Source organism: Anopheles moucheti, chromosome 2, assembly GCF_943734755.1.
Source record: "Anopheles moucheti chromosome 2, idAnoMoucSN_F20_07, whole genome shotgun sequence".
Taxonomy (NCBI): domain Eukaryota; kingdom Metazoa; phylum Arthropoda; class Insecta; order Diptera; family Culicidae; genus Anopheles; species Anopheles moucheti.
In genome coordinates this window covers 45,611,122-45,731,791 of record NC_069140.1, presented here as the reverse complement: position 1 = coordinate 45,731,791, position 120,670 = coordinate 45,611,122, and the positions used below count along the sequence as shown (strand labels likewise).

The 120,670-nt window shown below is 46.6% G+C and overlaps 12 protein-coding genes across 13 annotated transcripts; 3 read left to right on the top strand and 9 right to left on the bottom strand.

The window, feature by feature from the left end:
• The first annotated feature begins 21,888 nt into the window (after window positions 1-21,888).
• LOC128310270 (uncharacterized) lies at window positions 21,889-42,830 on the top strand. Its single transcript, XM_053046870.1, has 3 exons — window positions 21,889-22,095; window positions 38,314-41,547; window positions 41,949-42,830. The coding sequence occupies exons 1-2, from the start codon at window positions 21,889-21,891 to the stop codon at window positions 41,455-41,457; spliced, it is 3,351 nt and encodes a 1,116-aa protein (XP_052902830.1). The 3' UTR covers window positions 41,458-41,547; window positions 41,949-42,830.
• On the bottom strand, window positions 33,401-44,436 carry LOC128310271 (actin-histidine N-methyltransferase). The gene is made up of 3 exons (XM_053046872.1): window positions 42,958-44,436; window positions 34,540-34,830; window positions 33,401-34,467 (listed from the first exon to the last, which is right to left on the bottom strand). Exons 1-3 carry the CDS (start codon window positions 43,659-43,661, stop codon window positions 33,984-33,986), a joined length of 1,479 nt encoding a protein of 492 aa, XP_052902832.1. The 5' UTR covers window positions 43,662-44,436; the 3' UTR covers window positions 33,401-33,983.
• Window positions 44,437-45,015: 579 nt separating this feature from the next.
• Window positions 45,016-46,882, top strand: LOC128297404 (lactosylceramide 1,3-N-acetyl-beta-D-glucosaminyltransferase). Its single transcript, XM_053033034.1, has 2 exons — window positions 45,016-45,454; window positions 45,515-46,882. The coding sequence occupies exons 1-2, from the start codon at window positions 45,178-45,180 to the stop codon at window positions 46,411-46,413; spliced, it is 1,176 nt and encodes a 391-aa protein (XP_052888994.1). The 5' UTR covers window positions 45,016-45,177; the 3' UTR covers window positions 46,414-46,882.
• Window positions 46,883-46,947: 65 nt separating this feature from the next.
• Window positions 46,948-48,931, bottom strand: LOC128310599 (acid phosphatase type 7). The gene is made up of 3 exons (XM_053047281.1): window positions 48,058-48,931; window positions 47,566-47,986; window positions 46,948-47,351 (listed from the first exon to the last, which is right to left on the bottom strand). The coding sequence occupies exons 1-3, from the start codon at window positions 48,678-48,680 to the stop codon at window positions 47,025-47,027; spliced, it is 1,371 nt and encodes a 456-aa protein (XP_052903241.1). The 5' UTR covers window positions 48,681-48,931; the 3' UTR covers window positions 46,948-47,024.
• A 225-nt stretch (window positions 48,932-49,156) lies between these two features.
• LOC128298993 (dynein heavy chain, cytoplasmic) lies at window positions 49,157-68,502 on the bottom strand. Its single transcript, XM_053034819.1, has 10 exons — window positions 68,235-68,502; window positions 66,398-68,025; window positions 65,822-66,331; window positions 65,407-65,445; window positions 60,457-64,698; window positions 59,758-59,784; window positions 56,248-59,268; window positions 55,936-56,176; window positions 54,310-54,508; window positions 49,157-53,295 (listed from the first exon to the last, which is right to left on the bottom strand). The coding sequence occupies exons 1-10, from the start codon at window positions 68,500-68,502 to the stop codon at window positions 49,398-49,400; spliced, it is 14,073 nt and encodes a 4,690-aa protein (XP_052890779.1). The 3' UTR covers window positions 49,157-49,397.
• Window positions 68,503-69,518: 1,016 nt separating this feature from the next.
• On the top strand, window positions 69,519-72,691 carry LOC128310663 (leucine--tRNA ligase, mitochondrial). The gene is made up of 4 exons (XM_053047360.1): window positions 69,519-69,634; window positions 69,697-71,509; window positions 71,567-72,048; window positions 72,113-72,691. The coding sequence occupies exons 1-4, from the start codon at window positions 69,554-69,556 to the stop codon at window positions 72,413-72,415; spliced, it is 2,679 nt and encodes an 892-aa protein (XP_052903320.1). The 5' UTR covers window positions 69,519-69,553; the 3' UTR covers window positions 72,416-72,691.
• Window positions 72,692-72,856: 165 nt separating this feature from the next.
• LOC128298419 (serine-rich adhesin for platelets) lies at window positions 72,857-77,137 on the bottom strand. The gene has a single exon (XM_053034170.1). The coding sequence runs from the start codon at window positions 77,135-77,137 to the stop codon at window positions 72,863-72,865; it is 4,275 nt and encodes a 1,424-aa protein (XP_052890130.1). The 3' UTR covers window positions 72,857-72,862.
• A 7,811-nt stretch (window positions 77,138-84,948) lies between these two features.
• On the bottom strand, window positions 84,949-95,490 carry LOC128298111 (uncharacterized). The gene is made up of 3 exons (XM_053033849.1): window positions 95,244-95,490; window positions 85,965-86,588; window positions 84,949-85,858 (listed from the first exon to the last, which is right to left on the bottom strand). The coding sequence occupies exons 2-3, from the start codon at window positions 86,586-86,588 to the stop codon at window positions 85,670-85,672; spliced, it is 813 nt and encodes a 270-aa protein (XP_052889809.1). The 5' UTR covers window positions 95,244-95,490; the 3' UTR covers window positions 84,949-85,669.
• Window positions 90,633-91,025, bottom strand: LOC128309891 (protein qua-1-like). Its single transcript, XM_053046389.1, has one exon. The coding sequence runs from the start codon at window positions 91,023-91,025 to the stop codon at window positions 90,633-90,635; it is 393 nt and encodes a 130-aa protein (XP_052902349.1).
• A 5,745-nt stretch (window positions 95,491-101,235) lies between the features above and the next one.
• LOC128296727 (ammonium transporter Rh type A) lies at window positions 101,236-103,963 on the bottom strand. 2 transcript variants are annotated; one of them, XM_053032206.1, is made up of 5 exons: window positions 103,766-103,963; window positions 102,886-103,673; window positions 102,075-102,296; window positions 101,914-102,007; window positions 101,236-101,394 (listed from the first exon to the last, which is right to left on the bottom strand). In XM_053032206.1, exons 1-5 carry the CDS (start codon window positions 103,941-103,943, stop codon window positions 101,264-101,266), a joined length of 1,413 nt encoding a protein of 470 aa, XP_052888166.1. In that variant the 5' UTR covers window positions 103,944-103,963; the 3' UTR covers window positions 101,236-101,263. The 2 variants fall into 2 exon arrangements, with proteins under 2 accessions (XP_052888166.1, XP_052888167.1); XM_053032207.1 differs by having other exon boundaries at window positions 102,108-102,296.
• A 1,322-nt stretch (window positions 103,964-105,285) lies between these two features.
• LOC128298296 (uncharacterized) lies at window positions 105,286-106,506 on the bottom strand. Its single transcript, XM_053034041.1, has 3 exons — window positions 106,312-106,506; window positions 105,706-105,789; window positions 105,286-105,640 (listed from the first exon to the last, which is right to left on the bottom strand). Exons 1-3 carry the CDS (start codon window positions 106,355-106,357, stop codon window positions 105,477-105,479), a joined length of 294 nt encoding a protein of 97 aa, XP_052890001.1. The 5' UTR covers window positions 106,358-106,506; the 3' UTR covers window positions 105,286-105,476.
• A 365-nt stretch (window positions 106,507-106,871) lies between these two features.
• Window positions 106,872-120,096, bottom strand: LOC128297077 (dynein axonemal heavy chain 3). The gene is made up of 14 exons (XM_053032640.1): window positions 119,389-120,096; window positions 118,355-119,316; window positions 118,106-118,290; window positions 117,750-118,015; window positions 116,458-117,678; window positions 115,097-116,386; window positions 114,474-115,027; window positions 114,193-114,397; window positions 111,388-114,124; window positions 111,196-111,325; window positions 108,596-111,127; window positions 108,171-108,510; window positions 107,480-108,103; window positions 106,872-107,174 (listed from the first exon to the last, which is right to left on the bottom strand). The coding sequence occupies exons 1-14, from the start codon at window positions 120,016-120,018 to the stop codon at window positions 106,872-106,874; spliced, it is 11,979 nt and encodes a 3,992-aa protein (XP_052888600.1). The 5' UTR covers window positions 120,019-120,096.
• Between the last annotated feature and the right edge of the window lie 574 nt (window positions 120,097-120,670).

Genomic DNA, 120,670 nt, shown 5'->3' with positions numbered 1-120,670 from the left:
AGAGGAAATCTCTAATGCTGGTGAAACAATCCGGCGGCCCCCGTTTCGACTTCGCGTGACATCGGGTGTCAGGTGTCCAACGTTTCCCCCTTTTGGCGGTCTCAACCCCCCTCAGGCTGGTCACCGGAAGTTGACATGCAACCCCCCCGGGAGGAGGAGTAAGTTAACGGAATCCGAAAGAAATCGCTTCAAAGTCGCAAGTGAATGAAAGGCACAAAATGGCACAAGCCCGGGGTTTTGGTGCCCTTTGGGCATGCCAACGCGTTACCGGCGGGATTTCGTTTTCATTTGTGATTGCAGTAAAAGCCAAGAAAGAGTGAGAGCGCACACTTTTTCTTCTTCGGGCTGACTGAGTTTTGGATTGCGGATGATCATGCTGCCAAAAATGGTTATTATATCAACCAGTTCGGGGGGGATGGTTGTTTTCCGTTTTGGTGCAGCTGGGAGAAGGTACGTTTTATTGTGCACTATTTCAGGCACTCATTTCCCACCGCGTTAGGTAATGTACATATGGCACACGGCCACCGCTTTTGGCCCGTGGGCAAGCAGGAGGAATTTGTTTTGCAATTTCCACGGGAAGTTGTCACCCTGCAGGGAGGTTTAGTGTCCCGGTGTTGCTTTCACTGGGGTTGTCTGGTGTATTTATATTAACATGATAAACTTTAGCTACGGCTTTAATTAAAATTAAGGTTAAAATTCCAAAATTTTTAAGAAAAAAACTAAACGAAATTAAAAAAGCACTGCGTATTTTTGATTGTTTTTATGGAGCAAATCGAAGTCTGGAATACAGGATACGTCATGAGAATGACATTAAATCTAACAACTCATAATGTTCACGAACAGAAGAAGGGGTTGCATGTAGATTACGTCTGGTACTGTACATGTGCAAAGAAGACATAAAGCGTTTCAACCATATAGAAGCTCTATGAGCTCCCCTTGTTAACCTTTAGTGGACGGAATGAGAATGACACTGAGCAACCTAATGCGGTACAAAATCCCATCCGGACCAAATGCCAAACACTGCTGTAGCATTCCTCTAAACCGCCAACGATCGTGCCCGGTCGTCTCTCAATCGCATCAATGCCATCACTTCATCTCAATTTTATACGTTCTAGATCGTCCGGTGTCATGCTCATAACATGACCAGCCCACTCGAGCACGCGCGGAGTCGTAATTCACATTGATGTATTGGGTATGGTAGAGTCCTAACCCTAGGGTGTATCAGCCATGTTTTATTTAATTTTTTATTTAATTTAACTAATTTGTATGCCGCAGGGGTTTTACAAATATATATGACTTATTAACTGAGGGATATTGAGAAGCAAGGAAAGGAAAAAAAAGAAACAAACAAACAATAGGAAGTTAGCAGGTTAAACAAACAAAACGCTAAAGAATTTGGGAGAACGCGGACTCGCGTAGGCGAGAACGAAAGTGGGGCACAGGGACATTGTAGTCGAACAAGTGATACGAGCTATTGAAGTCCGGTTTGTTGTTATCAGTGCTGATTTATGGAAAATCTGGAATGATTTCCGCAAGTTGGTCGGCAACGTTTATCACTAAAAGAAATAAATAAAGTTACTTACCGTATTTACTGATACTTACTGGTGAGAGCTTTTGATTCTCGATCGATTTCTATTTATGTTCCCCATTGCCGATATTACTGCCACAAATAGTTTAATATGCTCCTGAATGTCATTGCTTGAAATTTTAAATTTTTGGTTAATTTTAAACCCTTAATCCTTAAAGCCAGCAACGAAATATTTTAGAATTTTGTTTGCTACGAATACATTGCAATACTAGAACCAGTTTGAAAATTCCATAACAGTTTCAAATCGTTTCACGCTGTCTGAAAAAAAAAACTTCCCTTGATCGAAACCATTTACAAATTAGTTAAGAGAACACGCCTGATTGAAATTGGCTTCCGAACGGTCACTAGCGCGCGCTTCAATATCAAATTCCGCGCACCCACCCATTCATACGGCTGGCGGGCAAAAAAAACCGGGAGCTTTTATTTTCCAACATTAATTTATTTAATTGCCGAGAAAAATGACCCACCCAAACACGGCAGTAGACCCAGGAGCCACCCTTCCGAACGGGTCGCAATGGAAAATGAATGTGTCTTTTATCAGGCCGAACCCGTGCCCGATAATTTGTGTTGATTTGGTGCAGTTGGTTCCGCCCGGTTTGGGCGGCATAATCATGGAACAAATTCCGTGGAAAAAAGAGCTCATCAAAAGCTCTTTTTTTACCAAAAAAAAAAAAACAACAGGGTGGCAGCCGCAAATTGAAAAAATATTCCGAGTTGAAATTGGAAATGTGTGTAAGTGTGGAAAGATAGAGAGAGAGAAAAAAAAAACAAAGCTGTGTGAAAATCATTGGCCGTATCAGAGGCTTATCGGTAGTTTTGTGCCACCTACCATTTCCAACCCCCACACAGGGTGGTCATAGAGCGGTCATAATATAGGCGCAACCGAGAGGTTAGGAAGCAGGGCAAAGCTGCTGCTGCTGCTAGCTGGCATTAATTTTGGTTTGGTGGGAAATACATTTTTTGCACCCTCCTTTGTTTGTTTTCATGAGTGAAATGAGACTATCGTATCAGCAACAACGTTAAAATAAAAAAAAAACGGTTTGCTGAAAGGCGTAAAATTTGTACGCAAAATCATAACGGAAGCACTGTTTCCCTGTGTTCAGTCGTTGCACAAATGATATGTTTGACAGCGAGGAGGTGATTTGTGGCATTTTGTGGCACCTACTACTATTATCACGTACGGTTCAGAGCATGCATGTCGGAAACCATAGCAACGAACACGCAGCCACGGTTGATATTTTTCTCCTCTTCTTGCTATTTCTAGCACAAAACAAATGATGGCTTTATTGTGCTAATTAAATTGAATGTTTTTTAGCTAAATTAAAGCCACAATTCTCTATACACACATTCAAATAAATAAAGGACACTCCCGCACAACGCAGCTGGTCATGGTCATGGTCTGTCCATTATTCAGCGGCGGATCAAACGGTAGGCGGAGTAGGCGGTCGCCTAGGGCCTCGCCGTGTTGGGGGCCCCAATAAATTTGTGCCTATTGTGCGATTTTTGAAAATTTTAAAACAAAGTTAAATTATAGCAAAACAAAATTAATTTACAAGGTAGAAAATTGATCAAAAATATCTTCCTTGGTTATATAAAACAATTTTTTCTATGTGATAAATTAAATGCAGAGAAGAATATCGACTTTGTGACTTTAAAGTATAAACGAAATTGCACCAGGACCAGGACACTAATTTTCCCGTTGGTCGAGAAAAATTTCTTCGAAAACTACCTGTTTCCGAATGTGTAATACCAGGAGAGCATCCACGGAAGAGGTAGCACCTAGTACAGCGATTTTGCTCGAAAACCGCCGTAAGGTATGCAATGTTTAAACACTAACTTTCCCGTTTTTCGTGAAAAATTTCTTCGAAAACTACCAGTTTTTGAATGTATAGTACCAGGAGAGCATGCACGGAAGAGGTAGCTCCTGGTACTGCGCCGTAAGGTATGCAATGTTTATACACTAACTTTGCAACCAACTTGCAACGCAATGCGCCGTAAGGTATGCAATGTTTATACACTAACCTTGCAACCAACTTGCAATGCAAGTTTGGTGCATGCAAGAAACTTGCAGCAAGATGGCGCCCAACTTCGTACTTGCATGCAAGCTTGCATGCAAACTTGCAAGTTTGCATGCAAGTTTTTTGCAGCAAGTACGAAGTTGGGCGCCATCTTGTGTCCGCCATGTTGGCCGCCATCTTGTGTCCGCCATCTTGTGTCCGCCATGTTGGAGGGGGAAGGGGGGGAGGGGGATGGAAGATGTTACCTCTTGAACAACATGCTCTCCTGGTATCGGAAATCTGAAAACAGCTGGTTTGTATGAAAAGTTAGTGTATAAAGATTGCATACCTTACGGCGGAAAATTGGTTGCAAAGTTAGTGTTTAAACATTGCATACCTTACGGCGGAAAATTGGTTGCAAAGTTAGTGTATACACATTGCATACCTTACGGTGCAGTACCAGGAGCTACCTCTTCCGTGGATGCTCTCCTGGTACTATACATTCAAAAACTGGTAGTTTTCGAATAAATTGTTCACGACCAACGGGAAAGTTAGTGTTTAAAAATTGCATACCTTTCGGCGGTTTTCGAGCAAAATTGATGCAAAATTTTGCTCGACCAACGAGAAGGTTAGTGTTTAAACATTGCATACCTTTCGGCGGTTTTTGAGCAAAATTGCTGTACAAGGTGTAGCACCTTGCTCTTCCTTGGATGCTCTCCTGGTGTCGGCAATCTGAAAACAGCTGGTTTAGTATGGAATTTCGTACCAGCCGACGGAAAGTTTGAGCGAGATTAAGGATGCTTTCCGTTTCATCCAACTCACTTGCACTAGCGATCGCTCTCACGGGTTTGATAGTATGCAATGCAATAGTGATGGGCAAATTTATTCCACACTGCAGGTGTCACCTCTTGAAATACATGCTTTCCTGGTTTCGCAAATCTGAAAACAATCGTGTTGTTCATCGCCTAAAACATCAACATGAGCGAACCAGGTTTCTCTGATTGTTACCGTAAAGTAAACCGATTGAAAACTGTACCTTGGGCGAAAAATTGTAGAAGGCGTTGGACTAATCAGGAATCGTAAATGTACGTAAATCGTAGAAAATGTGATCCAAGTAGTGGCGTTATCGTTCTCCTTAGCGCATACAAACGTTTATATATAGAGACTAGCTTACTAGGCCCGTTTACAGGGCTACGCAACAGAACTCTGAGATGTACGCAAGGGAGCTTTCTTTCCGAGACTTTGCTGGTGTTGTTACATCATGTTTGAAGTACATCTCCCTAACACCGATAATGCCGTAGCAAAATTATGGGCCCCCCTTGAAAAATTCCGCCCTGGGCCTCCAAGGGGATTGATCCTCCACTGCACATGACCTATCTCACCTGCAGTCGGTGCATTGTTCCGACACTGGTCAATACCTGGTATACGTGAAAGGAGACAAAGGCGCAGCTCATCGCGAAAAGACATGCGTTCATATGTATGACTAAACATCCGAGTTAGGAGATTGCGAGTGATAAATACTCGCTGCAGGACAGACAATATCGATTATGTCTACTACCAACTACTGGTGCTTGAATGTTTTGTAAAGTTAAGTTAGGATCGAAGAAGTATAAGTGAGTGTCGCATGACGAATATCCCGGAAGAACAGCGAGCAAACCAATTCGATGGCAAAGTGCTCCTTGGATGCTGTAGTTGTAAATTCCACCACGTGCAGCTTCTCGAAGTTGGCGCACGTATGGTTGTAGCTCCATTTAGAAGAGTGCAGGTACAGTGGTAACTGGAGTTGGTGGTGATATAGCCGGTTCCGTTATTGTATTCGAAGATGGTGATTTGGGGTGACCCAGCGGCGGATCAAACGGTAGGCGGAGTAGGCCCCTTTTTACTGCGTTTTTCGACTTGTCTCATTTCAAGTCCCCTCAATGTTCCCCTTCCCTCCCTCCATCGTTTTTGAAATTAGAGGCCCCAACTATAATTCCGCCCTGGGCCTCCAAGGGGATTGATCCTCCACTGCCATTATTTATTCGGGATTGACATCTAGTTGGCCGAATCCGAAAGATGCTAAGTGAATCTGTTTAGCTAGTCAAATGAAATGCTGAGAGTATTTGTGTGTTGAATGTTTCCTGTACTACGCCGGAAGAAACACAAAAGCTCAAAACCAAAATGGAGCTTGAAAACGTTCACTAACCTAACCCAGAATTCTCCGCTTTAGCATACGGGTTTACTGAATTTCAGCACGAATTCGTGGGCATTCCGGGTTTGGGCAACTTCAGCTGTCGCAGGGTTGTGGCGTTGGGAAAAGTGAAAAGTTAACAAATTAGAAATTTTACTGAGAAAATCCGAGATAAATCAATTATTCAAATTATAAAACGTCCACCGGTGTCGTCGTCCCCCGATTCACGCTCGGTGTTCTAAATTTGGACAAACGGGTTCGACTGGAGATGCTGCGGCATGGAATGGCTGCGGTGTGGACAGCAAGCGAGGGACAATTGTAAATTGGCAGCGAAACGGATGGAAGAACAACTATCTTTTTCCAAGGATCTCTCTTCAGCAAAAGCGCACAAGAATGAAGCGTTTATTGAACAAGATGTAAGTAAGGAATAGTAGTGCAAACAATTAACCTGGTGGCAATTCTGTTGGACTGTTTATGTTTCCTGGCACAAAAGAATTAAGATTTATTAGGTGTTTTTCAAGGTTCACTTGTGCATTCATTCCAGACACTTTTACATCGGATCTGGTTAAAGACAAAAAGGGAAGCGAGAATAAAAATCACTCTTGTCTGTATTGATTATTTCACTGTACAGCTGAAAGTTTATGTTTCTGCTGTGTTTTTACGTTCCGACGTGCAGCCTTCCGGTTTCAGCGCATCAGCCCTCCACGCGCAGGGCACGGCGGGATAATTGTTATCCCTCATTCGCTCTGGATCAATCTTTTTTTTAATTTTATTTGCCAACCGGGCGATGAAAAATCCATAAACCCCATCCGTAGGAATTAGTGATACAGGTTAATTGAATGTATGAACTGTCCCCGGAAGGTATATGCGTCCCATACCCGTCCGTACTCGAATAAAACATGTGGCAATGGAGATGCTGCAAGAACTCAGCCACCGATCACCGAACTCGTGTGGTAACTCGTTTCGTTTGCTGCCAGCAGTACCCAAGGCGTGTACATGCTGTTATTCCCAAAACGAAGAGTAATAGATTTATTATTGCATCCTTCGTACGGGAATAGCTAACAGGCGATTTTCCTCGAAAGGGGGTGAAAGGTTGGCAATATTTTGCCTTCATTTCAATGTAACTCATCGCTAGCTTTATTGGTATAGCCGTACCATTAGGGATAGCAGTTTGGAACTTTTGCGCAATTGATTGATTATTTGGAACTGGAACCTGTTTTGAACATATTTTCAATATTTTGATTCGCAAATGTAAACTTTAACAGATTCCTGCAAACTCAAGCAGATGATTGGCTCCGGAACAGGTCGACACACCGCGTATTGGAATGTTCCCGTTCCCCGGGTTATGTAACGATCTCCCTTTCCCCGTGGGGAAAAATGGAGAAAATGCCACTCACGCCATGGAAAACAATTACGGCAATGGAGGCTACACGACCACAGCGAAGGCGTACCAGCCAACCCGTCGATTGAAAGTGAAAACGCCAACGATGAAACCAAATGGGTGGGCAAACGGTTTTCCGTCTGTAGGGTTTGTTTTTCCTTTACCTTTCGCATCGTTAGGTTCCAGTACTCACCACACGTGTGTGTGTGTTAAATCATCCGGAGCGAAGATGATACGGTGGTTTTGTTACAGCATGGGGGGTTTCCGAAATATATTTATTGGCTGTGTAATATTTCTTGCTCAAAGTGTTGTTGAAAGTTGAAGTTCGTCCAGTTAATCAGTTCCATCAGTTGCATGAGTCTCACGAAGATAAAAAGCTTCTAAAGCCACCTTAAACTCTAATAAACAAACTTTAAGGGTTTCTCAGAATTTGTACGAAAAAATGTCCAATGCCCATACCATCTTTACCGTTAGAATTTTTTATGATGCCCAATCGCTGACGATCGCAGAGCGAGATAATTAATGTTGGGAATGTTTTAATACCATGAAAGCAAACATTGACGACGTGTTAATGCAATTAATGAGCTGACGAAAGACCCCGAAAAGACCTTCCCGTAGACCGTTCTCCGTACGTCACGTGCTATCTCAACCCGGGGTGCGTCATTTTCGTGGTCAGTAAACGAAGTTGTGCTCTCGTTCGGAAGGACATGGCCGTGCCGTGTTTCTGTTTGCGTTTGTGTGCGCCCTGATTTGTGTTGCCGGCACCGGTTTTTCACCAACCGCCCAAACCGGCATGTGGTAAGGTGCGCTGCTACACATCTCCATGTCGACAGGCACGGGATGGATGTACCCTTTCTTGTGCCGGCCCACGTTTGCCCAGCCGGGGGACAGTACCACGTATGGCCACACGTTTAGCTCATTTTTCCACGTAAGCGATTAAAATAGCTGTATGCGACCGCACGCCCCGGGAAGATACTAGCAAACACAACCACTGTACCGCTGCAATGATATGTTCCGCTTTGGGGCGGAACAGGAGAGAAACCCGCATGTGTGTGGTGTGTGGCCTCGAATGAGTAGAATTTAGGTGTGTAATGAAATTTTAACGACTGCGGGCCTTGGCACAAAACCACGACTGCAGATTCTCGGGCCGTGGAGTTCTCGGGTACTTTGTCAGCTGTATGGCCAGGCACTGATAAGAAGGCCTGGGTAAGAAGTCGGCCAAAATAGGACACCGAGCACGGGAGTGACACGGTGGATGGGGTTTCCATTCCACACGGTTTAGTAATGGGGAGCTTTCGGGCGGTCTGATTTCAGTGGTCGCGTGGATGACAGTTGGGGTTTTTTGGGTGGATGGGGAGCAGAAGAGACTCCATCTCCTAGCAGCGAGCCCCTGCGCAGGGTAAGGATAGAAATAATAATGATAGACTTACCCACCAACCCGGATGCTTGTTGTTCCCATCCCAAAAAAGACTCTTCCGTTCGCGAACCGACGGTGCCGGAAACGAACGGCCGAAAACAAAATTGGGTTGAATGAATGTCCCGTTTTTTTTCGAGGATTTCACACGTGCTTAAACCCTCTCACCACAGGACACATTGTACATCACAGGAGTGCGCTGGTTAAAATCCCTTTTCGGTTGATCATCATCGTTACGGTTACCATCGTAACAGCACGGAGCTTAGTATGTCATCTTCACGGTGTGGTTTCCCCCGCTTGCTGTGAGTTCTTCACGATTGTGGGGACATAAGAGAGACCATTTTCCTGAATGAAAATGGGGTCATGTTGTGCCTAAATCGTTTCCGACACCTTCTGTCTGTGTGTCTGTGGTCGTTGTGCCTTCGGGTTGCCTTATTTGATGTGCGCTTTTGTTTGTCTTGTTGTGAGATGCGGTTTGACAAATGACTGATGTGATGCTGTCAAAGCCATTTCTAGCGTCGTACTAGGACGTTCAACATTATGCAAACGGTTTACTGGCTAAATATAAAATATCCGGGAATTTAACACCACATATTTTCCTGTTTCGCAAACAACAATAACCGTAGGAAGCATTTGTCGGCTGAAATAATTTTCTCTCGAAACAACTCACGCACTTTCGCAGGGAGCTTTGGTTAGACAGACGTACCCACGCGTGCACTCATTATGACTTTTCTCCCACGTGCGTTGCTTGATTTGATGAGGTAGCGCGCCACATAGTGAGGTAAACGTGGTATTATGCTTCCCTGCCACATCTGAGCACACAACATTAGAGATGCATGTGCGTTTGGACAATGCATATTCCCCATTCCAGCAGAAAGCAATGCATTTCATGACAATGCAGCAAAAACCTGCATACGCGTTGTGGAAGTGGCATTTTTGTTGTATTGTTTTGTGTCTGTTTTACCATTTCCCTAGTTTTTTTCTTCGTCTTCTTCTACTCACAATAAGTGGGAGTGTGTGCTTCCCGTGTGTGTGTGTGTGTGTTGTTTGGTTCGGGGGTTTTTCGAGCGCTTCCGCTTCCGGGGAATGCTGTCTAACTAAGAGCCATCATCACTACACAGCCAAAGGTAAAAAACAATTGCAGCAAATCATAGCTCCACCACACCAGCGGAAAAGACAGAGAAAGAGAGAGAGAGAGAGAGAAAAAAAAAGAGAGAGAGAGAACACAATCCGAGCTGTCGCGATATCTTCATCCGGCGTACGGAAATGCATCGCCATTTTGCATTGGACCGACGAATGCGGCAACAAAACAAGCACAGCATCCGGAGATGCACATGCAGCGCTCACATTTGCCGCCATGGGATACACTTTTGTTCGAAATTATGACACGCTTTAGCCACGTGTTTTAATCCTTGAAATTAGCAACACTTTTGTTACGAGCGATCTATTTATCGTTCAATTGTTACACTCACGCCGGTGTAAGTGATGAGCAGGGTGCGATAATCGTCCTTATTGACCCGTTTCAGGTGCTTGAACACCAGCCATTTTGGTTGTTTTACATAACTCGCGCTTTGAAAAATCAATTGATCGACCGCAAACGAACGTGCCAAAACAAACGGTTCGATGGCGATTACGCGCGATTTGCAGCGATGAAACTTCCTGGCACGCTTAAATCTTTCTCCCATTTGCAGGCTAATCACTTGCCGGCCAGCACCGCGAAGGTCTGTAGGGTGTGCAGTCATCTACCCTCGGCTGTTTGCGTTTGCTTTCCATGTTGTGCTGACCAATTTTCCGCATTTTCTATGACCATCGTGTTCGCGTGCCCTACGCCACCGTAGATGGGCCACTTCGCAGCCAGCCATCTTCACAGCCTAGCGAACGATCGAAAAACACTTTACGATCATCTTCATGGCGAACGTTTCTAAGGGATGCTACTGCCCCACTGAATGCTGGTTTCTTTTCCTGTTTATTTATTTTTTATTTGCTAGACCGTTAAACGTGCCCCAATGGAGCCCGAGCGACGTGCACGGGAACCATTTCTTCCCGGCGCTGTACGATAATCGCTACGTGTTGCATAATCTCAGCCCTCAGTGCTTGTGTCATTGCCAGGTATGAAGGTGTGAATGATGTGTGTTACTTTCATTCGAAACGGTGCTTGGTTTGTTTGGTGTGGCGAACAGTAAGCAAACAGTGTCGGTGCTGTTGCAAATTCATTCCACGCGCCTGCATGTCAAACGAGTGTAAGCTAATAGGCGATAATCCTCCGCCGAAGATGCTTAAGATGGAGGGTGGAAATTTGACAAAATGATGATGCAAATTATTCCCAAATGAGAGTTCCTTCAACGTAGCGTATTAAGCTGTCGATGTAGTCTTTTTTCTGTTCTTTTTCTTAGCGTTACTTCCGCTGACTTTCATAAAGTTCAAGTGGAAAATGAAGAGGTTTTTCTTTCCTTTATTTTGTTCCAGTTTTTCTGGGTGTTGTATTGGACAAGGATTAAATTATGAATATTTCACAAATGATACAGTTTTTACCGTCTGAAAGCTTTGTCAATGCTTGAGTTGTGAAGGTTTTTTTTACAGTACCGATTTAATCTTGCCATAGCTTGAGGAAATTGGAATAAATCCATATCTACCTTCAGATACGTTACTTCAAGTTGAAAAGACTAAAAACCCAGTCATCCTGTCTTATACTTTTTGGAAATACCAGATCAAAGAGATCTTATTTTGTATTTTTATTGTAGCAGGTACATTTATACTATTATATTATATTATATATATTCATGGTGCATAACAAGTCCCGCGTCTCGTGACTCGTTGTTTGGACGAGTTCCTCAGTATCCGAAACGAATAAATTCTATACCAGTCTCGCTTAACGGAGAGCTCTTGGGCTCTATAAAAAAACTTAGAAGATCGTAGTGGACGATCGTTAAGGGTTTTTCTAAATAATATCAAATTTCTTCTTCAATTTAATTTATCTCGACTCATATGACATTAAAATTCCAGTCTTTGGGTTTTCCTTTGCTAGCGCTAGTGTGTGTACTATATATCTGAGTTAAGCCGACTTCCCTGTCTGCAATGAGCCCAACATTATGAGCCGCATGCGTATTTGCGTTTGATTTGTATCGTGCTCTTATTGCAAACATCGATTTGTGAGCTACTTTGTGACCGTTATGGTAATTAGTCCAAACTAGTCGGTAACGTCACTCTCTCTTGCTCTCTATCCCTCTCTGCCTGAGTGGAACAGTATTCTTAGTAAAGCTAAACTCTTTACAGTATTTACTGTATTTACTCCTTCGATTAAGAAGCTTATCTATAAGAGGGTTATAAACTTCATCCCCCCGGTGCATGAAACGAAAGGTCGACTTTCGACTGCACTGCTGAATCCAGCTGCATCCGCTTTGATCCCCATTGGGTGTCTGCAAAACTTTCCTGCTTTTATTTAGCAGCCAATCAAACGAACAAAAATTACAACAACCAGTACCGTACCGCGTGTCATGGTAAGTGCAGCTGTGCATCCGTTAAACCGGTTGCCTTGAGATCGGGTCGCAAATTTACTGGCACCTCCATCCCATCCGCCCCACTTACGCCGGTGCCCTTGGCTGGCTCATCACTGCGCCCGTTCGAGTTCACTTTCGATTCGATCTGCCCACAACCGGAACTGGTTCCGCCATGCTCTCGCGTTGGTCTGGCGATCTGGCGATGGTTGATCGGGCTGGTTCGATTGCGTGCGACAAACAGGAAAAACCTGGAAAAATCACCAGAGAAAGTGTTCGGCTAAAGGCGTCAACGCGCGTGGTTGGTGCGCTCGCGACTAGATGATGCGACACTCTTGGGCGATTCGGTGAAAACGATAGCGAAAGTTACAATCCGGTCTTGTTGGGCAGATGGGTTTTTGGTTTCTGCCATACCGCATCCAATCTTACGGCATTTTTACAAGTGAAATGTGGTTCGTATTACTTAAACAAATTTACTGGAAATGTGCCATTCTAAATATTACAATTCAACATCCATCATTTCATGAAATCTCATTAAAACCCTCCAACGTAACGGAGAATCAATCCATTTCCTTCAAACCAAACAAACACTTCTAGGAATACTTTTTCGAATTTGGAAATCTCTGCTGTGGAAATCGGTTTTGAAGTGTACCTTTTCCCGCAAATTGCTTCCTCATTTGTCGGTTCAGTGCCATCTTCAGCTCTCGCACCGTACTCTGCCACCGCAGTGGCTTTCTGCCTTGGGAGGCAAATTAGATATTAAAATATTATCCACCTCCTTACGCTTAATGTTATTCATCCGCCCGGTCGTGTCGGTCGGTCGGTCGGAGGGGAAGCGATTTTAAAAGCAAAGTAATAATAATTTTCACCTTGCACCGTCACTTCTTTCTGGGAACGGTTAGGCCGGGGTAGCGGGGTTACAGTTGGACCGCCTGGCTAAACTTTGCCCTAAACCCAATTAAGCGCAAACTTATGCTCTTTCGACCTTTCCGTCCACAGGCTGTACAACTTTGGTCCTTCCCTTTAAAAAATGAAAAGGTAATTTAACCGGAAGGTCGAGAATCACGCCTACAACCCAACAAATAAAACACAAACAAACGGACAAACAGCCCGCATTTGTATTTGTACAAAGCGCCACCCGGAAATGACCTGCTGCCGAGCCGGCGATACTACCGAGCACAATTTCCTCCTGATTCTTACACGGTTCTTGCCTTAGTTTGCATATTTTTTAAGCTTTCAGGAGAATATTTGGATGGTTAGGTTTAAAAACCCCACAAAACAAAAAAAAAACAACCGAAACTAATTACGCACGGATTCACCGGCTGAGACATCCCTCAGCGGGTCGGAAGATGATTAGATTAGTTAACATTTCATAAGTAGCTCGGGGTGGTTGGTTACGAATGCGCAGAGAACTGTAACCAAATGTGTGGGGCCGCTGTTTGATGGAAATGAGTTCCAAGCTTCTTTTTTTTCTTGAAGGCATGAAATCCGGATGCGAAAAAATGTTGCTGCATTGCGGTGTTTGAATGGAACTTATACTAAGGCAAACAGGTACATTGGAAGCATTGTGCAAATATTTTTAGATTACACGCATTCTTCATATTAACCTGGACGATATCAGAGCAAACCTAACTAACAATAAAAAATCACTCATGATAAATTTTCTCGCTCATAAAACTTTGACTTTGGTGTGGTTCATTGTGCTGTTTTCACCTAACAGACCTGTCAAAAGCTTCAAATATTTACATAATTGATAACGACTTGCGGCAAGTTTTATGCTGCTGCTTTTGGGATTTTTTTTACAGAATTCTTAAATATCCCTAACGATGTGTCTCATACTTTTCTCATCGTTCATAAAAGCTCTAGAGCATTTTGGTGTTTGAAAGAGGCTTATTTTGTAAGTGCTGAATGAGCTTAAATATGTGTTAACTGGTTGAAAAAGCTCGTAGACTTAATTAGCTAAGATTAATCAAGATTTGGCTTGAAGTGGAGATGTTGTTGAGCTGTGTTTAACGGTTGTCTGGTATCATTCTAATGACATGGAAACCAGCCTGGCAAATCAAAGAATTGAGGGAACAATGCAGATCGTAGCGATTGTTATTGTAGAGTCCCACATACGAAGTTCCACAAAAGTTATTTCCAAAAATCTCCCACCCTTTTTTTGTAGAACAGAGAATCTTCATAGGGACCTACCTTTCAGAGTGCAAGATCTGTCCAGAAGAAAGTACAACATTCAGAGTGTTGCCCGATTTTCCTAAGCACCAGTGGACTACCCTGTTCCCGAGAGCCTACTACCAGACTACAAAGCCGGCAAGGCAAAGGCATAAGACTTCGATAGACATCTTCCACTCTTGCAGAGGGCGTGTGCTTTGCGTTAGCTTTGGAAAGACGTAATGTCTCAGAGGCAAATGTAAGTTCCGCAACTGGAACTATTAATGAACTTAAAAGTCTCAGCTTCAGCTAACACGATATATTAATTGGACAAGTTTCGTCACATCATCGTGCATATCTCTACATCAGGGACCATCGGTTTGATCCTTACCATGTTCCATGGTTCCTGAGAAGATTTGAAGAACTTCATATTTGAACTTTCAAACGCAAAGTTAAAGAGTAGACAAGCAACCTCATCTAACGTCAAACGATATGTTACGTGAGACATTCTAACAAGCCTGGAAAGACTTCCTGAACAAGCTAATGGAAGCTTATCAGCTATACTTAGGCTTTGAACTCCATAGAGAGATGGTATTACTGATGCTACTGAGGTTCTGTAACATGTAGTTCTCCAAAAAAAAAAAAAATAAAGCTATGGACGGTACAACTACCTAAATAAATACCCCGGTAGTGTCGTAGGAATATCTCTTTCCTGGCTCAGGTCCGGCCGGGTAGGAAGAAAGAAAGCATTCCACTATCGCAAACATAAATAGCAGGGCACGTGCAAACCGAAACCCAACTAAGCCCGGGAAAGTGATACAATTATTTCCCACTTGCGACAATTTTTCCCCCGAGCGCACTTTTTACCCTATTCAACCGGCGAAACTTTGCCGAGCCAAACACGCCTGTAAGCTTGGCTGGAAGAAAGACGGCGACAGGCCCAGTTTGGGGATGGGGAGTTTGATGTACGCTACACCTTACCGAAGGTGATGCTAAATTTGTTAACAAAATCGTCCGGCAAAAAAAAAAGCGGCAAACGGTACGGGTGGCATAAAGAGTGGCAAAGTTTACCCCTTTTGCCGAAAGAAACTTTTCTTTCACGGGCGGTCGGGGCCTGCTGGGGCTGGAAGAAAAACCAAACACTTAAAAGGAAGCGCAAAAACTTTTCTCGACACTCGCGAGTAACGCGATGCTGGGGGCGACCGACACACGAGACAGCGGGAATGCGGGAAAACCAGGGTTGCTGCATAAATCCTCCAAGGATAAGGAAGCGCGCACCCGTGCGCGATATCCAGTTGCAGTTGGTGGAACGTTTTTGGTCGCACGTGGTGAAGCTTTTACTACTTGGTAATAGGAAATAGCAGCGACAAAAGGAACGGTCCGACCGTTTGGTCCGTTTTTGCCGGGCGTGAAAGCAACCTGAAGAAACAGCCCGATCCCCGAAACAGCATAACACACTAAGCTGACACCGGAACCGGGAAGAGAGCTTAAGCTGTGCTAATTTATGGGAATGCACTTTTATTGTTTTGCCAACCCGTTGGTGCAGCGCTATTATGCTTCTTTCGATTTTTTTTTAGAACAAAGAAGTTTCACTGGCCTCGTTCACTAATTTTGTCGCTCATGGAAGCCCGATGCGCGGGCTAGTCTGTAAAGTCCACCTGAGGCGATAAATTTTCATCATACTCGACACAAAATCCCGTACGGATTTTGGGTTCTGCTTAATCGATAACCAATCTGGCCGGCTGAGCGAGTGCTCTTCAGTGGCAACATTTTCCATCCCCCCCCCCGGTGGTAGAACCGGGTGCCAGACCGGGTCACCGACCCGTCGATGTCTTCGAGTGTCTGTGAATGGGGACCAGCCACTGGGGAGGTGTGTCAGGATGGTTGCGTCGATGTTCATAATGCTGATGGTTTGATTAAGGTTGCCAAGTGCTGCTACCATCTGCACACGCATCCTGTGTCCAATTTGGCAAAGGTCAGTTGAACTCAAGGGATAAAGGGGGAAGGCATTGCCGTTGCTCACTTACAGTCGAGTACAAGCTGTTGGCAGTGGGAAAAATTCTTTTATAAGGACATTTAACACATTTTCTGTCACAAATGCTCTAACCTAGTTAAGTAAAATGTTACATAAGTAGCAAATATGCACATTAAATAAAACCCGTATTGTGATACTGCTTAACGTTTTCAAAAAAGTTACTATAAAACCTGTAATTATGATATGGTTGTAGTGCAACTTGGCCATCGTTTGTACTTTAAACTTTTCTTTCTAATCTAATTTTATCCTGAAACTAATAAAAAACAATAATATTGACCAATTTTACACGCGAAAGCATAAGATATCCAATTGGTGGGACCAGCTTGAAATTGTCTATTATGAGCGGCTTCGGTTAGGCGACAATTGTGCTGCCCCAGGCCAAGTAACCAGTTCATCGACGAACGGGAAATAACTTTTGGAGTTATTGATAAAGTTTTGTAATATAATCTACCATATTTGTTATTCGTTATCAATCGATAAGTTTCAATACACATAGCATAAAAAAGTTTCACATTCCGGATGGATGAGTATGCGAACAAACAGAGCTTTTGCAGACTACTTCGATGGCTGCTCGGGATAATCGATAAGTATACTAAACCCAAAGGAGACGCACGAAGTTGTGAGTTAAAATCTAGGATAATGAAGATAGGGATTAGTAGGAAGGGAATTTTTCCGAAATCCGATTTTCTTAGAATTGCACATTTGAGTTTTGGAATACAACTAAAAAAAGTTCCTGATACAGGTTTTATTATTATTCATAAAGATATACAAATAAACAAGTAAGAAGAAGTACTAAGTAAGGAGAAGTACTATCTGATGTGATGTAATTATTATAGCCTGTAACTGTTGTTCACCCCGAGAGGGCTGGCATTTCAATGTGGCGATTAAGTTCCAACAATAACATTAATCGCCTGTTCGAACAGTTGTGACAATAAGTGTGTACGGTTGTGTGTAAGAGAGTGTATTGCACTTTAGTGCAACGGGAGGCCATTGTTGTACGATGCCGTTTCCCGATCGAAAGTCATTCGATCGAACCACGTTCACAAATGACGAGCTGCTACTACACTGAAGCATCGTCTGGATTGATTTTGCGTCCAAATTAGCACACACCGTGTAAGGTAACAAGGACCGGAAAATGGAAAATATCCCTTCCCACCCCAATCCCAACCCCAGCACACATAAAGGCATTTAGTGTCCTATTGTTGCGAGTGTTCCAATTATCGCGACACTCTGTCACTCGTCAACCACGTCAACACGCTGCATGGTTGATTTTATGCAGATTTTCTTGCCCACAGTTTGTTGGCTTTTCCAACGTACGCTTGCAGCGGAAAATTTGAAACTGCATTGGGGTGTTATTTGTTTTTCTCTCTTTCAACATTTCGGCTCATTTGTATTTCCTCGCGGAGATGCTCATTTCCTTCGCGGTGGATGAAAATAAATATCCACCAACACTCACACGGAGAATTATTAATCATTATCGTATCGAAAGGTGTGAAACTGTGCTCGATTGGTTTGTTTTTTGCATTTTTTGGGAAACCGATTTTTGTTTGCATTGATGGTTGCATTTTATTTGCACACTCATTCGGTCGTGAGCAATTATTTAAATGACGAATCGACGGATCGGTTAACAAATAGCGGGTCCGAAATCGTAGCGACAAGAAGCGGGTACGAATTCATTTTCCATCCGGCCACGGGACACGTCAGGGAACGTTTCGGGTTTCTTTTTTTTCAATTTCGATTTTTAATTTACTGATGCAGTTTTAATTGTATGCTGAGCAAGCAACCGTAGCAATGGTTAACGATTGGGGTTGAATTGTTAAAACCGATTGCAATTGCATTAAGTTGGGATTTGGGAGGATTTTAAATATTTGTTAGTAAATAATGGCAGAAACTCCCAATCCTCGTGGAGTAGAAAAAGAAGTAAAGTTTTGGTTGAATTAGGAAACTTTAAATAACTCCATGGGAAGACACAGGATAGCCCTGTGCACTCTCCTAACCTACATCCAGCAACGATCGCCACAAAACTTTAACCGTTTTATCGAATTCCAAACTCCCCGCCTGCTGTACATTGTTTTATTTTCTTCAACTCTCGATACCATTCCCTCAAATTTACCGGACACTCTAAACCCAGCGCCTGTACTGACTTTGAGCCACACGTCAAATCAATTTTAGCACCCAATCTCTGCCTTCTGTTGATAGCACAAGCGAGGGCGCAAGTTTTGTCTAGCAGAAACCCAACGAAACACGGGAAGACAAAAACAAAACCTTCCACAGTGAAGAAGTACAAATTTGAAGCTTGCTTGAACCGACGAACTGATGCTCTCGAGTGGATTTAAATTAATCGTTACGGCTCCCCCGTCGGCGGGTGTGGGTGGCCGTATCCGGGACCCATGGCCGGACGAAGGGTCAAGTTCGGTTCGGAAGTTTGGTGTACCGTTTTATCTTGTTTCGAACCGAACAAGCTTAAGAATAACTTTCGCACAACCGTGGTAGCCGCAAAAGTTGCCATTCCGTTTGTTATTGGGAACGTTTCTTCGCACAGGACAGACCTGGCGGTGTCTTTTCTGGGTGGGTTCCGAGTGAAATAATATCATGCAGGACAACGGTTTGCTGGAATTTTGCCATTCCATTTTTCTTTTTTAATTTGCAGCACTTTTCGTTTGTTTTGTTTTCATGCTGTGTTATGTTGCTGAGCGCTCGACAAGGCGCGTTTCTTTATAGGAAGCGAAACAGATTCTGGCCAACGGTTGAAACTTGCGTGTGGTTTCGTCAGAAAGTTTGCTAAGCTGTTTTTGAGCACAAAATCAGCTGACGTCGCTAATGATGATTTTGGGTTAAGATAAAAAAGAACCTCCTAAAAGGAGAAGGAAAAGTTAAATATCACACCCACATATAGCGCGAAACATCATCTACAAATGGCAGTTGTTGCTAGGATTTGTTTTTTTGTTTAATGTTGTAATCTGGTACGTGATTCTTCAGCAGGCTTTAGAAGACTGCTTGCGATTCATTTGAAAGACCGGCGTGTAGCCACGAACCCGAAACCGGCGTGACAAACCGACACCGAAATGCCACGAAATGGGAACGAAACGGCTCGCAGCATCCAACGCGTGCTTAGGGATGATATGCTGGACCGAATTCATTCGGTTCACTCCAACGTTTCATTCCATCGCTTCGAAATTCATCCCAGCCACCATGGCAACCGACGTGCCGGCACTTTTACTCCCTCTCTCTCTCTCTCCGTCTTACGCTTTTCATCTCAAACACTTTCAACTCTCTCTCTCTCTCTCTCTCTCTCGCACGCACAATGCATACCCACATACGCGGATGGGATGAAGCTTTCCCATAGAAACCATCCCTTCCCGTGGTAGTGGGAGGAAAAACACATACCGAAGGCTCCGAAACCGACCACAGCTGGACCGTGCGCCGGATGGACGGTGAAGTTTCAGTCTGTTGTTACGCTCGGGCGTAGAAAGTGGTCGGTTCGAGACTTTTGCTCCAACGTACAGGCCACTGTCCCGGGTGGTGTCCCTAGTGATAGGGCGACGTAAACGTAACACCCGGCACACCGTACGATTTCGCGGATAAGGGTCGTCAACACGACGACGTAAATTTTGTGCTTAAGTATGTGTGTGTGTGTGTGTGTGTGTGTGTGTGTGTGTTTGGAGTTTTTTTTTTCATTTCAATATAATTAGGGGGTAGAAATTTGTGTGCAAAAGAAAAACAAAACGCAACAAAGAACATCCATTTCCGGCAGGTTTGAAGTGGATGTAGAGGATCCGGATAATGTGGAAGGTTGTTGGTGTTTTGGCAGGTTTAGGATTTTCTTTCGCACGAACTAGAATCCTCTGTTTGAATTGCCGCCGTTTTTTGTTTCCTATTTTGCTGCTGCGAGAGTCAAGTGTCCACGTGGAGAATGAAGTTCACCAGCATCAGCGAGTTCAAAGGTTGCCACATAAAGATTCAAAATTAGAAAGATGTGAAAAACAAAATCGAGCTGGACATCAAACGGAAAAGTTTTCCACCGAATGAATGAGTAGTGTGTGTGTTTGAGTGTTTTTTTTTCTTTAACGCCTGAGGTGTATTATGTTTGAGGACTTTTGGTCGAATTGTCATCTGCAATTTGACACGGTTTGAAACCCTTCCGAATAGTAACAGGTGCCAACAACGCGACAACAAGTGGAACTGGTGTTGGGTGCATTTGATTCCGATTTATGAATTAGAATAAATGGCTGATTATTTGTGATACAGATTTACGCATATCTGAAGAATTTGTGAAAAGATCCTGATGCCCTTCAGTTGCTTATGAAAAATCGGCTGTAAAGGTTCTAATCCAGCAGAATTCATGAATTAACCAAATCTACCGAGATTCACGAATCTTTCGAGAACAAAAAGCTATAGAGAATTTTTAAAGATTCTTGAAACTTTTGAAAGACGACTCATGATTTGGATGACTCCACATAGAAGAGTAATATGAATGACTATACTGAGCTGATTTATTAAAAACAGCTCTAAGTGGTTAGACATGTTGCACATTTGTAAGGTTCCGCCATAGGTTTCACTTCAACGCGTTGCATTTAGCAGCATTTAAAAATACCTCTTTCGGTGCAATGTAAACAACGTTTTTACAAAAAAATTGTTGCACGAAATATAGATCAGAAATAAATGCAAATACTATGTTTCATAACCATAATTTCCCGAAAACCGTCATCTCCTGTACTAGACACACCTGCATATGTCGTTCGATTTTCAATCCGTTTGTTCAGGGCACACGTTTGCGGTGCCGCATGGTGCCAATTATTTGAATAATTAGAGTGCGACGATGTTCACGGTGCGCGTCCATGCTCCAGGGACCGTAGGGATGGAGTGATGATAAGAAGGTGGTGCATTTTCTCCCCACTGGCCCCACTTTAGAAAGAACATACCGCTCGAGGATACCTCGCTCGGACACGTTTTGTCTATATGCGTCAACTTTGATGCATGATGCATGATGAACGTGATTACATATTAGTAGTCAATCGGTCCAATCTCCACCCTCCCCCCGTCCCCTCGACTAGGGTGAAAACAACAAAACACAAAAAGGAAACTGTGGTGAAGGAAAGTGTGGTAAAGACGCAAAACAAGGGTGGAAAAATAAGAAACAATAACAAAAAAGGTGATTAAAACACACACGCACGTACACACACACACATACATATATCCTCCAGGGGGCCCCGCTAGTTTGGAGAGCATCAACAAGTGAAAACGCATCCACGCGATTGGATGCTGGAACAAATGGTTGTTTATCGCACCGTGAGGCAATGGACCGTGGCGAATATAGAGGAAAAAAAGAAAGATTGACGTGTTGTTGAGTGTGTTGTCATGGTGACTTCTAGTGGAAGCGACGGAACCACATGCAAAGCGAAATCGATGATCGAGTGTGGTTTTGTTTTGTTGAATCTTTTGCCACTTCGCTTAAGGAGCTTTATATTTAATCATGCTTAATTTGTGACAGCAATAATGTTTCGTTTGGTACTCAAAAATTAGCTTACATTCAATGGGTTTCCGCATTAGCTGCCTGCAAGCGTTCGAAGTAGTGTGACATTGTTTAGTGACGTTTTGAAGGTGACAGTTGCTGAAGGGTGAAACAGTTGTGCAGTGTGCAAATAAGAAAAGTTCAAAATGATTCCACATCGAACTGTTTGGCGGGATCGATCTCAACGCGCCGTACTCAAGTGTAAACGACGTTCGATGACATTTGGTGTTGCACTGCTGCTGTTGGCAGCATTGGCTCTAATCAACCTGTCTGGGGCAGAGGCTGCAGACAAGATGGCAGATATACCGAGCAGTGAAGAAGCGACCGTAGATGGAGAGCAATTGATGCCACAGGTAGGGTGAAGATTCAATCCATCACGAAAATAAAAAAAACACACACAGCAATATTATTAATTATTCCATTCACGGAGCACATTTACTACCGCGGAAGTGCGGTTTTTTTGCTTAACGAAAAAAAAACCCTGGCAAATTATTAAAGCACCCGGAAACTAAATCCCGAACCAAATAACCCACTTATCCCGGGTTGATTACTAACCGTCCAATCGTTGGGCTCGTTGGGTGAGGCAGGGTTTTAAGCAAGTTACCAGCAGCAGCACAAAAGTTTCCATAGAATGGGTTTATATTTAATGCACGAAGAAGACACCGTCGACAGTGTTTGTGGATCGATCGGTCGGTTTTCCGTATGAAAAATGTATGACCAATACAGGTCGAGACTGCAGGTGGTCGACGAAAATCCCACCTCCCCCTCTCCCCAATTTGGAGTGGGCAATATTCCCGCAGGAGTCATCGATGGAAAACAATCTCTCCAGCAGTGATTGTGCCTACGGGTAAAGGAACTGATGGAATAAATCCGGCCCTGGAGCCAAACACACAGACGCGCCGGGTCAGGATTTTTAATTGGATGAGCATAGTTGTTGAATTTTTAATACCGTGGTCTATTTATTTGCTTCCGAATGGTATGAAACTATGCTAGCATACAATAAGCACATTACACTGCACACGAGTCTGTGTGATGCTGAAGGATGCATCATGCTCATTATGGTATACAGCGTTGTTTTGTCAGTGTGCCAGTAATGAAAGGGGGATGTAGTTTTTTTTAACTTCCCAACTTATTTTTCGCACCAAAATGCATGGTGTGTTTTGATGCTGTTTGGCACGAAGGTTGTAATTACATCCCCCGCTCATGCCTAGTCTTTCTATGGCACGAATTAATAATGCTCCGCTGGTATCCGTGCTGATGAAGGCAAACTTGGCGCTCTCAACGGTGGTAAATAATAATTTGATCAACGTAGGTAACGATCGCTCCTAGTCTGCTAACATTACGCTCACCGTGTTTCCCCGTGAGGTATAAAGTTTCATCAGCTTTCTAGGCGATCCGGCCGATAGTTCGAGTGCACGGATTGAATGTAACGGCAAGGAGATGCGGACGCGAAAGGAATCCTTCATCGCTGCTACTCACGAGGACCTGAGACAGTCTGTCTATAAAACATGTATCAAATTTTCACATAAATAAAAACAAACACCCGTCGCCTTCTATCTCTCCCGCTCGCTTTCCTTCCATCGTCCAACCCAAGCAAGTAACCTAGCACGGAAGCCAAAGGATGGTAGTAGAGATAAGATGAAAATTTAGTACAACTTGCAACCCGGTTTGTCGTAAAGAAAGTGAATCCGGTGTGTTGATTTTCACCATTTTTTGCTTTTGCTTCGCCTCCCAAGCCTTTGCCAACCGGGGCACAAAACTAACGGAAGTGCCAAACCGGGTAAAGAAAGGGGACACGAGCATAAGCTAAAGCGATATTGATATGAATATTTTAATATGCTCCCTTGTGCACGACGACGGTACGCCCCATGTACGTTCCCCATCGCAACCCGGCGCGGCATTGCCTTCATCGTCGGCTGGGGAATTTTCGCAAAAAGGTGCGCCTCCAATCCCGGTCCGGTTCGCACATCCGGCACGGGGCGCACACGACACGCCCGGTATTTATCCTGCCCGGTAACTTCACCCCAGGACCCGGGGGCGCGTTGGTGGACGTGGAAAGCTTTGCTTCGGAACCTTATCTCCTCGGTCTGGCCCGATGCCCTCCCCGCCACCCGTTGGGATTTCGTACAACAATCTCGTGCCTGCCATCCATCTGCTCCGGCCCGGTAGTTGTGCCCGGTAGAAGCGAAGTGATGATGATGATCAAATGAACGCCAGTGATTTGGAATATGTATCAAAGCGGGAAAGCGCATAGCATTTGCATTATGTTTCGTGTTCCTTGCTACGGGATAAAAGAATCCTCCGCCTCGGGGTAGATTTTACAGATTCGGAGAGTGATTTTTTTTTTTTGGCACGATTCGCTGTTGCGCCTCGGGGACGTCGGGCGATGAAGGAAGGCGGCGGCAGCGGGCGCCTTTGGGGAGTGCTTGGAATTTCTGTCAGAATGTAAGGAATCGGCATAAATAAAACAAAAAAACACGAAACATTGCAATTTCCATTTCGAAATGCCAACATTCGCTGTCGCTCAACGGTGTGTTTGAAGAACTGCTTTGTTTCAATGATTTTTTAATGGATATGTGTAAGAAAAACGGGGCCCATTCTTTGATGCAGTCCTTGGAGAGTGTAGTAAATGGCCTTCCCGAAGGTGGAAGGAAATTGGATTTTTGTTCCTTTCATTACACCGTATTTGCCTGGGAGATGATTGTAATTGTTGGCGAAATGTGTGCTCTGAGGTGGAATCAATAGCAATAAACAGATTATCTGTCCCTGCAACCCTGAAAGTGTGCCGTATAATTAATGTTGTTAAGTGAAATAAAATTTTTCAATTATTATTAATGTGTTAGATTGTGCTGTGTTGATGGTTTGTAGAATGATTCCCCTTTTACTACCATGACGATCAATTATTTTACATTAATAGTATAAAAAAATTCAAGAAGATTGCAACAGAGTCGATCTGGATGAAATTCGACCCATCATATATAAAGCATAAGATGGGAAGACCCACGTTTACTTCCAAGCATGGTTCATGTTCTTCGATATATTAAAAGCACTATACCTTTTAGATAGCTGCCAAGTACATTATATAAAAAGTAACTAAGCAGGGCCAGAATAGAACTCTTATTTGGTTTAGAAATAGGAAGATTCATTGTTTCACAATATCCTAATTGACACCATGGATTGTGTGCTTGAATATAGTGGACTATGCGGGCCCGCAAAGGAAGTAGGACTCTCAAAGGATCACTCATGAAGGGGACCTCCAAGAAAGTTGACATCAGTAGTGCAAAGCAAGCCCTGCCTGGGATTTCAACAATAAAAAATCATTTGACCCGATGATGAGGAATTGACTTACAGTGCTGTCACTAGTGGGGTCCCAACTTTCCACTTAGGGTCTCCAAGGAGCTTGATCCGTCTCTGATTGTTGGTAGTGATGATGAGAAGCGTGGGCGCATTTATATCCCTTACTTTTCACATTTATGCCTCTATTTTTGGCACTCTTTTTAGAATTCGATAATATCAAGGGATTCAGGTCTATCAATTTCTGGTTTTCTTTGACATTGTTTACCGGCAACTCGATACTTAGTTCTACGTACAGGTAATACGGTGTTGATGAAGTCATATGATGATCAGTAGCGTTATATTTAAGTCAAAGGACAATCCGAGATTTATCCCACGCTTCTTATAACCAATGGAACCCAACACACATGTACAATGATCAATGGAACCTTACAAATGTTGTCAAATGCGAAGCATTCAGAGCATTATAATTGTTCTTAGTATCATTTCCACTACTACACAGTTGTACTTTCGTTTGAGTAGGTTTCAGCAGAACGAGACAATATAATTTCTCCCGGAAGGTTTTTCTCTGACACCATATTGGTGCAGGAAGTGTTGGCAATGTGCATAGAAAAGTTTGCTCCAAAAGCTGATAGATTATTACCCCATCCTTAGTAATGCGGAACCCTACTTTAATGGACACTTGTAAGGCTTTCCGTGTGGAAGTAGTGTGGAGAATTCCTTGGGTATCTCTTACCGACTAGTTTTTTAACTGAAAAATGGTGTTGTTGGGCCCACAATGCTAATACCCAAAACGTACGACATGTGCACACTCATGAAAATCGTGTTAGTCTTCAATCTTGCACTAAGGAAACTGATAACATTCTCGTTAGTTGTGCCTAAAATGCCCACAGCAAAAACTAATCCATTCGACAGGGAGTGAACGACAACACAGTACCCCGGGGTCGGCCGCTGCATTCCGACACGCTTGTGTCCAACAGCCATCCCGCACACCGCACCGCGTGTTCCGGTACTTTCAATATTAATCTCGCGTTATGCCTTCAACCGACTGCAGCAGCCAAACGCAATCATGCACATCCTGAGGCGATGCGTGTATAGCTTTCGCCGTAAGATGTATCCGTACGCATCATCATCGTACCGTTTGCCCTTTATCACCACTGGTTCGATATTCCAAATCATTGCCAGCTCTTGATCACGTCAGTAGTTCCGTCTTTGTTTTGGGTGTTGTTTTTATCGCTCCATGTTCTGCTCATCGATCAACACAATCTCGCTTGGCGGCAAAGGCGTATCACAGCACTGCTTCGCTCCACACTACACCCGATGCATCTGTCCGGTAACAGCATCTGTCAGCCATTCTTCTGATCGATCACAAACTCTTCTGATTTTCTCTCGCTGCGATGTTTCTGTGTGTGCTTTTGTTTTTTTGCTAAGTTTGCTACATGAATGCACGTTTCTTCTTTTATGCAGCCGGTCATGCATGTTGACGCGCGGTGCATGCACAGTCTGGCATGCAACATGCGCGCCGCATGCATCATGCATCAAATTCTCCGTACATAGCTCCAGCATCCTTCCGGCGCCCCCTCTTCCTTTCCAGCCGTCGATTTTCCACTCCAACTCGGGTGATTTTCACCAACGCGGCACCAGCTGCTGCTGTGGGGTGTGGGGTGTGTTTCTTTCTCCCGAGCCCCCCCCCCCCCCCCCCCCCCCCACCACAACCCAACCCAACCCAAAGAAGGAAAGGCGGCTTGGTCTCTATCGCATCGAAATGCATCCGCGCGCGCCCTCATAGAATGTGGCTGGGTGCAGTGCGCGCTGCGGAGGAAAAAAAAAGTGGAAAGGAAGTAGCAAAATTAGTCGAACCTAAACAACATAAAGTCCCCGGTACTGGAGCCACCGTCAAAAAAGGGACGCGCGCCAAAGATTTCTCTTTTACCTTCAACCGATGTGCCAACCGTGGTGGGGGTGATGATATGGGAGCGGCGAGAAGAGAACGGAATCGTATCACTGGGCACGTTCGTTTCGCCGAGATTTCCTACGCTTCAATGAACCGGTTCGAATGGTATGCAACTCACACACAAACACACCCCCCTAAGCGCCCCCAACGGACCCTTCATTTTCTATCTCAGCCAGATGAAAATTAACGTGAATGAAAAGAAGAAGGCTCCGGCTGGTCAGGGCTGGAACTGGATGGAATTATTGATGGGGAGGGGAAGAGGGGAGGGGGGCGTACAAAAAGAAAACTCTCCTTTTCGATGCACACACATACACACATATACATCTATACCCCCCTCCCCCCCCCCTCCCCTTCCCCCCCAGTGATCCTTTCACCCGGACAAGGTTTGTTTTTCTCTTTGGCTTTCCATCGGCGCAACCCTCCCCCCATTTGGAGTGTCGCTTTTCCACGGAAGGACCGACACACTCACTGGTGGGGCTGATAGGGGGGGGTCCCAGTACGGCGAACGAGCGATTAAACAGAATTGATAAGCTTCTTACTTTCCATCTCGATGCATTCGCGTGCATCTTTTCGGAATTGATCGATGATGTTTCGTTTGCTTCTCGGTGCCAGGAAAAACTCTGCAACTCGGCTATCAATAATAGATGCACTGGCCCGGGTGTGGGAAAATCAGGTGGCAAAGGGGGGGGGGGGGGGGGGGGCGATTGTGTGGAAAGGATGTATTTGATTTGGAGCAAAATACTAACAAACTCGCATGGTTTCACGTTTGATGTTCGTAACAAAAGATGTTAAATGGTTAAAGGGGTGGAATGAGTGCAGCCGTTCATTTTCACCCGAGTGCATCCTGGGGAAATGCAGTTTTGTGAAGTTTGGCGGGGGGGTGGGGGGGGGGGAACAATAAGCCACTTACAAACGCAACACAATTGGTAACATAAATCGTTGCCATGAGTTCGACTGAAACGATTAAACGCAATTTCTAATTGAAACATATAACACATAAAGCGCCCCTAGTAGCGCCAACCGGACCGGCCACATCCGGTGCACAGAGCATGTGCACGGTATTTATTATACTTTCATCATCAGATTGGTTTTGACAATGGGCGCGATGTATTCAATTTTTAACCATCACCATCACCCGACCGCGGCAGCATAAATTAAACCACAATCAGCATCGACCCAGAATCGATCCACACTTCCCCTGCGGAAGGACGACTCCCCCCCGGTCGGTGCCTAGGGGGGTGTTCTTATGCAGTACGCACGCAAATGTTAGCGCAATGCTGTCGAATAGTTTTCGACGCGTATCGGGTTTTGCTTTTTCCTGTTCACACGAAACGTGTCCACATTAATCAGCAGTGTGGCGGTAACTGATCGCCGCTATTCGAACCTCGCAACCTCAACCGAGGTTGTACCGTTTTTGGGCGTTGATAGAGAACTGGAAAAGCTGGATACGGGTGGAAAATATGCTGTCGTATAAAATAGGACCAAAACAAAACAAAACAAAACAAAAAAAGGAAACGGTTTCCACGTCCTCACAAACGGAACATGAAAGCTGTTAAAAACGAACGATGCAACCGTTGGCCGAACATATTGGTTTGGAGAGAAGCAACAAAACAAAAAAGCAAAACAGAACAGAACAGAACGTTACAATATAACGAAAACAATGTGACAAGAGAACAGGCGGATGCGCCACTCGCATAACAGCTCAATCAAACGTGCCCGATAGTTGGTGGAAAACAACACGGGCGGCCGGCAAATGCTGACAATAAAACAGCTGCAAAGTAAAAGACTAATGGTGTATGCTGGCAGCTACAAAAAACAATAGATACTACAGTGCAAAAGTGTAAAAATAACTAACTGAGCGCCAAGTACAGTGTAGAGCGGTGCGTTTGCCGATGCAATGGAAAATTGTTACGGAAGAACTTGAGTTGATTGTTTTAAAACGGAAATGACTGATTATCTTTACGGTGAATCACTTCTTTCTACCTAAAAATATTGTGCATTTATTATAACACACAATAACGTTTTAACGGAATGAAAAGGTTTTCTTCTCTCGATAATTTAGTATGCATTAATAATGGATTGATTTGAGAGCTCTTGTAGCCGTTTAGCTATGAACACAGTCCTGCAACTACTTTCAAAACATTGTTCGATCACGACAGGCATCGAATTGGAGCATAGATCGAGTATTACACACGAGTGAGACAATTAGAATTCGTCAGTTATGGTCGATCATGCATCTATAATATCTGCATCCTGCCTAAAGTAAAACCAACGGATCAAGTCCTGCAGTGACGCGTCTTCGCAGACATCTCGTGATAAAAGTGATAAAATCTATCTAAATTTGCCAAACTAACGATGGGTAAATCCTAGGGCAAAGTGAATCTCTTCGTTTTCGTCTGGAAGTTGATGCTAACGTTTAACTCTGGGGTCTCCATCTGCGGATCTGTTAATGTGTAAATAGTCGCCAATTACGGGAGTTTCAACCAATGCGGCACGTGGACTGAAAAGTTTGAAGATCCCTGGTCTAACCAGTGAAAACGTATCTAGACATGATGGATTTTGTTGCAAGAAAGTGTTAGTCGACATTGAGTTGCATCTGACCGGCAAGCAGTAGTAGACACTTGTCCATGTCTCATGTCCATTTGGCTTCGTATCACTCAGGAAAAACTTAAACAGTGGTACGAAAGTAGATCAGATCAGAAGATCGTGGGGTAGGGCAGATCGCTTGCCAAATCATGTATTTGCTGGCAAACTTTGAAGGATACGGGTACCTTACATTCTCCGGAACATCAAACTCGTGCTTGGTGGTGAAGACCAGTAGACACGAATGCATGAGAAGACAAACAAGTCTGAGGTGAGGGTTTCCACGCGTTTGCAAAACATCCGTACCGTCATCTTTTCCATCGTTCGATGAAAACTCGATCATCAATCAAACACCATTCCCCTTAATCCCTTAATGATCAATTTTTAAGGCGATTTTTGGGTGATGTAATTCGGATCGGTTTTCGATAAGGCTCCGAATCACTTATCCACGCCCTGCCAGAGATCATGCCCGTTTATTAATTGGAATGGTAAATGGTACCCCGGAAAACCGGCCAGCCACACCGTTTCACACAATTTTGATCCAAAAATTGTTGGGAAACTGTTTTCCCTCGCCCCCCACAGATTGAGCCAATTTTCAGTGCGCCACTGTACCGTCCGAAGATCGATGCACATTTGCACAAGGTACTCGCGTCTAAAGGACAGGAGGAAAATGAAGCGAACATCGCAATGTTCGAGTGTGTGTGTGCGCCACAAACACTACGTGTACGTGTGACGTTGGCATGTGCGCGAATCATGTTTGCACAGCTGCCAGGGAGACAGTAATAACTGTTAATCAAATTGTGTGTTCTAACGGGTGAAAAACGTAATCTACGCCACTTGAGCGAGAGTGTAGCACACCACGTGATGCATGGACGGTTCCCGCCGAGTCCTTCTGAATGCCCGCTTTTGTGAGCTGTCGGCAGAAAAAAAACGGTGGCATAAAAAGCAAAAGGTAAAAATGCGCGCTGTGATTACGGTGCCCGATATAGGAACCATTAAACTACCACCGCTCGGAGATGAGAGCTTGGTTTGTTTAGTTTGCTTGCCCTTTTTTTAATACATGTGTGTGTGTGTGTGGATGTGTGTTTGTGGATGTGTTTTAACATTCCCATCAAAACACCAACCTACATGTGAACATCTACCCGAATGCGAGCATGGAAAGCGTGCACCGTTTCCTGTGAAGCATTTATTTTGATGATTATTGCACGGTCCGACATTGCGAAAGCACAACAACGAAAAAATCGGTGATGAAAAAGGGCCTACGAGACAACATTAACATACATGGGAAAATGGGGGAAAAATACATCCACAGGCACTATAATTGTTTTATGCGTGTAAATAAAAACACCACGCAAGATAAATTTATCCATGGCTATAAACTTTTCCTAGCAAAAAAGGATAAGCGGTGTGCCGGGTGTGCTGCTGCGTGTAACGAGCTTTGCCTTTTAATCCAATATTCTGACAATCCCTTCCGGGATTCTGTCCATTTCCTTGCACCACCATCCCGTGATCGATCCTACTCCACCATCCAGAAATCACTTCATTCGTCTGGATTAAGAGCATTAAATTAAACGCATCTTTCGGTCGGCTGGCTGGATGTTGACAGTATACACGCGCGCCCTGTCTATCACCTCTTCCTATCGAACGTTTTATTTTTTCTCAACCCGGCCCACCGTCGCTGAGTTATCGTTTGCCCTTGTGGCCCCGAGGCCACATCTCAAAATCTAATTTTTGCCAACACACACCGTTCGACGAACATGCGAACAGGGACGCTCTCCGAAATACGGCGTAACAGTAGCGGCCCGTGTGGCTGTATGCTTGTGGATAGATTTCGCTTGATGACTGCGTTTCGCCACAGAGTGCCGGTTGAAATTAAACTGTGCGTTATTGGCACCATCGGTGCGTTATTGCAATCGCCCCCAAGCGCTCGTTATGCCAGGTTTCGGTGGTGATCATCGTCCACAATTTGTGTTCAGGTCTGCGGCACGACGGTATGTAGACGACGGAGCGGTAAGTCATCGTTTTCCAATTTATTTATTCATCCCGGGCTATTATTGCTACGTCGCTAATCGGTTTTCCCGTCAACCGTAGCGCGCCAAGGCTAGGACCTGTAATTGGTATCGAAAATATTAACATTGCATCTAAACGTGTCGGTGACATGTGACGGTTTAATTACTGTGCAATTTAGACCCACTGTGGTGTCGATAGTTCTTGTCATACTATAAAGGGCTGGGGCGGTTGTAAATGGACTGATACATTGTTCTGTTTTGTTGGGGATAAGGATAATTCATTCCCCACCACTCCGGATTCTATGTAGCAGGTGTGAAAAATGATTTAAAAACGTGTCACAACCCATATACCACCTCCGTACGGATTACACCCATTAGCTGCACGTGTAACACACGCAACATCGATCAATTCGCAGACATTCGCAGCAAACGGAACAACAATTCAAACTGCTGCTAAAGTGTGGCGTTCGTTCGAAAATGTTCGAAACACTACATGTTTGAATAAAGCCCATCCATCGGTGCACCACATTTCAATCTATTTGCATTGCACACCACTTCACCAGGGCAGGGCAGGTGGCGTGAAGAATGCAATTGTCTCCCATTTGGAGTTTTCCGTGTCCTTTTTTTTTTTTTTTGCTTCCCCGTCGAGTGGTCAACGTGCGTTTTCCGATTTGCCCAATCTGCGCGACGATGCACCGTGTGACCGCAGCGATGGTGGTTATCACAGCACGGGTGATAGATTTTCGACCTAGCGAACTCTAACCCTCGACCGAATGTGAACCCAGCTGTGCGTCTCCTCTATACATGGAAGGGGGGAACGGATGCTGTGGAGGGACACCAATTGAACGGAGCCATGCATAAATCAGCGGCAATAAATCGATTTTCAGGTTTTTTTTGTGTGTGTAATGATTGTGGCCTGCCTGTGGTACGTAAATGCGCTGAACAACGAGCTATCGGACGGAATGTTTTATGGTAAAAATGCGATAAGAGCGCGTTAATGGTAGGATGGAACTTTTCGTTGCTGAAGAACTAATTCACTAATCCAAATAGTCACCGATCTGAATAGGATACGAAGGTGCGTATTGCAGCATTTAGTTTGCCCCGTAGGATAACTATTGGAAAACGTGTCAAAATTCCCCGATTGTACGCCATTTGATGGTGAAATAAGCTTTTACAATGCAATGCGAATGGTTGTATGGAAAAGTTTACCATTCTGGTCACAATTTTAAATAGGAGTGGCTTAAAACAATCGATACAACGCTGCTAGATATTCAACACTAAATTAAATTAGGCTTAAAGCCAATAAGCAACAACAGGATACGCGTGACGGTTTGATTAAATTAAATGATCGCTGCGCGTCGCAGCATATTGTAATTAGTGGATTCTTTTCTACTTTCAAAACATTCCGTTGGGTATAGTTTGTTCCACTGTGATCATTTTGTGGATTTATGCAATTGAAACAGATGAGTGGATTTGGTAGTGCTGTTCGAGTTGTGGTTTCCAAGAGGAAGTTGAGCAAATTGTATTCATTTTCGTGGTTTATCGATTTAAAGCGCGTGATACTGGCGGCGCTACATTATCAGGGTGCTTCAATAATAATAGCAAAGTCACATAAATAATGAATTGCGTAATTATTTGCGTCCTTTTCTGGGGCATTAAATAATTCAGCATAGTTTTTATATGAAAAATGAATTATCTTTCGTGTGTTGTTTGATTTGAAGCGAATCGATTATTAACGCTGTATACGGATTTTTGATTAAGCATATTTTCTTTCTTTACAAAATACAACCCAAGTGCACATCTTATGTGTATAAAGGGTAGAAGCATTTAATATAACAATTTATACTTCACTTTCGTTACACGATTCCTAACGCAATTAAATGTGTCAGCATTGGAAAAAAGAAACAACCCAAAAGAAATAATCGTAAGCGTATACAAAGATACAAAACAGTATGCATTAATGTTAGTGTGACACTAGAAAGGTAACTAATGTCCAATTTTGTTTGTGCATAATAATAATTTTAAATTAATCAATAATTTTAGATAATATTGCCAGAGGAGGGAAAGATTTACTCACTTTGTTGGTACAATTTTGTTAGCATTGAAAAATAATACTATTTTATGCCTCAAAAGACTAAAAGCTAAACGCAGGGGGAAAACAAGGTAGAATGTGAAAATTGAAACATATCCACAGCGCATCGTACTCGCACGTTGCCCGCTCGCTCCCGTTGCCTTGAAGCAACTATTTGGTGTTGTTTATAAGTTGTTAGCAATATAGCAGGGGCACTTCTGAACTGGTAGAAACGTTCGAGCAGTGCAAACTTTTATAAAGCCATTTCCAATCAGTTCAGAATTGATGCCCAGATGTTGTATGCATAAGAAATCATCGGATCACTTGTTTCTACTTGCTTGAGGTTAGCCAGCTGTGTAGCGTCTGTTTCTCCTCGAGCCGGTACTCAATTAGTAGCCGGCGAATGTGATGCATCTGTCGGTTTCCTTTCAGCAGCGCCTCATCCTGCTCAATCGTGGTAGGATAGCGGAGCAGCATGATCTTCATCACCGTGGCCAACCATCGATTCGTCCGCTCACACAGCTCGACGGGTACGGACGCAAAATACGCGCATAGCGTTTGCCGTTCCGTTGCGTTCAGGGTATAGTGTTCCAGCTCCTTATCGTTCATGGCCGAGACACGGGCCAGCGTAATCAGTTCCGGTGAGATCGGAGCCGGCAGACGCCTGCCGGTGGCTAAACCGAACGCGAACATGCCAGTCGTTGGAATGCCGAGCAGCTCGAGCAGATGCGAACGTTCCTTGTAGTGCGGAATCGCTGGTACCAATGTAAAGCGTTTCTGCACGCTCGTATACGGATTTCGAGGACAGACGAAACTGTAATAAGAAAACCATTTTTTTAAAAAAAGGTTCGAATTGTGGGAAGATTATCTCGATGCTGATACGTACCCATTGTGGACGAGAAATTCCGCATCCGTTCGCTTGCCATAAACGATAAAAATGGGCACCGTCACCGTAGCAGCGCTTATTTCCCGCGTAAGCGTACACTCTAATTGTTCACTGGCAGCATTATAGCATGTTTCTGCTACGCATCGGTCTTCGTGCCCTTTGATGTCGGGGTACGCGTGATTAGCCATGTCCCAGAGTGGAATCAGTGCAAGCGTAAAGTCCATACCGTCAAACTCTGCTAGGTTGACCGGTACTTTATTCTGTCGGGTCATGACCGTCGAGACAGCCCAGCTGTGGAAAATTTGAAAATAAAAGATACAAATATTACAACTAATTCAAAACATATAAATAATGAATTTTAACGGTTTTGAATGAATGGCAACGGTTGCAAACCGAATTGGCGGGAAGACTAGACACATTACATTGCGATCTATAATGCTTTACTGTCACTGATAGACACGGACTAGGTTATCTTTCTATAAACAGTACCTTCTCATGTCACAGTTACTAAGTGCTTCATTACATCGAACGAATAGACAGTCGTTTACCAAATACAAACATTCTAAATCTGTTTGGCAAATACAAAACCACCCGGCTGTCTCTTATACATAGATAGATCCTCTTATCGATCGGCTCGGGACCAAATTTTCACACCGACACCGACCGATATTCGCCATGTTTGGGGGGGGGGTATGACTTACCATCACTGCAGCTTGCCATAAAGTATATTTTCCCCTCTGTCTGCATGCAGAAACTGCGACCGATGCTAACAACCGTGCATATGCACATACAAAAGCTAAGGCGATATGCAACAGGACCATCATTCCCTGGCCGTCCCGAACCAACCTGGCCGATGCTGTTTGCTAGGCAATTTATGCCCGATTTTGCTTTCATGCAATTGGAATTGTGGCATAAACGAAAGGATACAGGAGCAACCCGTAAAGCGGGGTTGGAATAATGCACCAGTTGGACTACGGTTTGAACGGCAAGTCTATAAGCTACAGAGTTAAATCAATTCTTGCTTGGTATCGGTATTGCTAGCGCATAAATTGCGCTTCTACCAGAGCACACGGTTGGCCGGGGCAAGGAAATTCCATGAAAAGCTAGCCTAAAACAGATTGCCCCTACTGCAGGGAACCGAACCGAACCGGTCAAACCATTGCTTGCAGTCAGTCGTAAACTCAGAGGCAGCATTATTCGGTACGTACGAGCAGGCTCCAGAAATCGATTGACAGCTGTTAGCTACGGTTGAAAAGTGTTGAGCTTAAACTGGCCTCTAACTTAAAGATCGGTTTGTCAATTAAGCTTGAGAATACTTATCATGCTTCGCATTATACCTAGCGCTCCTCCTTATGAGCTCCTCAGTACAGTGTATTATTTGATTAACGTGATGTTGATAAAGCAAACGTGCGCAACCCCTTTGAAACGAAACAAACAAACAAAAAACATACATAAAATATAAATATTTTCTCAAAAGTTTCCTAGAATCGTACAGCTGCTATGTATCCTCAAGGCAGGCAATACCAACCATATGAACCATCCTTTTCTCGTCACATTTTCGGGGTAAGGCATTCTATAAAAACACTAACAAAAAAAAAAGGACGACCTGCACACAACAGATCCATCCTTAGGGGAAGGTTAAAACCGGGTAACATTCCATGAAAAAAAGGCCTCTAACCAATGCGATGATTCTCGGTCCAGCCGATCAGCATTTTCAGCTATGGGGATCGTCTTAAAGGATGCCAGCGTTAAGTCAGATGGAAAGAAAACCGTCGGAATTATCTCCCCTTGCCCGTGTCTTTCGTTTCCCAATCGTCGGTTGAAGCAGTGAAAAGAATGCCTCCAAGGTTGGCCGGTCCACATGGTTTGAGGAAAAAAATACGCCGTTTGCCGTCTCTCATTCAGCGGCACTCCAACTTGGAACTCCGAAAGACGTTCATCTAAACATGATGACATTTCACGATGAGGACGATGATGATGATGATGATGATGGGTAGCATTGGGAGAAATTGCCACTAAACCCCTTCGTCTACCGAAGGAATGTCCTTTCCTGCAGAACTGTGTATGTGTGTCGGTTTTGGTGCGTGGAAGGACATCGCTTCGGACAAGCAGAAGTAATGCAAATCCGACGAGATCGGTACGGGGTTGGGTTGCGTTTGTGGTCGGGTGGTTGGGATTGGCAAAACGCATGGCTGCATTTTATGAGGGTTGTCCGATTTATGAGACATCGTGCTACGATCCTAGCATCGTCATTTCATCAGCGACACCCAAGACACACACACAAAGAGCGAGGAATGGTGTTCGTCTAATGAAAATGAACAAACAGCTGTTACCTTCCATAGACCGTCCACAGGTCCCGAAACCGAACACTCGTGTGTTGCTCTTTTTTCTTTGGGATCGAGCTGCTTGAAATTTGAATTTAATAACTCAAAGTTGCTCCATTTGTTAGGACGATAGCATTCGACTCTCCCCCTGTTGGGTCCATGCCCTGCACAGCACATTTAATATCGAATGTGTGGATGAGAAATGTGTGCACATTCGGCCGATGTTTGGACTAACATCGGGGGAGGGACAGCATTGGTCTGGAATCGGTTGCAACAAAAGTTGTGACATTTGCTTTTCATTTTACAATAACGCCATGTATTGCCAGTTCCCTCCAAGGTACCACCAGTCATGCTGGAAGTCATGGGGTGGAGATTAAATGGAACTGCTGCCTGGCCCGTAAATTGCATCCGTAAACATGGCATCCGTATGGCATTTAAGCAAACTACCAAACAATACAAGCCGGCCAGTTGGGGCACAAACATTAAGCAGAAGTTGAGCACCTTTTCTTACCACCTTTGGGGATCGTTGATGCAAGCCGATATTGCGGACAAAAAGTGGAATTTAATTTATAATGGCAGGCTTGCTGAACCGTTCGGTTTCGGTGGCCATTTCTCGAAAGATTGTTTTCCTTTGCGTATGCATTTCCTCTAATTGCTTTTTCATGTCCTTGCGGAAATCTATATATGAATGAGGAAATTCTGGGTAAAATAAACAACGAACTGAATGTCTACTGTCCACGATATGACGGCCAGTTCAACTCTCTTCCCACGAACGGAAACGAGTTTGGATGGTTGAGCGGCAACTATCTATGCACGAATTACATGCGAAACACAAAAGCTGATAACTTTTTGCCTGAAATCAGAATCAGACGATGGAAAATACATATTCCCACCCTTTTGAGTTAAACGTCAGAATGCAGAGAACAAAAACAAATAGCAAAACCCATTCATTTGTGAATTAAAGCGGAACGCTGGGATTTATCAAACTTGCTTGTTAGATGGTACCATCGATTCCCGGTATTAATCATGGTAAAGGCCAAGCTCAACTGCGGTACACGACCACCAGGGCGAGTTCCGGAGAACGAGATTTCCATTTATGCAATTGCATTAGACCGCTTGAAACTGAAGTGAGCTTTACCGGCAATATATAATTGGCATATTGGCATTTTACGGAGGTGAAATGTCGGTTGCAATTGCCAATAACGCTTGCTACGCGGTACGGCGATAGCACTGTGGGAAACAGTCGGCCAAAATATTAATCATCTCTCGGTAATATGCCACTAAAACGGATCCTAAAACAAGTGAACTGCATACTTTTAGGCGCTCGCCGTCATAGACAAGCATGAGTTAGACGAGAATAATACTAATAGCTCTCCAACTTTCACTTAAACATGATCGCTTACATTAAACTCTTCGCTTTCTATTTATTTCCCCATTTTTTTTTTGCTAGGCACTCTCGCTGACAACACTGCTCTCGGAGGATCCAACTGCTGAAGCATTGCAACCGGGCCACACCGATGCATCACTGCAGCCCCTGTCAGAGCACAACGCTTCACCGGACGCACCGGGCGCGGATGGACGACGGCGGCGTCGGTTGGGCAGAAAGCGAAAGCGTCGTCCACTGCAGGACGACTATTGGCCACCGGCAGCACCGGAAGATAACGATACGGAGTCGAACGGTTTCGCCCCGACTGCAGCCTCCGGGCGTGTATCGGATCGAAAACGTTTACCGTACGCCGGAGCGGCCGCCTCCCGCTGGGAAGAACCGGTCCAGCGGGCGGCACTCGCTCGACCAGCCATGCGATCGAATGCGAACCATCACCAGCGACCGGGCGATTGGATGCACAACCCGTACACCGATGCGATTAACGTGGAACAACCGCCGGCTACGGTAAGACGGCTCCCAGGTGGACAATCCGCCTCATCGGCACCGGCACCGGGAAATTTGTCACCTATTGATCCGAATAGGTCGCGACGAATTGCCGGCGGGCGCCCGACGGAACAGCCACCGACCAATGGCAAAGCTTACCGGAAGCCATACTCACAGGCACGGCGTACCGAGGAACCTTCTTCACCCGGTGACGCCGGGGGTTCGGGTGAGACCGGCAAGGTTCCCGTATCGGCAACCGATCTTAAGGCGCTGCTAAAGCAATCCGATGGCCTTAGCCTGAGCGAGATACTGCAGCAGCGCAACATTTCCCTGCAGGATCTCATCAAAGGCAAACAGATGGCACTGGCCGCACTGACGCAGAGCCCGCTGGACGCAACAACAACGATGACAACGATGGGAGACGAATCGTCGACGACCCTGTCGCCGACACTTTCGAGCGTACGGTTTCGGGTGCACAGCGATGACAGCGTTGCCGGGTGGACAGAAGCTTCCGGCGATACGAGTACCGCAACGACACCGACGACAAGTACGGTGATACCAGCGAACGACTTGCTAACGACTTCCGGCTTTAACGGTCATCTACCGAGTGCGGTGGAGGATGAATCTAACAATGCGGTCGGTGACGATATTGGCCATGGGGTCGGGAACATTTTCCCAACCGTTGAAATTAAACAGCTTGCTCTCAACCCGGTACTTCCCATGCACAAGGACGAACAGCGCATCCGTCCGATAAAGGGCGTCGCCTCTCGGATACGGCCCGACCTGAGCAACACACACATCCGGACAGAACCGGGCCAGGTAGCGCCGAGAGTCCGTTTACCCGTAGCGACCACAACCACCGGCAGTCCAACGGTTGGTCCAACGAATCCTTCCCTGCTGCTGATGACATCAACCACAAGGGAAAGGTGGACACCGTCCGCCGCACTTGCCGGACAGCGCCAGAAGTTCCAAACCACGGGAAAGCAGTTCCACCCCGGAAGGTATGGCTTCGGCACGACGTTACCCTCAGGATTTAGCTCAACCGCATCGGAGGGTGATAATTCTCCGCTAGCGCTCACGACGACACCGGTTGGCACCACGACCGAACCGCCGTCGGCTAAAAAGCTCATAGGCTTCAAACTTAGCTCAGCCGAAGCCACCTCCATCCTGCCGGAAGCGGAAGCGATGGTGGAATTATCGCCCGAGCGTCAGCTTCATCAGCATCTGCTGCGCGTACCGAAGCTGAAGCCCAGAATTGCCATCAAACCGAAGCTAACGAACGTAGTGCCACCGACATTGCCTGCCGAAGCACCATCCACTACCGTGCCACCATCGTCGCCTCCGAGCAGGGCTACAGAAAAGGATCGGTTTAATCTGTCCGACGTTGAGCTGGGCGAGGACAGTACCGGGGAGGGATCCGCTACCACGCCCAGCAGCAAGCAGGGCCGTCAGCAGCGTTTGAACGATGATCTGGACGATAGCGAAGAGCCAGGTTTGAACATTATCGAGAAGTTTACCTCGTTTGCGGATTCTGCGATACCCGCGACACAGGAAGAACGCGACTCCGAACAAGCCGCGGTGGCCGATTTGATTGGACGCATCAGCGAACACACGCAGCGCTCGTTTACGGACAGCTTGGAGGACCTCTACCGCGACGTCACGGAGAGTAATCCGTCGCTCTTTAACGATCTCTCGCCCATTGCGAGTGCGGACGATCGGCGCGAACTTCTCGAACTGATGGAGGATCGCCGAATCGGATCGCGTCTTGCCAAGGTGCTGTCGCAGCGTAACATGACCCTGGAGCAGCTACTAGAGCATCGACGCCGCGGTTCCAGCCAGCTCCATCTGGCGGAAATAGCGAACGGCAAGGTGAAACCGATCGACGACAAGATCGACATTGTGACAGCGTTCGAACACTTCCCGCGCTTCAACATCGGCAATCTGCGCAGCATCCGGCCCGATGACATCAAGCTGGACTCGCAAGGTTTCAGCTACTTTACCTCCATCATCAACATCCGGCCGTCGGATGAGGCGTACAAGGAGGCGCGTGCACTGCAAGATCGACACCGCTCCAGGCGACCGGGGGCCACTCCGGGCAATCATCGCGGCGATGCTCATTTTTTAGTGAAAGGCGGATCGAAGGATAGGCTGCTCGTGCCTTCGAGAATGTCCGCCGGTATGGAACACGCGTACGGCAGCAACAGCGAAAACTATGATCATCAGGAAGACCACCGTAACGATGTGGGGGATCTGCTCGACCTGGAACTGTCCGGGCATGGGTTTCAGCATCACCGCAGTGCATCGGTAACGATCGAAAGCACCTCGATGCCGGTCGGTGTGCGGTCGGCCATCGTTGCCAGCGCGGCGATCGTGGGCGTTTCGCTCGTGATCTTCATCGCCATATTCGTGGCCTGTCGGTTGCGGCAGCGACGCCGCCAGAAGCTTAATTACACCGAAAACTTCAACATGGCCAAGGGTCGTCTGCCGATTCTTCATGGAAGCGATCAGGAAACGGTGCGCAAGAGTTGTACCCCGTCGGTGTCGGGACGATCGAGCAGCTTGGGCGAGCAGGTCGTGTACACTACCCATCGAGCACTGGCCGGTACCAGTGGAAGTACGGCGGGAACGGCAACGACGACAACGGCCAGCAGACAGCGGGCGATGATGGATCCCAATTCGGTTGAGGTGCAGGATTATCTTTGGGACCGGAAACCATTCCAGTAAGCGATCGAACGAAAACAGGGTGTGTGTGTCAGGGTGCTTGGAGTCTATTCGACGGTTGTGATAAAATGGGTTTCTTTATCTAACTGCTAGGTGAGTAGGTTAAATTAGCAATCGCAAAGTATCGTGCAAATTGAGCAGATGATAGCAATTTAAACCATAACACGAAATGCGCATAACCGCACGCAGGACCTTAAAATTGGTTCAGCAGTTTGTACTGTATTATTACCACCGATTCATTGCACTTTGTCCAACCGGCAACCATCTGCATTCCATGGTTACATTCGCTGACGTAGCCAAACTTTCCACCAACTTTACCCATAACCACCACCACGTTCACGTTATGGTGCTAATTCGGTACCAAAGTTTTCCAAAAGGATGCAATTTAATTACAAACCAACTGACGGTGATGGCGGGATTTCGTGGCATAGTGGCTGGTCCGAAAGCTTGTCCGCCCGTTTCTAAACGTTTCTGTTGCTTTTCTTTACTTGCAGATTGATCCTATCCAACCGTGCGACCGGGCTGCAGGACCTGTGCAGCAGTAACATCAGTTCTCCAGCCTGAACAAACCATCCCATCCCATTCCCCCCATATCCCGATCGATTCTTCGATTGGTACGAGAACCAAGGATGAACCGCGAACTCGTGAAACGATGTGTTAAATGACAACGGAGTGTGAAGGCACTAACACATCAGATACGACCGGGACAAACCACAGGACAAGGAATAACGTGATAGGAAGTCAGTTGCGAGAAGAGTTTGAGCTTCATCGTGTGTGTGTGTTGTGAAGAAAAGTTGCACTCGGTGCAAGAAAACTAACACTGCATCGTTTTTATTCTCTAACGAACTGGCAGCTCGTCCGCACCGGAAGTTTTAATCAACCGCCTGTACCAAACAATGGGCCAACGAGTGTCCCGGGTGTTTGACTGCTTCGGATTCGGAGACTTGTAAGGGGCCAAAAAGGACCGATAGATATTGTTACGAAACTCCGTTAAACATGAACAAAAAAGAAAGATTAGTTGTAAAAGAGAGAGGCAGTGATGTACTAAAGACAAAATTCATCCTTCACACCTTAATATAATATAACTTGTATAGCAAGAGACAGAGAGAAGTAGGAAGACACAAAGATGTTGTAAGATAGACAAAAAACCAATGTGCAATATTACGTTCGAAGGGAGAATAATAAAAAAAAATAATGTTAAACAAAGTTGCGATACGACGAACGAACGGTCTTAGCCGGTAGTTTATAATTTATAAATTAAAACCCTAATCTTACATTAAACTAGGTGATTTAGTGTGTATAAGCCTGTTTTCTTCGTCAAAAGACGGTAAGGGAAGAGGAAGACGTTAGCGTTCAGTAGCAGTTTCCAACGGATAGAGAGCCGAAGGGTCCGAACTGTCTTTAATCACAATAAACCCAAATATCTTAAAAAAAATCGCAAATAGTCATTAATTGTTTTTTTTTTTGTTATTGTTACAAGCGTAAGTTATTTGATGCACTTACCGGAACACGTCGTAGGTAAAACAGTCCCGCAGATCGTCCACCTTCTCCTGCACGAACTTCCGGATGAATCCGTACTGCCGGGCAATGTGTTTGCACAGCTTCAATGCAGGCAGAAACGCTTCAGTATCGGCCAGCTCGCCCATATCCTCCGTTGTGTAATAAAGCGGTGTCGTGTACCGATCGGGCAGCAGGTCCAGGTACGGCTTCCAGAAGCTTTTCGCCCGGAACCGTTCCATAACGAGGGCAAGGGCAAGCATTATGTTACCCTGTTCGCTCATCATTGCACCCGGCATCAGTTCGAGCAGCTTCCGGTAGCGTGGTTCATTGGTAACGTAGAAAAACAAGCTTCGCGGTACGGTGATGATGCTTTCGCCCGCTGGAATATGCCCGGTAGATTCTAACCCAAGCCCACCGTACTCGGTATGTTCGGCGACACGTACGTTCTCCACCTGACAGCCCTGCTCGATTGCCCACCGTGTGAAGTGGTCAACATTTTCCATCCTCGACCGTCCGTTTGTGGTGCGCAGCTTTGGTTCGATGCGCCGGATACGGTCCAGCACGCCGGCCATGTTCCGGTGCTGGGCAAGCAGTTCATCGGTTGTGTTTGCCTCCCGGAACCCATGCTGCATCAGCTCCTCGACCAGTCCATTAAGCTCTTTAACCTTGCCTTTTGATAGGGCTTTGGTTGGAGCGCCGTTATTCATTGTTTCGTGCGTGTGAATCGATTCGATTCCTGCTGAAACCTCAATCCGATCACGGTGGTTGTCACGTGCCAGGGGGAGTGATTTGCTTTTGATTGTTATATTGCTTGTCACGGTGATTTATGTATTTTTGAAAGTTTCCCTGCCTTTTCCTCCCCGGGTGGTAGTGTTACCGAGACCGTCTTTTTTAAGGGGAGATATTTATCACTTACGCACGACGTTCACGCTGTCCACCCAAAGGGGGGGAAGAGCATTGGGCCTGAAGTTGTAATGCGTTGGCAGGGAAGTGCCTTTGATGAGATTTCGGTAAACCCCGAAACCCGCGCTACTGCTGATCGTTCGGCCGGACTTAAAATAGATTCGAAAAAATGGGTCGTGCGCCGTAGATTGACTTGCTTTCCCACTGATGCAGAACAAGACGATCCAATGCCGAGCCGAATATACGTACGGGATACCTCCTTTTTTGCACGGCTTTCGTGGTAGTTACCCCGGTCGGTTGCATAAATTCCTTACGGTCTTGTCTTCGTCAAATGTGTTACACTTGACAATATCGTAATTTTCCGATCAGCACACCGAATAAATTAATCGTTGGCCCCCGGTCGGCCAATGAATCGGTGGTGTCACGACGTTCAAGAAAATTGCCCGCACTTCTTCTGCACGGGATGTGGTACCAAAGTATTTGGAGTATTCTAAAAACTACTCAAACATGCCCATCAACCTGACAGGGTCGGTACGTAAACAACACGTAAATTACCGGCACCGGGAATACCACACAAATCACCGTCGTCGTACATGCACTTGTGGCTGGTTTGTATACCGATTGCTTCGCGCGGGCTTTGTTGATAGTAAAACGGTACAGAAATGCGTTCAACGCTTTCTTCCACAGTGCGAATATTTTCACTTGATCTTACTTATCACACGGCACGAAACAGAATAGTTAAAAAGTAGTTGAACTTCGTAAAAACACTACAAAATTGCAATTTTTCCAAGACGCACAGTGACGTGCAGTAGGAATTTTCACTTGTTCACATTCTTGCAGGGCTCTTCACCGGGACGTTAAAGAGGTTGTCACGCTACGACTGAAAAATAGTCATTAGAATGATTTAAATTTTAAACAATATTTCAAAAGCTATGTTTAGATTTAAGATCAAATATCTTCAATGCATTTTGTAATACAAACGATCGTATCTATAGTGTGAAAAATAAAATTGAACGAATCAACTAATTTAGCACCCCTGTGTTGTTTTGACAGTGTAAAAAAATCTCAATTTGACAGAAGGGCATGGGACGTGCAAAAAAAAAGGGTTTGTTTTGTTTACACATTCCCTTGCAATCCTGTTACCACACCAAAACAGTGCCATCAGTAAAGTGTTAAACAAAAATGTCTTTAATGTAATCTTTTGTGTGTAATCCAGTCGCTCTAGTGCCACATTGTTAGAGAACGCTCCAGTTACACCTGTTAGTCGATGTGTATGGAACGCTGTGCCAACTGTGTTCGTTCCACTTGTTGCATTGCGCGATGAGGAAGTTCCAACGGTTTCTCACTTCCGTGGTTGCGTTCGCTGTGCTTTATGGCGTTTATCGATACTCCTTCCGTACCGATAGTGAAGGGAACTATCTGTTTCTGCTGCCAGGGGAAAGTGGAAGATCACAGAGCTTCATCGAGCAACAGGCGGCAGCGAGTAGCGAGCAGGAGAAGACAGTGGATCCTTCCCGGTTGGCAAACCTTACCGGATTTGAGTATGTGATTTCGAACGACATCTGCAAGGAGAACAATACTTTTTCCGAGTTATTGGGTAAGTAGTGAGGTGGCAATGTACACAACTTTACTTGACTTACAGGTTTTTCTCATTCAGGTGTTATACTGATAACGTCGTACGTAGGACACGATGAGATCCGATCGGCCCACCGACAAGCCATATCGCAGCAGAAACTACTCTCTATGGGATTATTGCGAATATTTTCCCTCGGCGTTATTCCACCGACCGAACGGTTCATCCAACAGGTGGCCATCGCAGCCGAACAGCGACTTCACGGTGATTTGATCCAGGGTAATTTCGTTGAAGCTTATCGCAATCTTACCTATAAACATCTGATGAGCTTGCAGTGGGCAACGCAACATTGTCGCGGTGCCAAATATCTTCTCAAGATGGACGATGACATCGTGTTCGATCCGTTTTACATCCAGAACTATCTGTCCGATCTGAACCAGGGCGTCGAACAGCAAGCTCACCTGCTAGCGGGTTACATGTTTCGAAACAAGAAAGTCATTCGTTTACAGGCGAACAAGTGGTACGTGTCACGTGACGAGTTCGCGGCTGATGTTTACCCACCATACCTATCCGGTTGGTTGTATATCACGAATCAAAAAACGGCTCGAACTTTGGTAGCCGAGTCGCAAGTCGGTAGCTTCTTCTGGATCGATGATACCTTCATTACGGGAGTGCTTGCTCAACGGCTGCAAATTCCACTGACCGCACTTAACCGGTGGTTTAGCTCAAATTCCGAGTTTCTTGACTGCTGCATAAGGGACATGAAGCGGTATGCGTACCAGTGCGACTATTACGTCGGTCCTAACGGTGGCAATGGGAAGCTTATAATGGAGTTCATTCAGGAGCTCGAACGTTGCTACGACAATGCCTGCTATCAAAGGCCACCGGGCAAATCACTTACTGCGACATGCGTTGCAGAGTACAAGCAGCAGATAAATCCCGATCACGGAACCGCCATGATTAGTCAGATGAAACTTAGATAATTGGAAGGATAAAAAACCTGTTATGGATGCAACACGAGTTACCAATCGTAAAAAAAAAACAAAACAAAACTCAAAACTCCCAACTACAGTATGTGCCAACAAAGCAACGAAAATTGAATCAACACGAATTGAAATGATTCCCTCACCATTATTGCCATTTACGAAACCTATTTACACACGCGGCCGTCCTTGCAACCGTGCACGAATACTTAACAACACGAATACTGCCATTGTTTTTTATACAACCCCTACCCACTAAGCGAAACACGTTCGTGAATAGTATTAGTAATGCAAATGTTAGGAATTTAGTGTAATTAGAGCGATTATTTTACCAACATCATTCCATCACGAAACTCTGAGACCGAATAGAACCGATCTGTGATACCGGGATGAATCTCCAACGCACGAAACGATGTACATTCCTCGCCGACGTATTTATTGCGTGTGGTTTCAAGTATTATTTCCGATTTCCGAATAAATTAATTTTCATATTCCAACTGCAAATCTAAGCGGGTAACTTACTATCGTTTGGTAAAGAAAAGGCATCAAAACAGGAAAAAATACACACAAGGGCGTGTGTATCCGTGTGCGCTAGAAAAATAAAAACTATCCTACTTTGCGCTATCGCCACTGAGTTTTAAGCGTTCCTGTTCGTCACGCTCCAGCAACTGTTTGTAGGGCAAATGCTCATCCTTGATGATGGTAAAGGAATCGATCACAGCGCCTTCTTTGTCGACGGAAATTTGCTCAAAGTACAGATGTGAACCGTTGATGGCCTTCATGCGTGTATACCCGTAGTCACGGCTGTGTATGGCGCTCCAGGCAGGGATTTTGCGAATGAACGGTTCCCGACCTTCCTTGCAACCGGCCGAACCAGTCACGAGATGAACGGGAGCTCGGGGATTACGGTACGGTTCCTCGTACGAACCGTTGTATACCTGTACATAGAAAAAAGGCATTTATCAAGACAGCAGACCGTAAGATCATCGAGTCACCGTTCGATTATGATTGCAATGAAACTTTGCTAGAGTGTATCGATCAACCGGGACTGTCCGTACCGGCACGATAGAACGATAAAAGCAAAATTGCACAAACAGCGACAACCTGCAGTAACATTCCTGCCACATCCCGTTCGCGTGGAACTTCTTTTACCTTGTAGTCGTAGATCGGAAACAGTCGCTCGTACGAATGTTCGTGGGCCCAAATTTCCACATCGACGCCATGCTCGTAAAAGAGATCTTCCAGCCCGAACCAGTGCATGAACGGTAGACCGACACGCACAAGTGTTTCGCTATGCGTGCAATCGTTATCGTTATCGTTGCTACAGTACATCGGTCGGTGACCATACGTGATGATCCAGGGGCGTTGTTTCCGGTTCTCCGGCCGGTTCGCTTCTTTCAGATCGCGACGCAACCATTCGTACTGGTTGACCAGCGTCTTGATGCCGTAGTTCATAAAGTAGTACACCTCAGTGGAGAATCCGATAAAATGGACCGGACCAAGGTTGAAGCTGTACATCATGTTTTCCGTTCCACCGGGCATGCTAAACCGAGCACGGTAGTTGGAGAAATTGCTGCCAAAGAAAGAACAGTGTCCGGGGAGACATTAATCAGTGGTAATGGACAAAGACAACGGTCTACTTACTACTTCTCCTCATGGTTACCCGCACACACCATGTACGGCGTATAAGCGGCAATTGATTGGATCTGATTCATAAACTGATCCCCGACGAGCGCATCGTTCGAGTTCATGTCGTACGCAAAATCACCGACGTGCACTATCGCATCGTACATGTGGCGCTGGGTGTCCTCCTGCAGCCGGGCCATCGACTGTGCGTTCTCGTTGCCCATGTCGCCGAATATGGCGAACGACGGTGACCAATCCGAACCTTCCGGGGTCGTGTGGAAGTAAAACTCCGGTGACCAACCCCACTGACTGCCACAGTGGTACTCGTACCGGGATGAAGGCTGCAGGTCACGCAACACCACCCGATGAATGTACTGCGTGTGTTGGCCAGCGCCACCATCGACAAATTTCTCCTCCGTTCCGGTAGCACTCAAAATCAGACCACCAATACCGTACTCTACGACGGATTCGTTTGTGGCCGTCATTGTGCTCCAAGTGACGACGATTTCAAGTGGCGTTTCGCCAAAGGAAAGGTGTACCTGTTCCGGTTGATAGTAAAATACCTGTCCATTGCAGGCGGTTACTGTAAGGAGCAGAATTAGTTGCCCTATTTGAGGCCCAATTCCTCCTATAAGCCTCATTTTACGTAATACTGCGTAAATGGCAGTAACAAACAATCTTCCTCGCACCACAAGCACTTGCACTTCGTTACGATTTCGCACTAGATTACGGGAATGAGGGACAGTCCCGCCTACTAAGAATAATGGAAAGTTCTGAAAGCCAATGAATAAATGCGTCACAACCAATCAATCACTGGCCTTGCGAGATAAGCGCAAGCGAATGCTTTGTTTTCGACTTTGCTACGTTTGCAATCGTTTTTGCTTTTGCGTTGCTTTCGTCACAAACGCATCAAAACAATGTTGACCCCCTTTCTTCAGTGCGCAAGTGACGCGAAACGTCAAATTCAAATTGTCCAGTTTGTTTTTGTTCTGCAAACTGTTAAATAAGTTGGGTTTTTTTACACAGCTAGATGCATAATCATCTTATAAGGTTCGCTAGCTAGCGTAAAATTAAATTCTTTACTATTTTAAGAACATTCAGACAACGTGATGTTTTGATTATGCATGAGAAATATATTTGAATAAATGTGAATTGATTAAGCGTGCCCCATTTTTGTTCTTGGAACGAGAGCAATACAATTTTACTAGCGTAAGATAATCCGCTGCACCGCATTTGTAGAAATATATTAAACGAAGATAAATAGCATGATTCCCAATAACCTTTGCACCAGAGATTTAGTTATGCAGTTACACGATATCATAAGATAGGTATAAGCTAGAAGAATGTCCATCGGATGTTTAGTTCAGGGCAGTTGACGCTAGCACAGCAACACCACGTTCGTAGAAGCTGTGCGGATCCTGTCCCGGTGCTACGGTCATATCGACCGTGAACAGCAGCTCCACACGGGTAGAGTTCAGATAGACCGGAAGCGTTAGCTTCGTGCCCCGAGCCGCTTCCGAATCGATGCGTGTCCACTTGAGCAACGTCAGCGGCAACTCCGTCATGATCGCGGATGTTAGCAGCAGTTGATTGTTCTTGCATTGGGCGCCCTGTAGCTTAAGACCGGATACACCGAAGCTACTATCCTTCATATTATCGTAACTATCGGAACCACTTTCCGTGATCGTTACGGTGAGGGTCAATTCCTCCAGGGACCAGCTGTTAGCCTGCGCAACACACTGACGAGTCGCTGTGATGTACGCTTCCGGATTAAACAACCCTCCCAACCAGACTGGGAAGCTCTGCAGCTCTTTGGCGCCTGCTTGCGACACCAATGTGGATACCTTCTGTAGCTGCTGAACGCGCTGGCTGAAGTCCGTTATCCACTGGATGACCGTACATCCGGCAGGTACGGTGTAACGACGCCAACCAGCCGGTAAAATACCACGAACAAGCTCACTCAGCATCGTACGGTGATAGTTCGTCTGCTTCTTCTCACCCTGACAGATCAACACCACATCCTGCAGATCACTCACGACCGTCTGCAGTAGTTTGGCGCCACTGGATACCTCACGTTCGAAGTAGCGATACAGCGGATCCTTGATGTTCTCGACGGTACGCTTCAGCGTAGCGAGGCTCTTGGGCAACAGCTCCAACCAGGTCAGTGCGCTGTTGTGCAGTGTCTTCATCCACGACGGTCGACCGTCCTCCTGACGTGTTTGCATCGTGTCAAGGCTCTCATCGTTGCTGTACGCCAGCTCATCGTCATCCTCTAGCTGTTGCATCTTGAGCAGCTTGCTAATAAGATCCGTACCGCGCGTGGTCAGCAACACTTTCTCGGCATTGTTCGGCAGACCGAGCCAGGATGGTGTCTGTCGGTCAGCCAGCGCTTCGATCCACTTAAGGAAGTGATCGCGTCGCGTTCCATCTGGCATGGTGATGTGCCGCTGCCCGTTTGGTCCACCGGCCACACCGTCCACGTTGGCGACGAGCGCAAACTCAGCCTCGAAGCTATGGGCCGTAAACAGTTTGGACAGGAAGGAAGCCAACAGACGCTGATCGAAATCGTTATCGATCTTACCACCGTAGATGCTCTGCGACAGCAGTGTTACCAGCGCATCCCACGGGACTTTCTCGGGTGGTAGATTCGTTCGACCCATTGCCGTCGCATCGATCCACGTGTCGAGCGTATCGCAAGCTACGCGCAGATCCGACTCGTTGAATTCATACTTCTTCGCCCAGCCTAGTGGGACGTACCGGAGACGTTCCTGGACGATAGCATGGAACCAGGACAGCAGGAAGTACAATCGAGCACGTTCGCTCGGTTGTTTCATCATACGTGCTGCCGGCACGGTCGAGAATGTACGCAACAGGTTAGCACGTATGCCTGGTGGTGGTTCGTACACAAAGATACGGCCCGCCCGGAGCAAATTCACCGGCACCTTCGGATTGATCTCCATCGTGAGGAACAACCGGAAACCAGAGTGAGGTTGCAGCGAGTGAAGCTTCTTCTCCAGCTGTACCAACCATTGTGGCGCGAGATGTACGTTCTTCAGAAGCACCCAACGGCCAGACTTGCAGGCCATATTGATGGCCCGTTCGGCCTGGTTGAAACCTTCCGCCGAACCGATCGCGATACTCGATATCTGTTTGTTCAGCTCCGCGGCTAGATCATCAACACGGGATGATGCATCGTACCCGGTGACAGAGCACAACAGTGCGGGCGTGTTGCTGTTCAGCTCCTTCTCGACACATGTTGCAAAGTCCAGTTCCTTCTCGGCCTGTGGCATAAAGTCCTCGCCCAGAACGGTCGAAACGAACAGATGTGCCGCTGCAATAACGCGATCTGGCCGGAATGCTTGAATCAGCAGCAGCTGATGCATGGCCGCCGAAACCGATGACAGTGCCTTCGATTCGTCCCACAGCACCGGTACATTCTGTTCCGGCGAACCTTGCTGCAGCCAAGCGGTAAGCTCGGGCATAGATTTGATTTTGTCCAGCAGCTTACGGAAGATGGACAATCGAGTCGCTAGCCGTGTGACAGATTCGAGCTGCTCCGCACTTACTCCATCGACGTGGCTTGCAGACGTCACTAGACCTTCCTTGTTGCGCAAGAAGAAGTTGAATTCTTGATCGAGGTTCGGTTCCGATGTACCCTTCAGATGGATGCGACACAGCAGAATCGCAAACGTGAGCCGATCGGCATGTAACATACCGCGCGCAACACGATCGTAACACACACGGTACAGATCGGACGTGATGATAAGCAACCGTGCGGTATGATCCGATTTGCCTTCCAGCTTCGGATTGTTGTGCAGTACGGTGCTGAATATGTCCAGGAACATTTTCAGCGAGTACTGGTACAGGAAGTGTACCTGGTTCAGGCTGTCCATGGTGAAGTAGATGTTCGAGCAGGCCTGCGACAGCGAAAGGTACTGTTGCGAAACCGTTTCAATCTCACCGATAACCTTGTCCGTTTCTTCCACCTTCTGCCCAATGTCGGCCGCTTCCTTCTTGAGCGTTTCCAGCGTGGTAATGACTGAATCGTCATCCAAAATCTTGCCCTTGGCGTCGTTCAACGCCTGCAGCAAACTCTTCTCCAGTTGGCGCAGTCGCAGATGGAACTCACCCTGCAGCTTTAGCAGATCCGAACGCTTCTCGTCAATGTCGGGTCGTTCGGCCTTCAGTACCTGGTTGAGACACTGCGATTGGAGCGAGCTGCGCGTCACGGTGAAGTTAACGAACGTTACACGCGAACAGATATCCGGAGGGAACTCCACTGTAGGGTCACGCGTCGACAGGAAGATCACGAACGACGGCGACAGATCAATGTCCTGGTCGCCTAGCGTGATCAAAACGCGTCCACCGGTACGACGCAGTTCACGGTTTAGCACCGGGTTCAGTATCGGATCGTAATTCTCCACGTCTTGCACAAGCAACGGATTACCGAAGCGCAATGCAGACTCCAGGTTCTTGCGGAACGAATCGTCCAGGAAGCTCGTCTTGGTGATCTTCTTATCCTTGAACTCGTTCATGATAAACTCCGTAGCCTGGCCGGAAGGATCGATGATCAACGGGTAGCGATTGAAGCGCTTCAGCATGATTGCATTCTCCGTGCACAGATCATCAGTCGGCAGTGCGTTCGCTTGCCAGCGCAAACGCTCGTCCGGATTAGACAAATATTCAGTACGGGCAATATCCGCCCGGAACTGTATGTTGGCTGCCTGCAGATGCTGGCACCAGGTCGAGAAGAGATTGCTTCGATAATGCTGATCGAAATAACCACCGTACGCAATGAACGCAGCCGACAGCAAAACATCACCGACGATGGTGGACATTTGCGAGCGGAACGTTTCGCTCGTCGCTTCCCAGCGTTCCCGCTCGATGACCAAACTCTTCAGGAGCGCGATCGAGCGATCCACCTTCGCCTGCACATTCTCCAGATCGGTTTTGATGGCTTGCGCTTGCGAGATCAACTGTGCGTACTCTTCCTTGTACGCGGCAATGCTCTGCTCGAGCTGGGCGATCAGTTCCTTCACTTCCTTGCCGTGCTTAATATTTGTCTCCGCCTGCCGTTCCAGCGAGCTGAGCTCTTCGCGCAGCGGTTCGACGCGCTTCAGCATGTCAGCGTACTCGACCTGGGCGATCGCCCACTTCACCATAGGACCGCATGCCATCGAGGCGCGGTTCACCTTCTCGAAGTTGTAGTCCGGATTGCTCAGATACTTCGACTTCATCTTTTCACGCACCTCATCGCTGTTGGTGGGACGACGTTTTTTGTTTTGTTGAGGAAAGTAGAGAAAACAATCGTTCATTAGAATGATGATTTGGGAAAGCGAAAAGCGCAACGGAACAAGCGTGGATAAAGCAACTCATGCAGGCGAGGTTAGGTTGAACATAACTTCAAAGCATTATACTACATGCGCTAGTGTTATTTCGTCCGGAGTTACACGAAACCATTACCAAAAACAAGGGATCTTTTAATTCAAAATATACAAGCCAAACTATTACCCCGGACGTGATCATTATCATATGTTTGGTATTGTGTGTATCATGCCAAGTGTGCAGCAAAAAGCAATTTTTGTTTTGTTAATCATGCGGACTATGTACAGGAGAGCGTGTAAGCAGTCAGCTCATAAACAGATTAACTCACTTAAAGTAGTTGCTGTTTGGAATGAAACAGGAAAAGAAAACGGTATCGCTTAATAAAAGGGAACGGTTGACAAAACGTCAAGATTCTCCGTGCCTCGTCATGTAGATGGTAGGTAACGAATTAAACAAACTGATAATTGGTAATAATTGCTTTTTACAATCGCACACCGTGTGAAGGATGGTTGGAGGAAGTTTACTACATCCGATCACTACATTCGCTACTACAGCTACTAACGGAAGGAGGTGCGAATCTTTAGGTAGAGATAGTTTACCCTTCGAGGGCAAAGGGGGTTATTATGGCTACGGAGAAGAAGTGGGATGAGTGTGGAGTGCCGAACAAAATCTCAACCCCCTTGCACAAATGAAAATAAAATCGTGGATAAGCTCACACTACAACAAAAGAAAAACACATTCGATGTACTCGAGGGAAACCAAAGGTAAATATGAAGGGGAAAAAACAAACTAAGTAAAAGAAGAAAAAACAACAGAAAGGAAACATGATTTACCGAAAATAAAACAAACAAAAAATATATAAAACAATAAATAAAACCAAAAACAAGGGAGCAAATAGAAAGAAAAAGGAATGAAGAGAAAAAGAGAGTTTCTGTTCATGCTTACGTTATGTCTTCGGTACTGAAATTTGACACAATCAAGTTGATAAAGTTTTCCCGCATTATAACGGCACGAATGGATTTCCAGTCCGATGCGTTCTCTCCTAGCAGCAGACAGATCGATTCGAGCGCCAACTTAACCACGGCCGGTGGATTCGCCATCGAACGTACCTCGACGAGATGCTGTTTCTTGATCGATTTTACCGCTGCACGGTGAAACGGGGGCCCAGGTTGGGGTTTAGACAATTGTCGGGTCAGTTTGAATTACAGTTTTGAGACGAGATTAGTGGGTTTGATTACGAAACATGATGGGGATGTCGTGTTAGCATATTGATTCGCATCATTATGCGCGAACAATAATGGGTTCGATAGGCACAAAGAGGATTGGTAAAGGTTATTATTTAGCAGAACGCATAACATATTAGAACGTTAAGACAAAAGAGAGAGTGAGAGAGAAAAAGAGAGAAAGAAGTAAAAAGATAAAGAACATTTAATGAACATTATTAAGAGAATGGTTCTGGTTAAGCATAACAGTAATTCAATGGTTATTTAAAAATACAATAACCTGAAATACAAAATTTCATCAGACTTTGCTCTTTGCTGGAGCAATTTACAACTTGACGGCGAATGTTATTTTTAAATCGAAATCTTCGGCAAAACCATACATTGACCCACAACCCGTTCTGGTAAACTGGTATGTTGGTTTCGTTTAGCAGCATACACTTAACATATGTTTAAATTGTTTTAGAACGTATCATATAGCACAGTGCGAACGATAAATAAATCACAACGGTCGAAAAATTTGCAGCATGAAATCATCATGAACTGAACCGCCAAACGAACCGTTCCGATTCATGTTGCTAATTTTGCCAACCACGTGTGAAGGAAGCTAGTGTGGAGGACAAGCTGTTAAAAATGAATCACAACACAAATATATAGCTTGTAGCGCAACGAAAAAGCCGACAAACAATTACGGACAAACAAAGACAATCTCCCAACCTCGATAATTTGTTTCTTAACCATTAAAGATCCTTTGTTTGGCAGACTTTTGTTGCGCTTGTTTGAGAATTTAGTCACGTAAAGCCGCCTAAACGGTTATTTGATGAAGTTTAAGGCTGATATTGATACTTTGCAAATGGAGCATTGCTTGCGCTTTCGCTTTTCCTGATTACTGCTATCGGGCGATGGCCTGTTTTTTTGCTTGTTTGGCTCGCATTGAGATAATTACGTAATGTGCGATGTGTCCAGCTTGACAATCGACGCGATGAAGCTATCCTTCACCATGATCGCACGGATTGCCTTCCAATCGCCGCCCCGATCGTCTTCGCCGAGCAGCAGACACACTGACTCGAGCGCCATCTTGACCGGTAGGGGCGGGTTCGCCATCGTGCGTACTTCCGCCAGCTGCTTCTTCTTAATGTTGCCAACGGCTTTAAGTGATGCGGCGGTGCGGTTTTGTCAACAAACAACAAAAAAAAGTTAAGATTTAAGGGCCCGTTGTTCCGGTTTTTTTTAAAGAGCGTTTCCTTTTAAAAACACGTCCATAAATGGCGATATGTGCTATAAAAGAAAAACAAAAGAAACTCCCGTCCCCCCACAGATATTCTCTTAAAGATACGTATGTAAACCTTACCGGCTTGAGCGTCAATAACGGCCGGTTCGACCTGCGCCAGATCTGCCATTACATCCTTTCGCTTTTCTTCGATTTTGACCGTTTGTTCGGCCAGCTGTTGCTGAATTTCTTGCGACTGCACCTTCTTAATTTCTGCTTCCTGTTGATCCTTGAACATTTGCTTCAGTTTCGCGTTAGCCGCTTCATTCTTCGCCTGCAGCTCTTGCGATTTGACTGCCAATGATTTTTGCATTTCTTCAACCTAAAAAGGCAATTGTTGTCGGTAATTTAATGTGTTACCGCTGGGGATAATATCCGCTTCCTTTCGCTTACCTGTTCAACCGTTTCGGCGATCTTGTTCAGACCGACGTTCAAGTGCAGCTGTTGTTCCTCCAAATCGCTGCGTTTTTCCGAGTACAATTTCACAAAATGATGAATAAAGTCCAAATAGTGACGTGGCGTAATGGCCATCGTGCGGCTGCCACGCTTTGCCAGCCGCGCATTCGCCTTGTGCAGCGTTTGATGTACGTAAACGCAACTGTTGATGACTGCATCGCGATGCGAAGGGGTGTTTGATACCAGGGGACAAACGGCCGGGAAGAAGTCCGGCGCGGACCAGGTAGGTTTCTCAAGATCGACACGGATAGTGAATTCTTTGCCCACCTGGAACAATGCCGAATCGGACCAATCACCAAACCAGTTCAGCACACAGCGATTGAATAGCGCGGGCGAAGTGGCAGCCCTATCCTTCAGCCCATCAGTCGATGGATTCATCGTGAACACCACGTGCAGGTTTCGCATAACTTGCTGCGTGAACCACTTGTACAGTTCGTCGCTCGAATCAAGCATTAGCCCTTCGCGCTGAGCGCCCTCTTTGCACTGCGTCATAAGCGTCGTGTATTCATCGCCCTCGAACAATCCGGGCACTTCGCCGTTCGCTAGCAGTGTATTCATACGCTCCAGGAAGCCCGAATCCAATACGTTCGATTCATCCAGGATGAAGGCAATCTTTTCATCCTTGCAGCCGGCCCGCCGCAGCACACACCGCAAATCCTCGTCGAAGTCTTCGCTCGTGTACTTGTTGTGCACCTTAATCTGGAAGATGGACAATCCATTCATCCACGCGACAAAACGCGACAGTGTGGTCTTTCCTGCACCGGATACACCGATCAGCAACAGATGGCCCTGCGGCTGGCGGAAGATTCGATCGATGCGCAGTACGTGCTCCAACACCTCGTCGAACAGCACCAGCGGTACGTCGAGTTCCTCCTCGTAGAACACCTTCAGACGCGCCTTGACGTAATCGCGCAGCTCGTCCCGATTAACCGGCATGTAGTCCTTCGACAGCCAGTTGCTGTAGAGAATAGGACGCGTGAGTGCCTTCTCGCGATCGACGCTCGGGAAATGTTTCGTTGCGACAAGGTCAATGTTTTCGTTCGTCCAACGTCGTTCCGACTCTTCCACCAATCGATCCTGGAACAGACGCAGTGCTTCATGCGCCCACAATCGCACCAGCCCCTCGACCGGTAGGTTGTCCAGTGGTCGAATGGCCTCGCAGATGCCACGCACCCAGCGTGTCATCTCACGCGGCGAGTACACGTAGTGCGGTTGCATATCCTGCGTGAAGCGATCCTGCGAAGCGAGATAAAATTCGACCATCGCGTTCGTGAGCGGTTCGGCGTATCCACGTAGATTCGGCATCAGGCGGAGCATCGCCCGGCTGAACGTGCCGTAAATCTGCTTGAGCGATGTCTCGCCCGGATAATCCACGTAGATGATCGGTACGTGGCGCAGGAACCGATGGCTCAGCGGCTTACGGCCTGGATCGGTCGGCGGGTTACAAGCTCCAACGAACTGGATGCGTTCCAGCGACACCCACGATTGGTCGGCCGCACGGTAGAAACCCTTATGCTCGACAAGCTGTCGAAGGAAGGAAATGACACGCTGCGTACCGTACGAGTCCATATCGGGCAGATTGATTTCGTCGCAAAACAGTACCAACCACTTGCCGAGCTGTACCGGTGCCAGTACAACACCGTTCGGTGTTTTACGATACTCACAGTAGTGATCAAACGTTTTCAACAGCAGCTCCGGTGTAGTAGCGGAAGAGAAGTTCAACCCTACAACCTCCATGTCGGGCAGGGCACGAAGGGCTGAGAACAGTGTCATTGTTTTACCGGAACCTGGTGGACCACACAGAACGAGTGGTTTGTGTTCGGCCAGCCAAGTGTACAGGAGCGATTCATGGCGTACCGTGTCCAACGTTGGTACGACCACATCTGGCGCGGCTACCTTGTGCGTTTCGATCTCAATCACGGGCACCTTGTTCGACCACGGTACCCAGTCACCTTGGATGTTTACTTCGTAATCGATTATTGGATTGCCACCTTGCGCCGGAAGCGTCACCGTAGTAATACTGCGCAAGAAGTCACCCAAATCGGAGCGTACTTTCAGCTTAGAGTCACCCGCAAACGACCACAGCATCGAGTAGATTAGCAACTTCGGAATGTACTGTTCCAGCTGCTCCGGCGGAACAGGGAAATCGGGATGTTGTTGGTTGAAGGTCAACACGTTCCGTGCGCCTTGGTTCAGCATCGAAAAGAGCGAACTGAGCGCTCGCAACCGAGTAAAGTCCATTATATGCTCCTGACCCATCGCATACTCAAGGCAGCGCACAACCAACCCGTCCGAATTGAAGTACGGTTGCAGCAGCGCAGCAATTTCGCGTTGCGTTTGCAGCGCTGGCGTCACCTCATCCTCCTTTTCGTTGCTCTTGGTTTGTCCGCTGAAGCTTTCCTCCTCACCGTCTTCCAGCGGGATATGCCGCAAACGCGACATATAGTTTTCGAAGATCATCTCCGTCGAGAGTACGTCCTCCGAGAACCAAACCATACCGCAACGCGATACGGTGGCCAGTGTAGCGTACTTCAGATCCTGCACCTCGAACATGATGCGCACGTTCGGAGGCAACGATAGACGCTCGCCGTTCGGTAGCGTTAGCAGCTTGTTATCGTCCAGCACGGAGTTGAGGTTTTCGACCCATTCCGGATCGACATCACCATCGAAGATGATCCACTGGCGCTTGTTGATCTCACCGCGCACATTGTCGATGATTTTGCGCAGAATGTGTGTGAACAAACCATCCGTCCATTCGCGCGTATTCGGATCCAGCACACCGTACAGTGCTTCCTTCGAGATGGCTTTCGGGTCGATTACGTGCGCTACACCTTCGGTACCTTCGAAACGCTCCAGCGCCTTCAACAACACCTTCCAGGCGGATGATTTACCCGACCCGGATGGACCGACCATCATCAGACCGTGGTTGAGGTTCGAAATTTGATACAATTGTAAGACCTGAAATGGAGAACGATGATGTACGATTAGAAATTGTAATTGTATAACAATGAATTACATTTTGCTATAGCGTGTCATTGTCGCGCCAAGCACATGTACAAGGGAAATGCAAGTAGTAAGGGCTTGTAGTAAGCCACAAACTCAAGCTAAATACACACATTCACTCGCACACAAACTATACACAATTATTAATCATCATTTTTACACGGTGGAAACAATTACGGGTACAACACAACCCATTTAGCCAAATGTATGAAATGCCCTCCTAAAATGTATTAATTTTTGAAGCAAGGTGCACGTTATGAATTTTGAATAACCTAATCCACTGTGTAAAAATGAAGGGGATGTTTGGAAAAAGAAAGAGATAATAAAATAAAAGCAAAACTTAATCACAATGGGTAACACAAAGCAAACGATGGAATAAATAATCGCAATAAACTCATCAACACAAGCTGATATTTACTTAGGCTTACAATTAATTGCACTCACTTTGTCAACCCACGTTTCGCCGAATCCCTGTTATATTTATGTTTAGTCGGGTTTCAGTAGGATGGCGATTGTTTGGTTTGGGCATAGTTTTGTGATTTTTTTTTGTTTATGCATTTCGTAAATAAAGCGTCGGATTAGGTAAGAAAAGAAGGCACGTTAGTATAAGTCGTATGGGTTTGTGGAAAGCCAAACGGAGATATTAGTAGGCATACTAAATTATAATACTGATGAAAAGGTGATACGTTTTCCTCTCCAGAATTAGCTTGATGACTAACGCGAAATGTTGCTTATATCACCGAGCACATCATTATTCGGTAGATCAGTAAACTATTGAAAAAGCTAAAACCTCACAAATGTTTGAAAAATAAATCTTAAACTTAATTCGTAGCCGTAACTATGATTTATAGATTCCTTTATCTCTCCATGGAGAATTCCGTGTAGAGAGAAAACAGGAAAATTGAACACTGCGCTAAACACTGCTGCTTGAAAATGGCGCATGAATCAAGTTGAAGATTTTATGAATGATTTGTGATCATTTCTAACTGTAACTATAGGGTCCGCTTATGTTTGAGCAGCTCGAGAGTTATTTGCAGACCTCAAGAAACAACATCCCTAACTTGTATCCCTTAACCTCTGCTAGAAATATTTTCTTTACAGCGCGCATGTAAACGTAACGAAATAATGATCCATCTATCTTACCTTCTCCATCCAGGCGCCGCCTTGCTCATCACCTTCTCCGCACACCAAATACTCCTCCGAGCACACCTTACGGATTTCGTCCTTCAGGCCCTTCATTTCGGCGCGCGTATAGCCTACGTTCGGGAACACATCGCTCAGCAGCGAAAACAGCAGCGGAATATCCTCCGCCACCAGCTTCGGTACCATCGTCTCGCACACGGACTGTATGAGGATCTCCTGTTCGGGAAGGTTTTCCGCAATCGATGCCTCGTCGATGTTCTCCTCACCCTGTTGCTTCTTCGTGTCCTTGATCTTCATGATGCGATCGCGCTTCACATTACCGGCTGACACGAGCACGGATTTAAGCGCACGCAGTCCAAAATCGTAGTGCGATTGATTGGACAACTGTTCGTCGCACAGCTTGAAGAACGGTACGATCTTGCAGGCGAGCTTTTCCGCCGTACGGAAACCCTGGCTGAACAGCATCACCTCCGCAATCAGCTGACGGTCCGGTGTGGTCATTGCCAGCGAGCGGAACAGCTTCTTCAGATTGTCCGGCAGGTTCGAACGGCCCGCATAACCCGGATTCATCGTGATGAAGATGGCCATATCGGTCGAAACGCGCACCTGCTTACCGACCAGCTCGACCGTAATGCTTTGCGCGTCCCGGTTCGCGTCCTGTTGCGATTTGAGCGCCTCCTGGATGGTTTGGATCTGTTGCGACACGGCAGACAGCATGCGCTCCTCGAGCCGATTGAACTCGTCGAAGCAACCCCAAGCGCCGACCTGACACAGGCCAACGAAGATGCGGCCCATCGCCTGGAAGTCGAACGTTTCGTCACAGTTGAAGACGAGCACGAAGCGGCCCAGCTGATTACCGAGCGCCTTCACCGATTCCGTCTTGCCGGTACCGGCCGGCCCGAACGGTGATCCACCGAGCCGCGCCTCCAGGGCCTGCGTCATCGTCAGGTAGCAGCGATCGGTGAGCGGTGTCTGCACGAGCCGGTCCTGGACGCCCAGATACTCGAAGCCGTAGTAGAAGCGCGCGTTCGCCATATGGATCGTCAGCTGCTGCAGCACCTCCGTTTGGCGCGGATCGAAGTAGAAGCGCATCTCGCACAGCCAGTGGAACGATTTCGGATTGTTGACACCGTGCGCGATCAGGCGACGCGTGACGGTACGCTTGTGAACGAACTCGTTGATCAGATGTTCCAGCTTTTTGCGCCGCAGCGGCGGCTGCTCTTGCAGTACCGAATCGGCCAACACGTTCAACGTTGCTTCAACCGTGGTGAGTACGCGATGCAACGGCGTCTTATCCTTTCCGTTACCACCATTTCCACCATTACCTTCGGAGGTTTGTTGCAGAGCGTTTTCAACATCTTCCGACCAGAGGATTTGGGCCGCAAGAACAACGATCTGCGCTTGGTACTTGTCGCACCATTCCATGTATTTTTGTGTATCGATGATATCCTTAAATTGTTTAATGTCTTGCACCGCCTGTGCTAGGTAGGAGGCAAGCGTGAAACGCATCTCTTTCTCCACCAGTGACAGCCACTCGTTGATCTTCGGATGTTCGACCGTAGAAACGGGCTTGATGAAACGAACTTCCTCACCTTCGCGCGACGCTATACCCAAAATCACGGTGTTATCCTCGTTCAGCAGGATTGAGGCAACGCCGGCGAACATTTTCTTGAAGTGTTTCTGCAGCCGTGCCACGTTCTTGCTGTTACCGATGATCTCCAGCAGATCTTCGTCACCCACGAAGTAGAACCGCGGGAACGAGGTACGCTCACGTTCGAGATATTCTCCAAGAGCTTTCTGGATTTTGCCCAACAGATCGGCCAGACGCTCGAGCGAACGCTGCACGGCCGGAATGTTCAACACGTCCATAACTTTGGGCGATTTGGCGACCTTCTTCATCAAGCCCAAAAACTCCGAGCTAATGCTCTGGAAGCGGGACGTTTCCACCGGAAGAAGCGTTTTAATGTCGGCACTGCCAGAGAAGATACCTTCCAGATAAACCCAGCGACGCTGGACGTCGATCCACACGTCAAACAATGAGTTGATACGGTTAAGCTTCTCTTCCCAGGTAAGAGCTTCCTCCTCAAACACCTTATAGTACGGCGAAAGCTTCATTGCAGCGACGGAGTTGATGTGTTCCTTCACCTTATTGAACAGATCGTCCCAGCCACGGATGATACGGCATTTGTTCTGATAGTTGATCAGATCCAGCTCGTAGTTTTGCCAGCTTTCGCGCACCTGCTTCAGGAACTCCTCGAGTGCCATTTCGCCCTGTGCCACCAGTATGATGTCCTTCACGATCGATTCGTTCTTCAGCAAATTAACATCCCATACCTGGCCGAGTGTTAGATCGGACAATACCCAGCTGACGCGCAGCTGCTTGGTCAGCTGCTTCCAGTGACGCTCCTTTAGGGCATCCGATTTTAACTCTACAATCATCATGTTTACCTTGATATAGCTCTGCAGCAGCTTCTTCACATACTCGTAGCTCTCGTACATACGCAGCCGAGCGGGCAGTTCCTTCAGTTGATTCATCATCGCTTCCAGCGATTGACGCAGTTTGCGTGGCTGTACCGACAACCATGGCTTTTCGCGCGTCTCATCAATCTGAGCCCACACCTTTGACAGTTCGCTCCAGACGCCACGCAAATCTTGCAACTCTTCCAGCACGACAGACATACGTTCCGTGCTGTTGTTCGGGATAGCCGATTCTTGCAACTCGAGTGCTTCCTTTGCCTTCGCAACGTTGTCCCGTTCTTCCTTCAGACGGGAGAACTTTGTCTCGAAAATGTGAAGCTGCTGCAGTGCATCATCAGGCCGAGTACGTCCACCGGTCGGTTTGTTCTTCTCCCAATCGTTCAGGAAGTCAACCGTGCGCGTCTCAACAGCCTTATCTTCGGCCACAATCTTTGCCTGCAGGCTGGCGACCTGCGTTTGAATGGCAGAATCCTTGCGCTTCATGATTTCATTGAATGCCGACCATTCACCTTCGATGTTGTCCACGTGAAGCCAATTGTTCGGGAATTGGAAGCGCTGACGTTCGAGAATGCGCTGTGCCTCGCGGTACACCTCAACCTGCTTATCCCACACGAGCATTTCCTTCTTCAGTGACTGCACGTACGTGATGAAGCAAACTGCATCAGATGTGCTAGCCGCCTCGATACTTTGCTGCTCCAGGTCGCTACGACTCTTGGACACCTTCGTGTGGAACGTGCTCATCTCGTTGCCCAACAGCTGGCCAAACTTACTGAGAGCCTCCTTGTGCCACGAGTCGTACTTGAGCGTTACCTTCGCCTGTACCTTCGCGTAATCGATCACAATCGGTCCGTACGCGCGCCTGGTATCCGAGGTGTCGAAAGTGGTTCGCGATTTCTTGATATCATTCAAGCATTTGATCCACAGATTGATGTCCTCTCCGAGCCGTCCGTACAGCATATCCGCTTGCAAATCCCACAAGCTCTGGTAGCGTAACCATTCATCGACGTAGCTACGCACATCGCCAATCTGGTTCTCAATCGCAGCATAAGCTCCCTCTAACGGGTCTGGTTTGTTGGGAAGTTTCGTTAGCAGGTTACGGTAGGTCTGCGAGACTGGCTTGTCGAGTCCGACCTGGTAGCGCGAGCTTTGCAGCCGTGTCTGTGATGTCACAATCGCTTCCCATGCAAACAGTTGCTGCATGATCTGGAACCGAGCTTCCTCGATCGACGGATACAGATACATCTGCTGGTTGGTTATGCGAATCTCATGAATTGCTCGCTGAATTTGCGGATCACCGCCGGGGCGAATCGTGGGCTGTGTCGGAGCGTCAGTGTCCATCGAAAGATCAAGTTCTTTCTTGTTGCCTGTAAGCGCATCGGTCCACGCCTGTATACCAGCTTGCAGACGCATCGCCAACTTCTTCTCTACCTCCTCATCCAGCCGTGCGACCCAAACGTGCAAGTTGGAGTACTGCTTCAGCGACAAATCATCGACAGCGTGCTGAATCTTGGACAAAATGTCCGCAAAGGTGGCCGCACTGTAGGGACAAGTTTCGAGCGAACGTACGTCCACGTCCAGCTGCTCTTCGACTACCAGCAAATCTTCTACCTTCTCCTGGAACGAGACCACATTCTCCGACAGGCGTTGTACGTACGGATCCAGCTTGTAACTCTCCCAGACGAGCGCAATACCTTCGCAGATGAGTGACAATACCTCCTTGCGCAGTCCAGCCACCAACGGTATGATGCTGGCCCGATCTTCAATCTACGTTGGGCAGGGAGAAGGATAAACAAAAATTAGAAAATGGTGTAAATCTGTATTCGTACAACAAGCGAAATGTTTTTTTTTCGAACATTTGAATTATATTAATGTAGAACACAATTGGATGTAGTCTTTTCGTGCACAACAATAGAGCATAACTATTACAAAGAAAGCAAAATAATCTAAAAAATAGTTACAACATCTAAGCCGAACATGTTTAATAATAGTTTCGAATATTTTGTGGTCGATTGTATTTGATAGCATTTGAATTTAATATTTGAAAAGTTCGTTCAATTATAAAATGTTTAGATTTAAGTGAACTTAAATCTGTGACTCAAAAACAAATCTAAAAGAGCGATAAAACAAACAAATCTACCAAAATTGTCCCTTTAGCAGGTAATTGTATAACACATAAGCAAAGGAAATAGTAATGGCTAAATACGATAGAGATAAAGGATAACACAGATATTAGCAGTATTTCATTCCGTAAAAGGCATTAAGGAAGCAATAACTTAAAAAACGACAACCATTCAACACGTTCGATACATAAGAGTGGTAGTATTCGGGCAACGGAACAAGTAAAGTTGGCGGTAGCAGCAACAGCAGGTACAGAAAATGACCAAACAAAAAAAATAATAAATTAACAAGAGCAAAACTGAAGCCTCCTTAAAAAGGCATATATGCTAGAAAAACTGTTTAGCGGTTCGCTACCTTAAATACTGAATTTTGTGCTAATGTCCTATTGTTTAGCTGCATGGAAGAACAAATTAAGGATACGAGATTCTTATTGTGATTGACAAAAGGTAAAAGTTCTAATGGAGATATTTGTGTGTGTTAGTGTGTTTCCGTTTTTTTCTCTCTGTGTTTTTCCACAAACGGAGAAGTGATGAGCACAAGCACAATTTCGTCACATTGATGAGAACAATTTTGTCTTTTGGCCAAAACGAGAGTGTAGAAAGTAAATGGATGTACGTAACATGACTTGGATCGCCATTTAAAGTGTGGCGGTTAATGTATGGCTTTGTGAAGACGGGCGTTACACTTCGTAGGAGGTTGGCGAAGATTTGAAGACAAATTGTATAGAATAAATGATAAAATGGTTGTCGCACGGTCATCCCACACTTACCTTCTCGAGTGTCCGCTCGTACGTACGAATACTTTCGATCAGCGAGATCGCGAACGGATACAGCTGATTGGCTTGATGCGCCTTGTTCACGATCGCTAACGGTACGCGGAAACCTAAACTCTTCAGGTTACGCACCTCCTTGTAGAGGGTGATAATTTCCGGTAGGAAATTTACGCGCAAACGTAACGTATTGCCTCGCCCGGTCCGGGAGCGGGTGGCTTCGATAGAGAAAATTCGTCCCGTGATGCCCGTGTTGCGTTCCTGCACCTTACGGGCCCAATCCTGGAACACTTCGGCAGTTGAAAGCTTCGCCCGGAAGCTGTCTCCGTCCGCCTTCAGCTTCTGACCATCGATATGCGATTCCCACCCACGTCCCAGCACGTCTTCGACGCGTTTAAGGTACATCGTCAGCTGGTTATCGATCTGACGAGCCCAAATGATGGATCCGGCTACGGGTGGCAAATCTCGCACTACCGACAACCGGCAGCTCTTACTTTGCGGGTATTGCACCTGGAAAGTCGAAGCAAACGAAAGACGTTACTTGAACGATACATATTTGAAACTACCTTCGCTCACCTTGAACTTCTCATGCAATGCCTCGATATCGTCCTTTACACGCTGAATCAACTGCGTCTGGTATTCGCGTATCGCACCGCGAATGTGCGGCCGCACGAACAGTGCATTGAAACGAGAAAAGATGCGGAACATTTCGTTCGCATTCTTCGCCGTACCGAGCTGATCGCGCAGATGGGCCGTAATGCGAGCTTCAACCCGATCGATACGTTCCTCGTACCGCTTAATCGCCGCATCCCACGCTTCCGAACCTTCCTTCGAAATGTCCAGACACTCAATCTCCTTCACATTCTCGTACGCCAGATTAACCTCCTCGATGGCGTTTGCATCGGCCGTATCGAGACTGTACGGTTGCTTTCCCTCTCCACCGACACCGCTATCACCAGCACCGGAAAGAGCTGACGATGGTTGACGAGCGGGACGTAGCACACGCACGATCACCGTACGCAGCTGCTCGTGCTGCCGACGGAACTTGCGCATATGCTCCATTCGTTGCTGCAGTATTTTGTGCGCCGGCGAGATGCGCCACACCATCTTGATGTGCTCGTCGCGCTTACGCTTGACAATTTCGCGCAGCGTACCGAGCAACTTATCGTACTCGTCGTCCCAGCAGCTGAACACTTCAAAGCACTGGTTCATTACCCGCTCGAACTCGTCGAACGGAATGTGCATCAGACGACGCGTACCGAGTACCTTCAGCAGCTGCTGGCTAAGATCGCGCGAGATCGCTTCGATCAAACGGAGGCAGCGCTGGATCGGGTACTTGGTGTTACGAATCTTGCGCAGATGGTTGAAAATCGAATGAACCGCCTGCCGTATCTTGTCGAGCTCGGTAGCCGAAAGCAGATCGTTGATCGGGAAGTCCTTCATCAGCGGATTGTAGTCTGCCACCATTGCCAACGTTTGCTTCAGTCCGGTGTCCGTATCGAACGAAACAGTCGCGTGAAAGCGTTTGCCGTGCTTCAGGATGTTCAGCGTCAGCGCAACCTCCGGCGATTCACGCTTTTCCTGAATCCGGTGCAAAGCACGCTCCAGATTCAGCCAGAACGAAATCTCCTGCAGAGCCGTCCCGGAAGATGGATCACGGTCCAGTTTCGTCACCTTCTGGATCTCCTTGATCCACCGGTTCACCCCGTTCTGGAGCGTGTTCAGGAAGGTGGAGTCTTGCACCTTATCGCCAAAGTCGGTAATCTTGGCTTTGCGCTGCTCGTCGGCACATTTCTTCACGACCTGCGCAACCGTGCTGTTGATGTTGAGCGTCACCTCGGGAATATCGATGTTTTGCTGCAGATGCAACAGTCCCATCTCCAACTCGGCCAGCTTCTTTTCAACCGACGGTGCCATCTTGTCCCCGTCACGGTCTGCACGGCCCGATTCCTTCACGTAGCTCTTGAAGTACGGTGCGAGCGTTTTGCTGATGAAGGCATGCAACGTCTCGTACGGTGAACCTTCGGAGAAATTAATCAACCGAACCTGCGAGTGAATCGACTTGTCCGCTTCGATCAATCCACCACGCTTGATGCACACCAACGATGCCATGCGCTGGTTGGTGAAGTGGACATCGTTACCGAAGTAGTACGTAATGGAGTCTTTTTCTTCTTCACCTTCAGTCGGTGGCTCATTCTCATCATCTGCCGGTTAATGGGAGTACAAACAAACAAAATCAATTAGCGATTGCAATCATTTCGGCACTCAAGGATAATGCAACGATGGTTGTGAGTCATCGTCGCACGGAACTTTCATTTCTTGCTCTCTCGTATGACACACCCTACGGACGACGTATGGAAGTAAAGATTTGATGACGTGATCTGCCACCTGTATCATCCTCCCACATTCCTACCTTTAAAACAGTTCCGCTGGATGTACAGTGCCTGCGTTTGCGGATCGGAGATAAACTTTCGAATGCAGTCCTGATTGACGCTATCCTCGAGGGCAGCGTTCAGCGGACCAAACGATTTCATGTCGTCCTCCGGCAGCAGTACCGTAATCGCCTTGCGGAGATAGTTGGAAAAATTATCGAAATCGATAATGGCTACGGTCTCCGCCTCCACGGATGGTGGCTGCTCGCTGCCCATGCTGGGCATTGCTGCCTCGAGCGAGTCACCCATGGCGGTGCTAGCGACTTATTAACGTAGCCGGAAGTATTTGCTTGAACGTCACACACAAATAAATTGCACTTTTAGTCTTATTTTCACACACAAAATTGATAATTTTCGAACGCGCAGACACGTCCGCACGTCGCAAAAATGGGATCAAAGTGAAAAAAGATGGCGTCCTTGAAATCCGGCATGTTTGACGGGTGTCATCGTTTATATGACGTTGGTGAGGAGTTTGATTCCGAAAGCATTATGAAAAATCCTTTTATGACCAGCAGCTTCAAGTTGTTCTTATCTTATTTGTTGAACAACTCTTGAAAAATTTCTTTGAAGTTTAAAATCTTGAAAAACATGGCATTGACAAACTGCAAACGCTGCAGCATTAGTAAACAAATAATGCAAAACGTTTCATTTGAAATAGGAGTCATTGAAGATGGTATAATAAACGTGCACTTTGACAAAACTTTGAGTTCGTTGAAACTCAAAAAAGGAGGAGTGTTCAAATACTTCTAGGGAAGAATGGAGTTTTATTTCATTTGCTTGTTTGTTTCGGTCAATGAGTTGTTCTATTCCTCCAATGTATTATTGCATAATGATGTGATGGAGAAGAAATTCTTGTCACGAAATTTTTGTTATTAACAGCGATAGTTTTTGGATTATAATCAGAAAAGAGAACAAACAAACGAGTGGAAAACTGCTTCCTTGAACTATACAATTGTTCATACCAAATTTATCATTTTGCCGGAGGTTTGAAAGAAACTAGAAGGAAAACAGTGCAAGGCAATAATTTGTGGTTTGTTTTGTAGTGGACACGCAATTTTTCCTTGTAGCTTTAATCGATTGTTGGTCTTGCTGTTTCACCGTCAGAGCGAGATGCAGAACGTTGTGTATATCAACAATCGATCAAACTGAACAGCTGATGCCGGTTCCCGCATGGTTATTGGTCGTTTTGTTGTGATTCCCCCATTCGTACTTTAATCGATCAAGCACCCCACTTGACGTTTGTCCCGAGTTATGTCACAGTGCGAAAAAGTTTGTTGTGGGTTTCCCTCGATAGAAAAACATGCGTTTTCCTCGCGGTTCATGTTTGGGGCGATGGCTAAAAGGGCAAAGAAATTTCTGTTCCATCGTTGGAGATTTGGCGGTAAAATAACGTTTGATGGAGAAGCAAGTATAATTTGATGAATTGTTTCCTTGCTTTTGTAGGCATGTAGGGAGCTGTCGCCCGAAATGAAACATCAAATGGAACAGAAATGGAACAACAAGCTAGGAGATTATCGCTTTGACCCGTCTGACACGGCAAAGCCCAAACGTTACGTGCTCGCAATGTTCCCTTATCCTTCCGGCAACTTGCACATGGGTCACGTCCGCGTGTACACAATCAGTGACGCAATGGCAAGGTTTTACCGGCTCAATGGCGCTAACGTACTGCATCCGATGGGTTGGGATGCGTTCGGTTTACCGGCGGAAAACGCTGCCATACAACGACGAATTCCAGCGGATACGTGGACCCATCGGAACATAGGCGAGATGCGCAAACAGCTCGAAATGTTGGCGTTCAGTTTCGATTGGGAGCGTGAATTTGCTACCTGCGAGCCGGAGTATTATCGCTGGACCCAGCAGCTGTTTTTGATGTTGTTCAAGGATGGGCTAGCTTACCAACGGGAAGCGCTTGTAAATTGGGATCCGGTGGATGAAACGGTGCTGGCTGATGAACAGGTCGACGATAACGGATGCTCTTGGCGTTCCGGGGCAAAGGTTGAGAAAAAGGTACTTCGCCAATGGTTCGTCAGAACGACTACATTTGCTAAACCTCTGTTGGAGGGTTTAAGTGATCCTGGACTGGAAGATTGGAAGGATATCATAAAATTGCAGCGTCACTGGATCGGGGAATGTGAAGGCTATGCGTTCGAGTTGCCTTTAGCTGGAGATCATAAAATGAAAAGCGTGTCCGTGTGGACCCGTGATCCGGAAGAATTAAAGAAAGCCATATTCATAGCTATTCATCCCGCCAATCTCTTGAACGATGGCAAAAACAATGAATGCCTGCTGGAGAATGTCATCGTAAAAAATCCTTTCACCGAAGGGATACTACCTGTGATCGTAACGGAAGCAGTTCCCTTTCCAGATGGATGCGACACTTATCTTGCTGTTGATAGTGAACAGAACCGTAAACTAGCGGTTAAAAGTGGGTTAAATTTAAGTTTAGAACCAAACACAGACGAAGGAAATAACGCTTCTGACAAGGAAATAATTAAAATAGCTCTCGCAAAAGGAATCGGTGGTCACCCGGTTAGTTCAAAGCTACGCGATTGGCTCATTTCCCGTCAACGGTTTTGGGGTACACCGATACCGATTATTCATTGTCCCAGTTGCGGGACGGTCCCAGTACCGGAGCAAGACCTTCCCGTACAATTGCCCACCGATTCTGTTGGAGTTCCACTGGCACAGAACGAACAATGGCTGAGGGTAAATTGTCCGTCCTGTCAGCGCACGGACTGTCGACGAGAATCTGACACCATGGACACGTTTGTCGATAGTTCGTGGTACTTTTTGCGTTTCATCGATGCCCACAACAAGAAGATGATGTTTGACCGTACCCTTGCTCATCGCTTAATGCCAGTGGATCTTTACGTTGGTGGCAAAGAGCATGCAGTGTTGCATCTTTACTATGCACGGTTTGTGGCCCACTATTTGCACAGTAAAGGACTTCTACCCACACCGGAACCGTTTAAGCGGCTGCTCGTTCAGGGCATGGTGATGGGTCGATCGTATCGTGTGGTTAACAGTGGGAAATACATTCCAGCAGAGGCGATAGAAGTGTTGGATGAGAAGCACAACAAAGCGATCGAACGGGCAACAGGCGAACCGGTTACAATGCTGTGGGAAAAGATGTCCAAATCGAAGCTAAACGGTGTCGACCCGTTGGAAGTTTTGAGAGAGCATGGTTGTGACACGTTACGACTGATCCTGCTGGGTGATGTAGCACCAACTTCCCATCGTAACTGGTCCGAAGCAAGTAAGTAGTAGCTTATCAATCGAAGGAAATATTCTAAACAAGCTCCCTTTTTTGTAGCTTTCCCGGGCATTTTAAACTGGCAAAAGCGACTCTGGTTGACGATGCACGACTTCCGGGAACTTCGAGCAAAAATCAATCCCGAAACTGCCGAACCCCCTGCGACGGAAGAGTTCACCGAACACGAACACAAATTGTGGGACGCTCGTAATTATTTTACGGCCGGTGCTACCTTTAACTACCGACATTCGCATCAGCTAAGTGTGGGCATTTCGAAGATGCAAGGACTAACGAACGCTATCCGACGCGCCCCACCAGATGTGGTGACGTTCGGACGACAGTACGAGCGTGCACTTGCCGCACAGATCATTATGCTCGCCCCAATGGCGCCTCATTTCGCAGCGGAACTTTGGCACCAGCTCGTTACTGCGCCGCACCGAGTGGACCGAGACGAATCAAGCGGACTGCAATGGGACGGTACGGTGTTCGACCAACGTTGGCCAGAGATAGACGAAGATTTCCCACTTGATCTTACCTTCAAGGTAGTTACTTTCGGGGTGCATGTTTTCTTTCTTTATTATATTTTATTTATTTGCTTCTTTTTAGATAAATGGTGCAGAATGTTGCATACTCAAAATCCCGGCCAAGCGCTTCAATCAGCTAACGCACCAGGAATCGCTTGATTTAGCACTGCGCCAAGAACCGATAGTGAAGTTGATTGGAAAGCGGCCGCTCCGGACGAGCGATTTCGTGCTATATCCCAGCTGCGAAGCAGCACTCAATGTAGATCTCGATCGGGCTATCCTTGCGGAAGGAGAGGCAGGCCCGGAAGCGGCCAAAAGTAAAAAGGAAAAGAAGGATAAGAAGATGAAGAAGAAAAAGTCGCTACAGGTTCTTCACATTGGGTAAGACGGTTGAACCGCGATGAAACAGTGGACCCGGTGGAGTAAATGTGATAGGAAATGAATTACCGTACGACGTACGAGGCCGCATTTCGAATGTGCTTTATTTGCATTTTACACAAAAAGACGTTCAATAAATATCGCATGTTACGTTGGCGGGATAAAAAAAAAAACTGTAGAGCATCGAGCGATAGGGTCGCAAGGTTGTAGTGGGAGTGGTGGAGTAGAAATGTAAGGTAAAATAGTGTGTCACTTCCTATGCTACTATTGCACTTGAACTGTTATCGATTTGCTAGTAAACGCGCGAGCGAGTTAATGTTAGTTAGTAGGCGCGCGGAAACATTCTGATGATCGGTTCTCATAAAGGCTGAGTACTTAAAAACTGGTGCTGACGGTGTGCTGTGACCGTCCGCTGAACACATGTTTGCCCTCCTGTTTCGCTCCTCACGTGCCTTTACTTCAGCAGCTCGACCAGCATCCCCTTGACGTACACGTCAATCTGCGAGTAGTCGATCAGCGTGTTGCGGATCATCTCCAGCAACAGCACCGGCCACATCGTTTCGAGCCGCTGCAGCTTCTCGACCGCGTTGCAGGTGTTTTCCAGCATCTTGGCGAAGTACGCTTTGCCCTTGGCCCGCATCACCGTATCGTCCTGGGTGGTGCTGTGCTTCTTCCACTGTAGGGCCTCCTTGCCGACGATGTTCTTGAGCGATGGGTCCGCCTGCATCAGCCACTCTTTGGCCGTCATCTTGGAGGCGTGTGCCGTCTCCTCGAGCCGCAACCGCTGCAGCAACGGCTGCAGAAGCCCTTCCGGGAGGGACCACAGCACCAGATCGGACAGGCCGGCGTACGTGGCCTCGGCGGTTTGCACCTCCTCGGGCGTCACCTCGGTCCCATTGACCTGCTTCAGACCCCAGTGTGACAGCCGGTAGATGGCGTAGCTGCGCCAGGGCCGCGACGCCAACGGATTGCCCTCCGGGTCGATCGTCAGTGACGCGATGCCCTGACTTTCCGCGAGTGCATTGATCTGCCCGAGACAGGTGATGTTCGTTTCGCGGAAGATGAAATTTTCCGCATTCACGAACCGCACCTTGATCCGGCAGAGGATGGCGGTGATGCTGTTGAAGTTGATGTAGCTGAACTTCACCGTATGGACGTCGCACGCCTTCTGCATGTTCCACTGCTTGTCGATGAACCGGAGCGCACCGAGCCCGTACACGTTCAGGTAGCGGCCACAGATCTCGATCAGATAGTCACCACCCTGTTCACGTTCGCGTTCGCCCGATTTGCCCGACTTGCCGGTGCCGGTACTGATGGTGGGCGGTCCGTAATTGCTGCTGGGAATTCCGGCGTACGCTCCGCTAACGCCTCCCGTGCTGGGCGCCGCAAGTGTGCCAGCACCGGAAGCGTTCGCAAGGTTGGACGAGTTGGTCAAACTGTTTGCGGCCGAGGGGAGCGTGGTGTTGCGTGCGGTATGCGTCCGGGAGAGTGTTCCCGTGCCGTACCGCTTGATAGGGGTGCTAAGCTTCGTTTTGTGCGTTCGGCCACGCTCGGTGGTTACGGAAGAGGTGTGTCCACTCGTACTGCTTCCACTGCCACCTCCACCACCACTGCCACCGACACCACCAGCCGAACTGCTCCCAGCAGAGTCCGTCGTGGAGCCGGTGGAATCGGAGTTCGAGGAAGCGATGGTAATGACCGACTCGGAGGCACTTTTGGTCGAGAGCGTCGACAGGGTGGACAATTTGTCGAGGTTGGCTTCGTCCGTTGTCTGACTAGTGTCCGGCGGTGGTTGTTGTTCATCCGCAGGCGAAGAGAACTTAACCTCCTCGACCTGTGGAGGTGATTCCTCCAGTGCGGGAAGATCACTGGTAACGGCTAGCTCACTCTTCTCTGTAATGTCTGCTTCCATGTCGGAGGCTGCTGACGGTACGGGCACCACTACCCGATCGGTGTCGGATTCTTTCTCCGGCGTGGAGTTCGCGCTGCATGCCACCAGCGTTGCCTGTTTATCCATGTCCTTCTCGAGATTAAGCTGTTCCTCATTGTCGGAGCTGAAGCCGCTCGATACGCTCGAATCCGCGTGCGTACCTACACCGGACGTAACGGAACCCTCACCCTCACCAGACTTGGTGGTGGATTGTTCGAGAAATGGCGCCAGTATCGGTGGCAACCGGAAGTACTCTTCACCGCCCTGCTCGGAAACTTGCGAACTGGAGTTGTCCTGCGAGGAAGATCGAACCAACGGCTTTCGGTTGGTCGCTTTCTTCCCATTCGCCCCAACCCTGAGCGGTCGGGCACCAGGGACGCCTTGTGTCGTCCCGTTCGCTGCATTGCCTTTCGTTCGCGCTAGCTTTTCACCGCCAGCACCGGCCGGGCTACCGCTCTCCGTTAGTAGCGCGTTGCTGCTACCGGCGGTCGGGTCCAGCAACAGGTCGGCATCCTTCGGGATGGTCCCATTGGCAGTGAGTCGTTGTGCACCGCGCGCAATGACGGTCGATTGTTGCGAACGCAGCAGCTCCCAGTTGGTGCGCGCATTCGAAATGATTTCCTCGCGCCGCATACTCTGACACACGTCCGACGATAGGTTGGAGTATTTGCTGTCGGAGAGTTCCTTGTTTTTGCGCCAGGCCGAAGCGGCGCGCCGCACCTGCTCGGTGATCTGCATCTGGCTGAGCGACACCAGCCCGGGCAGGTAGCTCACCAGAAAGGAAACACAATCGCCTGCCAGTGAGACGGGATTGTTTTCGATCGTGACCTCCTTCAGGTTGATCGCTTTCGCGATCGCCGACATATCCTCCACGCACTGCAGATCGTTGTGGCACAGCCAGAGCCGCTCGAGGTTGTGCAGATCGTCGAAGCCGAATATCTTCTTGATGCGATTCCGCTTCAGATTGAGCTCCTTCAGGCTGAACAGACCGGCGAAATCTTGCGTTTGTATTTGGCGCAGCGCGTTACCGGCCAGGTTGAGCGACTTCAGCTCCTGCAGCTGGCTGATCCTGCCGGTAATGTTGCTGATCTTGTTGCCGTGGAGGTCGAGTACGCGCAGCGTGCTCTTGAGCGACACCAGCCCACCGATGTCGGTGATGCGGTTTTTGCCGAGCAGCAGCACCGTCAAACTCTTGAGCCCGTCCAGGCAGGAGATCTTCTCGATCTGGTTGTCGTACAGATCGAGAAACACCAGATTGCTGAGGTTGTAGCGCGCCAGGAGGGTGGCACAGCTCGCCGGCGGCAGTACACTCTCCGCCGCGGGCGTACACTGGCCGTTGTTCGTTGGGGTCGTTTTGCCACTGTTGGTCGCACTGCCATTGCTGCTAGAGTGGCCGTTGAAGTAATCGTGCTCCCCGGCCGGACTGCCGGCAGGGGGAAGTTCGGTGATGTTGCTCAGGTTGTCGATGCTGAACGAGGGTACGAGCAGCAGCTTGCCAGCACGCATTTTCAGCATCCCGTTCGATGGTCCACCGGCGGCCGGGGATTGACCGTTCGCACCACCGGTAAGGAACATGCTCGGGCCACCGATGAAGCTGTTGGACTTTTTGAGCAAACTTTTCTGATGCGCCGTAATGGCGATCGGCGCCGTGGTGGACGATGGTGTGTGGGGAGCTGGTTTCTGCAGGTGCGGCGAAACACCGGACATTGAACCGGTGCCGGTGGACGAGTGGGTTTGCTGCGGTTGTGCCGATGCGGTCTGGCAACCGGACTGTTTGGTGCCGATCGTTAACTTGCTTTGGATGAAGCTTCCCGTTACCGGGCCGCTCCCGGTGCCGGATATTCCCGGTGGTCCGAGCGAAGCGAGATTGGTGCCCATCAGCAGCTGGCCGCGGGAGGTTGACTTCTGCCGCAGGAACTGTTTGGCGGAGGGTTTCGTAGTGCCGTAGGACGATGGTGGCGGTGGTCCGCCGGTGACCATCGGCCCATTGGTCGGTGTGCCGCTGGGGGAGGGTTTGGTCGGTGTGGGTGGACTGCTGGCCGGGTGCGGGAGTGCGGCGTTAGCAGGCTTCAGCTCGCCCCCATTGATCACGCAATGGCCACCGGCTATCGGGGGGCCATGGTGGTGCAGGTTGTTGTTCGGATCGGCTTCCGGTGGGATGTGGAACGAGTTGATCAGGTTGTGCTGTAGCGAGAGCAGCCGCAGGTTCGGTTCATCCTCGATGAGCGGTATCGAGCTGAGCCCTTTCCGGTCGAGATTGACCCGGTCCGGGTGCTTTTCGCGATCCTTCTGCGATCGGCGTATGCTCGGGACGCCATTTTGCACGATCAGCGTACTGTCCAGCGGGGGTGTTTCCGCGTACCCGGCCAGCAGCTGCTGGCCGGTCGTGTCGAGCAGTGCCTGTGCGAGGGGCGGTGCCGCTGCGGCCGGTGGCGGCGACGGTCCATAGCTGCCCCGTTCGCAGATCGGTTCCGGTCGGATCGGACCCGGATGGATGCGCTGCTGGCGGTTGTAATCGGCCGCAGCGGCCGCAGTCACCTTGCGCAGATACGACGAGCTAAGCGTGCTGTGGGACCGATGGAACGTACGGAGGCGGGTGGAGTGGCCGGCCGCTAGCACAATGTTCGTGCCCGGCCCGTTTGTACCGCGGGTCGTGAGCTTCGGCACGACCGATTCGATCTTGAGCAGTGCGTTGTGTGCGGGCCCAACCCCACCGACGGCCGCACCGGACGCACTCGAGCCGATAATACCATCGTTGATGTGTATGCCGGACTTTCCCCGTATCTTCGGCGTACTCATTGGTGTTTGCCTGACAGTGGCCTGACCTGCTTCTATCTACGGCGATCTACCCACGCTAACCTTGCCTCGTGGGTTGTTCGTGTGTTTTTTTTTTCCTGTGCTTTGTTTTTGGGTCGTTAACTGACCGACTTAACGACGGACACCTCACCTCGGTGTGCCGTTCGTTGGCCTCCGCTGCAATGTCTGCCGTACGGAATCGTCACGCACACGTACGGTGGCTAGTCGGTATATTGTCATCGTCTTCCGGTGGAGCCACGACCGCCATTGGTCCCAAATCAAAACCTCTCCCTTTGTCTCTCTCACACGCTTTCTCTTCAAAATGCAGGCAGTAAAAATAAACAAACACTAGCAAACAGACGCGCAAATCTTTCGGCGACAATCAACACGGACGATGGCTTCGATGGTGCGGATTTTGTGTGTCGCACACCGGAGGATAAAAGTCCTTCACCCGGGGCGGTAATGATGATGATGATGTTCGGCACTCAAAAGGAATAGGCCCTTCGCCCCCAAACCAACCCACCCACCCCCACAGGTCACAGGGTCGGCAGGGCTTTCTTCGTGTACCGGTGTGTAGTTGTGATGCAGTAGTCACCGTTTTGTAATTCATACGCTTCATAAAGTTGTTTATGATGGCTTCAACCCAGCACACAGGCGGACGGGTTTGGGTTTGCCAGGTGGGCCCCTTTTCCGCTTCACCTGTCCCGTTTTGTCTTACCCACCCGCACCCTTCACTCGCGACAGACAGAGGACGACTGGTGATTCTTTCTGCTCTCTGACTGTCATCCTTCCCGTCCCCGTCCCGTTTTTTCACCCTTATTCCCTCTCTCTCTTTCTCTCTCTCACACACACACACTCACTCACATCCCCCCCACAACCCTTTCGAAGGATAATAGTGAAAATCAATTGAATGCCGAAAAACTTTCGTGACCGATTTTTCCGACCGAACCAAAAGGAATCAAGTTGGCGGCGCGCACACACACAGACACACACACACTGTTTTTGCGTTATTTGTTTTCTTTCTTCGTCGCGTGTTTTTCTTTATTTCGGGCGGGCGCACTCACACTGCCTTCTCTTTCGCGCACACGGCACTCAGCATACCGGACGCGTGCGTGGGTTTGCAGGGACGCGGGTGGGTATGTAAAATGTCCGTTCTGCGAACGGACCATCCGCACGGTTTGCTGCACATTATATGATCCTGTGGGACACTTGGGTTGCAAAATTTGAATTTGACTAAAATTTTGTGCCCCTGGTTTGATGGGGCCGCCCGGTAGTTTACGCTTGTCAGCACAACGGCACCCTTGGTGTGAGCGGCCGTTTCCGTAGTCCGCGACCGTTAAAGGGAAATCCCGCACCGTAACGTTGTGCGGGCCAAAGACGCCAAAAGGAACCGAACTCGGCGACGTGATCCTTGCGACTGCTTTCGGTGTGTAAAATCCTTTCCCAAAACGGGTGCCTCAACACTGGCTCAAACCTGATGTCCTCCTGGTGTGAAGGGTGTATGTTTGTGTATGTTCTGGGCGAGAGAGAGTGAATGTGCCATTCAATGGCGAGACCCCACCGTTATGTTGTTTATGATTGAAAATCGGCCATCAGCCCCAAGAAAAGTCTGATGGTGCGGTCCCGCTTCCACTAGCGTTACCGGATCCTTCGGGGCGCTACCGGAGAGCGGCAACAGAAGGGAACAGACTGGCAGTGCACAACACCAGGACACCGAGTATGACGACGACGGTGGTGTTGTGCTGCTATCTGTATGCGCTATGCTGTATTGAGGTTAGATATAAACAAAAGCCTAGTGATTGTGCTGAAAATGTTGTTAGGGAATAGCTGGCGTATGTTTCGTTTCGCCGTTTGTTTGTGTGGTTGCCGCGTTGCGTTAGGTTAACGTAGGGGGCTTACCGTTCGTCGCCAGTGTCGGCTGTGAAAAAGCATTGCGCTCAGGTGCAGTTTGGTTCGTACGCTTTATCGAGGAAAGCATTTCTTAAAAAAGAATGTTGTAGAAGGTTGTCTGCATCTGGCTTTAAATCTTTAAACTAAGTGTTAGGTTTCAATCAGCAGTTTTGAACATACAACTGAAGGATAAGATATTCACAACTTTGTTTTAATGTTAAAGTCTTTACTGCTTCTTTAGTGAGACTACAACTTCAAGAGGGCTTGGCCTTGCTCGCTTTAAATTTATTGATCCTAAGCTGGATAGTCAATCCTTATGATATGTCTAGCTAGGCAACTTTTATAAAATAAAGAACTTGTAGATGGAAACCTCAAGCATTACACTAGTGCTAGTTTTAGAGATGGGGAGCTCAATAATTGAATTTTTGGAGATGGTTACTCCCAAAATTAAAAGCGCCAAGGCTTAGAGATTGAGATCTCAAGAATTTATTTGTCAAGAACTAAGTCTTGGAGATTGATTGTAACAGGTGGGCTGATAATTGTTTCACAATTATATCCACATATATCAACACATATATCGCGCTAAAAGATTTTTATCCATGTCATATTTCGTTTGTACCAACCTTCAAACGAATTCTGTCCAAATTTGACAGCACTCGGGACACAACCTAATGAGCTAGAGCATTTTGTGTGACGCAACTTTTGAGTTTTGAGTAATCATGGAAAAGAAGGAATTTCGCGTAATGATAAAATAATGCTTTTTGCAGGGGAAACATACAGTCGAAGCCAAAAATTGGCTTGATGAAGAGTCTTTGGACACTGCTCTACCAAAATCAACCATCAGATATTGGTATGCTAAATTTAAAAGTGGTAAAATGAGCACTGAAGATGGTGAACACAGTGGACGCCCAAAAGAGGCGGTTACTGACGAAAATAATAAAAAAATCACAAAACTATTAAAAGCAACCGTAATGTGAAGTTGATTGAGATAGCTGACACCCTAAAGATGTCTAAGGAACATGTTGGACATATCGTTCATGAGTATTTGGATATGAGTAAGCTCTGTGCAAAATGGCTGCCGCGCGAGCTCACATTTGACCAAAACCAACAACGATTTGATGTTTCGGAGCAGTGTTTGAAGCTGTTTGAGCGAAATAAATCCGAGTTTTTGCGTCAATATGTGTCCATGGATGAGTCTTGGTTTCTCCACTTCACTCCAAAGTCCAATAGACAGTCATCCGAGTGGACTGGACGCTATGAACTTGCTCCAAAGCGGGTGAAAACGCAATAATCAGTTGGCAAGGTTATGACGTCAATTTTTCAGGATTCTCAAGGAATAATCTTCATCGACTATCTTGAGAAAGGAAAGACCATTAACAGCGACTACTATATCAAGTTATTTTAGCGTTTGAAGGACGAAATCGCCAAAAAACGGCCACATTTGAAGAAAAAAAAGTTTTGTGTCATCAAGAAAACGCACCGTACCACAAATCAAAGAAAACAATGGCAAAAATTCATGAATTAGGCCCCGAATTGCTTCTCCATCCATCGTATTCCCCAGATATGGCTCCCAGTGACTATTTTCATTCCTCAGATCGCAAAAGGATGCTCGCTAAGAAGAAATTTTCGTCGGATGAAGAGGTGATCGCCGAAACAAAGACCTTTTTGGAGGCAAGGTGCAAATATTGCTATAAAAATGGTATCGAAAAATTGAAAGACCGCTATAATTGGTGATTCACCCTTGAAGGGACGTATGTTTAATACAAAAAAAAATTTGGCCAAAGAAAAGTGTTTTACTGTCATAGGCCAAACAATTATCAGCCCACCTGTTATTGTATCATTGTATTAATTGAGATTGTATAATTAATAAGATTAATATGTACAAATTGTGGAAACATATATTTCGAACACTTTATTTATGTAAATGACCCGCAGATGAACCATCTCCTGATGTATACAAGCACCAACCAACCCCTGATGTATTGCAAAAGTTGACAGAGCATGAATGAACCTTAATGTATGCGGTTTTAAGTAACTGCTACTGAAAACTTCTAGAACAACGACATTTTAACTCCACTGCATTATGATTGAAACTAGATACTCTTTCATGAGTGTAAGCAAACATTAGATTCAACTATTTATAGGGTTCTTTTACTATATTTTTAATATTAATAACGACATCCCTCTTTTCTGTCATCCTCACGGTGGATTGGTATGAGAGTGTTGCTGCGCTGCTATTGTGCCGTGCCGTGATAGTAGCTTCACGTGTTGATGTCAGTTGATTTGGCCTATCCTTCGGGTGTCCCGAAATGGTCTACAACATCCACAAGGCTCAGGACGAGAGCATACCGTAGAAAGCAGTTCACAATCGGAAACTGGTTATTCGTGTAAGTTTCGCTCAGGGGAACGCTAATAAGGCACGGTGGGATCCTTTTCTAATTCGTGTACGGAATAATGCTGCCCGAGGCCGCCAATGAGCTGGTATGGGTGTGTTGGTAATTTAGCCATAGCCTATCTAAACCATGGTCTGATTAGGTAGCGCTCCCATACATTACGTACCGGGTTTTGCAATCAGTTTCCTCCCCCGGCCGGGCTGCTCCACGGCGATGAGTGAAAGCTTTGCAGGAAAACCCCGACTGCTTTCGTGACGTGACGCCAACGATGATGATCGGGTGTGTGAAACGGCACGTCATGAAATTGTGACGTGCGTGCATGTGGAAAAAAAAACGGAATGCGGATGGAAGGGACGGTGGAGAGGAGCTATGCAAACTTCCGAGCCGGTCTGAGAACTCAGCCGTCTCAACCACGCCACATCATTGGTACGGGCATGATGGCTGCCGTATGGTAGTGCTTCCGGTCGTCTGAATAGTTTCTCACATTCCGCCACCGCTGCTGCTGCTGGCAATCGGAATCGGTAAACGGTTTCTTGGTTTATTTTTTGTTTCACTTACACCGTGACCTGTTCGCGAGAGGGGGCACCGTTTCTAAACAGATCCTAGCAGTCCCGGGGTGTCTCTGGAATTTCCGACACACAAGTGTTACTTCCAAGTGCCAAAAGTTCGCTCGAGGGGAGGGAGGAAAATGGCATGGATGGGGCACGCAGCGAAGGAAAAGTGAAAATCGTTGGAAAATCTGCAAAGTTTTCGCTTGCCCTTCGCTGCAGTACTCCCGCCCTGCCCCATTCCGAGGTCCCTTCGGTGCTGGCCAAGGAATCGTACTCAATTCCGCATTCCTGAGAAGGTTGTACGGTATGCTTGGGAACGGCACACCGTGTGGCAAATTCGGCCTACATTTTTGCCATTTTCTATCATTAGCACTTGCGGCACTTAGTTTGCGCGGGGAAAACCCCGTGGTGGGTTGTTTTGCGGGGGCTAGGCAAACAGTTCCCACTTCCTGGCACGGTGGAACTTATTTTCGGTGGCACAGTAGGTGACGGATTTTGTCTACAGGCGGTTGGGCATGAGAGTGGTTTACATTGTATTGTTTACATATAGAGGGGCATTTAATTTCCATTTTCTATTAAAAAAGCGACAGAAAATAGATTTCTAGTTTCATTGCAAATCGAAAAATAATATTTATTGTATCGTTGGAACGGTTAGAAAATAATATTAATAACAGCAAAAATCAATGTCATTTGCTAATTAAAACATGAATTGTATCATTTCAACCCACCCCTTGCTTTAGGCAACAACACCTCGCGAAAAAGTGCATTTAATGCTGAGTTCATTTCATATTGCCATATTTAGTCCTGTTCCACCAAGGATGGCAACGAATCGAGGCAACATTTCCACCCGCGGCGCGTGGTAAAGAACGTCAACAGTCGCAGCGAACAAAGTTTGCACCAATCGGACCAACCGAGTGCCACCGGAATGCAACCTCTGGAGTGCCGGAAGTGATAGCGCAGAAAAACAAAAACGAGAACAAAACAAACAAAACCATATCGCCAGGTTAACGAACGCTAAATCGCACCGAAGGAAAGACAAACTAATGGAGAATAGTGTGGGCGGCTGTATTGCTACTGTCCCTTCGGGGTTCCATTCCGGAATGGGGAACGTGTTGAGTGATGTGGGGCTGAAACTCCAGCACGGAACACACTGCGAAACGAGTAATTAAGTTTTCGCCTTTTCGGAAGCAAGTGGGCGGTCGGATCGATTGTAGTGCAGCGTGCTGGAAGAACCCTCCAGGGCAGGAAGTTAATAAATTGTTGCAAAACTTTAACCATCGGTGGAGGTTCGCCACAATTGCTCACTTTGTTGCTTTTGATTTGGTACCGTATGGGACGCAGGACGGGAATGGTAAACGGTATCTCTAGTGCCGAGTGGGAAAACGGTATGCCGAACGGTAGTCGGGAGGAGGGCTGTGTGGACGAATGGCGAAATGGATAGACAAGCCAACCCGGTAACACCGGTAAAGGACCTCAAAGCGGGGTTTGTCCTCCATTTTTATGTACCCGGTGTCACTGTTGGCTCGTAGCGTGCATAAATTCATATGCGAAGTTTGGTGCAATCGGTCCACAGGAGGGGGGGGGGGGGGGGGGGGGGGTCCTGGAAGCGACAGCCAAACACACATCTACGACGAACTGTCCCCATCCGAATCAGGGCGCTGGGATCAAAACACGCGGACCCCGCGTTCAGTGTGGGTGTACGAGTCTGTTTTGTCATATTCGGATGGGTATGGGCAAGTTCAATGGCGTGATTATGCTTGCCAGCCGAGGCACATACATCCGCACGGTCACGTTTGTTCGATGTTGCATAAAATAAAGGAAGTCAATGACAAAAGTTATTACCGCACGCGAAATATGTACTGTGTGTGTGTGGGAGGTGTGTTTTCGTATTTTTCCATTTTCGATTTTGGGTGACAAATTGATTTCCCTTCCCTCAAATGTCCGTTCCCCGGTTTCCGGTGCGAAAGGCTCCGATTGCTACAAACACAAACACGAACTGGGTTGGTGGAATTTAAAGTTCAAACTGTGTCATTGGTAATATAGGTGTATGTACTTATGTACAACGGCGTGTGCTTATGTAAATGATCAATAAGCTATTTACTTCAAAATTTGATAAAGCCGCACTAGACACAGGGCTCAAAAACTAAGTTGCGATTTAATTCGCAATGGTTTGCATTGAAAGGAGTAACAATTTGATGTTTCTTTAATGTATAATTTATAAACTATGTTACCTATACTATTTAAATACTTTGCCGTCTTGAGCAAATTAACGCTACAAATACCAAGCGTTTTAAGCGTTTTTTTCTAATGAATGGTCTTTTTATAAACAATTACGAATGCTTGGATTATGATTTCAAATGTTTTTTGAGTTCGTACTACGGTAGAATTGTTCCAAACACCAAAAATTAATGAAATTAAATTGAAGCGTTCCTGTCAAAGCAGAGTGATCCAGTAGTGCTAGTGTTTAATAACGCCTAAATGTAGGCAATCATCTATCGTGGTATACGAATTGCTCCTTACCCTTGGTACAGGAGACTGATTTGGCATGTTTAACACAACTTTTTGTTATACAGGAAAATGTTGTTATGTAACGAATTTAGAGAGTTTTAGAACGAAATTTTCTACTTGATTTGTGAAAGATGTTTCGGCATTATACAAGGTGTTATAGCACGATTAAATATGGTACTTGAGATAGTGCAAATACTGTTCAATATTAAGAAATAAATTATAACACAAATTATTCAGCCACAATGATCTCACTGATGAATGTAATCTTTTCCATTTATGTGGTATTATAACATCATTAAAATAAATGAGCTTTAGATTGCTCTAAAAAAAAAACACAAACCTTCATAGTGAATTTGCATTGCATTATTGCCTCGTGTCATGTGGTAATAAAAATAAAATCATCGAATACGTTTTAAATGTTTATCACAATTGGGTCATTTATTGTACAGCCTACGTATGCAGTGTAGTTTAACTTAGGTTTAATTTTTCTAATCTACTGTAATGATGCTCATTAGCGGTAGTTTGGAACACGCCTCGGTAGCAAACGATGCGAAAAATAATCGACCTTCCAGTGGAACGAGGTATGCCGCTATTTGATCTACTTTTCAAATACACTGACAATGGTACTATACGCACTTACAATTATGTTGGCTAAGAAGCTGTCAAAGAACTGCCAAGACAGCGGTAAAATGGGGGGAGGAGGGGGGGGGAAAGGGAGGGGAACAAAATCGCTGCATTCCCGGAAGCATTAAATTGAATATTGGATAGACTAGCTAGGCGACCGTGGACGACGATTTCCACCACGGCCCGTAAGCCAATTATCGCCGAGGACGATGCCGCGGACATTTGGCCTGATGTTGAAGTTTTCCCTCCCGGCATTCGGGTGGACATTGGTTTCTTATCGGCATGGTGCGTAGAAGGAAACGTTAGTTGTGTGTTGCTATCGATTCGGTAAAAAAAAAACTAAACTTGAAGTCTAGGTTAGCATTTTCTTCGCAGTTCGCTGTTTTTTTTTCTCTCTTTTCACTATGGACGCGGCACTACAAAGCCTCCTTCGGTCACGAGGTTCCATCGGTGTAATAAGGCATAATAGGACCGGCTCACGGGGCGTACTGTGGCAAACCGGGCGCGATGGCTTACAGTACGGGCACCGGTGCTGGTGTGCACCTGTGATTGCTCCGGGTCCGTGTGGGTTAGGTGACAGGCGTGCCTTCTTCGATCGGGGCATCCGTGTCGATTTTGTAGGGCCATTCGCGATGTATCACCGGCCCGATGTCACCGTTTAGAATGGCTATCAGCTCGTCTAGGAATCGGACATCATCCAGGTCGTCCGAAAGCTTTTTCGCATCGGCTATTAAGCGGTTGGTGGTTGCCTCTAAAGACTGTCAATTAACAGGATAGAAAAGCGTTCCAAGATTGTGACGGAACGGATATAAACGGTTGGTTCATTACAATATGTCAGCTGAAACGCATTATTTCCAAGCTTACCAGTATGTCATTATGCAGCTCGACCGATTTGTACATGAGCGAATGGATGTTGGTGTCGAGCTTTCCGATTTCCTCGATCTTGTCCGAAATGTCCTCGATCATGCTCGATGCAGTGGAACTGCAACTCGTCTGCCCCGAAGAGCTAGACGAATCGAAAACACTCGGCGTCTTGCGGCGAAAGTTTTGCAGCTGGAAACTGTTCAGAATGCTGGACTCTAGCAACCCAAACGCCCGGTATCGTTCGTTGCGCCGTGTTACGTTGTGGCGCCATCTGTCGGCCATCTGTGCATTGTCGCATTCGTCCTCCTCGCAGGATCGGGTAGAAATGTGAAAGTCCTGATCTGCATCGTCCGTATGCTGATGGTGATGGTGGTGATCATGATGGCCATGATGTACATTGGCTGCGTGTCGTAACGGATCCACCTGAAGGCGCCCGGTAGGGCTTGAGGAAGACTTTGGCTGGTGGAAGGGTGAGGTGCGCAACAGACCACAGCAACAGTTCACGTTAAGGTTGGTCGGATTGATGTCCGTCTGCTCGAGCTCCTCGTACAGTGTGAGAGCATTTTCTTCGTCCTCGGAAAGCGTGAATTCCAGCTTTGGCAGACGATCGTCGGTTGTGTTCATCTGCAACAGAAGAAAATAAAAGCAATTAGATAAGAACTAAAAAAAAAAAAAAGTTGTAAAAATTGTACAACGTGCACGTAGTGGAGCGGAAGTGGAAAATTGAAGCGTAAGCATAAAATTACGTTTCCTGTTTAGCAGCAGCTTAGTAACGATTTTACTTGATGGGATTTTAATAAACGGTTTGGTTTTGGTTGCTGGATTTTGTATATAAAAGCAAGGGATGATTTCTGAATTAACATCACATTTGCAAGTTAGCAAGCTCAAATCAGCAGTTCTCTCCAAATCCATCAGAACTCAACAAACAACAATGAAGGCTACTCTGTTCTTCCTGGTCGTCGTACTGTGCGTCGTGGCGATTTCGGCCAACGGCTCCGACCAACACGGCAAGGGACAAGGCAAGGGCAAAGGCAAGGAGAGTGCCGCTGCTGGAGCTGCTGCGGAAGGATCGCATGCTGGCGTTGGCAAGGGAAAGGGCAAGGGCCAGGAGAAGGGAGACGCTGCTTCCCGCGCTGAGGCTGGTCGGGCACATGCCCAGAATGGTGGAAAGGGCAAGGAGAACGGAAAGGGCAAGGGCAAGAACTGAACACCGACAATGGAAGCTGGACTGAAAGTACGAAAATAAAATGATACCGTATCTGTCGAAATAACGTTGGTATTTTATTCACCGTGGATGAAGCGGAAGACCTCGTGTAGTGGGAACTGGTACTGATTATACAGTATTATGCGCTGTTTGGGACAATGGGAGGACATCATATCTCTTCAGATTAACCATTCAAACTTGTAATAATGCCACTAAACAATTGCCAGACTCTGAGCAATGTTTGTCGAGATGTAGATGATAGATCCAACTAAAGTGTTTTCCGCTGATACGTTATATTCTTAGTTTCATTTCATATATGGGTCATTGTATGCCTTAAGGGCTTGTCAAATTATGTACTAACTTATATCTAAACGAACTTTACATGAAACTTAAAACAGTAAAGTAGAGAATCCTGTGAGAGGAAAAAAGAAAACTGGGTAGGAAAGAAAGAAAAATTAAGCAACAACAGGAAACACAAATAAGGAAAATGTACTGTTAGGATGAAAAAGATGGAAAGAGAGCAGAACGACAAGAAGCAAGAGAAACATTGGGGGAGGGGAGTGTCGGAAAAGGTGGCGAAATATAACTCTCGTGAAAAGTTTTTGAATTGTTTCAAGTCTATCGATGTCATATTGACTTGTCGGGTTCCAAATCACAGCACCAAAGTCGAGGACAGAGCGAACTAAAGAAAAGTATAGCACCTTCAGAGAACGGAGGTCGTTGAATTCGCAGGTGGGTCCCAAGCAATCTACTAGCGCTATTGATGACTTGGTCATTCTGAGGAGCTAAAGATATATTCCAATCAAGAAGGATCCCAAGATCTTTTATACGATCGACTCGATCCAGCTGCACATTCAGGATGGAATAAGTGTGGATAAGAGGGTGGTGAGAACGAGAAAACGTAATGACAGAACATTTATCAGTAGAAAGACATAACAGATTACAAAAACGCCAAGAACAAAAAGAATCAAGTGAAGATTGAAGGGAATTGCAATCAGATTGAGAAGAGATAGGGAGACAGATCTTAATGTCGTCAGGATAGAGAAGGTTATTTGACAAGTAAGGTACACCTTATTGATGTACAAATTGTATGGGATTGCAAAGACTGCAATTTAAAAAAACATCTAGAGAGGGAGTGCTTTGTTTTAAAATTTTGACAATCGCTTGAATAAATTCATTTCATAATTAATTTTTCGTGTAACTGTCAACTTAAGCGAATGAGAATTTCGTTGAAGCATTCGTATGGAAAATAATAATACTCAACACCTTGACATAGAGCTGGCGAATAGACTCCTTAGCACCCAATGGTATATACGAACTTTAATGGCTTTCTCTGGTCATCCGCACCGATCGAGTCTGATTGTGCAAGGACTGATTGTTCGACTACGTGATAAATTAAGTCTAATAAGCTAGAGTTATTTCTTGGCACGCCAGGAAGAAGAGTTTTCCATTGTAAAATGATATAAAACATATTACAAACATGCTTCATCGTAGACACGCTTTACTTGATGTTGTTTTCACGCAACTTCAATGTCCATTGATGTGTTTTTAAATCCGTTTAATGTAATTTAATTTTATTCCACGCATGAATGTCATATCAGGAAAGTAATGCTTAGAACTATTAATTTGCACTCAACGAATTATTTGAATCGAGTTTTGTTTATTGAAATTTAACAACTTGCCACTCTCATCACCATCGTCATTATCACTCCTGTGGCTTGATATAAAAGCAGCAGATCAAGCATCGAAATAGTATAGCGAATCCAGCAGCTCTCGACAAACCATCCAAATCTGCAACAATGAAGGCTACTCTGTTCTTCCTGATCGTTGTCCTGTGTGCAGTCGCCTTGGCTGCTCCAAAGTCCGAGCAGAAGAGGGAAGGCAAGGGCAAAGGCGAAGGAAAGGGTAAGGGCAAGGGCCAGGAGACGATGGACTCGGGCTCGGCGGAAGATGGACAGGACGATAGCCAAGAGGAAAGCCAAGGTGGAAAAGGCAAAGGTGGAAATGGACGAATGGCCGGAAAGGGTGGAAAGGGCGGAAAGGGCGGAAAGGGCGGCAAGGGTGACACGGAAGATGATACGGACAGCCCTAAACGCCGAATGGAGAGCCCGATGGGAAAGGGAAAGAACCAGCCGCAGAAGGACAATGGAAAGGGTCGTGACAATGGAAAGCCAAAGGGCAAGAAGAACTAATCTGATCATCGACCTGAACATTGACAAACAATAAAGAGTACTACACAAATTAAACTGATTTTTAGAAGTCTGTTTGCTATCACCATCATTAAGAAAAAAAATTGTTAAGTAAAATCCTAACACGGTGGGTGGGAGCAGGCCTTCGTCTGACTATTTCGTCTGGTGTTAAATCAAGTTCTTCAGGTATCTTCGATATACGAGGACCCTTGGAGATGCCCGGAGCCCCAGCGGTCGTGTAGTCTGCCCTTTGGATGATACTCCTATTAATCTGTCAATTATTAACTATTTACTTACTTACTAAAGTGTTTGTGTTGTATTATCTCTTATGTTTTCTGGTCATATTTTATAATTATTACATTTTGTTCTATTCTATAACAAGAGTTAGTAAGTTTTCTCACATTAATTTTTTTGCGTAACGACCTATTAGATCGTCCAAATAGTCAGTCTTGCGTACGACCGTCAGTAAGGGATTTTGGACTGGTCGGTTCGTGTAAAGACCGGCGCCTCTATCATCATGCCACTGTGCTGCCCCTCACTTTCATTATAGTTTGTAATTATTTGGTGAATTTGTTATTTCTTCCGTAGGCTTCACACCCTCTTAAGTCAATCGAGCTATATAATGGGATACTAAACAAGATACTATACTTGAGTGAATCATGTAATCTCATATTTTCCTGTTGTGATGTTTGGAAACCATCGCGACTTTACCAACATTCAATAGAAAAAAAATTATAAACGTTTAAGGGTTCTCAGAGGGGGGTCCTTGAGGGTTTCAGGGGTTCCTACTCAAACTTTAATCACTAAACCAATTAACTTGCTGAAGATGTCTTTTTTATTTGTTCATTATGGCAGCATTTGCCTTATTCACACTAGATAAAGATATACAAGCAACATATATGACAAATAATCAATTATAGGTTTAGATCTTGATGTTTTTCAAGTTCTCCAATCACATAATTGAGAAAATAAAGATTGCTTTGATTGTTTCTTTATCAATATCTCGTTATCTTTCATTTTTTCTTTCTAATCACACTTTTTCTTACAGTAAGTACTACATACTAGTACTAAAAACTAGTACAAGTCCTAGTGCTACATGTCGCATAATTCTCCTTTTTTAATAAAGTAATCAACTTATTTCGCTTACTATTTTTGTATATTCGTTAATGGTAGATTTGAAATACATAATATAAAAATAAAATTGATACACATTTCAACTGTTGGGGTTCTTATAGGACTCTTTATTGTTTGTCAATGTTCAGGTCGATGATCAGATTAGTTTTTCTTGCCCTTTGGCTTGCCATTGTCACGACCCTTTCCATTGTCCTTCTGCGGCTGGTTCTTTCCCTTTCCCATCGGGCTCTCCATTCGGCGTTTAGGGCTGTCCGTATCATCTTCCGTGTCACCCTTGCCGCCCTTTCCACCCTTTCCACCCTTTCCGCCCTTTCCGGCCATTCGTCCATTTCCACCTTTGCCTTTTCCTCCGTTGCTTTCCTCTTGGCTATCGTCCTGTCCATCTTCCGCCGAGCCCGAGTCCATCGTTTCCTGGCCCTTGCCCTTACCCTTTCCTTCGCCTTTGCCCTTGCCTTCCCTCTTCTGCTCGGACTTTGGAGCAGCCAAGGCGACTGCACACAGGACAACGATCAGGAAGAACAGAGTAGCCTTCATTGTTGCAGATTTGGATGGTTTGTCGAGAGTAGCTGGATTCGCTATACTATTTCGATGCTTGATCCGCTGCTTTTATATCAAGCCACAGGAGTGATAATGACGATGGTGATGAGAGTGGCAAGTTGTTAAATTTCAATAAACAAAACTCGATTCAAATAATTCGTTGAGTGCAAATTAATAGTTCTAAGCATTACTTTCCTGATATGACATTCATGCGTGGAATAAAATTAAATTACATTAAACGGATTTAAAAACACATCAATGGACATTGAAGTTGCGTGAAAACAACATCAAGTAAAGCGTGTCTACGATGAAGCATGTTTGTAATATGTTTTATATCATTTTACAATGGAAAACTCTTCTTCCTGGCGTGCCAAGAAATAACTCTAGCTTATTAGACTTAATTTATCACGTAGTCGAACAATCAGTCCTTGCACAATCAGACTCGATCGGTGCGGATGACCAGAGAAAGCCATTAAAGTTCGTATATACCATTGGGTGCTAAGGAGTCTATTCGCCAGCTCTATGTCAAGGTGTTGAGTATTATTATTTTCCATACGAATGCTTCAACGAAATTCTCATTCGCTTAAGTTGACAGTTACACGAAAAATTAATTATGAAATGAATTTATTCAAGCGATTGTCAAAATTTTAAAACAAAGCACTCCCTCTCTAGATGTTTTTTTAAATTGCAGTCTTTGCAATCCCATACAATTTGTACATCAATAAGGTGTACCTTACTTGTCAAATAACCTTCTCTATCCTGACGACATTAAGATCTGTCTCCCTATCTCTTCTCAATCTGATTGCAATTCCCTTCAATCTTCACTTGATTCTTTTTGTTCTTGGCGTTTTTGTAATCTGTTATGTCTTTCTACTGATAAATGTTCTGTCATTACGTTTTCTCGTTCTCACCACCCTCTTATCCACACTTATTCCATCCTGAATGTGCAGCTGGATCGAGTCGATCGTATAAAAGATCTTAGGATCCTTCTTGATTGGAATATATCTTTAGCTCCTCAGAATGACCAAGTCATCAATAGCGCTAGTAGATCGCTTGGGACCCACCTGCGAATTCAACGGCCTCCGTTCTCTGAAGGTGCTATACTTTTCTTTAGTTCGCTCTGTCCTCGACTTTGGTGCTGTGATTTGGAACCCGACAAGTCAATATGACATCGATAGACTTGAAACAATTCAAAAACTTTTCACGAGAGTTATATTTCGCCACCTTTTCCGACACTCCCCTCCCCCAATGTTTCTCTTGCTTCTTGTCGTTCTGCTCTCTTTCCATCTTTTTCCTCCTAACAGTCCATTTTCCTTATTTGTGTTTTCTGTTGTTGCTTCATTTTTCTTTCTTTCCTACCCAGTTTTCTTTTTTCCTCTCACAGGATTTTCTACTTTACTGTTTTAAGTTTTATGTAAAGTTCGTTTAGTAATAAGTTAGTACATAAATTGACAAGCCCTTAAGGCACACAATGACCCATATATGAAATGAAACTAAGAATATAACGTATCAGCGGAAAACACTTTAGTTGGATCTATCATCTACATCTCGACAAACATTGCTCAGAGTCTGGCAATTGTTTAGTGGCATTATTACAAGTTTGAATGGTTAATCTGAAGAGATCCTCCTATTGTCCCAAACAGCGCATAATACTGTATAATCAGTACCAGTTCCCACTACACGAGGTCTTCCGCTTCATCCACAGTGAATAAAATACCAACGTTATTTCGACAGATACGGTATCATTTTATTTTCGTACTTTCAGTTCAGCTTCCATTGCCGGTGTTCAGTTCTTGCCCTTGCCCTTTCCGTTCTCCTTGCCCTTTCCACCATTCTGGGCATGTGCCCGACCAGCCTCAGCGCGGGAAGCAGCGTCTCCCTTCTCCTGGCCCTTGCCCTTTCCCTTGCCAACGCCAGCATGCGATCCTTCCGCAGCAGCTCCAGCAGCGGCACTCTCCTTGCCTTTGCCCTTGCTTTGTCCCTTGCCGTGTTGCTCGGAGCCGTTGGCCGAAATAGCCACGACGCACAGTACGACGACCAGGAAGAACAGAGTAGCCTTCATTGTTGCTCGTTGGATTCGTTGGTGCGGGTTGGTAGGTTTCGAAACAAGCTGTCCGCTTATTATGCACCAAATTGTGGAATGCAAGTGATACAAATTCCTTCGTTTGATTGATTTTTATAGTGCGGTGAAACGACCTCCGAGTCATTATATTTCGATTAGGGTTGTTCATCCATGCAGAGTGGGGATAATTTTCGTTTAAAAATGATTTTTAATGAATTGTAATTGAGCTCGTAACGTATCGGGGTTAGTATAAAAGACTAATTTTTGTAGCAGAGATTCAGTTTGTCGTACGAATCCCGCGCTATCGGATCTAATCACAATGGGATCTATACAGATCGTTGCATTCCAGTTATTGGTAATATCGGTGGTTTTTGCCGCACCTAGTCTGAGGATGTCTCAGTCTCAGGAATCAAACGAACAGCAATCGAAGCAGCACTACGCTGAAACGTTTCGACGCAGTAGGCGGTCAATGTCGACACTCCCTAGTATGAAAATCCAGTACAGCCCCAATCCTCAAGCTACTGATGCCATACCCGTTCCAAACGGAGTAATGACGAAGATGCCAGTAGCACAGGTGAATGTTGATGCAAAACCGAAGAGCTCCGTTGGTCCTACCCGGAACAAAGTGCTCACAAATGTCAAACAGAATAGTCCCGGTCCGCTGCGGATAGAAAATTCTACAGTACAGCCGGCGTTTTGGTCACTACCGCTGGAAACTGTGAAAGCTCCAACCACTACCGGGAAGGATCATCCGCTGCCCAGCAAACCAACCCATAGCAAACCAACCCAACCAGGAAAAGGGAAGAAAAAAGGGCACGAAAAGAATGGGAAATCAAAGGGAAAACATCGTGGGATGATCAATGAGAGGGAAGATGAGAATAATAGCTCAGGCCAAATGTAGTTATGCTGCCTCCTAGCGTCGCACGTGATACTTTTCGAAGCAAATTAGGGCGCGTTTACACTACAATCCGTCGCTGGGTTACGAGAAACTATTTATATAATATTGTTCCTGCTTGAAGCAGTCGTTCCTTACTATCAATCACTCATCTGTGCTGATCTGGGGGTAATTGACTGTTTTTCGTTGCCACCGTAGTGTTATCAACATAACGTGCGAATCATTGAAACTGTCCTATCATGAAACCGCTGGGATCGGTCAGTTAGGGTTTAAATTGAAATGCAACGTTAATTTTAATCGCAAAAAAAAACTGAGCCAAAGATAGGAGGAGAGCACAAAAAAGAATAAAAATAAACCGTAGAGTAAAGAAACGCTGCGCTTAATTACTGATGACTTCTTGCCGGGTGATCAGCCTCGATCATCACCAGATCATGCATTATGCACGAACAGTTATAAAGCACAGAGTCATTCATAAAGGCGCAAACGATAGGAAATGGTTGAGCTGCTTAAAAGTGAACGATAATTTGCGGTGGTTGTGTGTTGGTAGAATAGCAGAAACGTAACGAACCATGCCACTAACTAATTGCCCATATCGTGCCCAGCGCATATAGCGCGCTTGTTTCGGAAACTCTGCCCAAAATCCCAACGGAACGCATTATCACCTAGCACACGGTGGTGTACGTGACACGTGTGCGGGATGGTGTTAACGCATCGCCTGATGTTATTGAACCATCGTCTGTAGTGCGATGAAACTGACGGGATGTACACGAGACCGTGGTGATAAATTGAATTATTAACAACGGACGATTATCATGTGGGCGATAGAGGGATGCCATGCACAGGGTGACTCAGGTTGAAGCGAAGGAATGTTCTTGCGAAAATGTGTATTGTCCGTCTTTAAGTTTAATGGAAATACTCAATATGTTTGAGTTTGTGAACGTGGTTTGGGGCAAAAAGTCATCAGAAAATCATTCATTGCATACCCACAGGCGCATAGCACGGACGACTTCCAATCCATAAAAATCATTTCGAGAATATTATTATATTTATTGTAGATGGCTCATATATATATGGAGGACCTGATTCAGTCACTCTCTAAACTCAGAGAGTTGCTCTAGCAACACTAACAATTGATTTGTTCTCATACGTCAATTTGGTCTCAGTAAGCTGTACGACTATAACAAATATTTAAAAATAATATATATAAAGCACAAAATATATAAACTACCCTGTGCCAATGCTGTTCGGTAATACGTACCGTATCAATTTAGCGATGTCTGATGGTCAAGTTTACGGACGGCGCAGATGTGTTTCAGTGGCTGTGTAGCAAACCGTTGACCGGAAGCATGACGCTTTGAAGCAGCACTTTTGGAACGTAAAGGGGCAGTAGTTTCCGTCAGCAAATTATTATTCACTGAACTTCACTAGATTTGTCCTCACACCAACACTTGGTAGCTTGTGCTATCGAAGCGTTACAGCGTTACTTCGCGCCTACTACGATTGAGGTACACTGTGGACGGAAGGTGATGTATAAGATTACAACGGCCATCGGTAAACGGCGGATATCACTTCTTAAAAGGTAAGCAAAAACCAAAAATACAACAGCACAAATTGTTGGTGTTTTGTCCGCATTCGGATTAGCCGCGAAGTTGCTGCTTAGCGGCAGAAACAGTGGCAGGAACAGTGTGGTTCACAGTCGTGGCAAACAGCGCGTGCGATGACGCACAATCTCAGGGTAGCACATGAGATGTGAGACGAGATGGCTGCTTTGTCCATGGATGTAGGGTGGGGGGGTTTGAGCACAATTTTCGCGATTTCACTCCATGACCTCCACCACGCAGTGGGCCTCGAGAATGAAGGCAATGGGGTCGAACGGAACAGTCGTAAGCGCACCGTTGTTGTTTTGCGTTTCCATTTCGGTGTGCAAAAATAAAGAAATATTACGCAAACAGGCGCTTTTAGAAAGGAAGCTTCTTATCCAGCTTAGGGGGTTGAATTACCGTGCGGATCTGTGGCACACGTGGAGGAGGCGGAAGTTCGGTTGGAATGTGGAAGGTTCGCTTGATGAAAAGGGATCACCCGGGTGGGGGGTGGGTTTCTTTTTTGGAAATAGAACCAAAAACACCTACGCGATGGTTAGCGCTATGGGGTTGATGGTGGACACACCGGATGTACTCTAGCGCACTACGAAGCAGCACTACGACCATCAGCTGTGTAGGTGTGTGAGGTACTGATAATGATACACCCCCTACGGATGTTTCTAAGCCAATAAAAAAAACACATGTCACTGTTGCAATCAGCACTTATATCCACTTCCTCGTACAGCACAGGGTGTAGCGTTGTTTACCACAGTTTGCAGGTTACTTCACACGTTATGATTTTCACCACAATGTTGCGAAAACTGCAACAACGAAAAAGAACCACTAATGAAGCGCTAACACTGCACCTGTGTACGGGTACGGCACACCATGTTGGGACAGCCTTTTTGAGGTTAGTGCTGTGCGCGATGAGGTAGAAAGGTACGCACCGCATTGAACGGTCTACTATTGCGATGCGTCTTCAATGCCGTTCTTTGCACACACAACCTTTTGCTTGCCGTTTGGCAGCCACATATACCGCAGGTGCTGGTACGCGTACGCTCGGTATCGCCCCGGATGTGTGAGTCGGCGCATGTATTGCGTACGGCGGTAACAGGTGAGATCATTGCGCTATCGGCATCATCATCATCTCACTACGCCACTTCACAACGTCCAACGGTGAACCTTTGGCTGTGGTTGCGTGTGGTGCTTCGCGTGGTGTTATTTTTAACCACTGGGCCACAACCCATTCACCCACTGTGCTGTTATGCTCTGAGCAATCGGTGCGCTCAGCGCCGGCTGTGTTCGAGCGGGTTGTGAGGACACGGGACAAATTTAATAAACACTTTGCGAATTGAACTCTTTCCCTGTTGGCGAGGTAAAACCAACACCGAGCGCTAGACTGGCGGTAAAGCAAATGGAACTGCGCGAAATTCACGTAACGTTTTGAAACGAACAGACAAAACAAAAAAGCGACAAACCGACCACCTTCCTGCAGCTTTTACTTTTCACCCTATTTGTTTCACTTTCCTCGATCGGGTTTGTAGCGCGTTGGAACAAAAAAATGGTCCACAAACATTTCACACACAAACACAAACACACACACACACACACACACTGAAGACCATCAACCGTTGATTAGGTTTCACCCGATGGGTCCCCCGGATCGATTTTCCCTTCGATCGCATCCAAAACGGCCACGCTACCGTTTCGTGCGCTAACAGCCACTCGGGTGGAAAGATCGGATCGGAAAACACGCACACGCAATGGACACCATCCACGATATATCCGTGGAAAATGGTCCACCCCCCCCCCCCCCCCCCCCTCGGGAGCAGGGGGGCCTGGCCGGTGGAAAACCTCACACTTTCGGGTTCTCTGACCGAACCGGCTTTCTTTAATTTTCTAATGCGGTAGGACCGAGAGCGGGAGAAAAAGAGAAATGGAGCGAGATCGGGCGAGCGAGAGCGCAAGTGATTAGGGGCAAAAGAAGGAAAAAAAAATAATCAAACCCCTCGACTAGGTTTAAGCTCGAACACAAAACGCGGCCTGCTGCGACGAGTGCCGCGAACGAAATGATGGTGGCAAATGGGTTTTGGTCGCTGTTGCGGTTCTAATTGCTGTTACTGTTGCCTCTGCGATGCGTTCGCGCGTCTTCGCTGTGGCGAGTGTTTTTGTGTTTGGTAGGTTTGGTTTGTCATACACACCCCACTGCCGGTGGTAAAGCACAGTGAGACGCGTTCAGTACGGCAGAGTGGCCAAAAGGGCTTACCTATAAAATGGTTTCCATGGGAAATGGGGAGTCTAAGCTATGTCTACGGTGAATTTACGATGCTTTGGGTATTTAGGAAGAAAGATACTTACATTAAATTTGGAGCTCAGTGTTAATCAACTTGGAATGATTATTATGGAGTTCGCTTACATAAAGAGCAATAAGGTACTTAGTAGTAATTCGACTCTAATCATTTGAAGTTCTTGAATTTTAAACAAATATCCCAGCCTTTCTGGTGCAATAATGCTCTCCATTCTTCATTATCTTTATCCATGCAAAATGTATCTTAAACTCAGGACTTCTTCCAAGCATCCTTCAATGGTCACTCTGCTAGCAATACTACTGATGAAGATGTTAGGAACCAGGTGTCTCGTGATCAGAATAGGAAACACTATTTCGCATTACTTTTCACGTCAATTTGGATGGGTCGTTGTGGAAGATTTTGGACAACACTAATTGCGGAAATTCAGAATCGAGAAAACATCCTTAGAGGGAGCTGTTTCCGTATCCTGTTTCTGTTCTGTAAATTTGCAAGAATTGAGTCTCTTAAGTCTTGAAAAGTTTGACATTTTATTCCGTAAATGTATCATTTCTACTCTCAGGGTCGGCCCGGTCTTGTCTTGGTAGCGTCGATGGTCTTCAATAGACAGGACCGGTCCAAAATCCCATCTGGACCAATTCCCCGTACGTAGGACTGGCTAACCTGTAAATATCGTCTAAGAATGTCTGAAATAGCAGGTTGTTGTGCCGATAAAGAAGAAGATCCTTTCTACTATCAACATTTGATTTTGCTTAATTTTTACTCAAATAAATTAGAAAAAGGTATTTAAATTCTTGTGCATGTTCTCTAATTGCATAGGTTTTGTGGCCAGTGTATTGCATAACTCATTGACGTCATAAACAATACTGCCCAGAAGTATACTTTTACTAATTACTAATTCTTTCAGTTAGCATAAACATTATACATAATTAGCCAAATGAGGTTCATGGGGTGGTTAACAGTTATTTCATCGGTTTGAAATATGTTTATGCAAATGAAATTAACATTTCATAATTTGTCAATACTTGTTCCACGCCACATGTTCACGCGGTGACCGTTTGTGCTGTTGGTCGCGATGTCAAGCCCCGATGGCATGACACCCACCGTTCTGGGAATTGTTACGAACCGTACCCCATGAAACTTCTGGTCAAACTCCTGGCGTTAAAATGCGTTCGTCCCTTACGGTGCTACCATTCTGCTTTAGCGTTTTACTTTTCGTTACAAAAGGGAACGAACTTCGTGGGGCTTCATTCGGTATGCTTCGCGTGCGGAAGTCGGCAAGTGTGCGGCTCTCCACTCTGTTCCGGTCGCCCGGGGCGTGTGTTGGCGCGGGTTTGCCCCACAATGGTTGTGTAAAGGTACCTGTTGGTTCTTGCAAGATGACCGATATTACAGCGAGATTGAGATCAATTAGCGAGCATGGGCAGGGAGTATGGACGTGGTTGGCAATTTTAAAACACTCCCCCGCTGAAGGATTGAAAGTTCGTTCGCCTTGGGATGTGGGTCAATTTTTCATAAAATTAGAAAGCACCACCGAGATTTGAGCGTTGGCTGTGTCGTTTGGATTCGCATGTTTTTGCGAAAATGTGATTGTGAACGGTTGCAATCGAACGTGACATAATATCGCTAACCACATCCACCGTTCGTAACGCTAATCGGATAGTAGTTTATATTTTGGTTTGTGTCGCTGGCCGATGGGGAGTACGAATTCATCACCGTCTGACGAATGTGCCAGTAGTGGCCATCCCGACCAACATCAGCGACGCGACATCGTTAATTGGATTGCTGGGAATACAACGGCCTGAGTCTGATGGGCTTAATGCCACCATTCGGCTGCGGCTGTATTTTATTCTACGGCCCCATGCAAATGTACGCCAAGCATTGCCGCCCTTCCTCGTCGGTTAAATGTGTATTTGTTTTGATGAGCTTTAAATTAAGGTAAAAAAAAACATAAACACGGCACTCGCATGCCTGCTCTTGCCGGGCTTTCTTCCCCACTGGTCGAAATAAACGTGAGGGCTAAACGATTGACGCTAAAGCCAGGGAGCCAGGTGATACATTTCACGCTTATTAAAGAAATGGAGAGTATAAAACCCGGCGCTCAGAGGCATGATCGCGTGATAAAATGGCAGCTTAGCGTGACCACCGGCGTGTGCAGTCGAGCGTGCAGGAAAATTTGCAAACCATCCAGCACGATCACGGGGTGTTGGCTTTTGACGCGCGGTGGCGAACAGGAGTACGCAGGAGAAAGGGGGACATACATTTGCGAACGAGCATGGCCATTGGTACACATGTACCAAACGCCACTGTTTCGATTTCGCGGCTCAATTAGCGATCCGGAATGTGATCACGGTGCTGGCTTTCGAACCGGTTGGCATGAAAATGGGATTTAAATGAGCAGACACGAGAAAAATGCCTCTTAACACAGTTGTGTTGCAAATCAATTAAATTTACCCCGATATATCGAATGATGTCTTGAAGTTGGCGATGGATGTCTTTGGTTTATTTGGTTCATTGTTGAAGGTGTATGGATGTTTGTGTGTGTGTTATTAAAACGTTTAGCATAGTGTTGGTAATTAATTATGGGTAGTCAGATTTTAGAGGAAAGATAATAAAAAATCATTTTATATGCATTTAGTGTCTGTACTGTTTTTAGTAATTGATAAATCTCGATTTCTAAATTTGTTTGTTCGGTAGTAATTTAAAAATGTTTGTTTAGTGTGGACTCCAAGGTCGCTTGAAATAAAAAAAGGATTATTATTAATGAGTTTACGAGTTGTTCATTTACCTAGGTTATGTTCAAGGGAGTTTAAGCCTGAATTTATGCAATATGTCCCAAAAGGTGTATGTGATAGTGGCGCCGGTTTTTCACTCGACAGGATCTGGACGACATCTTATCCAAATTCGCTTGTAGTATGGACTGAGCTAGTTTTAGCGTTCTGTTCATGTCAGGAAAATGTCACTGTCACTGATTAAGCCTGAAACATTTTTGAAGACCATTAAAAAGCAATTTAGAGCACAGTCCGCCAAACGGTTGTAATGCCAGATAAGGAAGTAAGAGGACCAAAAATGGCAAGGAAGAACTTAGAAGATCGATACACCAAAAAGAAAAAAAATAATTTCGTGAATTCTCAGACAGGATACGAAATTCAACTGGACGGGGACCTTAAAAACCTTAAAGACCTTGAAGAATGGCCTTCTAGTTAATTAAAATGAATAGTTCAAATGCTAGAAGACCTCTCGAATGCTTCAATAGTGTCTTAAAACTATCTTAAAAAGAAAATTTCGGAGCTTATTTTGCTTATGGATTAGTGGTTTTGTTTTAATTCGATTTATTTAAAATATCGAACGCGTTAATACTGCATGTTGAGGCGTTTTTCGACATTCGTTCTCTACTGGTGCGTGGATTCGTTTGTTTCTGCAGTATTCTTCGATTCCTCCGATGGCGTTTCCCAGAAAGCATCATCTTTGTGTAGCTCATGTTCTTCCAACTGACGAACTGAGGGTGACTTGAGTATCAATCCTGGAAAAAAGGGAAAATCGCAATGTAGATACCGTGGATGGTCCTAGTATTCGTTCTTGCTTCAAAATAAATTTGCAAATAATTAAATAAATGGATGTAGCAATAAACATCAATCAACTGGAATGGATAAACGTAAGATGACACATAATACAGCTGCAAGAAACAATTAAAGCATCTAACATATCCATCAATAAATAAAGTGCACAGTGCAAACGATGGTCAACATCTAGGGACACAACTTTGAATACGTAACCACCTTTTAAAGGCACGACTAAACAGAACGTGAGCTTTCAGTGTGATTGGGTTAGTTCCGGTTACAGGCTGCAATTGCGTTGGTTTTGTGTTTGCTTGTAGTAACCACCAGAGGGCATCGTTGCACTGTTCCGATGCCGATAAGCGATTGCCGAACATGTTCATTCTAACGATAACTCCTAACGAGCGGCGCATGTCAGCAAAAGGTACGGGCTGTTATGTTGACTGTCTTGGATGTGAGCTCACACACGATGCTGATTTACTTACCCGTTAGTAGACCACCGGCTATGGCAATTGCCATCGTCAATCCAATTGCCATCAGCTGGAAGGCACCCTGCTTAGCTCCGGAGCGACCGTAACCCTAGCAGAGCGTAATGGGAGATATAAGTCAATAAAAGTGTTACCTCCACTGCAAACAGATCACTTACACCAATGACGTATTCGAGCGGTTCCATTTCAGCTCCAGTGTGGCTGGTGGCGTTCGGATTCTGCATGGCGGGGAAAATGGTAGTCAACGAGCTGCCATATCTCTCAGCACTGGCAAACGTTGCATAGATGGCAGAGAAAATGGCCGACAGTACTGCCGGCATGCCGTGCAGGTTGTGTACACCACACGTGTCCGCAATACGCAGGTTTGAAAGTATGGCAGGCTGGAAAAAGCATGGTATATTGGTTTAATATCAAAGAAATGTGGGCCCCCGTTCTAATCACATTTGTTTTAATTTTAATCTATAAAGTCAATGACATAAAAATATAATTCGTTTGCCTTTCTTCAACAAAAAAAAACCCCTCCAAAACCCATTCGCTAATGAATTTACTGCAACCGAACACGGTTATTTGTATCAATCGAACCTGCTGGTTGGTTGAACAAATTGTTAGTGAGTGCTAAATGGAGCACTTTGAGTTCGCTCGTTATCACTCGTGTGCTAAAATGTTCCGAAAACAGCCTCTCGGGCGGACAGATATTGGGATTATTTTAAAATTTAAAAAGGTTGCTAACAAAACAGAAATGATTTCGTTAGCAACGTTTAACAGCTGGACCCACTGTTCGGGTTGCGCTGGAGATAAAATGATTTGCTACCATGGCAACGAATCTGATGGAGAATCTGATTAAAATTTGTAGTTTTTTTTTCTCTCCTTCCCCTTTACGCAATATGAGACGCGCGAGAGATCGTTGGTTAGATAGAGGCGGTGGGTAAACATCACATGAGATCCACATTAGCTTACGACATTGCTTACCGTGAGGTACCGATAACCCAGCACAGATATGACGCCTGCAATAACACCGACGATCAGTGCACCGAATGGGTGGATCAGCAGGTTACAGATTGATCCTACGGCCACACCTCCAGCAAGGGTAGAATTCTGTACGTGCACCATATCCAGCTTATGTTCGTGAGATACTAGCGCCGACAGTACGAACGTGGTCACCGTAGCACCGGCCAGCGAGAGATATGTGTTGATAATGGCACGCTCCTGATCAGCCCCATCCACCAGCGCCGAATTGAAGCTGGGCCAGAAGATCCACAGGAAGATCGTTCCGATCATGGCGCTAATGTCCGAGTTGTAGGACGAACCTTCCAGCGGGCCTGCCTTGGCCAGTTCTTTCTTTGGACGCAGCATAAAGCTTACGGCCAGGCCAAAGTAGGCTCCGAAAGCGTGCACCGTTATTGAACCACCGACGTCGGTCGCCTTCACTAGCTCCAGCTGCAGGTACTCGTTGCCCGCGAAGATCGCGATCTCCAGGATGCCCATAACGAGCAGCTGTATGGGGGTGGTACGACCCAGCAGGGCACCCATGCTGATGAGGACGGCTGCGGCAGCAATATCCGCACCGATCAAATTCTGCAGCGAGATCGGTATGATCCCATCCTCCATCTCGTAGCAACCGCGCATTATGATCGCCCACTGGACGACGAGCGAGGCCACCAGCAGGTTAAGTCCCGATGCGCTAAAACCGTACCGCTTGAGGAACGTCATCAGAAATGCAAAACCGGCAAAGATCATCACGTGTATGTCTTGGAAATCTGGAAGTGAAGAGGAAAGTGGGAAAGGAAAGGCAAAAAGGGGGTTTGAAACCAGCTGACCATCGGTGCGGCTTCGCTGTGCTGGACCTTACGGGGATATTTGCGAAGCGTTGACTCCATGGGTTCGGAAGTGGCGGCCCGGGCCGTTTCATTTTTAACGGGCAACAATTCCTTAGCATAATCGGTGCAGAATCCGAACACGATTATAAACACGACCTGCACGATCAGTAGCAGTGCGTAACCGGATGTAGATGATCCCGGTGTATGCATGGTGAATAGTTCACTTAAACCTTTTTGTTTTTTGTTTTTTGTTAAAGACAAGATCACTTTTCTACCGAGTGATGACAAATCCACGGAGCGTTAGCCGTGGTACATTTTTATCCACGAGCTGTCCAAATGGAACTGATTTCCGCGGTTGATGCGTTGATGTACGATGGTTTGGATTTGGGGTTGATGGGGATAGAGCTAACACGCGAGAAAAGGGGATCGCTAAGCGCGGTGGATGATAATGATGCTTCCGCACAACGGGAGCGATGGAACGGTTTATATGGACAGAAAATAATTATTTAGTCTAACTTTCCTGGAAGGGGAAAATGAATTTTCCCGAGGAGAATAAACGCCACACAGCGATGCAGAAAGTGAGCGACAGAGCGTACTTCATTAGCATGGTGGAATGCACAATTTGAATGGAAGTGATACAATTTGCGCACACTGTGCATGTCCATCAAACATGCGGCCCGGTACGGTACGGTCAAATATCTGAAGTGGTCCAAAATCAACCCCATCCTAGGGTATGCCACCCAACCGCCAGTGAGGGATCCGCCTGGTCAACGATGATTGAAAGTGAACATTTAAATTAGGAGAAGGGGGTAAATGAATAATGTAAATTTATACAAATCGTTAGCCCCCCCCCCTCCTGCCGTTTGAAACTCCCCTTGTGTCCTCCCCTTTCTGCTCCTGCACAGAATCTGTTTGACCGTGACCATGGATTAGCGCAACCATGCAGATTTCAGACCTGTGTGCCGTGCTTGAAAATTTATGAAGCAATTCAACGAAATCTGCACACCGAGTCAAAATCGTTCACTGGTTGGGCCCGGGGTTTAGTAGTACGCTTGGTGTGCTTGAAAGTGAATTTAATTTGAAGTGTATATTCTCGATCGATCCGTCCACCCACGACGCGTTGAAGTTGAACGGCCAACGGATAGATTGATTTTCCGAACGTTTCGGAGGAGGAAGATGTTTTGTTGATGTTCCTCAATCTCTCTCTCTCTCTCTCTCTCTCTCTCTCTCTCTCTCTCTTTCAAATCAAATATGGAAACAGTTCGATTGCGTTACCGCAATGTCTGCTTTCGAGTTGAAAATCAGCAATCGAAACGTGTCGGGCAAGTGTTTGCTGTAACCGGATTTTTCTGTGTCAATAAAGAAAACCCAATACGTGACGCTTTCGGTCACGCAATGTCAAATGTGTCTCTGGAGACAGTAATCGGTATGGTAATACGGTCTCTTAATTATTGATGAGACGGTTACGGTAACTGCAAACCACATAACACACAACACACAACATGTTTCATGAACGAAAGTGAGGAAAATTGTTAGTGAAATTGAACTGGATGTTTATTGATTTGCCGGATCCTGGTTACACCGGTTAATGACAACGCTGGGTACGCTTAAAATCTACCGGAAGGATTCAGTATTGCAGTTGCCATTTGTACACGGAAGCAAGGCGCCATGGTGAGGTGGGATGGTATTACGGAAAGGTTGTTGTGGTTTTTGTTGTTGCCTTACAGTACAGCACTACATCGCTCAGGAACTGTACTCATCCTGCATGGCCGGTGTGTACGAGGTAACGTTCTCAATCGGTGCATTGAGAACGATCTTGCGGAACACAAGATAAGCTATACCGCCGATGAGTAGATTCACAATCGCGACTATCGTAATGATGGCCCACGCTGGAATCATCGGACCACCTGCAAATTGAAACGTTGATTAATGAAAGCCCCAAGGCTGTGTGAACGTGCGTTGCGTGACTCACGTTTGAACGTTCGATTGATAGTACGGCGTCCACGGAGAATCTTTCGGCGTGCCTCCGTTTCATCCAAACACATGCTCAAGACGACTGGGGTTGGGAAGAAAATATCGACAAGAAGCAGAAAATATTAGATAAACAAGGTTTTTGGAATCGGTTGGTTTAATTAAACTTTACACAGCTTCGACTCATGCTGCATAACGCTATTGGTTATGGGCCGCTGTACGTGATTCAGATACCAATTCATCCTAACTACTGGTTGAGGTCACAGTTCCTCCACTTTTATGGCCATTAAAAAAGCCGCCTTGAGAGAAAGATGCCGCTGATTTGATAAACTCCATTGGAGATTATTATTGCACTGACCTAATCTTAACACGAATAGCAAACGTTTTGTGCGTTTGCAGCCGTTTATGCTCTGCCCATGAAACTTAACAAGACGTGTTCGTAGCTTTCTCATCATAATTTGCAGTCCTATTTCAAACATTTTGTAATACAAGCACACATCCATCCATCTTTTCTCAGCACAGGTGAAGTAATGCTTCGTTCCAGGAAATATTCTAACGATGAATCACTCAAGGTGATACGAGACCCAGTTGCGCTATTGATAATTACCGAGCATGAGCGTGAAGTACACTGCTTTGTTCTTTATGAGATGCATCCTTCTAAACTTGGTAAGAAATATATCCACTTTAACTATACAAACAGCTTCTTTTTAACACTTTAGCTACCGAATTCACCCACTGTAGCAGTTATTAGTTCACTTTTAGTTAAAATTTGTTAGCTGATTCTATCTGCTGCGAAGCGTTGTAGCACAATAAGACCCGTTCGTTTCTGGCGGTTACACCCTAACGAGGTTTTTCCTATCTGCTTTCGATTGGCAAACGCGGGGTGATAGCGTAAGATAAGATAGCGACGGTACGTACCTAACCCGTGTGTACGATGCGTTCCCGCTATGGCACCTGTTGCGTCGTTTAACGGGCGAAGTTACCTTCCCTGGTAACGGCAAATGTGATAAGATAAGAGAAATCGTCGAGAAACGGACTCGATCAAACGACTACAGATTTATTTTTAATAGGGTTAGGTGCCACACCAAAACAGCCAAACGGACAAAGTGAAAATATTGTGATAGTAACAAAAAAAAAAAAACGAGCGATAGCATTGGTTCGAAATCTTCAGTCATCCAACTGACAGAGACAAGCGGTTCCTCGAAGAACCCAGTGCTCGAGCGGCATATGTGTGTCAAGCTCGAGGAACATGACGAAGTTGGTCGAATGTCCGGTGGTGGATAGAACTCCGCGACGTTCACTAGTCTTATAAATGGGACAGTGGTAGCGAAGGCGCTCTTGGTCATTCTTTTCGCTTTTCAGTAATGGAGTCATCGAAATGATGGGCAGCGTGTCGTACAGGATGCGTGACAGTGGCTCGTCTAAGCGCATGCTCTCCCGGTTCCATCGAGCACCTTCCAAGTAAAGACCCTGTGAATAATGTAAAGCGAGTTATGTTAGCGATAGTCCCAGCTACGATTATTAGAAAATGTGATTTAGTTGGAGCCTGTTGGAGAAATAAACTTGACAGATTCGTTTGATGTGATGTACTTACGTCGAACAGTACGAAATCTACGTTGATGCGTCGTTTGTCCTTGTGTAATGCAGCGTGTTAAATGGGGGTGATTTTGGTCGTTAAAATGTTAGTGTCTTGATGAACAATAATCATGAACAGTGTCTGCTAATTAATATACCAGTAACATATTTGATTCACTACCGACTACTGCATTGCTTACCTTAACAAACGTAGCCACCTCCGTCGAATCTTTGATTGCTTCGTCCGACTCAAAACTCGTCACATCAAAATCCATCACCAACTCATCGATGCGAAGCTTAAATTTGCGCGAATGGTTCTGCATGATACCAGTGAGAAAGGACTGCGTGAAGTAGAACCCGCTCATCCAGTACACGTTCGGTTCCCCTTCGTCGATCCAGCGCTGGAAGAATGCCAACCGTTGGACGAAATCGTTTACGTAGCTGCCGAGTGGCTTCAACGATGGGTAGCTCTTCGACAGCCATGCCTTTGGCACACGCGAGATCTTCATCGCACGATAGATATTTTCCAGCTCCGGTATCATGCTGATCTGCCCCCTGATGGCACGCTGCACATCGACAAGGCTGAGCCGGATGTACTCCAGCAGCCGGTTGAAGCGCGTTAGCTCTTGGCGCAGCACGGTATTCATGGAGTTTTCGTACTCGATCGGGTACAGTTCGGCGACGGCTTCAACATCGTAGAGGTTGGGAAGCTTTTTGGCGATCTCAGTGCACAGTAGCAAAACCGGATCGTCTTTCTGCTCCATGTCAGACGAGGCCGTTCCAGCGAAAAGGTGTGTTTGGGTGAGTAACACTCGATTTAGTAACTGCAATGAGAAGCGCATGATGCTGTAATGTGATTGTTGACAGGTGCCACTAGTTGATCGTACATACCGACGATGTTTCATCAATATTGCGCGTGATGTCAGCATTTTCATGCAATCCAAACACCTCAGGATGGGCGATCATGGGTAATGTGGAGATATAGGCAAGTGCTTCCTTGCCAGTCGGCAGCTCCGGTACTTTGTAGCGCCCCGACTCTGTCAGCTGGAAGTTGGGGATGTCGATCGTATTTTGATTGTAGATCCGATTCAACAGAGCCATCAACAAACGTCGATCCTTATCGTCCGTGACACGCCCTCCATAGTTGCACTCGCCCGTAAGATATATGTGTCCCTCGAACGGAATCTTGTGGTACTGATTGAGAAACATCTTCAACTGCATCAGCGAAATTCTGTGGGATGTAATAAGCACAGGAGGTAGGTAGTTAAATTAAGAAGTAGTTGCCTAACATAAAATAAAAAGGGAAGAACCCTTACTTTAGATCCGATTCATTGAACTCGTACGGAATGTTCCAACCCAGTGGACCGAACTTGCAGCGTTCCTGCACAACAGCATGGAAAAACACAAGCGAGAAGACTCCTCGCAGCCACACCTTGCCGAGATCTCCATCGAAAGCATCCGAATAGAAGGTGTTGTTGGACAGTGGTTCCGTGCTGAAGATGCGTTTCATATTGTTTTTCACACCCTTCGGAGCTTCATTCGTCATTTTTACGCTGTTTTGTAGGATGGACACCGGGAACCGACGGCTAGGGTATGATGTACACCATAAGCGATACTTTGGGTGCACCGATTCGTACAGGCTCGAGTCCATGCAAATCTTCTCCAGCTCGTCCATGTACGACTCCGCTACGTGACAATTCTGAAGAATGACCCAATAGCCTAACTTGATGGCATCCAGTATAGTGCGCGTAGCCTTCGGACCCTGTCCCTGTCCAAGCGAGATCACACGGCAGTCATCGCTCATGTAGTGAGCGTTGGCGAACGTAAAGATGTTGTCCATCGGATCCGAGCCGGGCGATAGCATAAATATGAGTGGAATTCGGGGGGACGAATCGCGGTACGAAGTTTCCAAATTGAACTGTGGAGGTTCGACGTACGTTTTGCCAATATATTGTACGATGAAGCGCTGCAATCCAGGGACCACTTTATCCGGCCGCAGACACTTGAGAACGATTAGTTTGATAATGTTTTCATGCTGATCGTACGGTTCCGGCAGCGGATGCGCGTCGGGATCGTTCAGATCGTTGTAAGCTTTCCATTGCTCAATGTCCCGCATGAACGATTGCGGAAGTTCTTTGAGCGATGGGAGCGATCCGGCACGCACTATTTCTGACCAGCATTTATCTGTTAGCCAATCGGGTGCGGGATTAGGATAAGGGTTGTCCAGCGCCAATCCACCGGCCAGCAGGAAGGACAATTCCGAATCCTTAACGTCTCCCCGGCCACGCATGATGCCAAGACAGAGCACGAACGAAAACATTAGCTTATCCTTCTCGAACAACGACCGGCACACGTTATTGTAGATGGCCATAGTGAAGTAATCGGTTAGATGCTTCAAACGTTGCTCCAGATCATCGGATTTGGGTGAGTTAAGGATCGCCTGTACGAAGATGTTCAGGAACCAGGTCAAGTTGAACTGGTACATGGGATCGATATTGGCCAGCTCGGCCGTACAGAAGAAAATCACAGCCGAGTGGCGTGCTACCGGTATGTACTGTTGTCTGGCCGCATCAATTTCCGCCTCCGTAGCCACGGCAACAATCTGTTTCGCCTGTATCTCCTCCGAGAGTTGCTTGCTCGACGTGAGAATGTCAATAGCGTTTTCATCGTCCAAAATATTTCCTTCCGCTGTCGAGAGCACCTGCAAAATCTTGGCTTCCGCGTTGTATAACGCTTCCTGGTTTTGGGCCGACTCTATGATGAGCGATTCCTTTTTCTCCTGCAAATCTGGACGCTCCTGTATGATGACCGTTCCCAGCAGCTGCGATCGCAACCCTTGCTCCGTGATCATGAAGTTCATCAGCGTTACCATGACGGCCGTTTCGGGCAGATAGTGCGGATTGCGCAGGTTGGTCGTGATGTAGAATCGGAAGTTATCGTTATACTCCACCATACCGTCACCAAACTTAATGTTGTACGCTCCTTTCTGGTATATGATGTTTTTCTCGAGTATCGAGTTGAATCCGGAATCGATGTTTTCGCCTACGTTTTCCAGCAGCACCGGATACCCGTTGATGATTGCGTTCTCCACGATGCGCATGTAGTTGGCTTCCATTTGCTGAATGATCTTGAGATTGTTCGCTTTCTCCATGTTCTTCACCCACTTATTCGCTTGCCCCTCCGGGTCAATCATGAGCGGCCAGCGCCGCGCGTGCTTCACGATAATTCCGTTCTCAACGGAAAAGTTATCCGTCGGTAGACCCCAGTTGGACCAGCTACGTATTTGTAGCGGATTCCCGAGTGTGGTGATCAGGGAGAAATTCTCCGTGCAGGGTATGCGCCGTGTAACGGCTTCCACGTTCCATTCTTGCACGATTTTGGATCGAAATTCGGTGGTGAAGCAACCGAGATAGGCCACACACCCAGCTGCTAATAACACATCACCAACCACATTGCTCAGGGATTGGTGCAGGTTGAACGCACACTCGGACCAGCGTCGCTTTTCTCCACCAAGTCCACCGATCAGCTGCTCCGCCCGGATAAGCTTCTTTTCGCAGCTGTCAATTTCATCCTCGAGTCGTTTCTTTTCGCGGGACTTTTCTGCAAAGAAGTCATTCAACTTCTGCAGCTTATCGAGAATTTCCTGCAGCTCGGCCCGCTTGGAGTTGAGCTTTTCCATCTGCATAGCCAGTTCGGCTTCCGCTTCGGCTAGTGCAATCTTTTTCGGTGCGACAATCTTTGCGACTCGGTCGTAGATCTCCATTGCCCGTACCCACCGGCAGAGTCCTTCGCAGGCCATCGAAATGCTCTTGATCTTTTCCGGGACAAACTCACGGTCAGCTATATACCTGTGGGGGAAGGTAAGCAAAAGGTGGGATCTCAAAAACGAACATGAAGTTCGTCGAAAGACACTTACACTTCGCGGATTTTTTTCATAACAGGTATGGGAATGTTGTCCTTGTCGAAGGTCTTCAAGCTATCGAGGAATTTCAGGTCACCAAGCATCTTTTGCGAAGGTCCCCAGTAGTCTTCCACCAGATGACCATCTGAAAAAAGAATGTGAGGGTAGATGAAATGTGCAATACTGACTGACTGACTGAGCACTCACTCGGGTCGGGCTTCCTATCCGGCTTAATGCCTCGAATGACGCAGACTGCTTCCAGCACGAGCTTCACTCCCGAGGGAGGATTTTTCATCGACTTTACCACAGTAATGTCTGCCGGCTTGAGAGTGTCCAGGGCTGAAAGGGCAGCCTCCAGGGCCGGTACGGCTTCCTGTAGGTCGCTTTCACAATCATCCTTAATCGCTTGCGCTGATGCGGCCGCTTCGTTCGCTGCTGTTTCATCGGCACCGACAATTTCCTTCTTCTTTTCAGCTTCCGCCGTTTCGCGCTCAATGTTTACCATGATTTTCTCCGTTTCGTCGGACGTTTGTTTGAGCATCGGCTGTAAATCTTGCAACTGGTTCTGCATGACCGATACCTGGCCGGCGGCAAAGTCTAGCTTCTCCAGCCCGGTTGTGTAGCGGTCGCGTTGCGTAATCGTTTCGGAGTATTTCTTGTGGTACAAGTCTTTGAATGATCGTAACATCTCCAGATACGACGTCGGCGTCACGTAGTTGCGTCGACCCAGCTCGAGGAAGAATCGGTTCGAGTTCTCCACGACACTTTCGTTGAACACCAGCACACAGTCGATCAGCTTGCACTCTAGCGCGGTCAGCTTGCGTACCTTTTGGTCCTTCTCGTCCACCGGTTCCACCGCCTCGATGCTCGATGACTCGCGTGACATCGACAATCGCTCCTGGCTGGCGACGAGATCCATCGAGCGAATGAAAAATTCCGCCACCTTTTGCAGCGCATCATCGGGCCAAGCCGTAAACCAATCGATTGTGCAGCAATTGATGAGGGAAGGATAGATGCGTAGCCGCTTCTTGAACGAGTCTCCGATCGGTGAGAACGCTAGCGCTATGTGCAGGTTCTCGCGTACACGCTCCACAAAGAAGCTGTAGAGCGACAGCGCTGTCAGATCGATTGGCTTGTTCGTGGCCTGGACGATGATTTGCATTTGTTCGAGGATCACCGCCTTCTCTTCGGCCTGGAACAGGTTGGGCAGGTCGGCGGTGTTGAGCAGCGAATTGATGTCCTCCACGAAGGCTTCCTCCTTTGCCTGGGAGTCGTTGAACAGGAACACGGTGCGCTTTCCGTCGCAGCCCGCATACATCAGCAGTTTTTTCATATCCTCGCGCCACTCGTTGAGTGTGTAGCTGCGCGTTACCTCGACTTGAAATACGTGCGAATCGCTCATGCTGGATGCTAGCTTTACAGCACTGCGACGTCCAGAGCCACCGAGGCCCACCATGAGCAAATGTCCTCGTGGCATCTGAAGCACACGCGATACGCGGGAAATGTGTTCAATGGCAAAGCGGAACAGCACTAAGTTCATGGGCGATTTCGAACGTTCGTTGTACTCGGTCAGGTAGAAGTTGATGTTCTTTTCAAGCTGTTCCCAGTTGTCCACTTCGTCATAGATGCGCGTTACGGCCGCAGGTTCCATGTAATTACCGAACAGCAGATCTCGGATGTGCTTATCTGATACCTTCTGGCCCGGTTCGAGACGCTCGCCGAAAGCTTGCTCGAGCTTCAAGCGTAGATGCGTAACGCATGCTTCATCCACCAGACGAAGTAGTTTCAGCTTATCGTCATCATCTACCAAGCGATCGCAGAAAACACGATACGTTTCGTGTAGCCAAAGTCGCACAAGCTTCTCCGGATCGGGCAGCTTCTTCGAGGGCAATAGAACGATTCCTTGATACACGCGAGAAACATCGCGCAGCGAGAACAGATAGTGCGACTTTGCCGGTGTCGGAAGAAAGTTTTCGATCGCGCCACGGTACACGGCGATTGCCGCTTGACTGAGTAGCTTGCTGAGTCGGGCAACAGGCTCCGGGAAACCTTTCGCAAAGTGCCAATCCCCGATGGAGGAGAAAATGCGCATCAACGTATTATCCTCGAAGGAATCTATCGACATCACGAACGTATGCCGATAGAGGCGCTGTGGGATGTAGTTACTGCCACCGATTGGTCCCATCGCAGCGATTAGCAGTAGGTCGATCAGTTCGATCTTGGATGTATCGCGCAGATCAGACCATATACGGTGGTCGAGCCATGTACGCACGAGTTCGAGTGGTGGCTGTGAACCATAATCATCACGGGCGGGCATCGCAAGATCATCGATGAAGTTAACACACTCCTTGCCAACCGGCGGTCCATACACACCTTTTCTTCGACGGTCCAGCTTGCTCATGATCGTATCCTGTACCTGGGCCGCAGTGCTTCGGGCCGAACAGTTGATAATGTTTGAGATGAATTTCGTCTTCGGTAGCTCGCGAATGTAGTTGGAGATGGTAGCACTCTTGCCCGTACCGGTTGGACCGGCAAGCAATATCGGGATACCGTGGCGAACGCAAAGGTTGGTCCAGTACAGAATGTACCCGGTTTCTTTGGTAGGTATCATCAGCTCGGACACTATGCAGGATTCGGGCAGGACGAGCTCTTCGGTTGTTTGCCACGGCCACCAATTCTCGTGCTCGTCGTATCGATAGTCCATGAAGTTCATCTTTTCTGGATACATCTGGCCCCGGTTGAGCGAGAAGTGTTTTGGTTTGGGGTGATCTTCATTGCCACCGTAGAGGATCTTGCGCAGCAAGGGATCGATCATTTTACGTCCCTCGTTGGTGACGGACGAGAAGTAGCCCCATGCATAGCAAAAGAGGAAAGTCTGTTGAAACTGTATTTGGGTGTAGTTTGTTATGCGTGTGCAAAATATGGAGAAGAACTTGGAGAACATCTGAAAGCGTATAATAGTAGCGTAAGTATACTTTATGTTAGGTAATGTGTAAGTGGGTTGTACAGTACCATATAACATTGCATCTCGGAGATTGGCAAGACGGTTTTAACCATTTTGAGAAATTTTAATGCTGGCGGGATCAACCATTCCACTAGCTGTTCAAAGACACCGATGCTGATTTCGGAGACTCCTTTCTCTTCTAGCACCAGCAAGAACGACTTGTGCAGAGCAATCCAACCAAGCTGGTGTGGTTCCATGTAGATCATACCGCATCTAGAAATAGGAGGAGAGTTGCATAGCCAGTTTTGTCCATAAACGAAATTATCACTAATAGACCCCGAATGACTACCTGGACACGGTTGCAGGCGAAGCTTGTTCCAGATCAACTGGTTCGAAGACGAGATTCATGAGCTTAGTCATCTGAATGATTTCACCGGACATCAAGCAGAGTTTCTTGTTGTCATCGAGCACCGTGTTTAGATTCTCGATCCACACTGCATCAACCGGCCCATCAAACAGAATCCACTGCCGTTCCGGGCTCGTTGTGTTAACCATTTCGCGGAAGGTGTTCGCTAGCACCCCGTCCGACCATTCGTGTGACGCCGGATCGAAGCTACCGTACAGTTGGCCCATGGAAATGGACTTTGGATTGATGATGCGATATTGTACGCCTTGCTCCTCACATTTCGGTCCCTTCTCGAGGCGTAGTTCGCGCAACGTTTCCGCCAACACCTGATAGGCCGTCGTTTTACCACCCATCGAATCGCCCACTATCATTAAACCGTGGCGCACGAGCATCATCTCGTAGATTTGCATGATCTTGTCTATGTACCAGGCCGTCGGCTGTAGCTTCCGTTTAACCAATTTTACGAGCAATATGCGCACAATATCGTCTCGGGCAGGCTGAAAACGGGCAAGCGAAAGTGGAATGTGAAATAGCATGTGAAACGCATAACGTAATGGATAACCTACCGGAGGAAGATTAACGCCAGGAAACAGATCCTTATAGATACCTTCGAACAATGGTATGTCCTGTTGCAGAAACTTTGGCAGATTCACATCAATAATAGCACGCAGTACGATTTGATCCTCCGCCAGGTGTGGTTGGGTGCGGCGTAATGAACCAGCTGCCATTAGTACAGACTTGACAGCACGCATGCCATAATCGTAGTGGAACTGAGAGGACAATTGTTCCGAGCATAGCTTGTACGTGTGCACGATTTTTTGGGCCAGTACACGGGCGTTATCAAACCCGTTCGAGTACAGTGTGATCTCACCGATCATGGCATAATCAGGAACCATCATGGCGACCGTGCGGAACAGCACTTTTAGATTATCTGGCAGCTCCGTACGCCCTGCGTAACCGGGATTCATCGTGATGAAGATGTTGCACGTAGGATCGAGCTTGAGGTGCGTATCTTCGAACGTAAATTTGGCAATTTTTTGAGCGATCGCATGCTGTATGGTGAGAATCTGTTGTGCTACGACTGATAGCACCTCCAGTTCGATGCGGTTGAACTCGTCGAAACATGCCCAGGATCCGGACTGTGCAAGACCTTTGAAGAATTTGCCCAACGCTTTGTAATCCAACCCATCGGAGCAGTTAAATACGACGCACTTCTTCGCGACTGCCTTGGCAAGGTCTTTGCAGGTTTCTGTCTTACCGGTACCGGCAGGACCTTCAGGTGCTCCGCCCAGGTTCAACTTGAACGCACCCATAAGCGTGCGGAAGCATCGATCGGTCAGTGGGGTTGTGACGAGACGCCCCGTATTACCAAGATACTCCATACCATACTTCAGATCCGTGGTTACCATACTGACGCCTACATAGCTTTGCTTGTCATCGTCATCAATGCGCCAGTAATAGCGGAGCTGCGAGAACCAGTTAAAATCACCAACATCAGCTATCTGCTTCTCCACAAGCAAATTAACAATATCCCGTCCGTGCACATCGACAACGATCAGTGCCTCGATCGTGATCGTTGCTCCAGGACTAAGGTTTCCTCGCACAAGATCCACCAACTCTGCTATCTGATTGCTGCAAGTCTTTGCGAACTGCGGTAGCTGTCCTTGTTGAATGGCTTCCTCTGCCTCCTCGGTCCATTTCAGACAGGACACCACTTGTACGGCTTGGCCGGGCCAATTTAGTACCCATACTTTACGTGGATCGTTCGGGTAGCGTTCGTACGACTGCCAGATCTGCTCCTTGACGCTTTCCAGCATAACGGTTTCGACCTCCTTAAGCCATTTTTCGACCAAACCCTGCCATAAAATAGAGTGGATTGAATTAGTAAAAAAGCAGTCAAGGATTCCTCTCTAATGTCCGCACTTACGTTAGCAAGGTTAGGGTTGACTTTTCGTACGCACGGTATCACTTCCTTTTCAGCCGATGTAATAGCAACGATCTCCATCTGCTGATCGAACTGCAGTGAGTGTATGCCTTCGAAGCACTTCTTCAGATGCGGCTGCACACGTAGTGGATCCTTTGTTTCGGACAAAATTTCCAGCAGCTCGTCGTTCGAGAGGAAAAAGAAGCGGGCGAAGAAGAGCCGCTTCTTCTCCAGATACATGTTGAGACCCTTCTGAATCTCCTCCAGATCGGTGTACGCTTTCCGGAGGGTGTTCAGCAGCTCTGGATAATCTGTCGCCTGGATGACGTGCGCATCGGCCGTGGTGTGTTTCATGATCTTGCGGAATACACGATCGACGGCCTTAAAGTGACGACCCTCTGTTGGCATCTGGCGTAGAATGTCTTCGGAGCTGAATATCGGCTCCAGATACATCCAGGTCGCCTGCACCTGCAGCCAGGTATCGATAATGTCTTGCATAGAAATGAGCTTATCCTCCCAGTTGTTTGCTTTCGTGCCGAGTGCAGCGATATACGGTGATCCTCGCATCGCCTGCGCCTTCAGAATGTGATCGTCCAGCAGCGTTTGGATTTCATCGACGGAGGATAGGATGTACATATCGCTGTCCCGGTACGGTACGCAAACGAATACCACGTCGGTCCACTCTTCCTGCATGTTTACGAGCTGGATGTTCAGCTCGTACTCTTTACCGGCCGCGTTGGAGATCTCCTCGAGACGCTCCTGTATTTTGACGATATCGATCTCCACCATTTGGCTGAGCGAATTGTGCACGGCAGGGTTCACTTCTTGGCCCAGTTCTTCCGAGATCTGCTTCCAGTGGCGATCGCACAGTCCCTGGCGACAGACGGACTCCAGTATCGGGAGGTACACCTTAAACTTTTCCACCTTCATGCGTATCTGTTCGGCGACACGCTTTGCCTGAGGGCTACCGGTGAGCTCCTTTAGCAGCACAGATATAGCTTGATACATTTCCTCAACCGCATTCCGTATAATGTCGGCATCGAGGTCTTTGAAAGGACCAAAGTACCACACCTCATGACAGGTATCAAACTTGTATGCTGTGTGCCACAGCTTCTCAACCGGTCCCATCTTTTCGATCATCTCATTGAGTGACGGGAAGAAGGACAGATCGATCTGGAGCAGATTCTCGTTGGTGTTGATTTCCTTCGCTTCTCGGCTACAATCCTGAAGAACACAATTATGTTAGCAAGCGTGTGTCATTGAATGGAAACCAAACCAAGCGTTCAGATAAATACTTCCAAAATCTTCATCAGTCCATCCACCGTATCGACTTTATCGCGCAGATCGTCCAACGAGAGCATTTCGCGTATTTCTCTCGTACGGAAGTGGTCCATCTTTTTCTTTTCCGTCATCAGATATTGCTCGAATTTGACGCGACGTTCACGCAGGGATGTTTCAAGATTTTCACGCACCACCGACAATCGGGCACCGCTTAGATCGAGCACCTTTTCCAGCTCTTTTGGCCACAGGAACAGTCGGGAGTTGAGATTGATGTCTTCCTCTAAGGTAGCGGAACGAGCGGAATGAAAAGAAAGAAACCGTTCTTGAGCACGAAATACTAAGTGATTGGAAGAAAAAAAAAGTTACATACGGTCAAGAATCGCATGAGTTAGCAAGAAAATAACCCGCTGAGCGACTTGTTTTATCTCCGACGTTAGCTGATACATGCGCTCCTCTCGGCACTGGGTAAGGTAGTTTTGCAGTGCGACCACTTCGGGCGTTTCCTTGGGACGCTCGCCAGCGTGTAGTGACATATCTTCGAATTCATCGCAAATTCTAGCGCAAGCAATACAAAAAGTAATGATTAATCTAGTTGCGTAAAGAGGCCACTCACACTCACCTTCTATTATCCACCTGGTTGAGCGTGATGAAATAGTTGATGACAAAGTTCTTGAGATCGTTCACCAGCTTTTCGAGCACCTTGTTTAATCTGCTGTTGTCGAGCATGAATAAATTCAGTGGTATAAAGTCACGCAGATAATAGATGCCATTTAGCAAATCGGTAAATTTTTGGACCAGCTCTTTAAAAATGTCCAGCGGTGGTAGTTCCAGCTGCGAAAAAATCCCCTCCGTTATCAGCTTCATTTTGTTTGCCAGCACCGGGAAATAGTACTCGTACATCGGATACAAGTACACCGTCGGACCGGTCTGGTTGGCAATGACAATCTTCTTCACACGCTCGTACAACTTCTTCATGTCATCGTTGTCGGTGCGTATGAAGTGCAGGTAGCCCAGCTGCTTTTCATCCTGCGTCAGATAGTACTCGAGCCTTGGGATCTTGTAGCCCACCTTTAAGATCTTGACGAAGTAACTTTTGAACAGATCGGGCAACTCTTCCATGTACGGATAGATGATAATCTTGCCACTGCTTTTCACAATAAAGGAAGTTCTCCGTTCATCGCCATTGGTCAGCACGAAGTCGTCCGACTCGGAGGCTAGTATGTCCGGATCATCGTCATCCACCTGGTACAGGGAAAGGTCCGTTTTCTCCGTAGTTTTCTCTATATCCGTATGGTGCTGTCCAACCACCGAAACGGTTAGCGTCATGAAGGGTTTCTTCTTCACTTTCGGTTCCTCGCCGGCAACATCGCCCTCCCGGTACACTTCCAGCGCTTCGACTAGATGATCGAGACTCTTTTTGATCAATTCCTGCAGATGGTACGAGGTGAGGGCGTGTATGCAGTTGAAAAAGATTGTGCCGCGTCCACCATGGGTGGAGTTTCGCGGTACCAGATCTTTCCAGTACTTGCGCATCACGTCCACCAGATCGGCGACCCGTGGCATCCAGTCGTTGATCAATATCTGGAAAAAGATTGAAATACGTTTTAAAGGAAGTTGTGACGAATTTTGCGTTGATAGCAGGGCATGTGTTACATCTCTCGTTATTCGACAGCTGTTGTGTATCATCTCGGTTATTTTATCCGCGTGCATTGGGATATCGGTGCTGTAGAATTTGACCGAATCGACGACCAGTAGATTGCTGTACAGCTTGTGCCATAGCATGTTGATCGCCTGCAGTACAGGGTGGTTTATCATGAGCACCTCTTCGAGTCGATTTTTTGCCAGCTGTATGGAGCACTTCCATGGTACCGGAGCGACCATAGTGGCGATCGGGAATTCGGGTGGTTCAATTGCAAGCTGAAGGCGCGATCGTTCCACTTCCGAGCGTAATATATAACGAAGAAATGCACGTTTTACATAGTACCGATAGTCTTCCTGCAGGTCCATCAGCAGAATGATGAAGAACACCGCCTGATCTCGAGACACGCCATGATCAGTATCGAAAAGATAGTCCATCAGCATCACCTCCGGGTATACGTTGGGCCACAGTTGTTCTTCTTCGAGCATAAACTTATACGCTTGCTTGAGATAGTTGAGCCGGTGATCCACCCGTGGAATGATCTTTTTGATAAGATGTGAAGGGTAGTGATCGATCTTCCGTACATCCAACTGATCTAGCACGTTAAGCGTACGCTGCTTCATTGCGTCGTCGAAGAAACACATCGCATGGCGAAAGTTGTGCTCGTAGCGTAACAGTATCTTGTCTTTTTGTTCATCGGGGTGAACAGGCAGTAAGGCTTGTAGGTATTTAAGTTTCCTGAAAGAAGATGGAGAGAGAGAGAGATAAGTAAAGGGATGAAGTAAAGTAAAGCAACAAGTACTTACATGCTTTCGGATTGTTTAAGTTTCTTGATGTACTGCTCGTTAGTAAGCCTTTTCTTCTTCACCTTCACCTGATAGACATTTTTGCTCTTTGAGGTACACTGCGAGGGAGGAAAAAAGGATATAATTTGCTTAGCGATATCTAGCATGAATCCAGCGATAATAGACAACATACAAACTGGGGTCTTCGTTCCTGCTCTTCCTTTTCCCGACGCCGCTTTTCAGCCTCTCGTATGCTTTTGGCGATCATCTTATCCAGATGTTTCTGAATGCGGCGCAATGCTTCCTCATTTTCTTCCGGCGTACGGTAAGCGAACTCATCAAACTGAAACTTTTGCGGACGCTTTTTTCGCCAAAGCGAGGGCAGCTTACGACGCCCGTCATCATCGGGGCGGCCATAGCGACGAAAAAACTCATTGCTTCGCAGGACCGGTTTGGTAAGCGCCAAGTCGTGGAAAATTTTCAACCGAAAACGCTTATACACATCGATCAT

Bases quoted from the DNA above. Each gene is read 5' to 3' on its own strand.
- LOC128310270 (XM_053046870.1), top strand. From the start codon at position 21,889: ATGATTCCACATCGAACTGTTTGGCGGGATCGATCTCAACGCGCCGTA. The intron at 22,096-38,313 runs GTAGGGTGAAGA...TTTTTTTGCTAG, and splicing joins GAGAGCAATTGATGCCACAG to GCACTCTCGCTGACAACACT.
- LOC128310271 (XM_053046872.1), bottom strand. From the start codon at position 43,661: ATGAATAACGGCGCTCCAACCAAAGCCCTATCAAAAGGCAAGGTTAAA. The intron at 34,831-42,957 runs GTAAGTGCATCA...AATTTTCCACAG, and splicing joins TTTACCTACGACGTGTTCCG to CTGGGCTGTCTCGACGGTCA. The intron at 34,468-34,539 runs GTACGTATCAGC...TTCTTATTACAG, and splicing joins GAATTTCTCGTCCACAATGG to TTTCGTCTGTCCTCGAAATC.
- LOC128297404 (XM_053033034.1), top strand. From the start codon at position 45,178: ATGAGGAAGTTCCAACGGTTTCTCACTTCCGTGGTTGCGTTCGCTGTG. The intron at 45,455-45,514 runs GTAAGTAGTGAG...TTTCTCATTCAG, and splicing joins TACTTTTTCCGAGTTATTGG to GTGTTATACTGATAACGTCG.
- LOC128310599 (XM_053047281.1), bottom strand. From the start codon at position 48,680: ATGAGGCTTATAGGAGGAATTGGGCCTCAAATAGGGCAACTAATTCTG. The intron at 47,987-48,057 runs GTAAGTAGACCG...TTTCTTTGGCAG, and splicing joins GGTAACCATGAGGAGAAGTA to CAATTTCTCCAACTACCGTG. The intron at 47,352-47,565 runs GTAAAAGAAGTT...TTCTATGTACAG, and splicing joins TTCCGATCTACGACTACAAG to GTATACAACGGTTCGTACGA.
- LOC128298993 (XM_053034819.1), bottom strand. From the start codon at position 68,502: ATGGGTGACTCGCTCGAGGCAGCAATGCCCAGCATGGGCAGCGAGCAG. The intron at 65,446-65,821 runs GTAAGTGTGGGA...TCTTCCATGCAG, and splicing joins ACGAGCGGACACTCGAGAAG to CTAAACAATAGGACATTAGC. The intron at 59,269-59,757 runs GTGAGTGCAATT...TCTCCATTTCAG, and splicing joins GCGAAACGTGGGTTGACAAA to GTCTTACAATTGTATCAAAT.
- LOC128310663 (XM_053047360.1), top strand. From the start codon at position 69,554: ATGCGTTTTCCTCGCGGTTCATGTTTGGGGCGATGGCTAAAAGGGCAA. The intron at 69,635-69,696 runs GTAAAATAACGT...TTGCTTTTGTAG, and splicing joins CCATCGTTGGAGATTTGGCG to GCATGTAGGGAGCTGTCGCC. The intron at 72,049-72,112 runs GTAGTTACTTTC...GCTTCTTTTTAG, and splicing joins CACTTGATCTTACCTTCAAG to ATAAATGGTGCAGAATGTTG.
- LOC128298419 (XM_053034170.1), bottom strand. From the start codon at position 77,137: ATGAGTACGCCGAAGATACGGGGAAAGTCCGGCATACACATCAACGAT.
- LOC128298111 (XM_053033849.1), bottom strand. From the start codon at position 86,588: ATGAACACAACCGACGATCGTCTGCCAAAGCTGGAATTCACGCTTTCC. The intron at 85,859-85,964 runs GTAAGCTTGGAA...GTTAATTGACAG, and splicing joins AGCTGCATAATGACATACTG to TCTTTAGAGGCAACCACCAA.
- LOC128309891 (XM_053046389.1), bottom strand. From the start codon at position 91,025: ATGAAGGCTACTCTGTTCTTCCTGATCGTTGTCCTGTGTGCAGTCGCC.
- LOC128296727 (XM_053032206.1), bottom strand. From the start codon at position 103,943: ATGCATACACCGGGATCATCTACATCCGGTTACGCACTGCTACTGATC. The intron at 103,674-103,765 runs GTAAGGTCCAGC...CTTCACTTCCAG, and splicing joins AACGCTTCGCAAATATCCCC to ATTTCCAAGACATACACGTG. The intron at 102,297-102,885 runs GTAAGCAATGTC...TGCTTTTTCCAG, and splicing joins TGGGTTATCGGTACCTCACG to CCTGCCATACTTTCAAACCT.
- LOC128298296 (XM_053034041.1), bottom strand. From the start codon at position 106,357: ATGCATCTCATAAAGAACAAAGCAGTGTACTTCACGCTCATGCTCG. The intron at 105,790-106,311 runs GTAATTATCAAT...TCCCAACCCCAG, and splicing joins GTACTTCACGCTCATGCTCG to TCGTCTTGAGCATGTGTTTG. The intron at 105,641-105,705 runs GTGAGTCACGCA...TTCAATTTGCAG, and splicing joins TATCAATCGAACGTTCAAAC to GTGGTCCGATGATTCCAGCG.
- LOC128297077 (XM_053032640.1), bottom strand. From the start codon at position 120,018: ATGTGTTTCTTCGACGACGCAATGAAGCAGCGTACGCTTAACGTGCTA. The intron at 118,291-118,354 runs GTGAGTGTGAGT...TGCTTGCGCTAG, and splicing joins AACCAGGTGGATAATAGAAG to AATTTGCGATGAATTCGAAG. The intron at 114,398-114,473 runs GTAGTCATTCGG...TCCTATTTCTAG, and splicing joins TCGCCTGCAACCGTGTCCAG to ATGCGGTATGATCTACATGG.